This window comes from Chroicocephalus ridibundus, chromosome 3 (genome assembly GCF_963924245.1).
Source record: "Chroicocephalus ridibundus chromosome 3, bChrRid1.1, whole genome shotgun sequence".
NCBI classification, from domain to species: domain Eukaryota; kingdom Metazoa; phylum Chordata; class Aves; order Charadriiformes; family Laridae; genus Chroicocephalus; species Chroicocephalus ridibundus.
The window spans coordinates 85,400,877-85,545,055 of NC_086286.1; the positions used below are offsets into that span (position 1 = coordinate 85,400,877).

At 39.4% G+C, this 144,179-nt stretch overlaps 2 protein-coding genes across 8 annotated transcripts; both read right to left on the reverse strand.

The window, feature by feature from the left end:
* Positions 1 to 21,930: 21,930 nt before the first annotated feature.
* Positions 21,931 to 53,661, reverse strand: FHL5 (four and a half LIM domains 5). 7 transcript variants are annotated; one of them, XR_010070390.1, is made up of 8 exons: positions 52,467 to 53,661; positions 35,721 to 35,804; positions 35,464 to 35,645; positions 33,030 to 33,204; positions 30,223 to 30,392; positions 28,128 to 28,314; positions 24,010 to 26,931; positions 22,060 to 22,169 (listed from the first exon to the last, which is right to left on the reverse strand). XR_010070390.1 is itself a non-coding variant. In XM_063329937.1 (6 exons), the coding sequence occupies exons 2-6, from the start codon at positions 35,620 to 35,622 to the stop codon at positions 26,780 to 26,782; spliced, it is 843 nt and encodes a 280-aa protein (XP_063186007.1). In that variant the 5' UTR covers positions 35,623 to 35,645; positions 52,467 to 53,659; the 3' UTR covers positions 23,914 to 26,779. The 7 variants fall into 7 exon arrangements, 1 of the variants encoding a protein (XP_063186007.1); XR_010070393.1 differs by lacking the exons at positions 35,721 to 35,804; positions 52,467 to 53,661 and adding an exon at positions 52,041 to 52,120; XR_010070391.1 differs by lacking the exons at positions 35,721 to 35,804; positions 52,467 to 53,661 and adding an exon at positions 51,736 to 51,865.
* A 2,304-nt stretch (positions 53,662 to 55,965) lies between these two features.
* UFL1 (UFM1 specific ligase 1) lies at positions 55,966 to 80,678 on the reverse strand. Its single transcript, XM_063329938.1, has 19 exons — positions 80,525 to 80,678; positions 79,632 to 79,777; positions 78,519 to 78,547; positions 77,657 to 77,754; positions 76,702 to 76,816; positions 75,165 to 75,295; positions 74,478 to 74,536; positions 69,723 to 69,869; positions 68,374 to 68,549; positions 67,464 to 67,643; positions 66,963 to 67,083; positions 64,162 to 64,284; positions 62,871 to 62,991; positions 61,745 to 61,908; positions 60,520 to 60,650; positions 60,322 to 60,402; positions 59,478 to 59,563; positions 58,860 to 59,040; positions 55,966 to 58,152 (listed from the first exon to the last, which is right to left on the reverse strand). Exons 1-19 carry the CDS (start codon positions 80,599 to 80,601, stop codon positions 57,940 to 57,942), a joined length of 2,379 nt encoding a protein of 792 aa, XP_063186008.1. The 5' UTR covers positions 80,602 to 80,678; the 3' UTR covers positions 55,966 to 57,939.
* Positions 80,679 to 144,179: the final 63,501 nt, after the last annotated feature.

Genomic DNA, 144,179 nt, shown 5'->3' on the forward strand with positions numbered 1-144,179 from the left:
AGGGATGAGAAAGAAGCGCATGCAGCGCTGCCACTATTCCTGCCTTGGGGTGTAGATTTTTTTCATAACAACCAAGTCTTTGGCTGATTCAGTGAGAATATTGGGTATTTTACAAGATAAGGCATGCTTCAGTTTTTCTGTGCTGTAGAGAGTCATCCCCACAACTTGAATCAAACTGCTGGAGACCTTGAAAGCTGAATACTAACAAAAGCTGCAGTAGTAATAAAAAAAGATCTTTTATTTCTTGCTGTTGTTTTTAACTTTTTTAAATCTCATGACTAAGGTCTTACAATTTTAGACTCTCTGCCATTGACCATTCTCCTTAAATTTATATTTTTTAAAGTTCCTTAGCAAGTTGACAGGAAGATCAGTGAGGGAAAGGGATTTTGAAACGTCTGCTGTCAGAGCCAGCTGCAGTTCGCTCCTTCCACTCCTGTTTAATATTTTTTGTGTGTGTGCAGAGACCTGCCTGAAGCCCTAGCAAACCTCTTGAGAGTGCTGTATTTATAATAATTGTGCTATAACTCTGAATTAATTAACACTGCACGCATGAAAAGGTGAGAAACTGTGAACTCGCAAATGACAATTTGCAAATAGATCTTTTTTGTTCTTGAGAAGCATGTGCTCAGCGAGTAGGAAAGTTACAAGTTTGGTAAAACATTGCTTTGGGTTTCTCCATGAAGGGCCTATCCAAAAGTTTAGGGAGCAGCTGAACTGGAACTAGAGATTCCAGGTAGGGCTTACGTAACTCTGTGCACAGGCAACTGTTTTTAAGAATGTAAGTTAGCAGTGAGCTGATGATTATAAACTTTGTCAGGAGCCATGACAACCCCTAAGACTTCAGGAATGCAAAACCGACTTTAACTTGGACCTGCTCACTTGGATCTCTCTATTTTGGATCTGGTTTATGTTGTGCTGGCCTTTTTCTCACACTTGCTCGTAAGGGGTAGTCAGGGAATAATAAAAGTAAGAGCTTATGAAGTCTAATTTAAGTGATTTTTATTTTTTTTCTCTTACAATGATTTCAGGTGGGTGTGTTCCATGATATAGCTGTCCGATGACCAAAGGGGTGTTAGTATTGGTAAAAGGAAAAAAGGGAGGAATGTGGGTGGGGTTGGCCCTTCTGGTGGGCCAGCACAGAATTTAAAGTCTAGTTACATAGGACACCACAAGGAAAATGGTCAATGAATGAAGACTGTTAGGAAGGAAACTAAGTAAGAAGTCATCTGGAAGAAGCTTTCTTCCCTTGATGAGGATGATAAATACATTGTATGGGAAATCAGTTTATATAAAGAGTAGTAAAATGAAGGGTGTCTTAGTAAGGGAGGAGAGGGGGTTAGAGAAATGATTTATAAGACAAAGCACTGGGGAGTGAACTACAGTCCTGACGGCTCTAGACCAGCATTTCTTAACCTGGGAGTTGGTAGAAACAGCTAGTGAGGTGCAAAATATCTCCTGTCATCCTAGGCAGCACTTAAAAATTCAGGTGGGAAAGGTTTCTTGACCGACTGAAAGAAAGGAGTGTCTCAGAAGAAGCTGATCAAGTCCCAGTGGATGCTTCAAAGTAGCGACATAGCTGAGATGGTCTATTAGAACAGCTTTGTTTTGTATACTATAGGTTTTGGATCCCTCTTGCAAAAGGAGTATGCATTTGTTTTGATGAGGGCATGCTCCTGCAGAAGGGGATGGTAAATCAATTCAGACCAAAGCACCTTCTTGAGGTGGAATGGACTTACAGCATTCTAGAAAATTGGGGGAACTACCAAAAATTTAGGGGGTGTTGTCAGTTGGTTTGCAAATTTTAGGTTAAAAATCCTCACCAGAAGATAATTAAGCCTGAAAACTCATACCAGACTGGACTGATGTTTTCACAAATATCAAATCAAATACGCTGTGTAGATACCCAAATTACAGTGCTCAGTGTTCCTGTCAGGATCCTTTAAAGTTCTTTCTGCTTTATATGGACTGAGAGCAGTCTCAGAGGGTGAGTAACACAGGGTGAACGAGGGCAGAGGAAAACATCCAATATCTAAAACTCAGACACATTTTCAGGATTTTCAGATAATTATAAATATACATATTTTAAAATATTCCCTACCTGTACCTCTCCTCTCTGCTTCCCATGCTTTTAATGTTTTCACCTGTGTTTAAAACTAGCACTACCTTACAGTCTTGGACTTCTTTTTATCTTCTTTTGATCTGGAAACTCTGCTAAGGCACATGGAAAATAAGGAGGTATTGGTGATAGCCAACATGGCTTCACCAAAAGCAAATAGTGCCTGACAAATTTGGTGGCCTTCTACGATGTTGCCACAGCATTGGTAGATAAGGGGAGAGCAACTGACATTGTCTACCTGGACTTACACAAAATATCTGAGACTGTCCTGCACAACATCCTGGCCTCTAAATTGGAAAAGCATGGATTTGATGGATGGACCACTCAGTGGATAAGGAACTGGATAGATGGCAACACTCAGAGGGTTGCAGTCAATGGCTCAAAGTCCACATGGAAACCGGTGACGAGTGGCGTTCCTCCGGGGTCAGTACTGGGACCAGTGCTGTTTAACATCTTTGTCAGTGACATAGACAGTGGGATTGAGTGCACCCTCAGCAAGTTTACCAACGAAATCAAGCAGTGCGGCACGGTCGACACACTGGAGGGAAGGGATGCTATCCAGAGGGACCTGAACAGGCTTTAGAGGTAGGCCTGTGTGAACCTCATGAAGTTCAACCAGGCCAAGTGCAAGGTCCTGCACCTGGGTCATGGCAATCTCCTGCACAAATACAGGTTGGGCAGAGAATGGATTGAGAGCAGCCCTGAGGAGAAGGACTTGGGGGTGCTGGTGGACGAGAAGCTCAGCATGAGCAGTCAATCACAGAATCACAGAATCACAGAATCTTCATGGTTGGAAAGGACCCTTAAGATCATCGAGACCAACCAAACAACCTACAATCTCTGCCCTTCAGAGCATGCCCTGAAGCGCCACATCTAGACATTTCTTAAATACCTCTAGGGATGGTGACTCAACCACCTCCCTGGGCAGGCTGTTCCAGTGCCTGACCACTCTTTCAGTAAAGTAATTCTTCCTAATATCTAATCTAAACCTCCCCTGCCACAACTTCAGACCATTTCTTCTGGTCCTGTCATTATTCACTTGGGAGAAGAGGCCAACACCCACCTCTCTCCAACCTCCTTTCAGGTAGTGGTAGAAGGCAATGAAGTCTCCCTTCAGCCTCCTCTTCTCCAAGCTAAACATGCCCAGCTCCCTCAGCCTCCCTTTATATGACCTGGTCTCCAATGCGCACTTGCAGCCCAGAAAGCCAACTGCATCCTGCGCTGTATCAAAAGCAGCGTGGCCAGCAGGTCAAGGGAGGTGATTCTGCCCCTCTACTTTGCTCAGGTGAGACCCCACCTGGAGTATTGCGTCCAGCTCTGGAGTCCTCAGCACAAGAAGGACGTGGACTTATTGGAATAGGTCCAGCAGAGGGCCACGAAGATGATCAGAGGCTGGAGCACCTGTGCTGTGAGGACAGGCTGAGAGAGTTGGGGTTGTTCAGCCTGGAGAAGAAAAGGCTCCAAGGAGACCTTATAGCGGCCTTCCAGTACCTAAAGGGGGCCTACAGGAAGGATGGGGAGGGACTCTTTATCAGGGAGTGTAATGATAGGACATGGGGTAACAGCTTCAAACTGAAAGAGGGTAGATTTAGATTGGAAATCAGGAAGAAATTTTTAATGTAAGGGTGGTGAGGCACTGGTACAGGCTGCCCGGAGAAGCTGTCAATGCCCCACCCCTGGAGGTGTTCAAGGCCAGGCTGGATGGGGCTTTGAGCAGCCTGGTCTAGTGGGAGGTGTCCCTGCCCATGGCAGGGGGTTGGAACTAGGTGATCTTTAAGGTGCCTTCCAACCCGAACCATTCTATGAATTCTGTGATCTTTAATCTGGTTATATTAGAAAGCTTTTCCTTTCAGCATTTGCTTTCTGAAGTTGCATAACTTGAACAGATGTTGTCTTTTTTCTGTCTTTAAAAACAGTTGCCAATTACCAGCATATCTGCAGTCCATACTGCTTATTACCAGAGCCTACTCTCATCCTGGCAATCAACTGTGTGGTGTAGCCCAAGGTAGAACAGTTGCCTGGGAAGAAACCTGGTTTACTCTCCAGAAAATGAGCAATAAATGTTAAGGCTGTAACTAAGATGCACTTGGAATGCTGCTCAGAAAATATTTTTGTTTATAGTTTACTGATTTCATTAATGAAGGTTTCCTGCTTAACCGCCTTCCTCGTGCTGGTATTTTGATGGAGAGAATCAGATCATCTTGCTGATCTGTCTGGAAATAAACTTTTTTTAAAAAAATCCATCAGTTGACATGTCTTACTGCAGAGCTACGTTACTTTACTGCCAGCAGTGGGGAGACAGTGAGAACAAAAGGCCCAAATGGAAAGGGGAGAAGGCAACATAAACCGCTCATAAAACTGCCCTTCAGGCTATTTATTCAGTGCCTTTGATATTGTGTGTCTGTATGTAGCAACCAATTTGTAACAGAAGCTATTTATTATAATACTCATAATTTGGTTTTACCCTCAAATGTTGCAAAAAAGGTCATATTCTGTGCAGCTTTGGTAACTGTAGCCAGATCTCATAATCTGAAGGGGCGGAAAAAAGAAGAGGTTTTGGTACGCATTCAAGAAGCGAAAGGCCTGCTACGAAGGGGTACTGTGGTTACAGAGATCTAAAAAACCATGTCAGGTCTTGATTTAGCAACACCACTGTGTCCTGTGTTCAAGGAAAAGGCCTAACAAGGTCACCTGCCTCTGCCTGCACCTGAGCTGAATGATGAGTGTGAGCTATCTGACTTGAGTTCGTGGATTCCCTTCTGGTGGAGATGAAAATGCAAGAAGAAAGGGTAAGGGTAAGGTGGGAAGAAAGATGATGCACATGTCTGGATGTCATCCTGACATGGGGCTGGGTACAGATATCCTTAGGGGGCTCACCCAAACTGAGAGGCTCAGGGTGCTGCCTGACTCTTCTCATTTAGGTAGAACTGCTCGGGTCCACTGGGTGGTTTGGTGACTGGGCTAAACAGAAATGATGGCAAAAGAGGAGAGGGAATTATGGGAGGGTTATCGTCTGCCTAAATTTGGTGCCCAAATTGTGCTTTCATTTCAGATGTAGTCCTTCTAGGGTACATGCATGAGATCCCCAAGCTATTGGTGAAGGAGACGTCTTGAAAGTTCTACAGAGGCCATCCGAGGACCTACAAATAATACTGGTGATGGCAACCTTAGATTGTCAACAAGAACTTACTGTGAATTATTGTAAATTTTAGTTCTGTTCTAATGTGTGTTTGTTGCCAAGAACAAAAAAAAGCTGAAGCGTTGGGAGGTAGAACTCCATAATCAGACACCGCTACTAAGCCTCCAGTCATTCACAACACTGAACTCTAAAACCAATGCACCTTTTAGAAACTGTCATCTTCCAAACTGTGATTTCTGCTTGTTGCACAGCCTGTTTAAAGAAGAAAGCCAGTTTGGTGACCGAGTGCTTCACATACGTTGAAATCAGCTAGTTCTGAAGTTTGTTAACACCTGTTTGAAAGCTGGGTTGTGTATGGCTTGGAGAGCATTGCAAGAAGCTGCAGGAGAAATGTGGGATGGTCAGTTATGGAGAGTTACAGGAAGCTTAAGAACAGCTGGGAGCAATGAAGCTGAGACTGGAGGAAGATGGAGGAGGAGGGACAGCGAACTATTGTGGATAATCAGAGCAGCAAAGGGTTTATGTTGAACACAGTTGAAAGTATTTAGTGTAGTCTGCTGCATTTGGTATAACTGAGCTGGTTTATTCTTCAGTTTTTCTGAACTTTTTAGGAAGCCCATATAATCTGGAAGGGTGTGCATTTGTTCAGCAGAGCTCAATAAGGTACAGAATGGGTTGTTTGACTGAAATGAGATTTTATGTTCTACTTAGGCCTTTCCCTAGAAAGGTGATGACAGCAAAAGGCTCGTTTTGTTGCCCAAACTAATACTGTTTGGATAGGATGGAAAGAAATGTGAAGGAATGATATTAACCCACTCCAAAATTAGCATCCAGTTAAGAAACTGGGAAAACACTTACTGGCAGGAACAAATGTACTCATATATAAAAGGACATGAGAAATTATTTTTTCATTTTAGTTCAGATGTATTTTAAATACATTTTTATTATTGCATTTTGTTGCATTGTTAAGTAGAAGCTTTATAATAGAACTCCTGTACTTAATAGGAGAAATGTCATTGTAGGTGCAAAGGTACAATTCTCTGAATAAGTGACTTGAAATTGGTTTTCATTAATTTTAATGTGAACTCAACATCAATTGCCTCTGTGAGTCTTGCCTGAAGCTTGGTTATCCTTGTCCTGTGCATTTTCTCCTTGAATATATTAAACTTTTTTTAATTTTCTGGCAACAGTCACCACTTTTCAATCATTGCTGGTTTTCTACTGTTATCATTACCTGCCTTTTTTTTGTTTTGTTTTGTGTTGTTTCCCTGCATGCCAGAAAAGCCTTAATTATATCAGACTTTGTAGGGGAAAAACATGGACCTCAGATTTTATGATATATATACTCTGCATTGCCAGCAGGTTTTTTATTCACCTAATTTTTCTTCTTTTCTTCTTTATAAGAGCATCGGATCTCTAGATGCCAAATTGTGAGTTGGTCCCATTGGCTCTAGAAAAGGTCTTTTCCGCAATATTAGCAATAAACTGGCAGATTTCAGTTAGAGCGTGTTCTGTTGCCTGCTTTAGGGCTTTACTGTTTTTCTTCCCAGACATCTGCGCTATTGGCTTAATGAGACAGACCCTGGACTTACTGTCCTAGTAATCACAGGATTAATCACAAGAGACTTTACAAATTATTTTGGTGATGATGTAGGCCAGCCTTTCCTTTACTGAATACTTAAGACTCACTTAGAATACATATTTCTCTTCCACTTTTCCAATATATTGCTTTATCTTGGCTAAGTTTATGTACTTAGTGTTAGTTCCATCATTCACCAGGTCTCAGATGTTTATTTCTCTGCAGTTTTACATGGGATATAGTGATGGCTCCAAGCTGTGATTTAAGCAGCATGATCCAACCAGAAAATGGGATTTTTCTTTCACTTTAGTAAATGCATAAGTTTATTTACTCAATACCACATAAACTGCATCCAAGCAAAACTTAATTAGATGCTCTGCCAGGAAAAGCCTATGAGAAGAGAGGAATGGAGAACAGCTGGTTCTGTCAGCTGTTGCAGGCTCAGACCTACAAAGGTAAGAGAAGTGGGACTGGCTTAGTTCCACCAAGAGAGCAAATAGGTGAACAAGGTTTCACCTGGGTTATCTTATCTAATAAGATGGAGGGAAGGCAAGCTTATTTGGTGGTAAGTCACCTTGAAGCTCATGTACGGGGTCTAAATCCCTTGCAATTTCATTATGTCAACAGATTTCTGACCACAGAATTTCTCCTATGTCAAGGGCATTTAAGTTTTTAAAAAAATTTCTTAGCACAAATACATATACTAAATAGGTTTTTATTGGGGTTTTTTTTGGTGGTTGTTGTTAATGCAGTCCTAAAATGCATTATATACTGGGGTGCCCAAGTGTTGATCCTTCTACTCTACACATTCTTACTACATTTAGATCTTGGTGACTTTGTTTGGAAGAGCTGTTTATGTTGCAAACCTCCCTTTCGTCTCCTCCTCCAACACTCACAATGGCAGTTGCTACTTCAATTTGCTTTTTCCATGGCTCCACATTGTTGCTGACATCCCGTGTGTGGAAAGCTGTCATTTGGTTCTTGGTATGTGGCACTTGATCAGGTTTGTGATGTTGTGGAACTTGGAATAAGCCGGAGTATCACCAGTTGAGAGGGTCGGCTGTGCTTTGTCACAAAGGCAATTTGTCACCTGTCAAATGCTCCAACTTTCTGTCCCATCCCAATTCACCATTATCTTGCATGTGAGTATTCTTTATTCGTCACCTAAAGGAAGATATTTTGTGCTGAGCTTGCTTCAGCCGGTTCTTCTAGCACAGTAGAAAGGAAATGTCAAAACTGATTTCTACTTTTTAAAAATTTCTTTCATTACTCCAGAATTAGCAATAAATTTGAGAGTAAGCGCTGTTCATCGGTGAGAAAACAAGTGGTTAAAACTATGTCAGCTCTGGTGCAGTAAAGTGAATAAGTAGGACAACATGCTGGGCTGGTGTAGAAGATGAGCCTCTGAGGCTGGCATAGCTGCAAAGCGAATGCCTTGTATTGACAGACTGGCTGTCACTGAGATTACCCTGAGGATGACATCTGAGAACATCCGGTGCAAACATGCTACGGTCGTCCAAAAATGGGTTCACTTTATAGCTTGCCCTATTCTTCAGTTAATCTTATTGTACTTTCATCCCATTTCGGTTGTGACAAGCAGGCTCTCGCCTGAAGTTTAAGCCTTTGGTAAAGGATTTTTCTCTCCCGTGTGTTTGTGCAACTGACTCACCCTACAGCGAGGTTTTACATGATTCTGCAATGCGACGCATATGTTAACGTATGCAGAACAATGCTTCCAGTCCTGGCAGACATTTGCTATGTCCATAATGTCAATAAGGGCAAACTTCTTGCATGTTATAAAGTACTCCTATATTACTATAATGCTACAGCTCCCTGTACTTGCTTTAAGTTGACTCTGCTTACTGATCGGACTGTCAAAACCCACAGAACTGCTCCCTTTGCTGTTCTGTAGCAGTAATTTAAGAAGGTAAAATACCATTAAGGTCAATAAGGCATGATTAACACTCAAACATGCAGGTGAGAAGTCCATAAAAATGTGATCTTGCACTTAGTTGTTATGTCTTACAGGTATTTAGGTGTTTTGGAGAAAATTATTAGGGAGGTGGAAACTGGACTTCTTTCAGCTTTTCTAAAAAAATATCTAGCTGACATCCCGTTTAGCAGCCAAATACTGTATTCACATAAAGTGGCAGCATAACAGTTGCTGAGATTTTCTATTTATGGCCATATGCGTTTATAATGCCAAGCATAATTTATATCCTTGCATTTTGCACATTTAAGAGAAAATTAAGTTGACAAAGCCTATGAAAAAAAACCTCAATCAAATTGTGTTTCTATGTTGGTAGAATAGCTTTTGAGGAGACAGAATGTTCCCAGAAGATGCTAAAACAAACATGCAAACAGAACTCTAAATTAGGACCAAGGCAAGAGTTCAAGTGCTTTATTTTCTTTCTGAGAAAGGCAGATTAACTGTTTGCTTCAAAGATACAGATCAAATAAATCCAGAAAGTCACATTGCCGTGCTCAATCACTGTCTGAAATGTTAACACTAAATATGTTGGAATACAAGCTTGAGGTCTCGTTCAGGGCAAGCTTTTCACTGTACAGATAAAGGAGAAGGCTAACCCTCGTATATCAGTAGAAATAAACCGGAAAAGTTTAAACATGGAAGAAAGAAATGTCCACGTTAATTGGCACCGGCTGGCATAACTTCAGCTTTAGTCAATGGCGTTACGCAAATTTTTATTATCAAAGGGTGCAAGTATGGTTTTAGATGGTGTTGCCTGAGTTAGCTTTGCGGCAGCAGCTCTTGAAAACACAGTAACTCCACATTGAGCACACGTATATATGTATATATATGTATATACAAAACCATACTTGCACCCTTTGATAATATGTATGCATATATACATATATACAATTGGAGACAAGAGACTGTAGATTAAATTCAGCACAGAAGTAGTTTCCGTGGTCTGTTTTAGAGGCTAGGGATACACTAGCCTTGTGACTTTAGGCGTATGTCTGAACTGAACGGCACCTGACAGGCTTCGCAAACATATATAGGAGTAAAAAGTTTAAAAAAAATATGGGGAAGGAATAGATCAGCAAGATCTAATACCATCTATAAAAGAGGGTCATAAGACAGCTGCTAGCGTGTTCACATTTGTTGTATATGACCAAAAGCGTATGCACGGTGATTAATCTGGGTCAGAGTCAGGCTGTCTGGCAGAAAACTGAGCACAGCTGGGCTGACCACACAAAAGCCATTTCTCAAAATCTGGGCTTTGTGCACAGCTTGTTGAAGGTCATGTACTCCCACCTTTCTTGACGGATTCTCATGAAAGAATCAGCCCCAAGCTGGCCTAATTAAATGTCTACGGTGAGAGGCCGCTGCCTCTGAGATGTATCTCTAATGAACTTCTGGAGGAAATGATTAATCCTGTCCGTAAGCAGAATGTTGTGTGACATTCACTGACTTTTCAAAGCTTTCCTATAGTAACGTGAGTTTGGAGCAGAGCAGAAGACATAACAGGAAGGTTCTGGAGAACTTTGCTGTCTGAGTGCAAGGTGGCTACGATCAGTGTTGGTGCTTCTTCCAGCAAAACCACTGGTCCTCCCAGATCACAGCATGGTCTCTTCGAACAAATCTCTCTACCCTGTCCAGGATGCTTTCAGTTTAGCTGTGGTAACCACAAGCAGAAAGATGGACATTCAATTGGAGGGATAATTATATCTTCAAACCTCATCTGTCAATGCTCTTACACAACTTCCACATAAAAAACATATTTGTTGTAGTCTGGGACAAATGAAAAGCAAACTAAGCTTTTTTCCCCTATTTTGAAATGAAAATAATCATTACCAGGATATTATAATTAATTTGATCAATTTTTGTTGACATTTGGATGAATACTCTTTACAGAAAACAATCCTCACTCTCGTACTTTCTTTTTAGGAACGTATACAGTAACCCTTGCTTATTTTTAAGTGAAGATTTACTAACAAGTTTTGAAACTTCTCAAGGCATAGATTAATGGTGCACCGCCACCATCAGTGCTGTGACAGCATGTTTGAGTCAGTCTAGCTGACCAAAAGAAGCAAAGTAATTCTTCCCTTCCCTTTCACCTACTATTCTGGTAAATCCTAAATCAAGAAATCAGGGAGAAGAGGAGCTTAACTAGACATCTAATCTAACAGATTTTTTTCTGAGTCCCGTTAGCTATTAAGATTATGCAAACTCTGGGACGAAGCAACCTAAATTCTGACCACTTTGTGCTGCCAGTTCTGAGTGTGTGAAGTCCTTTGCACTTGAACTGTTTTACTACTTAAGTGGCTATTGTCACTTTTCAGAAGAGAGTAGGAAAAAGCAAACTTGTCTGGTAGGAGGAGAATGAGGAGGAGAAGAAAAGAGCTACCATTTCATTGATCTTGAAGCAGCTGTTGATGCAGTTCAGTCACATCCCCTGGAAAGCCATCTGCGGACGCGGGTGTAACCAAGTGCCATTGACCGCTTCTGTTGGGCTTGGGCTCTGCTCTGCTCTCCCAGGGCAAACTCTGCTGTTGGGGTGACTTAATGTAGTTTGTCCTGTTAGATGGATTTGAAGGAGCATTGGTAGGAAGTAGGGATGAGTTTTGTAGTCTTTTTCTTTTCTTTTTGAAAGAATGAGATGATTACATGAAATTTTTATTTCCTTTGCACCTAGGAAATGTCTTTTTTCCATCGACCTTTAGGGCTTGGGTTGCAGGTCTCTATCTTGTTCTTATTTCCGAAACATTTTCTTATATCCTATCTATCCTGTCCTAGCATGTTCATTCCATTCTGTGATATTATCATTTTTTTCTTTGTGTCTAGGGTGGGAGTTGAAATTTTTTCCATGCTGTTTCAAGCATCTTCCTTTCTAGTGACTACACTTCATGATACGATGTGGGCCCCTTCCAGACCTTGGGCTTCCTCCTCTTCGGCCAGAGGAAGTAAGGCACAGCTCTCCAGAGCAGCTGGAATCTCTCACTCCACCACACAGATGTAGGAGTGCTATCCCATTCTGAAAAGGTCTTCTCAACTTCCAAGTGTGGATAAAATTTGGTCAGGGGCACAACCTGTTGTCTCTGTGCGTTACTGCGTTACTTTGTAGCTGATGAATTGCAGGATGACTCTTTTTTTCATTTATTTCAGGGTTGATAAGTGCATTCAATGTGGTACGTCAGCCACAAAAATCCCCTCCTGCCCCTGACTTGCTTAAAAACTCTGTTTAGAAAAGATGAATACTTTCCCCACCCTGCCCCCAGCACCTTTGAGGATACATTCCACTGAGGAGCAGGGTTACAAAAAGAAGGCAACAAGTTGGAATGTGTTAGCAATACTGTCATTTCAAAGGAAATCATTTTTATGGAGTGTGTTGGTTCTGCTGTGGGCATGATTTGCAGCTATGCAATACAAATATGTCATTGCAAACTCTGATGGCACTTCTAAAGCATTGTCTAAATAATTGTGCTGCACAGAAGTGTAAGACCCAAGAGTAAGGTAATAAACTCCCTCAAATCCTCACAAATTGTATACAGCGTAATAACTTCCATCCAGCAGTTTTACATTAAATAGGAGTCACCTTTTGTACTCTTTTCAGCCAGACAACAAGAACTTACACAAAGTAATTTGTGCTCCAAGTGTGTGGTGAATAGGGAGGTCTTCCAGTGGAGTTCCCTTTGTCCTGGTGCAGCTGGCTGAATGCACCTCAGCAGGTTGTTGAGAAGTACGCGCTTTTTAGAAAAGAATGTAGCATAACTGTGTCTAATTTGGGCTGTAATTTAAAACTATTGAAATGACAGGAGTCAAGAGGTTAGGAGTAAGGACTAATTACAGTAATGCCATAAATATTATCTAGGTGAATATAACACTGTTATCATTGCATAGAAGAAATTTGAACCTTTTCAGTCATTTGAGTTGGCGGTGCAGCTCCTGTTACCATGTTGCATGTCTTTTTTTCCTTTTTTTTTTTTTTCTTTTTTTCCTTTTCCCTTTTGGAGGCATGATTAAAATTCACATGAAATTTTCAGTAGGACTTGTACTCCTTTGCAGTTGCTACCCCTATATTATGGTACACTTTTCTGCACTTAATTAGTTGCGCGCTTGTGACTGTTTCAGAACAACCATGAAATATTTTTGATACCAACTACAGCACCATTGTGCTTCATGTGGTTTCCCTCATGCCCCTGTGGCATGACGTACATATGCATTTCCCTCAAAGGGGTGCTGTGAGGGTCTTAAGATTGCTAACAGACACAGCAGCTGTGCTGGTCGGAAAGGCCCTCCAGAAGCTGTCCAGTCCAACACCCTGCTCAGAGCAGGGCCAGGTAGACCATGTTGCTCAGGGCCATGCCCAGCTGAGGTCTGAGCACCTCCAAGGACGAAGGCTCCACAGCCTCTCAGAGGAAGCCTGTGCCAGGGCTTGATCACTTTCCCGGTAAAAAAACAAATGACCAAAAAACCAAACAAACAGAATTGTTATAGGGACTCCGAGTTTCCCTCATTGCAACAGGTCCACTGCCTCTGATGCTGCCACTGAGCACTCTGAGAAGAATCTGTCTCATTCTCCTGACGCCCTCCCTTTTGGTGGTTGTAGACAGCAGTGAGATCTCTTTGCTGTCTCTGCCAGGCTGGACAAGCCCAGCTGCCCCAGACTCTGGCCCTCTGCCTGATGAACTCCCTCCAGGTTAGCAAGGTCTCTCTTGTACTAAGAAGCCCAAAACTGGACACTGGACTCTGGATGCAGCATCACGAGTGCTGAAGAGAGGGCAAACATGACATCTCTTGACCTGACGGTAATAGTCTTCCTAACGGAAGCCAAGATGTGCTCGGCCTCCTTCCCTGAAAGGGGGTATTGTTGGCTCATGTTCAGCTTGTTATCCACCAGGACTGCCAGGTCTTTTTTCTACAAAGCTACAGTCTGGTCCCTGGCCTGTACTGGTGCATGGGGTTGTTCTGGCCTGTTTGGCACTTCCCATTGTTGATTTTCATGAGGTTCCTGTTGACCCATTTCTCCAGCCCATATAGGCTCTCTGAATGGCAACTCAGCCCTCTGGCATATGAACTACTCACTACAATTTGATATGGTCCACAGCTTCCTGGTGGTACATTCTCTCCCATTACCTAGGTCATTAGCAAAGTTAAGTAATACTAGTTCTTATAAGTGTCTCCAAATGCGTCTACATGGTTAAGAGAACCATATTTTTGTGTTTTGTCTTATTTCCGCTGTGCTTCTAAAGGTTTTGGTTTTGTTTGTGTTTCTTGCTGAGGTTTTTATGAAGGTGAGGCTTCTGTTTCATCACAGAGTAAAGAGTTGCAGCTATGTACCTGTCACCTCCCTCTTCCCAACTGCCCATGCCTCTATAAATATGTCAACCAATTTATTTAGCTGCTATTCTGTACCTTTAAAATGTGGTTAATATTTCCAAAGCACTGTTAAGTGCCGTACTGAAAAACTGCCAAATATCATTAAATAAAGACTTGTACTTCTGGAATTTAAAAGTAAAAGCCTCACGTCTCAGATATGAAAAAATGAAAATCCCAGTTAAAGAATTGCATTTATGAACATAACTTCAATTCTAGATGCATCATTGTTAGAAAAGCCTCCATCTTCTCTCTTATGATGATCCTAATAGAGCATTCTCTCTCCCATCCTGGTTGTTAAACTGATTTATGAGCCCTTGCTCCTGCAGATCTTCAAATACAAGCCCAGACCAGCTAGCCAGTACTGACAGGCCTAATGTAGACGTTCCCTTGACATTGAGTAGTCCTCGTGACAAGGCCACAAGTCTGCAGCTTTTGAGGAGAGCCTCAAACTGTATCTTTTCCTTCCCAAGCAGACCACACAAGCAGAGCTGAGGTGTGCTGACAGACTGTCGGTAAGAGGTCAGCCTCAAAGGGGAGATGTGGTCCTAGTCTGTCTTAGTGGGACTGCATGCAAAGCAGGAGCTCCTGGCTCAGGATGGTTTTGTATTTGATTTTTTGGCATTAAAGATAGTAAATGTTACTTACCAAGTAGTATTGGTATCTAAGATGAATTACTGGCATGCATGAAAATTGGTAGGGAAATGAGAAAAATATTGCAGTTTTTCTCCTTCACACAATGTCATGCGGTAAACCTTGCGGTAACTGGCAATGTCCTGAGATTATAGGTGGTCTTGAGGTGGTGGACTCTCTCTGACAGCCTGTCTAGGTAGCATGTAGCAACACTAAGCAATTCTCTTTCAAAAGAGAGATGACTTTCAACCCCAGAAATGCATAAATGGCGAAAGTACATCACATTGAATACTTGTTTCCAAGGGAGCGCCACGTGTTTTATGATGAATTTAATGAGAGTTAGCTGCAGTCATCTGGATGTAAATGACGGGCTCTGTGAAGAGCCCTTTGTGAGAGGTACCACAGCTGACCTGGCTGACATTGGAACGACTGATTCCTATGGTGGGAGAGAAAACTACTGCACTGCAGGTGACGCTTAACCAACTCTAATAGACCTTTCTCTCAACAGCCTTCTGTAGTGAGTTTTGATTTTGAAAAGGATAATGGCAAATGACCTGCATTTCTGCTTCTTCATGCTGAAAGGTGAGTTCCTGGTCATTCCTGAGGGCTGATGTGAAGAGTGTAAAAGCCACTTGCGCTGATTTTCCATTAAACTTGTCAGAGCTGCCACCTCTCTTTTGTGACCTGACAAAACAGGTTTTTGAGTTCACTGGAGAATGCACTCTGGGAGGCTTGTACCAGCTTGATGTGCAGGACAGCGGGGGGCTGCTGTGCCAGCTTTGCATGACCAGGTCGAGGTGGGTGCCCTCACCTCTGAGCCATCTCACGTGGCTGGAGCACGCTGCGTGACAGAGTACGCCTCTAACTTCAGTGGCAGACGGTTTGCTATAGACTCCTATGAACACGGTAGAGGATGGATTGTGACCTGGTGGATTAGAAGTAACTTTCAGGCTTCTCTCCGTGCTGTATAACTGCAGAGAAGCCATGCAAGCTGCGTGCATCCTGACTAGCCACACTTGCGTGCCGTGAGGTAAGACAGGCTTATTGCTGTCTGATCGACATCCTCTGTACACGAATGAAGAAGCCAGTTCCTCTAGACTGTGCGGGTGCAAAACCAACTCTCCTGACTTTTTCCATGTCGCCGAGGACAGAGTTTGTAACCATGAATGTGGCCATAAGGTGGAGTAGACAAAGCCCCTTTAACATTATGTCCTATTTCTGCTGGGCACAGGACTCCAAAAAAAAAAAAAAAAAAAAAAAAAGGAAGGAAGGACGGACTTGCTTTTCATAGATTGATTCACTGAAACAAAGAAAACTCACTTTTTTGTTTATGAAGGCTATGGGACAAGTGAGACATAAATGCACACACACACTTACCCATCTCTCCGGTTAACAAGATAAGGAAATATGTGTGGTAACACAAAATGATTTCATCAAGTGTAAATAATCTTATCTAGCCTGGATTATAATGATAGGCATCTACACAGACTCTGCTATATGTGGCCTAAGTGATGCAAATACTAAGTATGCTGAAAATATATCAACGCTTTATAGGGAAAAATGCATTAAAATTGTTATGGCACTTTATTGCATTAACTTGTCACTCAGACGGTTGTGACAATACAATATACAATAAAATGAAATATAGGATAGTTTTATATGAAACAGGACTTTGCTTTTTAGATATTTATTCCCTTTTATTTTTTTTTTTTACCAAAGATTACTTCTTTTAATACTCAACTGATTCATGAGGCAAATCTTTAGATTTAACATCATGTGTCCATGACTAAACTGCTACAACATTTTAATATACGTAAGTTTTGCTGGTAATACTCATCGATGCATTACCGTTATTTTCCTATATTTCATTTGCTCCCTTTCGCTTTTCTGTTACTTTGCTTGTTGCCCTTAGAACACGGTATGCATGTTTAATTACATATATGCTTTTGGTTTGGTACTTACAAGGATTATTCTGATATATAGCTGGAGCTAGCTACGACAGACTTATTTATTTTCTGTCTCATTGTGTTAGTTCTTATTTGATTTATTTTTCCATTAATACACCCTTCTTTCATTACTTATACCATACCCTTGTATTTGGGAAGTTTTCATCCAGCTGTTACTACTTATATCCACCTTAGTACCCACCAGGGCTAGTGTTAAGGACAGACTATTTCTATTTTATCCAATCCTACAATAGAGTAAAAGTAATCATTCTTAACCCAGCAATTCCTCCCAGAATAGACCGATTGAGAGTTATTCTTGCCTGTTTCCACTCTATGTAATTTTAAAATTCCCATCTGGCCACACAGAACGAGAAGCAGAGCGTAGATATGTTTGAAAGATTTCCCAGTTGCCTGATAAAATGTATGAACCGCCACCTCCAGAGCGCCTATGGGAACACGGTGCAAAAGGAGCTCTCAGGTTGTTTGATCAGAGGTAGACCATGGCAAACTTCCACCCCTACCAAGGCACCCACCACCCCTTGGCTTGCCATTGTCCCAGGCTCTGGGTGTCCAGCAGCATCTCTGCAAACCCACTTCTATACTGCTCCTTGAAAGGTAGACGGTTCCCATCAGGGCCAGTGTTTGAAATCATAATGTTATTGGTAATATCTATGAATGAGCTAAATTTCTTCCTTCCCATGTTTACAGTTCCGAGAAAATAAAGTGAATTGCTCAGACTATTACAGCAAATATTGCTGATTAATAACACTGACTGCGTACCCCTGTGCTGAAACTGGTTCTGTGATGTTTTTGGAGGGGGATGTCTCAGCTGAATCTGTACCGTGATGTCCATAGTGCAGTCTTGAGAGGAGAGGAGCTAAAAATGCCCTTGCCCTGTTGTATGAACGTACACAGAAGCGGCCTTTCCTCCAGAAAAGCTGCATCCCAACAAGCCAGTGTCCGCTTCAAGACTAGTTGACATAGTCACAGAGTGACTGTTGTCATCTGCTGCAGCTGGAAATGGGTGCTCCAGATTTCCCAGCTGAGCAACGTGCCTGTGTACGATAAAACTCTTCTCACATATTTGAACCAATGAATGTTTAATTATACTATGCAATATGAAAATTTCTTCAGCAAGAAATGTGACACTTTTCTTGATTCCTGAATGCACAAAAAACCAATGCTCAGGACAGGACACTTTCTTGAGGAAGTTAAAATCTTTAATCCAAATTGGATAAAGAGGGTTGAAACTGTTTTGTTTTGTTTTGTTTTTTCACATTCCTGGTGACCATGCTCACTGCTGAGCTCTGACGTCTAGAAGAGTGGTACTGCACAAATGTCCTTCTGTCCAGACTTTTTTGCTTGGTAGAGCGCTTCAGTATCTTGGTAGAGCTTTCACAACTTTAAATCCGGTGGTGGGGGAGGCATCTGTTGCTTCCCTGCCCTTAATTAATTTCCTGGAAGTGAGTGAAGTGACATAGCCTATAACCTTCCCAGCAATATTTTCTTTTGGATAATGGAGACACTCCACCCCTCAGCCCAATGGCTTCTGTGAATCCTGATTTTTGATCTTGTAGCCTCCCTGTGCCTCCAAAAAGGAAGCCTATTGTGATTCCTCAGGACAATGAGGTTCTTGAAACACAGACTTTGTAAACCTTCATAAGGTGGCTGGAAACAAACATCAGTGTTGGGGGTATGGTTTTTCATTACATCCATTGCAGACGGCAGGCTATTTAGCAGCCTTTACCATTGCACTAACTGTTGGATATCATGCTTGAAAAGAGACCTTGTGCTGTTCTGCTAGATGGTATATTCTTTTAGCTGGTAAAAAGGGGGCATAAGGCAGTAAGGTGCCTTCCCTTGGTGTGAGTTCTCTGGTACAGAGTGCAAATCCCAGTTTGCTGAACACTCCCACTCTAAGCCAGTAAGTGTGAAGGGTAGAACAGGGACCTGACTTTATTCCCATGAGGAAACAATTGTTTCTGTACCAGGAATGCAGCAGCCTACCTAAGCCTCTGGGCAAAAGGGCAGCAAGGCGGGAATCCTCTCCAGTCTAAATTCCTCTTTAATAGTTCTGGCAGGTCAAGTTACTCCTGTTTAGCTATCAGACTATAGTTGCAGCTGAATTTCCGCCATCGACCATTGCTTTTTGTCGTGCAGAGTGACTTTAATTTCAGTAATGAGAACCAATTAGGTGTCCTTAAGGAACAGTATCACGGCCTTATGTTCTGTCCGAGTCTTTCCGCCTCAGTCAACAGCCCTGTGCTTTCTGATGGGAAATCTCTGTCTTCCAGAAACAGTTCTGTGGAAATCAGTGGGGGTGACTTAGGGGGAGAGAGGCCTCTGGGTCCAGTGCACCTCCCTTCCCTGTCTGACAGGAGCTGGCGAGCGTTAGCAAATGCAGAAAATAAGCATCATGGCATCTCTGAGGCAGTGTGCTCTAAACGTACAGCGAGCCTGAGTCCGTGGAGCACATCCTTGCCTCAGAAGTGAGGGAAACTTGTTTGGATTCGTGCAACTGTAAGGGTTTGTGAAGTTTTGTGGTCGGTGGCAGGTTTGCACCAGAGTGGCTGTGGGCCAGGAGGCCACCATGCCTTGACGTCTAGTGGGGGCTGGTGGGAAGGGCCACCCAGGTGCCGTGGCCCTTCGCTCCCTCCTTGGCACTGGCTGAGGGCAGAAATCCCACTAAAGCCCTCTTTTGAAAAGCCTTGTGGGCTTTGGTGGGTTGCCAAAAATATTAAAAAAAAAAAAAAACAAACCAAAAAAGAAGTGAATAATCCTTGCTAATTTGGGTTAGAGATTTCAGAGCTTGTCTCTGATCCCAGCGAGGAAACACGGGAATTAGAGCTGCCTCTGCGGAACACTTACCTCTCCCATACAGCACAGCCTCTAGGCAAAACTGCCCAAAAGGATTATTTTCCTAGGCAACCCATTCCCCATCGCCTGTGCGGAAGGGATCGTTCTCTCGCAGTGAGCACCGTTCTGCATTTGGGACTCTCAGCGCTGCTCGTTGTGCTGCTGCATGCTGAAAGCTAATCTGAAGACAGAATTGGGAGCTTAACTCAGAGGTTGGCCTCATCAGGTTGATTACCAGCAGTCCGCTATGACAGTGCTTCAGATGGATCTATTTACACAATTATCTAGCTTGATTCCTCCGAGGTGAGGGGTTGTCTCCATTTTACAGCTGAGCAATGAAACGTGTACCCAACCTAAAATGCTTACGAGTGGTTGTCACCGAGCATGTAGTATCTGGACCACACATTTGCCTTGTGGGAAATGCGTCTTCAATTCCTCAATGCAGAAGAGATGTAACTGGGACAAGTGGATTTTTGTGGGCATGGTAGGAGACATCTCCATGAGAGAAAGTTTTCCTTTTTGCTGTCAATGATATTCCTGAGCCAAAATCAAGTGAAGCACCTGAACTCCTCAAATAAAAGGTTCAGCATTCTTTAGGACAGGGTAAACATTATTTTTCCTGTGTTTTGCTTTCGGAAATGTAAAATGGTTTTGACTAAAATCTTCTGGGGATGAAAAGGAAAAAGGGGAAGAAGAAAGTGGGAACTGGCCTGAGGAAGTATGGCAGAGAGCTTGGCTCAAAACATTTAACTTTGATAGTGTTCTACAGGCAAGTGGAAACACGCTTTAAATGGAAGATCTCTGTAAACAATAACAGACATTCCACCTGAAAACAAAACAAAACTTAATAAAAAAAACAGTCAGGGTGGGTTTATTTTCCAGTGAATTAAGATTACAATAAGGATTTTGTAGCAATTAAAAAAAAAATCAAGCTAACAAGGAATAGGATGGCTATCGTGAGAAATCCAGGAAATTCAAGAGTTAAAGGTTAACGAAATCCAAATGTTTAAAAACATTGGAATGTGACAGTTAGGGTCACCCAACTTGTCACTTCTCCAAGGCCGTATGAGAGCAGGCTGGCCCCCAACAGTAGACTGGTGTCCTGAGGCTGGTCCTCTGTCACAGTGGGCTCATAAAGTACTTGCTAGGCCACCCTTTCTGTTACATATTTGTTATCAATTTTTCTATTATTTGATGTAAGACCTATTCCTCATATTAGCAGCCTTTTACAGCCCTCTGCTTTCATGGCCAGATATTTCTGCTCAGATTGCTGTCCTTCCAATGAAAATGTTTCACTAAGGACTTGATTTGCTTTTTTTCATAAGTAAAGATCTTGTTCTCAAGAAATAAGTAGTTCTTTAATTTTTTTCCTTTGGGAAACAAGAATAACAAAAAAAATGTAATTCAGCAGAACTGGATAAACCATTTACATTATTTTGCATTCTATTTATTAATCCAGGAAAACTGTGTTTGGCTGGAAGAGGCTATTTTAATTTATTTATTTGATAATTAGTCTAGCAAAATCTAATCCAAAGTCTAAGGTGAAGACAGAGATGGTCAAATGAGGATCTTCACCCAGGAACAATGTGGATATGGCTGCCTGAGGTAAGTCTTTGCTGCAGAAGCACTCTGAGCTGAGACTGGGGTTCAAAAGTCGTCAACTATTTAAGGGTGTTTGGATTTTGTTACCTCCTGTTGGCCCAATCCTCTATTTAACAAGCCACTCAGGAGATTCCTGAGGCTAGGCTGTGGTGCCTGACTGAGGTCCTCTCCCAGCGAACTGCTCTCCTGGTCATGCGTGGAAATTACGGGAATGCCCCTGAGGACTACCAGGATGTGAGCTGTTAGGTGAGAGCCAACAAGTGACTTGACAGGGAGCTGAGATACTGGAATGAAACGTCTGAACACTCCAGAACTTGCTCAACTATTTCTTGATCTTGCTAGGTAGTTTTCTGCTAGACATATTTCCTCAAACATTCGAGGCTGTGCTCCTTCGCTTGCTCTGTAAGTGATCTTGTCGGAGTATTTTGGTGGTCACCTTCATATCTGTGCCCAGTCTACAGGCAGGAGCTGAGTGTTTCTTTGTTGTTTTAATGTGATTTTTATCTCAAAGACTCACACAGACTATGCATGAAAGGGTCTCTTGGCTCCCTTTATTTGAGATGTGGTGGTAGTGCAGTCTCTTGTATGCAGTAACTTATTACTTCAGTTAGTGCTAAAAAAACGCTGCAGTGAATCAGGCGAGCAACTACAATCTTGAATAACTTACTGGAGAGGACAGTAAAAGACATGTAGCAGAGGCACAAGCTGATAAAAAATAGATATTGGATTATATCCAAGACAGATGTAGGGTTTATTAGCTTGGATGTAATGCTGTGCAATGGTTGTTTTTCTGACAGTGAATTAGTTTACACTGAGCAAATCCAGGTTCTTATGTGCTGCATTCGCTGGCCATTGTGGATGTCTGTGTGACTGTGCTGTAGGGACGCCTCATCTCCGTCTGGCCTCACTGCCTGGCATCTCTGTCTGGCCTCATCTTCAAGGAGCTCCTGTGAGGACTTGGGTGAAAAATGCAGGATAAAAGTTTACAGAAATGTTTAAGTGGACACTAGTGGAAAAACGTTCTCTCTAGCAAGCTAAGAAAAGCTTTCTGGTTCAGGCCAAATCTGGTATCTCTAAACCCGCCACTGCAGCTGTGTTTTGCTAATTGGATAACAGCCCTATTTTACAAAAACTGCAGCCATACCTGTCCTCAAAAGGTCTTATCACACTCTTTTCATATCAAAGTACTTGTACCTGGTACTTATGTATATGATGACCTGAAACTTCCCTTTGGAAATAGCAGTCTATAGCCACGCTAGGTGTTTGGTTTAAGTTGCCAGGTTTCCTGTGACTCTGTCCATTCAAATTTTGGCAATTCGAGGGTGAACAACCATGCATGCACACACACGTGTTTTCCCTGAGATATTATTAACAAGAACGTAGAGGATTTATTACAGCATTCCTGCTTGATTGGTAAACAAGTTTGTTCTGGCTATAGGCTTGAATCCTATCCAACTTTTTTGTTTACAGAAATGATCTCCCAGCTTCCACTTAGGCAGTCATTTAACATTATTTTCCTTCAGCTATTGACATCTGTCATTGTATAAATGCCACTGTGTTTTCACTTGTCTTCCTAAAATACAATACACTGCTCTACATCAATTCTATCAAATCAAGTGAGATCCATAAAAACTTTAAGCAGTTGCTGAAACTGCCGGCCAACTCAGTGGGGTATGAACAGGTACCTCCCTTCGTGTGATGGGACCCGTGAAACGTTTGAAACCACGGATTCAGAAGGCCTTGCAAAACCTTACCACATCCTTCCTAATGCTCCTGTGGTCGCACTGAGCCACTCTTACCATGAGGAAAGCCTGGGATGATACCCACCAGTACAGTATAAGAACCAGTTGAACTTGCATGTGCCCAGTTACTGCAGAAAAACTACACTGTGACGTGACACCCACTGCACCGATATGGCCAGACTATGCCCTAGATCTTCCCCAGCCTAGGCTTGCAGATTTTCTTTCCAGAAAACCAGGGAACAAGGAGAGACAATGGAGGATGTCTGGGTTCCATCCTAGACCTAAGTCATGAGTCTGGAGCGTGTGTCTCTACCTGTGAAGTGCTGGCTTTCTGAGTTACTGCTGGTGTGTGTTGCCTGCCACAACATCCACTGAAAACATGCCTGAATTTTAGAAGTAGCAGTCCAGAAAAAGGCTGATATCTTGCTCTCACTATATGAACTTGTCTCAGAGTGAAAAATGTGAAATACGAGTAAAGAAGGGTCACTTGGTACCAATACTGTAGGGTTTGCCTTTGTAATTGAAGCATGTTACCTCTGGGAGTTCTCTAGCAATTAGGCAGTGGCTGAAGAACTTAAACTTCAGCCTTAAGCATTGAGCGAGGTAATAGGCCACCTACTTCACTCTTCAGAAGTTAGTCCCAATGGCAGCCTCCCTCCCAGTCCCCTGGGATAACTATGAGTGGAGATGCGATCAGGGCATTAGAGACATCACTGAACCGTAGGATAATTGAGCTTGACCATAACAAAAGCAACGTGATTACCTTAAAGCTGGGCAGCTGACACACAGGGAAGAACTGGGTGTATTTTAAAATAAAACAGTACAATGTTAAAGAAAAGATTGACTTAAAAATAAATCTCTCAAACTTCCATCCTCTGAAATTTATTAAAGAAAATTGAATTGCATTGGAGTCTGTACCCTGCAGTAAATCAAATGTTAGCAACAAAGACTGAAGCTGACCATCTGGCTCATTTTGCCCAGTGCTTTGCTATCCCCGGCAATCACGTTATGTACGCCATTTAACATACTGACCAAGCATCGCTTTAAAACTGACCACATAGTTGCTCTGCTCTTGGTTCTGGAAAGAGGGTCTCCTGGAGCATCGCTGCTCAGTAGCAGCAGGAGCATCAGCCTTCTAATTTCCAATTTCCAGTCCTGATGAGTTTACTTGGCTTTCTTCTTGAACCAAATGTAGTCTCTTGGCTTGTAGAAGCTGCCTAATCCCCTCCATGAACTACAGTCCTCCACAGAGATGCGCTGTTCCTTCTCGTAGCCTTCTCTGCACCTATTTAAGTTGGCTTTCATCTACATGAGCATAGCTGACCCAAATTGTGCAGAGTATTACTGTATTTGTGTTTATACATTGGTAGCTGGTGATTGAGACTAGGAAATATCAATCTGATATCTAACATAACTTTTATCCAAACTATTTATAGCAGTCACAATTATTTCTTATTATCACTTTCAAGTGAAAAAGCTCAGTTTCAGATTTGACTATAGTGTATTTACTGCAGGAGGAATAAATAATTCAGTTGGTATTTCTAAAAATATAATTAGTTGATGAGTCAGAGAAGAATTTCATTTTCCTAAATGTTAAGGCTTGAAGATTGTGATCATCATGATCAACGTGTCTGACCTGTGACTCTGTCATGTCTTAGGACTCTGCCTGGTCATTCTTGCGTCAGTTTGTAACTAAGCTGGGATATTGTTCAGACAAGACTGAATAAAGGGCCCAAACCACATTCTTGCACTTTGCTGAATGTTATTTCACACAACACAAACAAAAGGTACACCCCACAGACAAGCCTGCACCTGGTGAGTCATCATTTTTGTTTAAAAATTTAAGTCAATTAACATTTACTAATGGGCTAATTTCTGATAACTTGGTACACGTTTTTAGAACATCATACATAACTGTGAACCGCTATATGTGTGTGTGCGCATATATATTTAAGGCAATGAAACATATTTCTATTTATGGGAATCCAAGTCTTACCAAGAACCTGTATCATCCATGTGAAATGTGAAAATAGAAATGGAGGCAGCTGGGATAAAATGAAAAGGCATAAACTAATCAAACTCCAGACTGCAATAAAAGCTGCCATGAAAGAAGAAACTGAAAAACAAAAATGAACACCACGTAGAGCAAAAGATCAATATTTTATTGACTAGAAAACAGACCGCTATGTACTTGTTGGTCAGTCATTATCCATTATTGATTTTATGCCACTGCAGTTCTGCAGTTCAGTTCTGGCTTAGCTATGCATGCATATTCTTTTTTTTTTTTTTTTCTCTTTTTTTCATTTTTCTACCTAAAGTAATGGTTGGCTTCAGTATGAGTAAAGCCCGCTCAAGTCAACCAAATAACTATGCACTTAAGGTCAGAGTCTAAAGGAGAATGTACGACTTAAAGACATGCGAGATGAGGACTAAAACAGTTCTGAGTGGTGCAGAATCTGACGTCCTTCGTACCACTGCACTGCTCACAACAGCCTGGTACAGACACTGCAACACAAATCAGGTCGTTGTAGCATACAGTATGGAAGAAGTAAGAGAAATGCTTGTAACTCGGGTCTAGATGACCTTTAATAATAGACACTTGAGCGCTGAAGCTCAGCAAACAGATATAAACTTCTCAAAGCCAGCTACCTAGAAATGAATACCTTGTACTACAAGCGAGGACTGCCTACCTTGCAGTGACAACATTACCAATTCTTGACATAATATCGGCAAATGTGTGTGGCACATGGCAAAACGCATGGGGTATTGATGCTGAAGAGCTTATAGCCTGCCATAGGCAAGCAGGCACTTACAGGAAAAGTGATAGACTGTGGATCAAAAGACGTAGCAAGGTGGAAAAGATAAGGCCATTAACTGTGTTTTGATTGCTGGGAAATGGGCTCTGGGGGGAGGAAAGTACAAGGTTAAAGGGACAAGTATGAGTTGGCGCTTGTCTGTACTAATAAAAATATATTTTATGCGTGTATTTGAAGGTCTAGTGAAGACAAAGGAGACAGAGTCTTAAGGTATACTAGCTATTGGAAAGTGTACATCAGCACTACCCAAGCTTGGGCAATCCTTACCTCTACAGTAGCTCAAAATATGGGTCTATTTATGTTTTAAAGCAGTTACGCCTGAAAAATTAAGTATAGTTAACCAATTGTGGGAAAGGACCTGTCACTCAGTTTGTTTGATGACTAAAGACTACATTTCTGAGGAGCAATCTCAGTAAGGAGAGGAAAATAACCTTTTCTCCCTTTATCTGTCCCTGGGATGGGCATCTCTGACTCAGTGGCCCTATGTATAAAAATATCTCCTCCTCCCGCTTTCTGCCTGCTTTGTCAGCAGCTTTTTTTGCCCGAAATATGAAGTTGATATCTACAAGTCGTTCTCATCAATGTTACGAACCAATAGAAAAATGCACGTGCCCAGCTTTCCACACCAAGGTCTGCGTCTGTGAGGCAGTGCTAATGCCTCATCATTAGTCATATGCCATATAGACTTTTCACAATCCTCCTCTGTTCACGGGAGATGAGAGCTAAATTTTTAAGCTTCTAACAGCAGAGTGCAGTGTGTTACAGGGAGAAACATACCGTAGTTATGTTTAAAATACGAATCTTTTCTGTGTTATTTTCTTAGCCAGTTTGGGGCTGTTAAAAAATTTTTACAAGCACTTGAGAACTATGATAGAATTAAACTGCTGTTGGAAAGCTACTTGAATGGCTAAATAACTGTTATACTTTCTAGATTACTTTTTTACTGCAGAGTAATGAAGTACATGGTTACAGAGCGAGAATCGTGCAACTGTACAGCTCTCCACAGAACTACGAAGCAGAGCCACATTCATGACAAAGGACATCATCCTGCCGAGTGAGGAATCCTTGGCCCACCAGCGAGATAGAGCATTTTGCACAGTTAAAGCATTCCCCATGCCACTGGCGCTCTTCAAATGAGATAAATTTGGGACCTCCGAGAGCTGAAAGAGATTATGAGGAAGAAGATGTGAATCCAGTATTTCCGGTAATGGTTCAGAAATGCAACAGATGATTGTTTTCTGATGTGTGATCAGGTTGTCAGCCATCCAGCAAACAAACAAATGAACAAAAATCCGTAGTCTGAAATATTTTTTGTTGGCTGAATTGTAAAACAGCTTTAAAATTAAATACAGTGAGAAATATTTTAAGCAAAGCCACAAGTCACTTGCTTGTTTTCATTTCCCATTATGAACTCTGAACAAAATAGCTTTATCAGAATGTCCATTCAGCTTTGCTGATCTTCCCAACAAACTCTCATGAAAAATATTTGCAATGCATATAGTTTTTATACAACACTGAGTGAAATGTAATTATTTCCACCTAAGTTTCTTAAAGATGGAGTCTTTTGGAAATCATCAGATCATGGAGTTCCTACCATGAGTATCTGAAATAAAACATTAGTGGGGGTTTGTTTTGTTTTCTTAGTTTTGTTTGTAGGTTTTTTTTTTCCCCCTTTCTAAAATTGTGCCCAATTGATTGGGTATTCATCATTTTATTTGTCCACTTATATATGCAGCGAGCACCTGTAACCATCAGTACTCTTCAACAGTTGAGTCCACATGTAATAGAATCAGAGTGCAGATCACCAGCAAATGTTCTCAGAAAACTTCAGCTATCACAGACTAGTGACCTATATATCTAATTATAAATCATCTAAGTACACAAGGATGCAGGCAACAGGGCTTTGTTGCATTTGGCAAGCTTTCTAATTTGACAGGTGTGCCTAACCAGCAGGCAGTTAATTCATGGTGAATTTGATCATATTTGCACTTAAAAACGAAGCTGAAGAAATTACAGACACGAGGGACTTCTGTGCATTGTCCTGGCAAGAGCCAAAAAGTACCTTTTGATATATTCTTAGGGATGAATTTTGGTGCAGAAAGCGCTAAATCAAACAATGGAGGAACTCCTTTTGGCAAATAAAACAGCTCCTCAGCGGTCAGGGAACACGTGTGATCAGTGTGTCCTAGCAAGACACGTTACCTGTGATGGAGAGGGGGTCTCTCTAGTAATTAAATCCCATGGTTTTTCATTATGATGGGACTACTTTTAATGCTGTTTTCTAAACTAAAGATCTGATTTGAGAGAAGACTCATAGTTCATCAGCGCCTAGCCCCTTCCAGAAGATGGGACTCACCTGTAATAGGTTTCTTGCAAGCAGCACACTTCTTAGCATACAATTTGCTGAAACAGTCTACACAGTATGGATATTCATCTTTGGAAATAAACCTTTGTCCAGACAGCTGGGTTTTACACCCAGCACACACAAAGCATTCTTTATGCCAAGGCTGATCATGGTAGGTCACTCCCCCGGAAGTTATTACCTAATGTATGGACAAAAAGGACAGAGCAGTGAAACAAAGGAGTGAATCTCAAAGGATTATCCAGTCCTTCGTAAGTCCTTCCACTTGTTTTTGGTCTTCCCATATGCACAAGAGAAGACAGTGTGGTCATATCAACTGTTTTTCATCTGGAATATCAACTTGACTAACTGCAGTTGAGCTGAACATGCCCCTGGTTTGTTATTCTATTTTCTATCATAGGATAACCTCATGGTTTGTAATAAACAGGTTAGCATGTTATGAAATTTTTCTGTTACGCATGTGGATAAGGCATACACATCAGGCATGCTCTCAGAAAAGCAATTCTCAGTGATGGACAGTGAAGGAAAGAACCAGTGCTGAGACTATGGCTAATCTCCAACTGGAACCGGTATTCTTCTGTCTCACAACTGAAACAGTATTTTAAGTAGGAAGGAAGAGACAGTAAAGAAGCAGAAGTGAGACAGAAATGAGATCTACTGTGCCAAAAGAAGAAATAAAATGGTGTTTATCAGCACCATCAAACTTCTCCTTCCCTGAAACTCACTCACAGCTCTCTACTGATTATTTCTGAAGAAGGAAATTTCCAGTTGCTCTACGGCTTCCATATGTGTGGTAAAGAGCTGGTTTCACAGAAGTTGTGAGAGACTGTATAGAGAAATTTCTCTAGAGATAAAGATGAACTGTAAGATAGTGTTTCTACTGTCAAGTCACATGCAAGACAGTGAATGAATGAATGAATGAATGAATGAATGAATGAATGACTTGATGATCTTAAAGGTCCCTTCCAACCTCAGCAATTCTATGATTCTATGATTCTATGAATATAGTCGGAACATCAGGAGAAAAAGTTGGAGAAACTTAATTAAGTAAAAATAGCGGCACCATCAGATATCCCTGGGGAATATAGTTTTGGGGAAATAAAGAATAATAATGGGTGATGTCAGGAAATAAAAAAACTTAAATAGTTCCTGATCCCCTTAGCATTCTAGTACTGGTCTACTTCTAACTTTTATTTGCTTTTCCATTAAAATATCAAAATCTCTGGCAAAAAAATTCAAAACTCCAATTTGGCAAGTTAATTTCTTTGGGCTCAATTCCAATTTATGGGAACTGATGCAAGTTTAAGTAGTAAAATTGTTTTAGCTGTTATGTTTCTTTGTATTCCTAGAACTTTTAAGAAGAAAATCCTGATTATTTCACATAAGTGCTGCTAACATCAATGTCTCTAATAAACATAGAATAGTGTGAAACTTTGAGTATTTTCATCAGTCAGAGACAATTTTAAAACATGAGAAACTGAGTAAGGGATGAATTGATTTATTTGTATTTGGGGGAAAAAAGAAAAACTAATTTGAAATCAAGCTTTCTGGTACCCACAGGGGAAGCATTATGTATTGAAACAGTGTATTGGACTCTTGTCTAGTAGTATCACAACTGAATATTACTTAATCTGATTATTGCCTGATATATTTCAAGAGAGAAAAAGGCAAGACTGTGAATGCTTTGTTCAGCTTAGGTGGCTTATTATGCATATGAATATATTCTAAAAATGTTGGAAAGGCGGGCATGTTTATCAAGGCAAAGCAAAATCAGGTATTGTCAGGAAAGTAGAGTTTTACATGATTTTCAATGAGACAGTCAATCTTTGTTAAAAATCACAGTCAATAACAAAAGAATCCCAAAGTATTTGTTTTGGTCAATAAATTTATCTCAAATATAATCAGGGTTATATTAATATTAACTAGAAGGGGACAGCAGACACTGTCATAATTGGCTTTCAGTGCCCAATGCCAAAAGGAAGACTCTGCTCTTACTCGTAGTTCAACAAACATTTTACATGATCCGCCCCCTTCCCCAACAAGCAATATTGCCTCATTAGGGCAATTTTTCCATTATACATTTAATTACCTTTTTGCAAGAGTAGCAATGGTGAGCAAATTGCTTCTCAAAACAGGGCACACAGTAATTCTCATTGTCTTTGGTGATCAGTGGTTTTGTTCCCAATGGTTGCCGGCAATATTGGCAAACGAAACAGGATTCATGCCAGGAACTTCCCTTAAATTCCATTTTACGGGAGCCTGCAAAAACCCAAAGTGAACATATATGTTATAGTGCTATATCCCCTCAGATATAGCATTGTAATGTAAGTTTTAAATGTTAGGAAGACTCATGGTTTTAATCTTGTATCTCAGTATTGTATTATCTAAGAAAGCACTTATTCTCAATTTAATAGAGTTTCTAAGTAAGTACTTGAAATTTCAAGAACACGTTCAGCGCCACATGATCACTTGGCAAAGGATGTGCTAAGTTGCCTAAGCTGTGATTTTTAGTCTGTCATGTGAATCTTTTAGGGTTATTTCTCTGTGATACGCTTCAGTTGCTCAGAGTTTCTCTCAGGCCAGTCAACTCTGATGATGTTCAGATACACAGGACTTCTATAAATTAAAGATGAATTTGCTTAGATGTTTTGTATATCTATTAATGTCCTGTCTTTTGTCTTCCTTAAACTAAGTCTCCTTCACTTATAAATGCATTATTTATCTTATTCAGCTTAAGCTGGCAACTTTTTTTTTAAAGTAAATATATTTTCTGTGATGAAGCACACTACACAGTCTCTTCTTATAGCGCAACATTTCCGTCCTAGATCATCTGTTCTTTTTATTGTATTCAACTTTTTCTTTTGATCCAGTGCAAGGACAGATGGAATCACCAAAGAAAGGTACACAGTTATATGACTGCCAGAGGAGTTTCAGAGCCTTTAGCTCTGGGTGTGGGTGCCTTGTAACATGTAGGCCCTTTTCAGTGGTGCCCAGCAACAGGACAAGAGGTAACGGGCACAAACTTGAACATAGGAAGTTCCACCTAAACATGAGGAGGAACTTCTTTCCTTTGAGGGTGGCAGAGCACTGGAACAGGCTGCCCAGAGAGGTGGTAGAGTCTCCAACTCTGGAGACATTCAAAACCCACCTGGACGTGTTCCTGTGCAACCTGCTCTGAGTGACCCTGTTTTGGCATGGGGGCTGGACTAGATGATCTCCAGAGGTCCCTTCCAACTCCTACCCTTCTGTGATTCTGTGTAAGTCTAAGATATGCACATATATCTGAGAACGATTTTTCCAGTGACTCTCCACCATAAATTCCTCCCCGTCTGGTACCATCTGGTGCCAGGTGCTTTACCATCCTTTCCACACAAAGAAGAAATTTGCTGATATAACTGATTAATCCTGCAATACCTGTTTCCTGGACTGTGGGGTTAGTGGAGAGAGAAACTGCTGATTGCATTTCAACATAACAGGGTTGCAGCTTCCTCCCAGTGAGCAGAAGGCTGAAATCATTGTCTTTGCCCACTGGGCCTTTTCAACACAGAGCTAGCAAGCTGAAGACGAAGTTAATGGTTCAGAAACTGGTTGGCATCCCCATGCCACTTCAGTTGTCTTAATGCCCTGTTATTTCTACCCTCAGGACTTAGTGCAAAGATTTAGTCTCCTAGACTCTGGGGCAAAATCTGCAAGGTAGATATACGCTGGAGGACAGTAAGGCAAACCTCACTATATTTGGGTGCTATTCTCATCACATTGAGTAAAGGGTGCCTATCAGACAACATTCTTTTAACTATATCAAGCTTAAGCAGTATGTCATCCATAAACTGAACACAACTAAATTGCTACAACATTTATTTCCACTAATACAGCTTTTACCTGTCATGAAAAGGAAATAAGCTGTAAAAGTACATAGTTGCATCAACACTACGGGTTGAACCATGACATCAGTGACCTACTACTTATACTAAGACAATAATTCTGTACAGCACAGATCTTATTGTTTGTCATTAAGCTCTACTGAAAAATAAAATTCCGGTGTCACTGCCAAATGTACTGATTCCCTTGGCCAGAGGTTCCCAAACTAGTAGTCATGAGGCCATGGAAGATATTTTGCAGCTGGTATTTGGAGTTATACATGTCGCCTGTAAAACGGTTCAAGCACTGAGTGTACTTCGCCATTCCAAAAGTCAGTGACCCACTTTCCTAAGCAACCCACTTAATTTTGCCACATACAGTGCTGTTGCTTCTCTTAGATGTCTCTGCAGAGGCAGAGGATATCCTACGCAGACATGATTAAAAGCTGGGAAGCAGTTTGTGGAAAGTGTAGAATTTTCAGGGTTGCTAACAGCAGGAAATAAACCCATTGTAAACACATCTGTACTTGTATTCTTTTTAATAAAAATGCTGGTAATGATTTGAACAGAGAATGTCATGTTTTGACAATTTAAGCAAAAAATATTTCTGGGTGAAAGAAGTGGTATAAAGAATGTGAGCCAGATCTGATACTCAAGGTCTGGTCAACATGACAGACAAAATGCCGACGTCTTGTCTAATCTGGCACTCCTGCTAACGACAGCTCTGTTTGTCTACCTACACTCACAGCGGGATACGCTTCCTAAAAGCTGCAAGCAGAATCACGGACTCAACATGAATACTTTTTATACTGTCTTGAACTCCAATATTCTTTATAAGGATTCGTAAGCCCTGTCAGTGCTAGACCAGAGGTACCGGCCTGCCCTCTCTTCACTGCCGGGAGGGCACTACTCACAAAGGAGAAGTAGTCACCTGAAAGCTTGGCTGAAAGTCAAGGATCTTGTAACTCAGTTATTCAAGGACGTGGTTATAATTAAAAATGCAGTTCCATTTTTCACTGAAGGGTCCCTGCTGTCTTACCAGGCATAATGGTCTTCTGGCAGTGGAAACACTTAGATGAATACTCATCAGAGTAGCATTCAGTACACAGCAGGAGCTCGTCCTTGGCAGCAAACGGTTTCTCCACCAGCGAGCGATGGCATTTGGTGCACTTGAAGCACCGCTCATGCCAGTGGCGGCCTTTGTAGGCCAGATCCTTGGAGAAAGTAAGTCCATGTTAATGACAACATTTCTTTACAGCGTTTTTATCCCTCAGGTCCTCCAGAAATAAAGTGAAAAATGGAGAGCATTGCAATGGCTACTTGAAGAGATGACACGTGCATCTGCTCAGAGGTCATATAAGTGCCCAGCATCACTGTGTTGGGATCTTTTGTGGATCCCTTGAAGAGGCCATTAGGAGCTGCTTTGGCACAGGCAATAGTTCTTCCTTACGTAACATCAGAGATATGTTTTTATTGGAAGAACTGTTTTATATTTTACAGTTGGCCTTCAAGGGGAAACAAGTGATAAACATTTTAATGTGCGCAGGACACCTGACAAGAAGTGCATTCTCTACAGACTTTGAAATGAACTTCAGGTATTTTTTAACGTCACTAATTTTTCTTCCAGCTAACAATACATAACAATAAAGAAAGATCCTATTGTTGCAGAAAAAAAGCAATTAAAATCTCATTGAGGACAAAATGATTCTTAGGAAGATTATTAAAAAATCATTGCTTTTGTTTACACCTAATATAACTCCTCCTAAAAACTTGGCAGAAAAATGTTTGTTTAAGACTCAGCAGGCTTAGGGAATGAAAAAGCTAACAGTATATGTACGAGACCTCCACTAAGAATTCAAAAAAAGAGCAAACAGCAGATTTAATTTTTCCAAGGTTAAAAAAACCAAGGGAATAATGCATCCCCCCCCCCCAAAAAAAAATAAACCAGACCCTTCCAGGTCTCATTTATATGTATGAAGCACAAAAGGGCACAAAAGAACACAAATCCAATCTCGTTTTTCTCCTTTGTCAGATCCTCAACCTTTAAAGTGCTAAAAATGAACTATAGACCATGCCTTGTTTCAGGAGATGCTGAACGCTTACCACTTTCATTTGCTTTAGTTAGCACTCTGAACCTTTCAGAAAATAGGCTATTGCCCCAGAGCAGCCTGAGGCAAAGACTGGGTGAGATGGAGAGGAAGAGAGCCAAGCTCTAGCACTTTGGCAGAGGCAGGACAACCTGCTGTAGATCTCCATGGGCCACTTTTCTAGCTGACTCTGGCCTGTTGCACCCCTTTCTTGTTACTCCTGTTTTGTATTTTTTCATCCCAATTTTTCTTTCCACTCAGCCCAAAGACATATTTTTTTGTTAATGATCTTTGGCACCAGTGGTCCTGCCGCTTACTTAATTTTAAATTTTAAAAGTGTAATTAGTGAGCTCAGAGCACATGTTCTCCAGGTGACTGACTGGAGCTACGTCTATAAATTTGCTGTTGAAAAATGCTGGTGAGAGCTTGAGAAGAGTCTTCATTCAAATCAGCATTTTCCGTGGATGATTCCTTTACAGCACTGAGATGTACTCAGACAATGTGCTTCGAAAACCATGAAGTGCTTTGGCCAGGGAGGCCTCCTGAGAGGCTTATTTTAATAACTTTCTGACCTTTTATTTCAAAAGAATGTAGGCAAAGTGAGCATGGGGAGAAGGTAAGCACTACATACTGAACTTGGCAAAAAAAAGGCATTTTGGCAGGTTTAATCTGAACTTAAAATTCAAAGTGTACAGACTGTAAATTGAAGTATGGTGTACTGTAAACCCTGTCAAAGACCACAAACGAACTCATATTATTAATTAATATTCTAAAAAAGGGGAAAGGTGAAAGGAAATCCAAGCCCAGAAACACTGCCACTAACAGGCCGTCTGTGAGATGAGCAAGGTAAGCACGGAATTAAGTTAAAATTAAAGTATACTTAATTTCCAAAAGACAGAGGGAATAATATACAAATTATAAACGGTTTCTTTCCAGCTTGATATTTGCATGTCAAAACTCACAGTAAAAGTAATTATGCAATACTCAAAATACTGTTTTCAATGGATATCTCTCAGGAATTCTGAAGTTTCCTTTGTCCTGACCCACTGAATTACACCAGTGCCCTACTGTCACTCAAGCACTGTGTAGTCTCTGCAGCCAGTGAGTGACAAGAAGTAAAGGATGGAGTCTAGCTGTGGTCCACACATACACCACAGCCTTGCCGTATGTCTGAAGTGTGTATTTGTGCAGATTTCCTAATCTTTGGCCTTGGAGCTTTCCTATTCTGGGAAAACAGTGCTATTTCTCTCTGTATGGATATACAGTGGCTATGCTTATGTCTCTTCTCCAGCACAGGGGTATGCAGAGGGTCAGGTACAGTCATGAAAGAAATGGGATTTGTGTGTAATTTAGCAAAAAACCAAGAAGTGAAAGCTAAATCTTTACCTTGGAATCGCACTCAATAGGTTGCTTGCACTCTTCACAGGGGTTGGCAAACAGGCTGTCATAACACGAAACACAATAAGCATTTTCTTCTCTTAATGCATACTTCCTTCCACGAAGAGACTGCAGGCAGTAGTGGCAGTCTGTGTTACTGCTGGTCATTCTGGAGATGCTCTCCACGTGATCTGGAAAGATGGAAAAATCATGTCATTCAGTCAATGGCCGTTTGCTTGCCCAAATAATAAGTAATGCTGCTTTACCTGTGAAAGTTAGGACAGGCGTTTCTTGGTCATTTGCAGTGCCCTGGATTTCTAATGCTGGGCTGTTCCGTACTAAACAGGTACCTTTTAACAACATATATGGTGTATTGTGTTACTTACGTAAAGGGCAGCAAGAAGGCTGCTTCAGCTTAATCTAACGGTACTAACATTTATAGGTCAAGTACCTTAAAATGAAGTTGTCTTCACACTCTCTATGTACAACTACTGACATTAGGAGCATTATGTGAGGCATGGTTTATCCAGAAATCAGGGAATGGAGATAGAAGCTACAGTGCAAAAATGAAACCAGCTGCGGAGGTAAAAGGCCAAAGAGGAGTGGCAAGCACTTTGTAGTGTGTTCCTGGCTTTCTCTTGCCATTCCTGCCTTCCTGCTCATTCCTTCCTTTTCAAAATACCCTGAAGCAGAAGGAAGACAAGGAACTCCAAGCTGTATGGCTGTCTTTTGCATAACCTCAGCTGTGCTGCTAATGTTTGGTGGCAGTGTAAGGTGGCACAAGTACCCCTGGATGGCAAAAGACCAAAATATAAAGAGAAATAAACTAAATAAAATCCAAACAAAATCATAACTCAAAGCAATTTCTTTTGTTGTTGTTGGAAAAGATTGTTTTTTCTTACATACTTCTGCATTGCCAGGTTCCATGTTGGCAGTGCCAAAATACTGTGAGATAGATTATATTTCTGTGCCAGACAAGTGCAGGAAATACCACAAATCTATTGAGAGACAATTGTATGAGTTTCCCATCCTTCAGTTTTCCAGGCTAAAGAGGCTTGGATAAGCATCCAAACCTCAGCTTCTTATAGATATGCAATGCTGAACATTTTAAGGATTGTGGAGATGAAGACTTATTTCAGTCTTGTTGTTGCTGGTTGGATCATCAGCACTTTGCTAAAATTGGGTCTTGATTCCTGGGAAGGAAGAAAGAAGAGTCCAGAAAGTTCCCAGTGAAGCAAACCCAGAAACATCTGCTGGACTCATTGGACTGCACTCTTCATTAAACTCGTGGAGTGTCGCTGAAGTCAGTGCCAGCAATCGTAAATTTTAGAGGATTTGAGAATAACCAAGGAAGGTCTCCTAAATATTTACATATCAGTGACTTTTGGCAGCTGAAATCCTTGCACTTCGAATAACAGTGCAAATTAGTTTATCTTAACCATGTGCAAAGCCTGAGACTAAGGAAGAGAAGCATTTGAAGAACAACATTTGAAGGACCACTTGCCATCACAGAGCTTACATCTAGTCCATTTGGAATTACTCCCTCATACTTGATTTTATACACTTACTGCCGGTCTTATACCCACGGTTCAGTTTTAAAAAGGTATTTCATCTTTTTCTGGGGTTCTGCTTTGTGAGATGTAATTCAAAATGATTGTTTGAACTACGAGAAAGAACAATCATGGCAGGTCTCCACTGGTACCAATGCATAAGGTCAGGCATTTATTAATCTGTTCCTGGAGGGATAGTAGTAAGACAGTGAAAAGGGAGCAGAAAGAGAGGCTATAACGTTTATCTCAGACCAAAAGTAATGAATTATTGATTTGGCACAAGCTATGGAAAACTTGTCCCTGTAAATCGAACGTCTTTTGAGTTCAATTGAGTTACTGTATTTTTGACTGCCCTAAATCTTTGTGTTAGCCAAGACAGTAGAGAAATCAAATAATCTATAACTCAGATCAGTGGGAAACATACTTGCTTAAAAATATTACAGATATGTTTTATGTGATATTTTTGGAATAACAGTATAACACAGCTTGAACCTGGACTTCCATTTCCTTAAGATCAAACAGAGATTTGAATGTGAAACGAATGAACCCATGAATATGAGAAAAAGACATCCATCAACCTGTACATTTACACAACATGACATTTAAAAATGAGACACAGTGTGGTAATCCAGTGCACGACCACTACATAGCCATCACCAAAATCAAGGTTAAGTTTTGCTCATTTTCTATATTGGGGAAGCAGCACAAACTGGTGGCTAGGGAGACAGTCAAGGAATGTTTGTGGTTAACTGGGCTCCATATTCAAGGTCATAGGACAGGCTTGAAACTGGGTTTCAGAGGAATTTTCATTCCTTTTTATGTGGGAGTTAGAGTTATGAACTGTCTCTGAGGATAACCCCGAGTAGATTACCTTTCTGATTTCCTCCCTGCTGAATCAGTACCCCAGATTCCTTACACAGTTTCATCTCAGCCTAAAAGTGTCGACAGGAAAATCCTAACAGAGAACGCACGGAGAGTTTATCTGTTATTTACAGTGGGTTTTGTTGTGCAAAGCTCACCCACAAATACCTTCAGATGTTTGCAGATACATCTCTGTTTTTTCATTCTCATTTTTCATTTTCAATGAATGGTGATACGTTTTTAAGCTACTGAAAACTCTGCATATGCAACAATTTTCTTCAAAAAGTGGTTTTCTTGATTATTTTTTTTCTTCACAGGAAGCCAAGCTGTTCCAGGAAGCCTGGGTTATGTACACATACAAGACCTGCGATTGTAATACTCCAGAACATGTAAATTTGCAATGTAGTCATCCTCCTAAAAAACTATATGGATAGGGAAACAAAGTGCCATTACTCCTGTTTTACAGATGAATGTGGTTGCTTGAGAACATTAGAAGAGTACACCCAAAACCAGAGTCAAAGCCTGGGGGTGTCCTTGAGCTGCTCTTCTTGTAAAGTGCTCAAGTCACCCAAGGCTTTGTTTCAGAAATCTTCAGGGTTTGAGCACGATGATATAAAACCATATTTGGGAATGAAGCAATGATGGTATGAAAAAGAAGGATGATTTTTGCAAATCTCCTGGCAAAGGTCTGGGTAACCTTTGTGAACTACTTTTACCGTTAGACAATGCAACAAAAAAAGTGAATCTCGCCTCCCCCAGCACCACTTACCCTTGCTCTAATAAATAAGTAATGGTACGAGCACCACGTAGTTAAGTAGAATGTTTTTCTTGTGCTTTGATCCTAATCTCTAGAGAAATATGTTTACTTTAAGTTTGCTGGAAGCTAGACTTTGTGTTTTGAAGGTCAGTTAAGAAATCTCTGGAGGTCTGATGCTATTCACTCTCATGGAATGAAACGCTGACTCCAGCATTCCAGCTGCTAACTCATGTCCTAGGCACAGGGAAAGTCTGTGATGTCTTCATTCCTTGGGAAAAGAGGATTTTGTTATCTAAATTGGAACAAAGCTAAATACCATTGATTTTTATGTATCTAGTAGGCACGGATACGTGATGCCATTTGTAGCCTTAGAATATGCCAAGGGGGAGCAGAGAGATGTTGCCAAAGATGCAAAGATATTGCAACTGGAGTCCCTGGGGTCAGATTCGAGAATGCATCAGTCTCATGGTATGAATTATAAAGCAGATGAAAATAAAACAACAGAGCTGGCTAGTCTGCCTGCTGTTCCAGCAGATTAAGATAGAATTTAGCTACAACAAATGAGGAGAGAGACTTTCTGTAGAGTCAAATGGTTTCCTATAAGATGCAGAGCACTAGAAGACAGCCGTTAGAAAATGGTTGTGAAGTTGTGAACCTGATAAATGTGGAACCACCAGGAAAGGAATGCTCATTTTCCTCACTGGAGCTAAAAAGCACAGCCACAAGGTTAATATGTCATTCAATAATTTATCTTGATAATTTCTATAAGTGTATGTTAATCTCCCATAGGTTATATAAGTATAAAAACCCCAGAAACATTAATCCTACATAGATGGAAATGAATATAGGTAGGCATGTAGGTATATACATAGGTGTAAAAATATTGTACCTTTTGCTTTATGGTAATTCTAATAGACTATTTCCCGATCTAAATAAGGCTGACATTGAACTGCATCATCTTTTTCCTTAAGAATACATAATGAATGGAACAAGGCTCTCTATTAGGGAGGCATAAAGAAAGAAAAATGATTGCAAAATAAATCATTGCAACAACACTGAAGGATAAGAAAAACAAATTAATCTATTAAGAGGGGGACACTCCTTCAAGCTGTCCCAGACACCTGTTTATTTTCAGCTAAGTACTTTTTTATTGTCTTGGAAAGCAGTTTTGCACAAGTTTGCTGATTTCATTTTCTCTATTTTGTTTCTTTTGGTGAGAACTGCTGAACAATTAATCACATAAATTTGCAAAATACATTAGCGACCCAAGGTTACAACTGCATTGTAAAGCTAACAGTATTATTATAAGGAAAAATGTCTAACAATATCATTATTTTATAAATAAAAGTTTCTAACAAGGTTCTACAAGGAAATCTTACCTCATTGCAGAGATCAGAGTTTCTTGATTTCTCTGGATGCCTGCTACCCTCTGGAAATCTCATATTTTGTTATTGTGACTAGACTTAATAAAAGTCCTGACCCTTTGACCAAAATGAACTCACAAGACATTTAAACACATGCCGTATTTTCAAAACACTGGCAATACTCTTGCTTTGTCTCTTCCTTCCCTCAGAGTAACTGCAATCTTCCCAGTGATGCCTTTAAGTTATGCTTGAGTGTTTAAAGATACTAGAATTTTTGCTTTTCTAAAAATGAAAGAGAGAGAAGCAATAGGAATGGAGGGCATATGTCACAGAAGGCAAAAGCAAGTACCTACAGGAAAGTAGAGACACAGGTGTTAGCTTTTAACAAGCTGTTTTATCTTCGTGGCACAGCAGAGTAATACAAAGTCAGGTCCTGGGAGCTTCTGAGTGGGTGCAGAGCTCTTGGTGATGAAGTTCTGCTTTAAGCAGCCAGGATGGATGCCAACCAGGACTGCGCTGTAAGAATACAACTATACTGCTTCAAGGTCCAAAAGTGACATGGTTTTGGTGGACCGCCTAGGCAAAGCAGCTCATTTAGAGGCTGATCTGGTAACCGCACCACACTGCGTTGTACCGTGTTTACACACCCCATGACCGCGAGCAAAAAGGGCAAGAGCTCTGGCTTAACTACGGGATCGAGCATCCCAGGAATTCTGTTTCGCCTTAATTGGTATTGCTGTCTGCTTTGTTTACACCACGCAAACTCAAACATTGGTGCCGTCATCTAAATTTTTCCCTTATCCCAGTACAGCATAATTCGCTACTTACCTAAACTTCAAACTGGGACAAATTAAAGCAGTGAAAGTACCTCAACTAAGCGTTCACAGTGGTGCAGACATACAGAAATGCTTTTGTGGGAGAGACCTGTCTAGACTATGTCCCTCAAACACTTTTTACTAGCTACAGAGTGGGTTGGCATAGCCTAGCCCCAATGCCTCTACGGCAAGCTAGGTATTTTCTTCAATTCACCCACAGAACTTTTACCAGAAGCATCCAGCTTGTCCAATACAACTTGTACTTGCTACTGAGGTCAGCCTGAGTAATTTAGTTGGCAAAATTCAAATTAATGGCTCTGTATGCATCTCTTTTAATGGATACCCTTCCTCTATTGCGAGCCTGGCTAGCAAAGCTCAAGAATTACCATCGCAGTACAAACACTGTACTGTGAAATTAGAGGCCGTAAGTAAGCATGTCAAATGTAGCAGCTGAAAGCTACTAAAAGTTTTTCAGAAAGATTTTCAGAAGAGGTAGACAGAAAAGTTGCTAACTGGCTACAGAATTAAACCTAGATTATTTGCTGGATTTTTATTTATTTATTTTTTAAAAATTTATTTTAACTAATCAACACGTGAGAGTCAGGGAGTGCAATTCATCATTTAATACAAGTAACACACTGGTGCCCAGAGATGCTAGTGCAGGTTAACCGGCCCTGTAATTCTGAACACAAGAAGCTCGAGTGATGAGCAGTATTGCTGGTCAGAAACGCAGCTCCATGGTTAAGTAGAGACAAACTGTCTGTGGGGTGCTCGGTATTGATTCAGGTCTCTCCCAAGCTATCACCCAGGACCTTTTCACCTGCTCAGATTCCTGGGTGCTGTTAATATCTTCACCAGCAGCAGTACATGAAAAAAGTAGATTAATGCTAGGGCTTAGCATTTGATTTCTTTTCTTTTTTTCTGAAATTGTTCGTACCCACATTTTTTTTACAGGTTTTCACAGAGTCTGGTAGAGCCAGAATTTTCTCCTGTCTTCATTATTGAGCTCATTCCTTTCTGACTACTGTCAGATTTACAGAATAAAATGAAGCCATGATATATTTCAGCTGTGCATTGGTGTACCTTTTCATGTAAAATCCTGGCAGTATTCTCAGTGGTACTCTCTATATTCAACCATAAAACAGGTTTGAGGATGGCATCTGGTAAAAAAGGGCCACGTGATAAAGTATACCTGAATTAGCTGGTGACTTACATGCTTAGAAGACATTTAGACAGTTTTAAATTGATTAGTTTCAGCTGACCGACTTCCAAAAGCAAAGCAGCCATGAGCCTAAGACGTGGATAAGAAATCATTAGTGAATCCTAGGTACAATATTAAAGGAGACAATTTAAAGTAATGACACTAGTGAGGTACTGCCGGAGTTGAAATTGGGACCAATACTGATCAACATCTTCATTAATGACCTGGACAGTGGGACAGTGTGAACCCATAGCAAATTGACAGATGACACAAAACTGGGAGGAGTGGCTGATACACCAGGTGGGTGTGCTGCCATCCAGCGCAACCTTGCTGGGAGAACTGGGATGAGAGAAATCTCATGAAATTCAGCAAGGGGAGATGCAAAGTCTTGCCTCTGGGGAGGAATAACTGCAGGTACCAGCACATGCTGAGGGCCAACCAGATGGAAAGCAGCTTTGCAGAGAAGAACCTGGGGGTCCTGGTGGACACCAAGTTGACCATGAGCAAACATGCCCTTGTGGGTAAGGCCAACAGCATCCTGCAGGGCATTAGGAAGAGCACTGCCAGCAGGTGGAGGGAGGTGATCCTTCTCCTCTACACAGCACTGCAAGACACATCTGGAGTTCCGGTCCAATTCTGGGCTCTCCAGCACAAGAGAGATACGGAGCTACTGGAAAGAGTTGAGTGAAGTGCCACAAAGGTGATTAAGGGACTAGAGCATCTCTCCAATGAGGAAAGGCTGAAAGAGCTGGGACTGTTCAGCCTACAGGAAGGAAGGCTCAGAGAGCTTCTCATCAATGTGTACAAATACCTGATGGGAGGGAATGAAGAAGAGGGAGGCAGGATCTTTTCAGTGGTGCCCACTGACAGGAGAAAATGCAGCAAGCATAAACTAAAATACAAGGGATTCCATTTAAACAGAAGATAAAAACCCCTTTCACTGTGAGAGTGGTTGAACACTGGCACAGGTTGCCCAGAGAGACTGTGGAATCTCCATCCTTGGAGCAATCTGCTTTAGGTGACCCTACTTAAGCAGGGGGATGGACTAGATGAGCTCCACAGGTCCCATGCCACCTCAACCATTCTGTGATTCTGTGATGGACTACAGAAAGTTTATCACTGCTGAATGATAAAAGAGGGAGGGTGAAAGAGTCCACAAAAAGTCAGTATTCCCTTATGCACATTTGAGTAAGAGTGGGGTCGTTCCCATAACAAGAAAGCAGGTCTCCTGTAGACGACTTATTGAAATTCCACATTGAAGCCAGACATGTGCATAGTCTAAACACAGGAGAAATGCTATTGCTCTCAGCTGTAATATTAACATGCTTGAAGCCAAATGCACACTTTAGAGCTTTGCTGCCTATATCCTTGGAGCACAGTTTTTGAAAGATATTTTCAAAGATAAAAATGTATATAAGCAATTAAGTTCATCACTAAAATTAATTTCAGTGTTTCCTGATATTTTAATCATCTGGTAAACATAGTCTCTAAATCCTTCTCAATTCAAATACATTCAGTGGAATTCCACAAATTTGGTTATAGACGAAAGAGCAAAGGAAACTAGTGATTCTAGATAATTTCTGTCAAAGAAAAAAACAGTTTGAGCAGATTCAGCATTTCCACAGGGAAAAATCACTTCCAATGTTCTGAAGTCCCAGCCATGTGTGAAATTGAGAGACACATATTTTTTTCTGTGTTGTCACTGAGTGTGAAACATGATGAATATGTCCTTTGTCAACCATTCTGATACTTAGATATGAGTACTGCCCAAAAGCTGGCCCCTTTTTGATGGAAAGAGGCTTGCAGTAAAGAAGATTTTGTTACCTTTGTTGTTGTGGGCTGGTTCAAGTCAAACCTTGATTTCCTCACTGATCTATTTAAATTTTAAGTTGGTGTTAATTGTTACAGCCTAGGCTACAGAAGAGATGTGAAGGTCAAGATGCCTTCAGTAAACTTGACTTTCGATAACTTGGCCCAGAAGGAAACGTAGGCAGTGCTCTGCTCAGTCATTACCCTGTACAGAACAACAAGGAATAAAGGAGTGTTTGGGGCACTGACATCTACAATAAATATAGTCCTTACGAGAACTCAGTAGGGAAAACAGATCTAAAAATTATTTTGCGATGACTTAAAGCCTGTGCAAAAGAAAATGACTATAACTGTACAAAAGTTTTGTTTCAGTTCAGCAGGCAAAACCATCCTAAGGAAGATGCAAGAAGCCCTACAAGAGATGGCCAGGCTCATGAGGGAAGTTTCCTAATCCCTTTTAGAGGATTAAATTCATGCTCTGAATCTTGAGCATTTATAAGCTTCCAAAACTAACATAAATTAAAAAAACCGTCATTGCATCAGGGTATTTTTGGAAGAAAAAGGAGTTTTGCACTAAGCTTGATCCAAAATGCCCTAACACTTTTATTTTTAAAATGTTGATGTATTTTAACAGAAAATATTTGTGAATAAAAGAACCCAGCTTCATGGAAAATGTCAGTTTGTTTTAGAAAAGTAGGAATTCAAAAAAAGTGAAATTCGACTGAAAAATTTTGGTCTAAAAATGGATCTTAAATTCTCAACAGAAAAATTCCTAGTAAAACCTTAAATTTTATTTTTGATATAAAGTTTAAAATTTCATTTGGAGAAGCAATTTTATGCTAAATATGTTTTATTCTAGGAAACACGTGGGAATCTGAATTACAGTCATTTCATTTTGAGAGAAGAAATTTGGTAGCAAAAGGACATTTATGCTGGGTTACAGTTTCTTCAGTTAAAATGGTGGGACGGTAGAGAATAATACATTGTACTTGCATGGAAATACTAATGCATTTTTCTTTTATCAACCTACAATGCAGCAAGTACTAAATGTCTTTGAAAGAGAAAAAGAAACATTAAATATTTGGGGGTGAACTGGTCAGGATGAGAATTGATCGCTGAGGTCATCGCTGACCTCTGGCAGTGAACGCAAAGTCTTCCCCACCATCCTTTCTGCCTGGCCCTTCCAGTCCTCTTTCCTGCCTCCACCCTCACCTACAATCCCCTAATCATGGAAAATACTTTTAAAAGTACTTAAATGAAAAGGAAATTGAAGTTACAGATGAAGACGTGTGCTGAACTCCTGACCTGAGACTTTTACCAATGAGTTTATCCCCAAAGTGCAAATCAGAGCGGCCCTTGCGAGCCATCTCTGCCACAACAGCGTCTGCACATCAAATATCTGCCTCCCAATTCCCCTCTAGACGACGCACTAAAGTCAAGATGCCTGCACAGCTGAGCAGGAGTCCACCAAGGAAACAGCAGCATCTTAGCAATTTAGTAACACCCCTGGGCAGGGACACATCTACCTGGAAATGACACAAGGCTTTGGGACTGCAAGCTTTGCTGGGGAAAACAACAGCAATAGGAAACGATGCCTGCGATACAGTGGGGAGGGAAGTGCTCACAAGCCGTGAAACAGAACAGCCATGCCACTAACGAGAGGTAACAGAGCTTCAGTAGGCAACGCTGATGCTGCTGACCGCAATCTTTAAGATCTTAATAAAAAAAAGGCCATTTCTTGTCTTTGCAGATACATCAACTGCAGAGACTGGATTTCCCCCACTCTTACATTTTATTTCAGGGACAGGAAGGCGGTGGAAGAGTAGTGTGTCTCGTGAGAACGGGTACATGACATGAATTAAAATCCTTGTTAAAAAAAAAAATAATAACTACAACTGATTACACAGTACAACTTTTTCTAGCTGGTTCTTTAAAAGCTTGTGACCTACTTTAGAAATGCTTTAAGTAATAAAATGAGCAGTCAGAAAAAGATGAGTAGCAGCAATGGTAGCATCAAGCTAAATTTGGAAAGGATTTTAATTACTCTCATTTAAAAAAAAAAAGACCTCCTTGCCCCAAAACCAAACATAAACCCCCCCAAGTGATAATAAAGCATTTGCTGCAGCAGCACAGCCTTTTCCTGTTCTCTCCCAACTGCACTGTGCCAACCTGACCTAGTTTTCTGAGGAAAAAAATAAACGGAGCTGCAGCACTTTTGCAATAAAATATGACACCTTATCAAAATGAACCAAATCTGAAGATTTCTAATCTCAGCCCTGTTAAAAGATTGTCATGAGCTAGGTGGCATTACAGCTTAGCAAAAGCAAAGGCTACTGCAAGGAGTACTGGTATGTAAGATCCCTACTTCAATTATCACTGTTCCCAGGTATTTAGATTTTTGGGCGCAATGAACGGTGTGTTTTGCTGCTTGCAGAGCTCCATCCATTTTAGCTGCTGCCTTCTTATCAAACTTTTCACTGAAAACAGAGATGACATGGCTCTGCAGACAAGCCCTGGACTGCTTATTACGCCCACAGGAATCACAGTTTGTGAAGCCACTGCTGCGTACGGTCTAAGAAATGCCGGCAACTGCAAATGTAGCATATATACCCTCTCTTCACATTCTGCGTAAGCTGTTCAGGGTGACCGTCCCGGTGGCAGTCTCCTCTTCGTGGAGAGGAACTCCATGATGTGCCCCTACAGACCTTCCCAAGGGAAAGCAGGCCTCAGGATGGGCAGTCCTAAGGGGCAGGGTCAAATAGAGAAGGAAGGGGCAAGAACATTGGGTAGAACCAATAACAGCTTGATCTCAAAGCAAGGACTACCTACCCATTCTGGATTTTTACTGACGGTTAACACAGTAGGCATTGCTACAAGACCTAGAGGTAATGATCCGCTGCAATTGCAATCTCTTTGGAATACAGGGATCCAATAATAACACAGCCTTATTAAAATATATACGCATATATTGCATCTGCTAGGTGGACAGACCATGAAATGTCTACTCTGGTGGAGAAAACCTGAAAGTTATGGTACTGTTTGTATTCTACTGCTTTTACAGTAATTAATGGGTTATACAATATAACTGAGACAGAGGGAGAGAAAGGTTTCCAGGGAAGAACACACCAACCAACCAACAGGAAAATCCACTGTGGGCATTAAATAAGCAGACTTATTTAACTTCCTTCTGCTTCTCCTTAAGTATTACACAAACATCTGCTTTGTCTTCCCTTAGAACAGGACCCCCAGAACACTTGGACATGTATGTAAATTAATGCAGCTGAACAATTTCACTCAATTCATGGATGTCAAATTAGGTGATTTAATGTTTTCTGGATTAGGTTTTTAACTCCGCGTGTTAGGATTGGTGTCCCCATATCTACTGGGGAGCACCGGGTACAATTCACTTTCCAAGTCTCAACATCTGCACCAAGGTTGCAGCACCAAACAAGTACAGTTTGTCTGTGTGTGCATTTCACTGAAGATGTGGAATTATAGCAGGGTGACTTTTTCCTTTTATTCTCTGACCTGTATTTCTTTTAAACATAATGTAAAACTGGAAATTAGTTTAGCTATGCAGATGCATCAAGGGCAGGCTGCTGGTCTTTGGGCTAGGGAAAAAAAAAGATAAAATATTTGGATAAATACATTCTTTTACGACATGTCCTATGTTCACTGCTGACAGTAAACCAGCACATTTCATTCCAACACAGCAAAACTCACAATGTATATGTTGAATTATAGAAGAGAGCTGACAACAGGACTTTTGAAGGCAGTGAACCTCTTTAGGAGAAAGGGGAGGAATTGGAGGTCTTCACTTTCTTGTTAGTCGTCTAGCAGGGAGGAAAAATAATGGGGTGCTACTAGGACTGAGTATAGCAAGAAGTATTGGGTTTGGATTTTTTGGTTTGGTCTTTTTTTTCTTTTTCTTTTTTTTCTTTTCTTTAAATAGGTGGCTTTGTGTATCATCCATAAACCAGAAAAAAAAAAAGAAGTTAATTGAGGACCTCTTGAGTCTTGAGCAGTTGAGCAGATAATGTCCTGTCAAATAAAAGTATATCATGGCATCAACTCTGTTTTAACTTCAATCTGCACGTCCTGCGAACAGCAAAATTGACCAGTCCTTAGAGAGACTCAGCCCTGGGTTCTGTTCTTGTCCTGCCAGTGACCCTACGGTCACTGTGCTGTGTCCGTGTGCTTGAAATCTTTGGGACTCTTATGTTACCTGTTCTGCCCACTTAAGAGATAAGGTCTGCTGAACAACTACATGACTGGGTATCCTAACAATTCCCTTAGGCCTTAAATCTCTGTGCCAGACATTAAACATATTTCTTTCTATTTTAACATAGTCTATCTTCCTAAAAGTGGTCATGATTTAAAATTAGACCCTGCAATGAGTAGACCATGGTATTCTGTCTTTCTTTATTATGATGTGAGGTTACTGACCCTTCAGTTACTGCCCTACTGGGATTTTTGTAATGTCCTGGCATGTGAAAAAGTACTTTTTTGGGGTTTTGGCACTATGACTTTCAGAGTGGGTTTCTTTCTATGATTATAAATACACGCTATCTAAATGCTGGTTCCAGTGTAGGGTTGTCCTTTTCTGATTGAAGGAAAATTAAGGCTAAAGTTTATCTGAACACCCAAGACAGTCAACATTTGACTGAGACAAATAAAAGCCATCAGCAAAGTCTTAGAATTCTGGAAGAAATTTGTTAATAATGAAGAAATTCCTTTCTAACATTTAGGAACCTTTTAAGAACATGCTATTTAACTCAAGGATGTTGTGGAACAATGAGTCCACTGAAACTGATAAAGTCCATTCAAGTGACGACGTGAAGCCTGACACGTAGCAATAGCAGAGCAACCATCTTTGCAAACCCAGAGTGGAACTGACTGGTTTCAATACGAGATGACGCTCAGAGTTCGTAACTCTGACCTCTCAGAGAGACCTGATAAGGTCTCTCTGAGGTGGAGGAGGAGAGTGGTAAGCAGCAGCAGAAACTGCATTAAGGAACAAATACAGTTCAAGTCCTTTTTGCTAATTTATGTTAAATTTGGTAAACGTTTTCAGTAAAAAGTCCAAGCAAGTGATTAAACAAATTAAGAATTCTGCTACTGTATTCAAAAAACCCCAAAATGTTTGGAGCTTTTAATTTGAAATGTTTCTCAATGTTCTTCAGTTTTCAAGCACCAAACTAAACAAAGATTGACAATTAGAAGATCAGCATGAAACAGTTTTTCCTCTAATCTTTTCCCTCTTTTTTCATGCAAATAGAATCTCAGACTCACAGAACGCTAATTATGCCACAATTTGGCATGTTATAATATATAAATGAATCATGATGTGGCTGAATTTAAAACTTGAAGACCTCACTTGAGGAAGACTGGGCTCCTGATAAATAGATTTACAGCCTAATACTGCTCTGAGCTTCTGATAAATAGAATTATAACCTAATTCTCTTTACAGCCTTCCTTTCAAAGGTTTCAGAATGCTTTTCTAACAGCAATAATAACGTAATCCTAAAACACAGTTGTGAGATACTTGGCTACAAAAAAAGGTTAATTACTTTTCAAAGCAAAGTAATTGACTTGCTCAAGGTCAGAGAGTAAACCTGGATGAGTGTGAAGAAAAGAGGCCAGTCACTACGCTTTTGCCATTAGCTAGGTCTGCTCCTCAGGCTGTATCCATGGCACTGGCCTGGGACAATCAGAAGCACTGTACGAAGGTTGCCGGGTGGTCAACCTCCAGTTCTGGAGGTAGAAAGCACTTCTAAAATTAGCTGAAGCAATAAAATGTTCCACTTGTGAACTTTGCAATTGTCCTTAATTTCTCTGAGGTTATGATGAACATTCTTATGCAAAATGTTCTGGGTGGAATTTTTCCAGTTTTGTGTCAAAACTCGTAGGGCTAGAGCAGGTGAGAGAGTTCCTAATTATGAAGGATTTTCCAGTCAGTTGGGGTTGTTTTGGATAACGCGGGTTTGACCTCCTTTTATTCTCCCCAGTGTAACAAACGTGGTTTACAGATGGGGAACTGAGGCACAGAACAACTTGCTGGAGGTCACTCTGGACTGAATTCTGGTCTCCTGTGTGTGTGCTCTGTCCACAACTACGCCATGCTCTGTCACTAGGTTGTTCTTTCTATCAATTTGGCTACCGATGAACAAAGACATATTATAGGAAAATGAATATTTTTCTGACTTATAAAGCATCCAAGTGTGAGTCCAGCATCGAACTAGGGCAGCCCGTTCAGGTCCATTATCCATAATATGCTGAGATGTGCATGAATTTGCTGGTCCTTATATACAGACCTAGAAAAATTCAAACTCGCAGGCAACGACGACTGAGAAGAAAAGTAACCTACTAGCAGGAATGAATTAGAAAGAAAGAAAACTCCTGGTCTAAGAAAGGGAAACAAGAAGGGATGATAGCTGATGTATACCGTACAACATCAGAGAAGAATGGGGATATTCACAAAAGCTAACCTAAGCCTACAGAGGCTAATGAACGAGGCCCTTTTCATAGCTTAAAGAGAGAGATAAAGTCCTCTCCAGGGTGATTTCTAGCAGAAACTTAATTTAGCCATCATTATAAAGGCAACCAAGGGAGATCCGTTAGCCTTTGTAACAGTCTTGTCCCTCACTGTACCTCTGCTACAGAATTTTATGTCACAGAGTTTTATTAACCTGTTTTTCATATATCAATCCAGTGGTTTTGGAGTAATGTTTGCATATTTCTACAAAACTGTCCTTACTTTGTCCCTCTTTCATTTTAGAGGAAAATACAAATATATGACACAAGGAGTTCACAGCCTCCTTTCTCACTAGAGCTGCGCGCCCCATTCCCAGAAGCATGAGCTCCACTGCAAGTGGAGAGTCGGCAGCATTTCGCCACGCTGACTTCCAAACCTGGGGCTCTAGAGATTTGAATAGAAAAGTTGAACTGGAAATGATTAATTTTACGAGCATCCTGGAATTAGACATAAGACATCCTCTTACCCTTAACTGGGCAGGGAAGCGTGAGGAAAAACTCAGGTGAGTTTTATTTCCCAGGTGATCTAACAGCACGAACAGCATCTAGAGCTTGTTTAGCCGACAGCAGGGCTGCTCATTCAAACAGGGTCAGAATTTCACCCTCTGATTTTGGGCTTGATATTTGGAAGCACGCTGGTTAAGATTTTCACATTTCTTTCTGCCTGTCCACGGTTAGGCAACGCTAAAAGTTTTTAGCACTTTTTGAAAAGTAAAACTCAGATATGGAAAAAAATGAAGAAAGCTGGTATATAGCCCACAGAACATATGTCTTACTGAGTCAACCAAAAATATACACTTCGTGAAATATGACTGCCTGCAAATAACCTGGAGATACCATAGGTCACAAGTGATCAGAATCTCTTTCAAGCAGCTTTTGATTTCGTTTTGCTCTAATCCTACAAGAAGGTTAGCATGCCATCTTAAGTTTCTACCAACGACACAACTTTGAATCAAGTTGACTTCTGTGGCACTGCAATAAAATTACATGGCAAGACCATCAGCAATCTGTTACAACGTTAATACCTAAAATCTGTTACAGCCTGTTCTGTTAAAATACTCTAGAAATGTCAACTCATCACACAAACGGAAGAAATATATGGGTGAAAATACTAACCACAAACAAGAAAAGGCATCTGAAACTTGTTTTCTAAATGCAAGAGATTTTGTGCCCAGCTCCAGATATAAAACCAGACCTTTTGAAAACAGGGACAGTTTAAGAAATATATTTTCAAACATTTATACTATTGAAATGGAAATTATATTCAATAGTTTTGTCCAAATTTAATTGTATCCTCATTATCAAAAAGACTGCCATTATGAAATCAGGTAGCAGTACAATTAATCTACATAGACTTCAATTTAAGGAATATTTCTACTATTACCCCTACCTCTTTTTTAATTCTGCAATACAGCCACATATTTCCAGCATCATTCCAGTAAACAGTGATACATCCTTTCAATAGTACTCTTTCTCTTCAAATTCCAAACCAAAATTATGATCCTAAAAATGTGATAGCTAAAAGATAAAACAAAGTGTCTTACAGAAGGAGGTTTTGGAGATAATACTTGATTTTTATAACACGTGGAAATAGTGCTATAAACACCAGCTTGGAAACTGGTTTTACTTCAAAAAAAAGCAAGAACAATCCATGTCAGGCGTTAAAATTAGTTATTGTAGAAACAAGTAACTTACCTTATCAGAAAAGACACTATCTAGAAAGTTTTCTTGCAATAGCCTTGAAAGCTTAATAAAAATGGTGATTCAAATGTCACAGGAAGCAGCATACACTTTTTTTGTTGGCTTGTTCTTTGGAGTAAACAAAATTAATCCTTGTCTCATTACAAAGGAAACATCAAACAATTTCCCCATAAATTAATAAGTGAGCCAATTAATAAAATGAAAACAGTTGCATCCAAAGAGTGGTATTTCTTTTGGTACACAACATCAAATATTTTTGATACATGTGTAGAATTCTGCATATAATTTAATTAGGAGTTTTGTGCCTGAAGAAAAAAGTTCCTGCTTACTTGCTCAAAATGTTAAATTAGATACCTTCTATACTACCACATTTAAAGATCATAAAATAGAGGAATAATAGAAAAGAGCCTCAATACTCACATTTGGTTTTAAGCTGCTTCTCTTGGTAACTTGTGCAGCAAAATAAAGGAAGAAATAATTACACGACTTCACAGAAACAAGCATTCATCAAGTCCAAAAGAAACAGAATGCTTTGCCAGAGCTATTTGAGGGTCCCATCAGAATTTGGCTGGATGGAGGAAGGCTGAGGGTCAGTTTGTTTCCCTTAGACCTCATGACATGCAAATAGCTGGCTGCCTCATCACAGAGTCAAATCATTCTTTGACATATTGTGTTTACAAATTGCAACTACATACCATGTAGGAGGTTCTTAAAGGAACATATTTCAGACAGTTGTCAAAAGGAAAAAGATACGTCTGTTAAAAACTAAAGAATCAAAACCCCCCAAACTGTTTAGTACAAGAAAAAAAAAAGAAAAAAAAGATGGATCATCATTCATTCCCACATACACTTTGGTCCATGCATAATAAATCCAAAAGACCTCATGTGGGCTTGTAAATCAGAAAAGAAATAGAAAAGTCATGATTACTGAAGTCCAACTGTTGTGTACAGGAAATGGGAGGCAGGGAGAAACACTTTTCCAATTTGAGAAGAGAGTTTTGGGGACCCAGCAGAACTCCTCTAACACTACTAAAGCAGTTTCTAGGCTGGAATGATTTGCTGCTTTTCCATCACGCAGGAAGGTGTTCATATGGCGTTACCATCAGAGCCGCAGCAATGGCCTCATCTAGGTTCTAGGTTGGGGGTTGGACCGGATGACCTTTAAAGGTCCCTTCTAACCCAAACTATCCCGTGATTCTCTCTCAGTATTTCTCTGTTCTGGCCTCCTTTAAATTGTTGTCATCTCTTTTACTTTTTGCTTGGAGAGAACAGGGGCCAGCTGACTTTCACAGACAGTCCACTGCATGCATGAAGCACGCAGAAGTGCTTCTACTTTGCGTACGACTCCACGCAGACCTTTAATGAATTGCAGCTGAAAGTAAAGATATTGTGTCCATTTACAAATGCAGCCTGAAGTTATGCCGAGTGAAAAAAAGGATGGCTGCTTGTGGTATGAACCACAACTGACCTCCAGGCAGATTTTTCCACAACCAAGAGCCAATAGATCTGAATCATTTAGTCTATAATGTCAAGAGGGTGGGAACTGCTTTATATTACAGACAGAAGAAAGAAGAAAACTTTTAAATGGCTTAGAGATGTATTACGTTTTCTGAAGACTTCAGTAAAATTGCTAAATCTGGGCAATGCATCCCGGAGGTTATCTGCGTCTAGGTAGTATCTTGCAAGTTACTGTATCAGACTGATCATTTGATTATTATTGCCAAGAATTCATCATCTCTATTTGCAGCTGACTGGTTTATTAAACCTCTATAGACATTTTATCATCTACTCAAACTAGATTGAATTATTTCCTCCTACTGTTATTTACTTTATTTATACCAAGCACTTCTATGCTGATTTTTCAAGCTTGTGATTTTTTTCAGATTGAGAAGAGATAAGACACCCTAGGTCTGAATTTCAGTCCAGAATGAGAATAATGAATAGCTTCCTCTTGCGTTGACTTCCAAAAAGAAAAAAACGAAAGTACAATTCTTGACCAAGAACCTTTTGAAGATCATGAAACAGAGAAACACAAACGTATTATCCAAATGGATCCGTTGAAAGAGCTAATGACAATTAGAAATAGTTCTAGCACAATACATACAGACATCTCCTCTAGCATATCACCTTCCTTAAACTTCAAAGACTGTCCTTAAATTCATCTAACTGTAGATAGAGATCATAACTATATTAATAGAAGACACGTGCAGAGAAGCACCTCAAACAGAGGTTTTGCCCACAGGTGCAAATTGCGTGCAACCGAAGAGAACAATAAAAACTCTGCTGCTTCTTCGGAATATCAGTTTACTGATGCCTCATACAGCTTCCACATCTCTTCCTGAACTTCCTGAAATAGAAAGCAGCTTATTTCATCTGTCCTCAGACATGATCTGCCTTGACCTAGCTTCCTCTTCACATTGAGGATTTGGGAAATTCATCAACAAAACGGTGTTTCTCTTTAAACTTCTTAAGTCACTCTTCCTACTTAATTTTTTTTTGTAATTTTTTTAAAAAAGATGTAATTCCTTAACAAAATTAATTAATTAAATTGATGTTTTCCTCAGAAAACATCTTTGGCATTTACTGAATATGTTCTGTTATTTGGCCCTGCAGAGAAAGGAATCCTGCTCTCGCAAGTATCCTGTTTATCCAAAAGCCTCAGATAATTGGCGTTTTCTATGTTTAAAGTACAATCATCGTTCAAAGTTCAAGTAGCACATATTTGGAGGCTCAAAACGCACTCAAGGGAAAAATCACTACGTGCCTTGTTCTTATATTCCTCCCTAGGCATCCACTTCTGGCCCTTGCTGGAGACACAATACTGGGCTACACAGACCTTCCAACTGAGCCAGTAGTCACTCTTGTGGCTTCTGCAAGAGTACTAAACTTCCTATTAAAAAAAAAAAAACACAAACCCAAATCTACCCAGTTTTGTAGAAATTTCCATTTTCCTGCCCTACGGAAAATGTAACTGTTACTTATTAAAAAAAATAATTCAAGGAGCCACCACTGCATCAGTAGCCTACTCATGAGCCTACACAGAGAACAGAAGTCCTGTAGTTTTATCTGAACAAGCTGCAAGATATATTCTCACAGACAACGAATCCCAGTGCTATTACTTAGAAACTTGTGCCAATTAGTAGCTTTTTGAGAAGCTGCGTGATGAAGAGAATTGGAAAGAAGGCTGCAAGTTCTAACAGAGCAACAGTTTGCTCATTTACAGCAGACCTGCACATAACCAGCTACAGAAGTCACATTTTGCCACTTAAAAACAGGGAAAGGAAAAGGTGCTGCTGAGCCCAAGCACCTATGGCTAATGTACCCATTCCAATTTCCTGAGAGAAGCAGCAAAATAGGCTATGAGATGCATGTTTATAAATATTTGTGTATTTACGTCAGCTTTTTCAGTCTATAAAAATATAATGGTGGTGATTAAATACCATAGGTGAAGGGTATGACACGAAATACTTAAAAGTAACTTTGTGTTGCCTTTCATTTTCCTAGATACTCCAAAGGGCAGTTTTGTTTTGTGAACCGAACCTCTGATTTCTAAGACAAGATAACTCTTCCTCCTGCATATGTTCCTCCTAGGGAGGGGAAAAAACCCATGAATTAGCAAAATATTCAGGAAATTGTGAATATTCCTTTTCGTTCTCTTTCAAAATACTTCAATTTCATAAACTAAAGACTGTTTTTACACATCTAAGAGACAACAAAACACCCGGGAAGGTTTTCCAACCTATGTCTCCTTGAACTCTGTTAGTAGCCAGAAGATATCTCTGAATTTTAGTGCTTTCCTCATATCTACTTTGAAGAATGTATTTTTTTTATCATTCTTATACCATTGTCTACAATATAGCAAGTCTAACACATGATATGGTAAATTTTATAATAAGATCATTATTATTCCAGCATAAAAAAGTATCAAACAAAAATACAGGGACACTCAGAATGGCACATTAAATCAAACGGTGCATATTACCAATTGCTGTTTGAAAGCTCCAAGCTGCACGATGATCAACCATTGGCTAAGTCAACAGAATGCATTTTAAATACTTCATCATTTAATATTATTAAAATAATTTCATATTTGCATACAGAATGTCATATGGCATATTATTTACAAAATAGCTCAACATCATATAAAATTGTTTACATTCAGTATCGGAACTTAATTATTATTCTGGCTAAATATGAAGAAAACAGACCTATTCCCTGTATGCAAATTCTATTTCTTAAACAAAGTTAAACAGCCTGAACATTTTTCATCTCTTACTCCTCATCGTCCTTCATTGTCAGCTATGCTAGCCTCCAGCCAAGGAAAGAGAAACAGCTACCTTTGCTTCTGCCTTACTGTTGGTAACAGATAGCATTGATGTGAACATTGTTAAACATGACTGTCTTTTATATATGTATAAAATTCAATTTTTTCCCTTACCAAAATTAACTTAACCTTCATTAATCTGTTACTGAGCTTCCATACTCGGCCTCCTCAACTTTCATTTGTTGTTATTTCAGGCTTGGATATATTTATGAATAATCTTATAGAATGTGTGAACTGTTGGAAAACAGAAATATCTGAACAGAGCAGGGCTTGCACAAATCTGCTTTCTTTTGGTCAATGACATTTTTAGTGAAAATAATTCTATTTATTGTCTTACTACTCAAACTTCATTTTATGCAAAAACTTGAAGTTACACACATGAAATCAATGGGCATTACTGAAGTAATAAAACTAAAATATTTTTGGTTTGAAAATTATCTTCTCAAAAATAAGTTAGAAGTATATTTGACATATAAGAATTATGTCATTAACAGCGGCAGAACTCTATTTTACACATTTTTCCCCTTTCCTCAAGACATAAAGTACCGCTCATGTAAAAATAAGGCTGGTAAAAAACTTGAGGGAAACATTTTAGCCAATATTTTGGTCTATAAAGTTTATGTAGAAAGACGATAAACTACATTCTTTTGAAAAACTCAGGATAAACAGGATACCACAAGTTCTCTCAAGGAGCTGACAGAACGCAAGCAAGTGCTTCTAACTGCTATGGGAACTGGATTAAGAACTCAGGTCTGCTGAATGAACATAAAGCATATAAAATATGGCAGGTTTAACAGTATTTATGCACTTCCAAAACACCAATGCAAAAGGGTAACGCCTCCTCTGTCCCAAATGCAAATTTTAAATGAACTGCTATTATGGACATTAACAGAATACATTAATAGCATGAGTGTGCTGATTTTCATAAGCTTTCAGTACAGTTAGAAACTCATATTAGTACTGGGTTGCTTCTCTTAAGTTTAGCAATATATGCTTCTACTCAATGTTTTTACTGTTGTGGTCCAGTGAACAGAAGCTGAAAACATCCACTAATGATATCAAAAAGTAAAAAATGGCCTTTCACTGGTATACTATTAGGTTTCAGTATAGGTCTCAAAACTACTCTTTGAAATTAAGATATACAGGCTTGTATACAGTTATATACAATCCTTAGATCACTACAAATCCCAATTAGAGAAGTAAAATTATAAGCCTGTGTGTGTACGGAACAGAATACAGTTATTTGAAGAATAACGCATTTCTTGAGGCCTCACACTAAGATGCCAATTAAAAACCACTAATTTCATACCTGAAGTGTCTGCAACTGTGCTCTGTCACATATACATTCAATGTGCATCACACAAACACTGTAGTAGCGCATTACAAAACTCCATTTGCCACAATCACCCAATAACCGTGTCCCCTGGGTGTGATGTGCAATTGTTAGAAGCCAAATTTTAAAGTTTGTCAAGCATTTGCTGCTGTCCTTTCCTACAGAATCAAAAAAAAAAAAAAAAAAAAAAAAAAAATCGGACTTCATCATGGATGTGGATGCACTGAATAATAATTTTATTCCTCTGTTACAGAAGATTTCCTAGGTCTGAGAACAAGATCCTTGATAGAGGTAGTGATTTCTTGGAGCTCTTTTCGAATGGCATCTGCTCCTTCCTCCTCCTCCAGGTTATCTGTTGTGTCACCGTCTCCCTGTTCAGTTTTCTTAGTCTGACTGATCAGTTGTTTCACGACTAATCCCTGGTATTTGACTAACAGAGAATGCTGATCCTGAGGGTAAAAAAGCAGAAAAAAACCAAAAGGAATGTCAATATCATGGAGAAGGTACACAGACCTTTAATTAAAGATTAGATTTTTAGAAAAGCATTCTCCCATTCTTGCCTGAAGAGGGTTAGCAATACATAAATATATTTCCATCAAGGTATTTTGCAACCTAAATTCTGAGAGACAAAGAGGCAGAAAGATGAACGTACATCCACGCTGCAAGAACAGGACAATTACCCACTGAAGGAGGAAAGCAATGCAGATACTGAACACCACCAGTTTTGGCAGATTAGAATACAGACTTTCAATGTTTTTATTTTTGAAGATGGACATCTTTCTTTAAAACTGAACTAGAAAAGTTTAAAAAGCAATCACGCTGTAGCTAGGAGGGAAGAGAGTGTAAAAAAAATTTCAGTTATAAGAATTATAACATCCCCCGATACATGGCTGTCTCTATGGAAAAGGAAAAGCTACAGTACTAATAATGGACTGATTTTCATTTTTATTAAAATAATATTGAAGACAGATCCCTGAAATTATACATTTGAAATATAATACAGATCAGAGAAACTGCATATTCTGTACAGAAAGTAATGATTAGTCATGAAACACAAATGTGCCAGTCTTATGCAGCAGAAATGGTGTAAGGCACAACTTTTACCTTCTGTCATAGAAGAAAGGTACTTTCCCCTTAAAAAGCTAGAAAGGAATACCTCTGGGATCTTGCCACTTAGGAAATTAATGATCTGCGGTACTGATCTTCCTGGTGCATGAAGCATACAGTGGGTTGTAAACTGAAATAACAGTACTGATGTCAGGTGCAGAACAAGAGCTGGATCTTCTGTGACTTTCAGCTGTTCAATCAGAGCTTGTCTGTGCTGAAATAGGACTTGCCTAAGGAACAGGAATACATTATATAAAATATGTTTCTTGTTCTGTCTTATAGTAGTTGATGGTAAGACTCTAAAACCTATCTAACTTCAATCAATTAATTTTAATTTTCTTCTCTGACTGACCAGTTCTTCATATGAAATTCCACATTAAAAAAAAAAAAAAAAAAAGCTAGCGAGATTTTGAAAAGCCCACTGGAGAATTTATAAACTAGTATGTTGTAGTAAGTGGTCAGTCAAGCAAATTAGCTCTTCCCTGCTCCTTCTCCCATGGAATTAGGACTGCTTGGCTTTGTAGTTTTCAGTTAAACAGTTTGGAAAGAAAGACTGCCTTGTACTTACACATTCTGTGTGACTGCTACCAAACTAACCATCTGACATTTGTGCAGCAACCGAGCTACATTTCACATACTGTGCATGGAATAAATAAAATTAAGGTACCTTTCCTTCTTTTTGTCTCCTTTTTTCACCATAATACCACAAATATCCACTGCAGAATCAAGGCATGAAAGAAAATCTTCTATGCTCTATGAAAAAATGATACAAATATTTAATCTTAGAAGATTATAAAAAAGGCTAACTACTGTTCACAATTAACCACACAAACAGATGACTGTGAATACATCTGGAATAAACTATGGAAGAAAAGAAGTAGTAAAAAGTATTTAGTAGAAATTAACTTTATTCATCTTCCAATAGTTCATATACTTAAATATCAAAACAAACGATAATCTGTCAGTCTTAAAAATGAAATTAAAAAAGGAATGCATGTTCTACAATTATTTACAGATGTTTTTTGCTTAAGAAACATATCAGTATGGCCATTTGCATAAAAGAATTAATAAATTACTTTCCTTTGTACTTACACTGCCATAATCTGAAAGGGTTTTTTTTAATAAACAGGATTTTACTAGTTAAGAAATACATGGGAAGACAATCAGGAACTTCAGGAACAAAATACAAGTAACATCAACCACTTTAAACTGCAGATTCTCTCTCAGCTTTTAATTTTCTCACCTGCTCATAAAAGATATACTAGATTCCATCTGGAAGCAAAGAGCTAGGTGACTATCAGTATAAAAATATAAGAGCACCTTTTCACCTCTTAAAACTCACAGATATGAAAACATATTAAACTTACTGACTTACACAAGTTCAAAAGATTATTTTGCTTTCATCCTTCACAGAAGCAGCAGTTACATACTACAGTACGTATGTCAGCTGTTTATTAGCATTGTATCAGCAGAACGGAAAATCTCAACTCAAAGATTCTGGATCACTTTACCTTGCCATTCAGAGAAGTATGCAGTTTAGTTAAAGGACCTTTGGTGTCTTCTGGCAATTTACCTAAAATCTTGGTCCGGACCTGTATGAGACAAGAATGGAGACATTCCATAATATTAATTACCTTTTTAGCTGCAGGCATATTTAAACAGAAGATACTTGAATAGAGACTGTTAATAAGGAACTGTTAACTGTGTACCTCATTTGTGATTGTAGAATAATTTTCTGTTGTCATCATTGAATCAGATGCTAGGAAGTTGAAAATAAGATTTGTAATGTCTGTACAGACAGTCTTCAACAGGTGTTTGGCAAGATTAGTCTGAGTCTCATCTGTTAAAAGAAATAAGTGATTAAAAGTAACTTATCATAGTTCCCTGACTCCTCTAATCAGAGCACTTGCTAGAACGTGGACTCTATCAATCATGAGTAGTATGAGAAAGTCATCTGGATACATGAAGCTAACATCCCTCATTTGCAGTTGCTTATGGAATATTCTTCAGTGAAAACCGTGAGCTTTCAGGTCTGTATGTTCATTTTAATGCATTGTTAGTATTTCAAAGGTGTATCTGTATAAGCAGTAAACTAGTCCCTGTACAATACTCCCGAATCACAAATGAGCCACCACTGCCATCCATCAACAAGTAAAAGGTATGTAAAGTAAAAGTCTACAGGATAAGCAGTTAAACAGATGACTTAAGGCTGAAACAGTAGACTTTTAGAAAAAGAGGCAATAGAACACATGTACAAGAACAGAGGCTAATGGAAAAGAGTTCCATTTATTCCTAAACATGGGAATATTGTAGGGGGGGGATTGCTACTGTTTCCTTTTGTTGTAAGCTTTCCACAGGGAAAGCTCTAGAAGAAAGCTGAATACAGCAGAGAACGCTGGAAATGTATACAATATTTTCCTAATGCTTCATTTCTGTCACAAAATACAGGTAGCTAAAAAAGACACCTTACGAAGTAACCCATTGCAAAGCGAATCTACACCTTGTTAAAAAACTACCCTCGAGGAGCAACTACTTTCAGTATCAAACCTAAAAGAGGTTTTAACAGGGGCTTCTTAGAATCAGGTAGTATTCAATTCTGGCACAGGTGACAGAATGAAGTAAGTTTATTAATTATCCCTCCCCCCCGACAATAAAAACTACAAAGGGATGTAAACACTTTGGAAAGAAGGCCAAAACACCACAATTATCTTGACAGACGATATAACAGACTACAGATCTGAAATTAAGAGAACATATTTCAGTAAGTGTGCAAAGGTGCACTCCAGCGTAAGGTGAGTGTTAGGCAGTGTAAACACATCTCTAAGTTTTTCCTTTGAAAGTGTTTCTCTTCTTTGACCTTGAATGTAGATTCAGGAATAAATTCAACATCCCTGAAGGAGCATACTCATTTTTTGAAGTACATATTTATTGTACCTGTGAAATGCTTTGTTCCCTTTTCAAATAACCGAATGTTGTTGTACAAGTTTGAGAATTCCTCCTGCAAGTCCTTCATAGTCTGTCTTCTGCTAGCTCCAGAGGATGATGTTGAAGATGTAAAAACAGAACGCACAACTTCCTGATAAGTTTTTGTTAAAGGTCTTAGAACAGGGAAGAAGAAAGCAGAAAAAGGGAGCATTAAACAAAGCGTAAAACTGTGGGTGGTTTTTCCAAATATATCAGCAATAGTAAAAGCTACCTCATTACACAGTAAATGAATGGGACATGAATGCCACAGAATGGTGAGATAAATAGAAAGCAAATAATTGAAATCAGAAAAAAGGCACACATTAAAAAAAATTAAAATGTACTTTTGTAATTGCAGAAGTACTATTGGTTACAGTATGCATGGTATGTAAACGCTTGCCAAGGTTTTAACTCATAACAACTCCTAAATGGAAACAACATGAAAAACAGAAAAGCTTTCCAGAAACAACGCTTTTCACAAACTCTTTTGTCTGTGGATAAATTTCAGATCAATAACAGCTGCAAGAGGGGAAGACTTAAGTCGCATTAAAATAGCACAGGCCCTTCTAAAGATGGAGTTACCATTGCACTCCAAGTTTATTCAAACTCGGGCTGTTACAGTCCTATCATGTCCTTTTTGCCCTGAACACACATATTCACATCCTCTCTTGTATGGAACATCATTTAAAAGAAGTTATTCATCTTTGCTTAGATCGGTTTGCTGACCTAGCTTGCTACCCAGTTCACACAGGTACCAGCTCCACATTTACAGAGGGCTTTACAGAAGACGGGACTAGTGAAACCCCAATATGGATCAGTGTAATGGGGTGGAAATACACCCACAAACCTGAAAATATGCTTGTTGACAAAGGACGCAGAACTACCTACTGCTAAGCAGAAGCATGATTTCTCATCAGTGTGTCAGCATGGCTTTCTAATACTTAAGTATATAACATGGAGCTGTATAGAAAAAGAATATTGTGGTTCATTTCCATTAGCAAAACATTTTTTTTTCTAAGCAAGAAAACAGACTGAAGGGAAGATTAATCTGAAGTGAATCACAGACATTCTAACTCCAGCTGAATTCTCAAATTACCTTATTAGGTGTTCAGCAAGTTCTGTAATCAGCTCTTCAGGGCAATCCTGCATGTGAGCCTTTAAAACATCCTGAATTTCCTCTTGTGACATGAAAGGGAACTCTGGCTGCTTATTCCTACCTGTAGCGGCAATGAACAACAGTCATTGAAAAAACACTATACTTAACTTTGCTGCAGTTACTCTGTGGCATAAGACAGTGAAATGTCTCAAAGTTCAAACTTCCACAGAAGAAATACATTACCAACAATGCAAAAAAAGGATGACTACACATGACAGTTAAATTTTACACATATGAAAAACTGACAAAATTTCTCTGATGATCACTTAGCAGTTATTTTCTGTAACAGACAACTTAAGTAGTATATGAGAGCATACATTTTTGCTGAGAAACTTCAAACTGCCTAACCCATCCATTATTTTACAAACGATGATGTCACCAAGACCAAATAGCTTTTTTAAAATGCCAAAACTGAACAGAATGATCCTATTTGAAGGATTTCACAAGGTTGTTGGGAGTTTTTTTAACCCCATTTAGTAAGGTACACAACCATATAACAGAGAGTCCCTAAAGTTGAGGTTACAGTACAAAATTTGAGGCAGGATAAAGCAAGAATATTAAAACAGTCAAGAAGTTCCAGTAAAAAAAAATCAACTTACTGATTGTAAATGCATATAAATTTGTGCATCTGTATTTTGATTTTGGACAAGATATGAAGTTTGCCTGCATGCTGCAGAAATTAGTTTTTACATATAAGAAGGAGACCAGGATGATGACAGGGACCAGAAAAGGACAGGCATTCGATGTTCCAGATGCAGGATAAAACAGGTTTATTCTGCATGTAAGATAACTGAATGAATGGAAATCAGTGATGTTCCTAGTTGTGCCACAGTAGCCACGAACAACATACAAGGCTATATAAACAGGTGGAAAGGGAGCCTAAATCAGGTTTTGGAAGGGTCTTATTTATATTTGAATGGTTACAGCTGAATTTATCTTGGGATTTTCATTCAATCTATTTATGTCAATACAGCAATACAAACAGCAACAATTGTAAAACATGAAAGGCTACACCAAAAAAAGGCAGTGTAACACTGTTTTACTCAGTAACAGCAATCTTGAAAAATAACTTCATTTATATGTGAATTACAGTAATCTATGAGAGTAGTATGATACAAAATTAAGATGCTGTACTTCACAACTTCAATTATCATGGTTAAAAGTATTTTTTCAGTCTAGATATTATATGTAAAATGGAAGTACACATTTAGTCCAAAATAACATGACAAACCAGTGCTAGTTGCTTGTGACTCTTCATCACTGTCGGCATCCTTTCTTCCTTTCTTCTTGGTTTTCTTGATCTTGATTTCTCTAGCATTACCACCTCCTCCTCCTCTCACGCTTCCACTGCCCTCTGGTGGAGAATTATTTGCTTAGTACACAGTGAAGTTCTAGCACTTAAAATTATTTTACAATGTTACGGTAATTTATCTGCATTACTTGTTAATGCTGAACTAAAAAAAACACAACCTGATTCTAAATGTGACCTATAATATACATATTCCAGAACCATAGGGACATAAGTTTCATTCCTAAGAAAAAAGCTCAACTAAGCCAAAGCTTTGCTTAAGCTAATGTCATTAATAAAGACAAATGCTAATAATACAAAAAGTACATATCATTGAAAAAAAAAAAAGCAGCACTATCTTTTTCCAGCTGAAAACAGATGAGATACTAGTGTCCATAATGTAATGGGAGAATTTCTGTTGGCTGAAATAGCATCTTAGCAAGCATTTAGCGTTTGTATTCAGTGATGCTGAATAAAGTAGCTACTCAAAAATATTCCAGATAATGTAACTTTATTAACTTTCAGAGAAAGAATCCTACATAGTAAGCATTTATCCAAAATAATCGAATGCATGCTTCCAAGAATAACTAGAACACTAATTCTTTTTCAACTATTCCTAGATGCCTATAAAGCAATGAGATGTTCCAGTTCTGACAAATGTAACAAATGACTTAGTTCATAGTTCCTGTAATCCATGTATTCACACTGCAGATTGGATCTCAATTTGCAATACAGTCCCTTTCCACAAGGTAAGCTGCTCTGCTGTGTGTTCCCTTTATCACAGCTTGTTCCCTTCCTTTTTTCACTTGAAACAAATTTGAACTCCAGAATAACAGGTTTTATACATGCACTAAGCCTTGAGAAAGTAGTTATTTTTCCATTTAAATATAAGGTCCAAGATTTCAAGTAACTACTTTATGTAAGAGTATTACCATTTAAGAAAAGGAAACACAAGGACAAGATGCTACTACTCACAAAGCTAACTGCATCTGTTATGTGCTACAGATGGATTTTAAGCATTACTTTGCAGGAACAGCAAACTAGTTCACTTGCAGCTAGGAGTGGATAATGTACTTCTGCGACCTTCAGAGTTTGTGACCTCTTAAAGAAAAAACCAAAAAGACTTGGTGTTTTTCACAAGTTTGTCAACTGTGCAATACACTAGTTATTTTGGAAACAAGCCCCCTTCATTGTGTATTCCACTTTATAGCCATATAGAAAAAGCTGCAATCTGCAGTCAAGATCTTATCCACAGAGAGACGAAGCAGGAGAGACCACTGCTAGAAAAGCCGTATTTTATGACAATAGGATACACGGACTGTAATGTACACAAAGGATTACATGCCTCCACAGATACTTGTTTGTAACAGACTGTTGCAAATGGTATTACAAACAGACAATACAGAATTCGACCTGAAAATTTTAATTAATCCAATACACGGCAGAATCTGTATTTCTGATGAACTCCATTAACACTACGCCATGTCAGGTTACACTTGAACAGCAGATATTGATATAGTCACGTACAGACCTTAAGATAGGCAATGTGACATTGGCCACATTCTGCCATTACACAATAACAACATCTAATCCTTAAACCATGATGTTGACTGTTTTAAGGTGATGCACCTAACAGTCCATAAAAAAACCACTTCAGGGTAGTGCTTTCTGAATATGTTACCTGCAGATATGAATGTGTCTAGACACGTAGTACATGCTCAGCAGAGTCTCACTCCTCAGAGGGTTGGAAACTGAAGTTATTCTGACAGTGCAATTAAAGTTCAAGCTTTTCTGCTTCAGCTCTGGCCTAGAAAAATCTGCTGTCTCTTATGGCAAGAATAAGTTTAGATTCCATGTTGACTCAGTAATGGCCTTTTTAAGAGTAGAATGTAATGTTTTATTTTTCAGATGAGTATACTCAATTAAGCTAGATGCATCAGTGCTCTAATTCTGTTACAGAAAGGTTTGAAAGGGTTAAACCCACACATTTTTATTTCTCCTCAGATTAAGATCTATTCTAAACAGCCACCACACAAATGGAATAAGACTTGGGATTAATTTAACCTAGAATATACCTTACAGTAAACTGTGTGAATCTCCAAATATCTGTTATGTGTGCAAACAACAGAAAATTGTCTGTCATGGGATTCTTAGAAAAGATGTACAATATTCTCAAAAGCCCCTCATCTTAATACCTCATTTCTCATTTCAGACAGAGTAATTTTGGAAGTAACTTCTTAACACTATTAAAAAATATTTTCATTTTCCTGGGTCCCTGGAAAGCGGAGAGTAACTGTATCTATACTGTGTAATAAAAAACGGTACAGAGGTTCCCAAGCTAATACTGAATCATAGAATAGTTTGGGTTGGAAGGGACTTTTAAAGGTCATATAGTCAGTCCTCATTGCACAACTCAATATTATGTGACTATACCGTATACACTAAGAAATCAATATGGATTCCTTACTTCTAAAGACAGCTGCCTCGAGTTGGACTAACTGAAGATATCTTTATGGTACTTCCTTTGCAATTCTAAATCTGAAATTAGTTCTCATGGACGTAGCTCAGATATATCTACACCTACAGTATAATGATGAAAAGTGGTTGGATTATGTCGTAAATATCGTCAGCAATGGACTGGAGGTAAATAATGGACTACAAAATATAGTAACTTCATATTTGAATATTTCCAAGACTAACAAGCCCTTTTTTTTTTTGGCTTCAGCTAAATATTGATGCCTTACCTGTTGCTTTCTTTCTTCTTTCATCCTTTTTGTCCTTTTTATTAGCATATGAATTCTCTAGACCAGAAGCCTGTTTTAAATCTTCTTCAGTGATTAAATTAACAGGGTTACTTTTCATCTCCTAAAATGAAGAACATGCACTTCATAGCAAAAAGATAAACACAGCAACAAAAGATACATGCGGAAATATTTAAGCCATTTGGCCATTTTTAACTATACTAATCTAACATCGTGTTTTCCAAGTGCAACACATGACGAGACATTTATTCTTCTCTTCAAAATTCAATATTTGATCATACTGTTAGTGTGATAGTGTTGAGTGCAACTGAATATAAATTAAATGACACTAATTACATATACAAAACTTTTCTTCACCTTTGCCCTTCTTCTCAAGATGTATTTTAGATGAGATGTTAAAGAGATGGCAACAGCAAACAGAAAATAACATAAACTATACAACAATCAATGTATATTGCATCTAGACCAATAAAAAAACTGTACCTTTTCAGCTTTCTGTTGCATTGTATCAGAAAACAGATCAGCACAGCTGCTTAGAAATTTCTCACTGACCACAATGGTGTCACTGAAGACCAAACCTGAAGAATTTTTGCTTAAAGATCTCATTACTTGCTGAAGCAAAATCCCAGTATCTTCTACTGACAATGAACTCGGCAGAAGAGTCTAGGGTAAAGAAAATCAAAATCACTTACATACAATAATCCGTTCTAGAATGGACAGACATACTTGTATGTGGATAAATAGAATCCACAGACACCCCATCACCCTATTTGACATCTGTTAACGATTTAGAATATATTGCACTTTTTAAATTAAACCAGTGATTTAAGAGCAAACGCTATAAATATTCTAACATCGCAAAGCAACACTGCTCTACAGTATGTGCTGCCTCTGGGAAAACACATGTCAATTTCTTCTAAATGCAGCTCAACAGACACAGAGTAACACCAAACAAAAAAACAACAGCAGACTTCCTTACAAGCAGCTGAGTAGTGGTGTAAGGCCTGAAATTAGGATTCAGCCAGGACAACGTGGCTAATATATGTCTGCTTACTGAAACTGTCATGAGAGTTCAGTTCTAACTTTTTTCCCCAAAAAAACCCCACTGAAATATATTGCTCTCAATCAGAATACATTAGCACTAATTTTGAAATGAAAGTTAGTCTTAGCTATCTAGCAACTGAATACTAATATGTCCTTCCTGTGTTTTCGTTCAGACCAACTTAAAGGCAAATAATGTCTTTTTACTTGTTATTTTACTTAAACTGAATATTCTTCTTTGGCAACACGGAATTTTCATTATACCTATGTGTAGTTTCAATAGAGTATCATTTGACACTAAAATAAGACAAAATAAATAAATCCAACAACAACAACTGAAAGGATTGCTTACTGCTATATCTATCCAGCTGCCAGAGCTGATGGCTTCCTCTACAGAGGCTTCAACTTGATCCACAATTTCTTGACCAACACAAGCTGCTCTCAGAAATAAGAGTTGTGTAGACTTGAATCTTTTTTTAATGTAGCCTGATGGGTCGGTGATGCCAAGTCTGTACAACGCATCAAATTCTATAAAATAGTGAGATGTCTGTTACACTTAAGTACCTTCATATACATACAGGATCTTATGTGGTAATTTTTTTGAAGGCAGGAAAGGAAGAATTACATACAGTTTATATACAAGTAAATGCAGCCTCAAGCTGATGCTGAGCTAAAATTTAATTCAGCACAAGCTACACCTAAACACAGTTAACAGGAGTATGAAGATAAATCGTGGACATGACTTTGGTCTGAGTTTTGGAAAAAAAATGTTTTTTTCAGATTCTTATACCATTAAGTTTATCTTCGCAATTCTATCTTTCCAAAGTATTCTAATATAACATGGACAATATTTATAACACATACAATGACAAATGTTTTGTTTTCAAAAGTTACTCCAATATACTCATAGAATCATGCAATGACTCACAAGGAAAGAATTTCAACTATTTGCCAATTTATACTTAGACTTTCTGAAAACATTCAAAGACTTTGACAGATACTCTATCAGTCAAGCAATATTACAGAAACAATACTACTACAGTAAATTATGCTGAACCTCTTTAAACTGCAAGACTAACTGTTATTTAGGGACTGGCCCTTTGGGACCTTAAGGGTACATTCCTCTGTTTATTCAGGTCCACATTTTCCCATAGCTCCTGTTTTAAAACACCATCATCCAGCATCACTCAGCTTTAAATTAGACAGACTTGTTTGGATTCAAATCAGGACGCTAGTGCTACCCACTCCAGTTCTACAAATCTTATTTTGGAAAGGTTCTTCTTGTGCACTGCACACTTGCCTATCCAGACTATTAACAGCCAAAGTTTGTTTGTAAACTGGACACCTGGACTGAAACTCCAACCATGTGGGTCAAACATGATCATCTGAAAAGTATACAATGAGCAGTCAAAGCAATGTCTTCAGGATAGTAATAAAAGTAGCATTTGTAACTTGGTTTGTGAGAAATAAAGTTACTGTTTAGCAGTATGGCTCTCTCCGCTGAAATATGGTTCTTTGTGATAAAGTAACACACATCATTATAAACAAGATGGTCTTTTAACAGAGGAGTATCAACTACTGTATTGATTTCCACTTATTCTTGTGAGGCTTCACTCTAGACACTAGCTATATTAGGATAAGACCAATAACATAAACTAGTTTTAGAAAGATATTTTACCTACAAGAATGAAGATTAATTACCTAAGTAACCATTCTGCTTGAAAAAGGAATCCACCCAGTTGCTCTGAGTCCTGGCATAGATGTCTGGAACAAACACAGCCTTATCCTGTCTCCCACCAACCACGGTGCCTTTTAGACGACCAGTATTAACAAGCTCTTCTAGCACAGCTACAAGAAGAAAATAAAGAAGAAAATAAATGAAGTGACATTTTCCACTTCGATATATCCATTAGTCAAAACACAGCAATTATTTTCCCTGTTTTGTTTCTTTTTTTTCCCACCCATTAGTTGTTTTTCTTTTTATTATTAATTGAAAGAAACTATAGACCAAACTACAAGTGCTTGTTCTAGTGAAACATTCCCAAGTTCTATCAATTATTTTTAACACTTATGAGAATGTCTTGATAAAAGCTCTGGAAATCATACAATGTTTCAAAACAGTGAGTCACAATGGCAAGATCAAAACAGTTTTTATTGAACATATACCTAGACAGTTTGAGCTTTTAATTTAAAAAATGTACTTATAAAAGAATCTTTCTCTGGGCAGGCAATAAAATACATGAGCAATTTATTAATATGTTCTCTTCGAGTTCATTACTTGCATGATAACCAAGATGGAAAAAAAGAGATCTGAACATACTAAAATACATGAAAAACTGCTACCTAAACTGCATAAATGTGACCACCTCCAACAGGTGACCTTCTTCAGGGTTTACAATGTTCACACTCTTGTTGCCAGTAATAAGCTCCTGATAATGCACAAATATTGTTGACAAAGAACATATCGGTAACTAGTAGCACCAAAGTATTAAGCCTTTGTCGATGCTAAATAAGGTGTTTTCAATCCATTAAAGGTGCACAGGAATATCTGATTTGTCTTCTATGTTCTGCTTATGCGTTTTTGTAAGTCACTAGGTATATTTAAAAAGTCAGTGACGTCAACTGCCAAGCTCTGATGATTTCTAGAGCTTTGCTAGATGCCCTTTTTATCTTCAGTTTGTGTTGATTTCTATTTCATGAAAAGACAGATTTTACCCTGGAACAGAACATTAAATGGTATCACATTGTTGGCTCCTTCCTCATTAACATCAGTAGCAGTCAACATTTCAACATGTTTAGTACAGCATGTGGAGGTTTAGCTCACCTACACAGAAAAACCTGGTTCCAGAAGAAATACTACATTTTACCCATGATTTTTTTTGTTAGATATGCCAACAGTGTAGATAAACCTCTATAAGCCAGCAGCTACTGAACATGACTGCCACTTAACAAATCTGAACAGTAGTTACACTGAAAAAACATAGAAGAAAGAGAAACTGATTTAAACAAGATGCAGTTTTATGTAATCTAAGAGGAGCTAGAAATCATGTTCTGCTATGGTTCAGTTACATTGTATAAAATGGAGCTTATAAGACAGATTCTGAAAATGAAATTAGATTTTTATACTTACTAATAGTTTAGTTACCCTAGAAAACAGAGTCAGTGTGCCTATTCTACTATTGTCACACAATACAGTTTGCAATCTCAACCTGTTTTTATTCAAAGTTTTCAGGAAAAAAAGAGCAAGACTCTTATAGGTATTTCAAATCATTTTGTGGAGCACTAGCAATAAACCAGAGTCTTTATGGAGAAAGGGGGAGAAATGACAATGCCAATTAATTTTTGTATTATTTCAAGTGCCAGTTCTAAAACTCCAGGGCAGAGAAGGTGCTTTCACAGGAGATTTCACAGCTCCTACTACAGTTATGCCTAGATGCAGGACATCTGCAGAACTACTGTAATCTCACACTTATTTTTAAAGGTGATTGAGTAGTTTGCAGTGTTCTGTAAAAGGTCTCTGCAGAAGTCTGGCAAAGATGACAAGCATCTCTCCATGCCTATCCTACATCAGCAACACAATATTCAGAAACGAAGAACACCTGTGCTTTCATATGCTTTCATAGTGTTTTAACTTAAAGTTTCTAATTTCTAAAATTATTTATTTTCTATCATAAATTCATTTCAGCTTAACATGAACAGCAGCACAGCTATGTGACAGAACTAAAGACTATTGTTCATCTTGTCTAAGTGTTGATTAAATAATTAGCTGTTTGTAAACTATACTAACAGTAAACTGAAATTGCAATTTTTTTCTGTAAGAGATACAAAACTGACAAAGATCACTTTAAACCACCTTACTAATAATGACAAACATAAAAAGCCAAGGGTATAAGTAACACATTAAGAAGATATTTTTCAAGTTTCCAGCATTTGTGGAATTGAAATGGTATCTCAGAAAATGGATAGAATAAAATCAAACACGCTCTGGCAGTGAGTAAAAAGCTCTTTGAAACTCATGAAACTGCAGAGGAAATGAAATGCAGCAAGATAAACTAAAGAAAAGGATTAACTAACTCACTAAAAAAAGAACAAACAAGAAAAAGAAAGTATTAGAAATACACTTCGCCATCGTGATGATTACTGGTGACAGGAAAGCACTAGAACTTCAATTCACATGAACACTGTACATGAGCAATACATGATCAAGTACTTGCAGGACCTGTTTGAAAAAGACTGTAACCGCATACTGAAATTTGCTGGGTACTGCAACACTACCATAATGCAGTTCAGCAGATTTTCCTTTTAATCTATGAATACCTAGATGGCACATTCCAAAAAAAGAAGAAACCTAAATTGATTATGTGAAAGTAGAGTATTTATGTAATTTTATTTAAATGCTAAGATTTTCCTTTTTAATGAATAAGCTTGCAACAAAGAACAAGAAGGTAAGCAGACAGATATTATAGTGGAGCTAAAGCGTGCAATACCCTGAAGACAAAAGACCCAATCAAACAAAAAAGAAGTGTTAACTTTCATGAGAGGAGATAGAAAACCATTAAAGAATTCTGAAGACCAGCAGCACTTGGTCAGCATACAAGACTAATGATGCTTGAAGCAGCATTTTGGACAGATGAGAGCGGATTCCTGGTAGTCAAAGAAAAGCTGCAACATTAGAAATGAGAAACAATTAAGTAGTGCCTAAAAGTTTCAGCAGTTGGATAGGAAATCTTTATGTATTTCTATTTTAAAAAGGAAATATGGAAAATAAAAACCAAGAGTTTAAGGAGATGCTTTATCTCTCAGGACATAAAGACATTTAACTAGGAGCATAACAAAAGCTCTGTTTCTGCTACCACAGAGAATCACAGAATCATAGGGTTGGAAGGGACCTCTGGAGATCATCTCGTCCAACACCCCTGCCAGAGCAGGGTCACCTAGAGCAGGTTGCACAGGAACACGTCCAGGAGGGTTTTAAATGTCTCCAGGGATGGAGACTCCACCACCTCTCTGGGCAGCCTGTTCCAGTGCTCTGCCACCCTCAAAGTAAAGAAGTTCCTCCTCATGTTTAGGTGGAACCCCCTATGCTCAAATTTGTGCCCATTACCTCTTGTCCTGTCGCTGGGCACCACTGAAAAGAGCCTGGCCCCATCCTCCTGACACCCACCCTTTAAGTATTTATAAGTGTTGATAAGGGCCCCCCTCAGCCGTCTTTTTTCCAGACTGAAGAGACACAAATCCTTCAGCCTTTCTTCATAAGAGAGGTGTTCCTGTCCCCTCATCATCTTGGCAGCCCTTTGCTGCTCCCTGTCCAGGAATGGTGACTCAACCACTTCCCTGGCCAGCCTGTTCCAATGTTTGTAATCCTTTCTGTGGAGAAATTTTTCCTAATATCCAATCTAAACCTCCCCTGGTGCAACTTGTGGACATTTCCTCTTATCCTATCACTTATTACCTGGGAAAAGAGACCGAGACCCACCTCACTACAGCCTCCTTTCACGTAGTTGTAGAGAGCGGTAAGGTCTCCCCTCAGCCTCCTTTTCTCCAGGCTAAACAACCCCAGTTCCCTCAGCCGCTCCTCATAAGACTTCTTCTCCATAAAAGTCTTTTTCTCCAGAAAAGTCAATAAATAAAATCCAGAGCAGCTAATGCCACTTGGCTACGTAAAATCTGTCCCATTTTTGTGTGCTTCACTGGCAGGTCCAGAGGAGGGCCACAAAACCAATCAGAGGGCTGGAGCACCACTCCTGATGGACGGGCTGAGAGAGTTGGGGTTGTTCAGTCTGGAGAAGAGGCAGCCCCGGGGCGACCTTATTGCAGCCTTTCAATACTCAAAGGGGGCCTACAAGAAAGATGGGGACAAACTTTTTAGCAGGGCCTGCCGTGATAAGACAAGCGGCAATGGTTTTTAAACTAAAGGTGAGTAGATTTAGACTAGATAGAAGGAAGAAATTTTTTACAACGAGGGTGGTGAAACACTGGAACAGGTTGCCCAGAGAGGTGGTAGATGTGCCATCCCTGGAAACATTCATGGTCAGGTTGGACGGGGCTGTGAGCAGCCTGATCTAGTTGAAGATGTCCCTGCTCATTGCAGGGGCGTTGGACTAGATGACCTTTAAAGGTGCCTTCCAACCCAAACTATTCTATGATTCTATAAAACTGCCAGCAGCTAAGGACAAGTAACAAAACAGATGATGAGTACTGTACTTCTTGCATCATTCTACCCCCAGAGGCATTTCGTGAACATATGCTTTCGTTGCTGTAGCTACAGAGAACATCTCTTCAGTTATGGATAGCACAAAAGGTTTAACACTTTTTATGCTAGAGAGAAACATATTTTTCTTTATTCCAGAATTAAGGCTATGTACTAAAATGCTTCTTTGAAAGTATACATCTTTCAAGAACAAAGAATCTATGAATTAACTAACAAAAATACAAACCAGCCTGAATGAAACTCACAGTAAAGTAAATGTTCTTGAAATCCATACCGAGTGATCAAGGTACTTACAGGCGTAGGCCTTGCAAAAAAGAAAAACAAAACAAGAAAGTTAATGACCTGAAATTGATGTGGAGAATCTAGAAATAAGAGGTACTCCAGAAAGACAAAACTACACAATATCTCAGCCCCAAGGTGCTACACTCATTTTTGACACAGCTTAGTAGGTTTTAATTTTGAATTACTATGAAGTTATATCTTATAACAAAGCTAAAATAATTATCGTAAGGAAACTTCTGCTCTCCCAAGTTTTTCTCTTCATAGAAATCAAAACAGAAGACTATTAATTAATAAGAAAAAACCTTCTATAATCACACGTAGTGGGTAAACATCAACATGTTATTGACAGTGAGGATAGATACTCTCCAAACAAAAGAACTGCTGATTAACATTTTTTTCAGCCAAAAAACTTAAGTATGTTTTATGTGGTATATTGTTATATTTTCCTTATTCTCCTTTCAAAAGGAGGTCCCCATTTCAAAAAATGAGTCTAATATAACTAAATATTTCACCCTAGGAACTGAACTACACTTAAACAAATCTACCCATATGTCTTTATTTTCTTTTCTTTCTCAATCACAAGTGAATTTGGTCCATAAAGACCTATGGTAAAGATACTTTAATATGTTGTTGCAGGTGTTGCAATTTACCGAGTAATTGCAGTGAAGAGACCACGAATGCGTGCTCGATGCCGGGACACAAAGGCTTCTGTAAAAATTACCCCACGGTTTTCCTGGTCTAGTTGTCCATGAATAATTCTACCCAAACGCCTGGATAATGCCTGCAAAGAGAAGCTGGGATGATTGCTAAAACTGTGTATTAAAGATATTAAACAAAAATTAATCAAAAAATCCATATTAACAGATCAGCAAATTAGTTTTGCTAAGAGAGACAAAATATTCAGAAATGAGGACTACAAATGGAAATTATTATTTAGGTACATTGAAAATGTGTCTTATGACACGTAAGTAGATGCCATTATGGCCCACAGTTTAAACTTCAGGGAATTCAGCTTTCCTAAGAAAGCCCTCTTCTGTCAGATAAATGCATATCTAATGATGAAAGAACACTTTGCAAAATAAATAATTATGGTTTGGAAACGCACAACGAAAACTAAGATTTAACCTTTGTATTAATTTTGTATGAAACAGTGGCAAAGGAATTCACTACCCATTTTTTCAAACCATCAAGACAAAAATTAGCAACAATAAACAGAAAAGAGAGAGGTGCAAACGGTTTAAAATGTGCATCCTTGCGAAGTGAACTTAACCTAGGACATATTGCCCAGGAAACAGAGCGAAACCATGTAATGATTTTTGTATATTAGAAACGTTTTTGTAGAAGCTCATCACAGGACAAATATTAGAGGAAATCTGTTCATAAATTGAGAGGCAATAAGGTTGTCTGTGGTACCCAATATAACTATTCACCTAACACGTCACAGGATTACACTTTGAAAAAATATCTTCCAAACAAAATCCAATCTTGACTGAAAGTAAGAAAATGCTTCCTAATCCTTTTAAACACCACAACAGCCACTAAAAAAGGTAAATATTTTTTGTTTCTACTCTGAACGTCTGGCTTCAGCTTCTAGAAATTAACAGTTATTTAAACCTTTTCTGAATAAACCGAAAGGTCTATACCATTGTATTTCTGCTTCCTGAGTAGCTAATGAGACTGATGAAATTACAATCATAGTATCATAGAATCATCATTGAATCATAAAACGGTTTGGGTTGGAAGGGACCTTAAAGATCATCTGGTTCCAACCCCCCTGCCCTGGCCAGGGACACCTTCCACTACACCAGGTTGCTCAAAGCCCCATCCAGCCTGGCCTTGAACACCTCCAGGGATGGGATATCCAAACTGCCCCTACATCTTCTCTCTAATATTTCATACAAAGACATTTTCAGATCTTCCACTAATCTAACCCATTCCTAACATTCCTAATTCTAATCTGTTCCTAACAGTCACGAAGACTCTGAAGAAATTTTGTCCAAAAGCGAAAAGGCAAATATCAACCTCAATCTGTAAATAGCTGTTACATCGCAACCTTTATGTATCTAATACTTTTCTGCTTAGAATGACAAGCAGCTCATCACAGTTAACGCCACAGATATTGAAAAGATGACAAAAGAAGGTGAACACAATCAATTCTACATTTGTTATGTTGGTGGCTTGCGTCACCTGTAACAGGAAGTCTCCTGGGAGGTCATATGCCTTGCAGAGTTCCGATATTGTCACCTGGCCAGTTTCTTGTAGTTTATCATTTATTTCTTCTGCCAATTGATCCAGGTAACTCCTTATTTAAAAACAAGAAAAAAAAAAAATCCCAACACATTAAGCGGGAAATTCAAGATCAACCTGTTATCCACATGCTGAATTCTTAACTGACCTGGCACTAAACCTCCTTCTGTTGCATCTTTGCAAAAATAAAGTGAAAATTATTTTAAATGAATAAAGGAGAACAATGTAAGTTGAATTGTGTTTTTTTTTAAAAAGCCTGCTCACCAGGTACCTAGTATTAAAATTGGTCATTTATCTGCTGTATGAAACTGTCAAAAAGCAGGAACAGGAAAACACTGTATGTCATTGAGACACAGAAGTAGGCTTTAGTGAGCAAGATAGGTCTTAATTATTTCAAGAGAGCCAGGAACTTCACATTCTTTGCCAAGAATAAATCCTGCAGCGCAATCAATAATAGAGACAACCCCATAAAAGTATTACTTCAGTGTGCCGAATGTCACGAAATAACTTGCTTATACATCTTAGGCTTTTGAGGTAAAGCAAGAGGTGGGAAAAAACGAGAGGGTTTGTCAATAGCTGAGGCAGATAGCAAAGCCACAGAGCAAATGAGATCTGTCTGCTGTACACAAAGATGCTGGGTAAGAAATGAAGCCTCTTAAGTGCAGGATACTGGGCAGAGACATTCAGTAAGGGCTTTGCTCCATGGATTCACTGGATGCTCTGCTGAGATAGGCCTCACTCGCCATTTGGAAAGGAAGCACTGAGCACCAAGCAGCCTAGTAGCAGTCAAGAAAAACATATTTCACTTCAGAAGCAACAAAGGCTGGCTATGACTTTTAGTCTGCATTTTAAAAAATAAATGCAAATTACTCATGTCGCTCCTGAAAGTACTCACTGGTTTATAAGCTGTCCCAGTACAAGCTGAATAGTTTTTTCTGATTTAACAATGTCGTTAGCTCTGTTTTCAATGTGCAGAAGGTCCACATTTATTACCTAAAAAACACCAAACAACAAAATCTCTTATAAGAACTTTAAATTGAAATTAATTCTCAAACATTGAGATATTATACTTACACATTCCTATGTCTTGAGGAAAGCTGCTTTTATTTTTTTCTACTATTGCATATATATATGGTTAATCTGTGATTTGGAATAAAGCAGCAATGCTTTAGGCAGAAAAAACTCTCTTTGTAACTGTGACAAGGTTAAAAGAAACTTATAAAATAAAAAATTCCAGGAAGCTATGAACAGAAAATACTAAATTGTCTTTCAGAAAGGTTTTCTTATTCCAAGTAATTTTACTCAAGCCAGAAGGGAAAATTAGTCACAGAGGAAGACTACTGGAGGATAATGATTAGTAGAGACAAGAGATTAATGAAGGAAGAGGAAAGACCCAAAGAAGCATGCAAAGTTAATTATGCATGCTCCTGCAGATTTAAATTTAAATGGGAAACACATTTCTTTTCTGTTTGCCCTTCTTAGTTTACAAAGGAAGAGTTCAGAAAGAAAATCTGTATATTTTAGTGGCTATTTCAGAGGTGGTAGATTATCATTAAGCACAGAGGAGCTTTCAATAAAGCAGTAAATGGACGGATTAAGTAGCTTGCGGTACTCTGACATGAGCCACCAGCTCTTCATAAAGTTTGTTCTCTCTTAAAAAAGAGTATAGCTGGAGTATAACTGATGAACTTCATATTTACAATATACATGGTGTGGAAAAGAAAGAAGTATATAGTTTTTTATTACTAAAAAGTTACCTGTTGTAAGTCAACAATGTTTACTCGACCTTCAAAAAAAAAAGTACAAATATACTTTTAGTATATAAAACGTTTGAACAGATTTAGAATATAGCATAGTCCATTGCGAACAAAATACTTCTTCATTACTTTTTTTGTACACCAATTAAATCAAAGTTTGTAAACCAATTAAAAGATTTATAGATTGCCAAATCACAGAAATCACGGGTGGTCAGTACAAGATATCACATATTGTTCTACCCTATGGCCTTGCTGACAATCCAATACAGAAACTCCAAAATGAAAAATCACTGTTCAAACTCCCTCCAACTTGTTTTTTGCTTTGATGCTGATCTGGATGTGACCATTAGGCCATGAGTATCACAACTGAGATTGTCAAAACTTTCCACCTTTGCATGATGCTGCTAACAAAAGACAGCAACTTTAAATTCAATTCAAGCTATCATAATGATGTGATACATAAAGGCATAACGCAAACTGAGGCATACTTGTGGTAACTGTAAGAAAATGACCAATCTCTATGAACATATAAAGAAATTAATTTTCTAAACATATGATGTTGTGAAATTCATCCTTAAATTGTACTTAAAAGTACAATATACCGTCTTCTCATTAAAACCATTGACAAAAAGCAATGTGACCATATTTATTTCCCTGTATATGTAAGTCAGATCTTACAAAGCAGACGGCTCTTCATACTGGTAAAATAAAAGACCCGTCAACAACAATTTAAAAATATTATTATTACTAATGATGTGAAAGGAGACGATTGATTTTGAAATTCTAAGTCGAGACTAAACATCCAGGCTAGATATTTAACCATACTAAAATACCAAATTTCCTTCAAAAGTGTTCTTAGACCACTTCTACTTCAGAAATTCTGCATGGGTGAAAATGAACAAAGTAACATGTCTTGATATGTTTACCTAAAATAATACAGATTTGAAGTGAAAATAAAATAATACTACGTGAATTCATATGTATATGTAGCAATAGGAGGCAAGCTCACTTTTTTTACAACATTAAGGGTGCTGAAGAAAATATTCAAATTCTTTCTATAGTCTGCAAAATTAACTTCCAAATCCACAGGAAGAAAGCAAATGCCACGCTTACCACCAGAAACATGAAGCTCATCCCGGATCTCCCTACTAATCTGTGCTGGAGTGACATACTCTTTTCCATCAAGCGTGTGCACTACTTCCAACTGCTTTTCTGCGATCAGTTTGGTGACAATTTCTATACAGTTCCGTTCTGACAATCTATCAACAGCATAAAGAATAATCAGTTATTCTAAGTACCTGCTAAAATTATCTTTAAATTGATGATTCAAAAATACAGGAAATGAAGATTTCTTGCTATTCCATGTGAATACTTTTCACAACAAAAAACTAATTTCAGGATCCTACTTATCACCTCCAATTCATCCATACGGCTTCACTTCTGTGGGCCATCTCTCTAAAGTGACTTTTACTCTTCTCCTGAACAGCTGTCAGCCCCTTTTGCTGTAAGGCTGCATCTGCCCGTGAATGGTCACGCTTACACAGTTTGTGTCTTTGATCCTTCTGTGCTTTTTAATTTTAATTTGCTTTTGTTTGGTTGGTTTTTTGTGCCTTTTTTTAATAATTAAAACCAGGTTCTGGGCAACCGCCTCAACTGCTGTACACCACGTACGGAAGAAAGAGCGCACGGGAGCCGTGACGATGTTCAGGAGCTTGAATTTAAGGGCAGCTACACACTTTCGTGGACCTCCATATTCTCTCTGGGGGGGGCCTAAACGCCCCTTCAGGGCTCACAGGCACTGACACACCGGTAGAAGAAGGACCGCAGGGGGGCAGTGCCCGGCTGACCCCCCCCCCCTCCGCTCCCGGGACCCCGCCGTGCGTCAGGGCCGCGGGCCGGACCTGGGGTGAGGAGGGCCGCCGGAGCGGGGAGGGGAAAGGGCGCCGGCAGGCTGTCCCCAGCGACCGAAGGAGACGGCGGCGAGTTACCGGCGCCTCCCTGCTCACCTGTGGGCCACCTCCGCAAATTGCGCCCGCTGGAAATCGGCTGCCAGGCGCCGGATCTCCTCCCAGGCGGCCGCCATCGCCGCCTCGCCGCTACACGTCAGCCCCGCCGGGCGGGCTACGGGCAGCGCGCGGGGACAAACCGCCCGGCCGCCGCCGCCCTCCGCAGCGCCACCTGTCGGGCGGGAGCCGCTCACCTGCGCTGCCGGGCCACGCCCCAGCCAGGGTCAGTAAAAAAGTAAAAAAAAAAAAAATAAAAAGGAAAAAAGCAAAAACCGGTTTCCCCACGCGAGCCCGGTGGATGTAGCCAGGTGAGCAGACGAAACCGTGTGGCCACCAGTGAGGCGGGCTTCACCCACCGCTGATGTGCTATGGGTGTGAGGCTGACACCTCTGCCAGGGCGAAGGGCTAAAGTGGTGCTCCCCGGGGCTCAGTACTGGGGCCCGTTCTCTTTCATGTCTACACGAAAGACCGGGATGAGGGGATCGAGTACATCCTTGGTAAGTTTGCAGATGACACCAAGTTGGGCGGGAGTGTTGATCTGCCTGAGGGTAGGAAGTTCTACGCAGGGATGCGGACGGGCTGGATCAGTGGGCCGAGGCCAATGGTATGAGGTTCAGCAAGGCCAAGTGCTGGGTCCTGCGCTTGGGTCACAACAACCCCATGCAGCGCCACAGGCTTGGGGCAGAGTGGCTGGAGAGCTGCCTGGCAGAAAAGGACCTGGGGGTGTTGGTCAACAGCCGGCTGAATATGAGCCAGCAGTGTGCCCAGGTGGCCAAGAAGGCCAACAGCATCCTGGCCTGTATCAGGAACAGTATGGCTTAGCAGTACTAGGAAAGCGATTGTCCCCCTGTACTAGGCACTGGTGAGGCTGCAACTCGAATTCTGTTTTGGGCCCCTCGCTATACAAAAGACATTGAGATGCTGGAGTGTGTCCAGAGAAGGGCAACGAAGCTGATGAGGGGTTTGGAGAATAAGTCTTATGAGGAGCGGCTGAGAGAACTGGGATTGTTTAGCCTGGAGAAAAGGAGGCTGAGGGGAGACCTTATCGCTCTCTACAACTGCCTGAAAGGAGGGTGTAGCCAGGTGGGGGTCGGTCTCTTCTCCAAGGTAACAGGCGATAGGGCAAGAGGAAACAGCCTCAAGTTGTGCCAGGGGAGGTTTAGACTGGATATTATGAAAAATTTTTACACTGAAAGGGTTATTAAACATTGGAACAGGCTGGCCAGGAAAGTGGTTGAGGCACCATCCCTGGAGATATTTAAAAGACGTGTAGATGTAGTATTGAGGGACATTGTTTAGTGATGGTTTTGGCAGTGTTAGGTCAATGGTTGGACTCGATGATCTTAAAGATCCCTTCCAACCTAGACAATTCCATGATGCTATGATTTTGTGATAAAACTCGGTCTAAAATGTAAGCCGAGCTTTCAGCGTATTCATGGAAATACAAGCAATATTAGAAGCTGTTGTTACTGAAAACTGAAATGAAATTTAGACTAAGTGAGGTACCAGGTACGTGGTGTCACCATTTAATGGCACTGCTGTTATGCAGTGAAGGGTGAGCTGAATTTAGTTCGCTGTCGCACCAGTGTTTGGCCACACTGTTCTGAATGCCTTTTCAGCTGTTAGACGAGATTGACTTGCCTGTGGTAAGGAATAAGAGTGCTGGCACAAGAGGAGTCCTTCTGCCCCAAGGCAAGCAGAGGGAGCCTTGGCCATTGGCACCCTCCATGTCCTGGCCCAAATCACAGCAGAAGACTGTGGGCTGCCTGACTGTGCTGCGGAGGCTGTGACACTGGGCTTTTTGTATTTCTTGCTCTGGTACAATTCTCTGTATTGACACGGATCCTGCATAGCCACTGTTTTCACTGACGCTGTTTTCTCTGCCTGCCAAAAGTTGCAGGAAAATTTCTCTGGCGTAGCTTGTGTAATGCCTTGTGCAGTTTAAAAAGTGTGAACAAATACTTTGCAAGGTAGTGGCATAGTAAATTATAACAGCATGTTTATAATGGGGTAAGTATGTGGCTTTGGTTTTGGTGGTCATTTCCTTTGTGATGAGAAACTGTGGGCAGGATTCCTTTAGCTTGGGCATCTGAAGCTAGCTGTTGAAGTCTATTCTTGGAGCTCTTCACAGGCAGTGAGATAGGCTCCTCAAATTGCTCTTACTAAAACATACATCTTAGACAAGTTACCTAATTACTCACTAGAGGTGCCTGTTTTTCTCCATTGTCAAAGACAACAGCAAGGAAGATTCCTTAGCCAGATCCGTGATTTAAACATCAGTGTTTAGGCAGAATGAATAGTGTATTTGAAGAGTAGGGAAAAAATGTGAGAGCAATTGTGTATGCAACTTTTATAAAGATTACATAGAAACAGGCTATCCCTGATAGGGAACATCAGGAAAAAGAACTGGGAACTTAGAACTGTATTCCTCCCACCTAACTGTAAATGTATCTGAAGTGCTTTAATTATGCATATAGTCCACAGGCTGTGGAGAATCCCACCTAAAATCTGAATCTCTCCTTGGGCTGTCCAAATTGTACATTGTATTTAAGATCCAAAAGTGAAGTAAGATGTTTTTGACCTTCACTTGTGTGTATGACACAAATTCAAGCCACAGTTGCAAGATCTGTGAAGTAGTCATCTGTAAATAGAGCTCGGTTGTTGGTTTTTTTTTTTTAAAGTTTAGAGTTGTGTTTTGCCAGCATGCAAAGAAGGGGTAGATGAATCATATAAGCACACACAGTTATAAGCATATTGATATTTCTAAATTCCAGGTACAGAGTCTGCAATCAAAGAGACTTTAAACGGACCCTTTTCTTTCGAGATGTATGTACACGTGCACAACATGTGCATTAATATTTTCTACACCTAATTGTTATTCAAGTAACAATTCAGATTTTTTTTTGGTAGAAATCAATGTTTTCTTTAGACAGTTTATAAATTAAGTTAAATCTTCTGTTAAAAATATACTAAGTGATTCATTTTACTACACACGCACAAACCTCTTGCAGTTAACTGAACTCTAATGTTATTAGCATCTATTTTATGCAGTATGTTGTGCAAAAATAAAGTTCATACAATTTATTTTACTACAGTACTCCAAAGTTTACTGATTCCAGGGTCACCACGGTAACAGAAATGTTTTTGTTTTGTTGTTGGTGTGAAGGTTTTTGTAGCTCTAATAATAGCAATGGTTTAAATAAACCTTTAGGTAACAATTATAGTATGGAATGATGGCCACATTTCATTGACACAAAACAAAGCAAATAATTTCTTATAAAGGCCATGTACAATATTGCATTGATTCACTCTGGGAATATCAATTACCCTGTCTTAATTAGGGACAATAAAAGAAAATGGTGAGATTATTAATCCTGTCATAATGAATCAATGCTGTCTGTATGACATAAAGTACATTACAAAAGTTCATATTGTAATATTAATGTATGTTCTGAGCTCTCCTTGGGAACTTGGAATTTCTACCAGTCCAGTGAAGGAGCGCGGGTTAAAGGAACAGATTTTCAGTTCTGTTGTTGTTCTTACTTGCTGATGCAATGCATTAACCACCAGAAGAGCAAAACTTGGAGAAATGGACCGAGTCACTGCTGGCTGCCAAGTATTACAGAAAGTTATATCTAATGGTTTCCCGTTTCAGTCAGCTGAAGCTATTGTCTTCCAGCTAAAAGACCAGTAAAGGTTCATATAGTCATTACAACATTCAGAACAGGAGAAAAACATGATGCTCAAGTCCATAATCCTCTGTTATTATTTGTGTAGAAACACATAGTTCTCCTTCAGACTTGTGTCAAAAGACTCCAGGCATGTGTATTTCCATACTCTGGAGCATTGGCTCCTGAGGTAGAATACGAGAGTCCTTTAATTTTTTGAGAACTCACCTTTCAACTCTAGAATCCTTGCTGGAAGAAGGCAAGAGCTCTGAAAAATCTGTGGGTTTCAATTTCCTATTGTGATCTCTGCATACACACATTCTTGGTTCTTTGGTTGCATATTTCATGGTACCTGTCTGTTGCTTTATAGCAATTCTCCTGAGAAAGAGCTTAATTAATAAAAAAAAAAAAAAAAAGAAGGCATTGATACAATGCCTGTTTGAAATAATTGGTGATCCAGCAAAAATGCCCCTGGTGCATCCTCCTTTGCTCTTCAAACTTTGATGATCCTGTCTGAAATTTTTAGTATTTATTTAGGAAAGGAGAGAATGTAAAGGTGTAGTCAGGCCTCCCATATTGAACCTGTCATAAAAAAGTATTGTTATTAACGCTATTGAAATCTGTATAGCTAGGGAAAATACGTTAAATGACCCCTGTGTCACTTGATGTAGCTCCTCTTCATCTCAAGGTAGATTTGGAAATGAATCTACTGGTAAAGGTAAATCCACAGGATGAGAGGACAATGCTACAGTGTTAAATTACCATGCAAAGAATATGGTAAATGTAATGTATAAATTGCTAATATAGTAGGTAGGGTTTTTGACCACATGAAGTATTTTTAGAACTATATAGAAAATGCATAGAAAGAATAAGTAATGCAAAATAGAGAAGAAAATGTTCTTAAGAGAAGTGGTTTATCAGAAAACTTTTTACTCAGCATAAAAAATGAATGAGAGGACTTGTGATATGCATAGTATATTTTCCTTTCACTCAGAGCTGCACCACGCCTTGTTCACCTAGGAGTGGAATTGATATGATATTAACAGGGGAATAAAGCATGAAGAAGTGATTATTTGGTATACTGGACTGTGTGCAGACTGTATGTTTTTGTGATGGGGCATTTTGTTAAGATACCTGCAAAGATGGGAAATAACAGTGTAAACACTGTAATGATGAAAAAGTAGAAATGATGCAAGTGGAAATGAGTAAATACTTGTCCAACAGGATGTCTAAAAATAGTTTGTAAACTGGGTGAAATGGAGTATAAATTAGAATTTTATTAAACGGTTCTTTCATTCCACATACATCGTGATATTATCTTCATCACTTTCTGGTCATCTTTTCCTACCAAACAGCTGAGTTTGAGCATTTAAAAGGTTTCACTGTCGGGTTTTGCTCATTCATGTGTTTACCTCGATTTTAGCAATTGAAAAGCTCGCATCTCATTTGGTTTTCATGGTGCTGCTATACAAAATTTAAGTAACAATTTTGATATGGTGATTTAGAGGGATTACTCTGATGGAGGAACAGGTGCCTAACAAGCTATTCCTTTATCAAAGTGAGCTGGCAAGATAAAGCACAAGCTTTTTTAAAATGATCACTGTATATTGGACATATATAAGAAGGACAGGGTTTTCATCCTGGCTGTGTGTGCCATGAGGAGCTTTGGCTTTTTTTTATTTTCAGTCCTTTAATGCACAGTTATAAATAACATAACGTTTTGCTTTTCACTGTACTCTTGTCTCTTTTCCTGTCCTGTTGCACAGTGGCTGTGCTGTATGCTAATGGGAGGGTGCTTAGTTCAACCTCAGGCAGCCTCTTCTACATAATTGGTTTAGTTATGAAACACCATACTTTCAATTAATTAGTGTGATTATCTACCTACCTGTAGATAGGGGAAATTTGGTATTCATTTGGTTCTTCCTTTGCACTGAATGTTCATATCAATAATAAAGCTGAGTAAAATATTTATAGATGTACAGGGCATGAAACAGCACATGCATGAGGAAAATCTCACAAGTAAAACTGAATACTAAGTGCATCAGCAGCTGCCTTCTTTATACGCTTTTTGCATGTGGTTCAGAAAGGTATTCAGAAAATTATATTCATATAGATACCTTTTTTTTTACCGTTTTAAGTAACTGTTTTCTTTTTGTTAGTATATGTGTAGGGCTAATGAAATTTTCTGAGCTTCAAAATATTAGGTCCAATTTATATCCTTGTTTGTCAAGGTTGTTTTCTCTATTTGGATTAGAAGACTAGATGTACTGAAGTGTTTAAATGAGCAAATTCCCGCATTGTGTTTGACAAAACCCCCTTTGATCTTTTTTGAGAAATGGTTAAATGTAACATACAGAATTTAGAGTAACCATTTGTTTCATCTGATCTTTGAACATAATACAGAATATTTAGGGGAAGGGAGACATTATTTCTGCAGGTTTTCAGCCATATGCCCAGTTAGAAATCAAATGTACTGCTGTACTTGTAGAACAAATTGAGAAGAACAAAAGCCACTGTAAATACCCATATTTTGCCATTTGACTGAATATTTTGATTAATGCTAAATAGAAGACCAATTTGTCAGTAATAGCGTAGCATGTCATAGTGAGATACTGCAAGCATCAAGTATATCTTACTCTGATATACTGAGCTGTCATAGAGCAGAGCATTGAAGTAGCATATAAAATTTTTATTCATAGTAAGCTAGAAGCACTTGTAAAATACTGCAAACAATATAAAATATATGCTGTTGCATAAATAAACAAGCATTTATACTACAAAAGGATACAGAGAAACTTTTAAGGGGTCTGTCAACAGAAATTCTCATAATCCAATGCCAAGCAAAGACTCGAGTAGCAACTAACACCAGAGAAATAAAATAAAAGTACTTAATGATAGAAGGGAAGTGCAGATTTATTTTTAATATAATTTCAAAATGCAATATTAACAAACACAAATAAAAAGAAAACCAGGTATTTATATCCCCAGAATATTTCTTTTCACAGTGATATATTTTCAAATAGCTCTTTGTGATACTTCCTCTGTTTTAAGCTTACATTGCAGTTGAGGTGTCATCGATCCCATCCGAAAGCAGCAGTGAACGGAGCATATTCTCGGCAGGCACTGAAGCTTCAGCAGAGGTGCCAGCTCAGGGCACAGTGTAGGTTCACGTATTAAAGGTGCTGGAAGTCCATTGCCATAAAATGGAAGAGTACTTCATACAAGTATAGCATTCACTGTTTCACATGGGGGGTTGGAATTTTAATGGGAAGGGAAGAACCAAGCCTGCCTGCTTCTCTGTCACCTCCTGACCTTTGAAATTGCCCCTTTGAACCATGTGGTTTCCATCGGTTTACAAGGGAGCAGGCTTTTGACTGCAGTTTCTGTTTCCCATCCTCCTTGAGCTGCTTTCAGCCCTGAATGAGAATAGGGACTTTAGATCACCCCTTTGCTTTCTCTCATACCACTTCACAGGTGACCACACTATGTTTCTCATTTCAATGTACGAATAGTAATTAGGTTGTTCCTCATGCTTTCTTCTCCCTGGAAAGCTGTTTTGGAGACAGTCTATCTAGATGATTAGAAGTCATCTAATTTCCAGACTGAATTAATTAATGAGCATCAGTTTTTGTGTCACCATAGCGCTTTAGTTGAATTAGTGAATCACAGAATCAGTATGGCCTAAAAATGTGTAATATTTGTGAAAATGATGAGTGTAAAGGTGCTGAGGGTAAGATATTTCTGATAGAGATGGCAGTGTTAATGCCACAGTGAAACACACTGGTAATCAGAATCATGTGTCCAAGCTGAAAAGAAAAAAACCCTCGTAAGATCTGTAGGTGGAATTTATGAGCAGAGGGGAATGGAGGGTCTGTTTACAAGAAGGATCTGTCTTGTCTAATTTAAAAAGGCTAAAATACGGTTGAGCCTTTAATCAGAAGGTAAACAACTGATATATAGGGAAAAGCTATAAATAAGTTAGAGACAAAATTGGCACAAACCCCCAGAACAACGAAGTTACGGAACTACCTCAAGGTGTGAGTTATGAGGCAAACAACTGAACTGGTTTTCAATTGGAATTTTCTAAGGGTGAATTATGAGTCTCGGTTGTCTAAAATATCCGAGGTCTGGATCGCTGTAGGAGATCTCTCTCTTACATGTGGTCCTATGTGTGGTTAAGTGATTTTGTAGGAAGACTGAATCACAAATGATTCAGAGCTCATATGATTCAGAGATGTGATCATGTTGTAAATGTGAGTAAAGGAAATTGAAAGTGATCAACCTGTTTCAAGATCTGATCTAATACGATCATTTGAAATGTATTGTGACTCTGAATTCCCTAGTAAATCAATGTATATTATATATAAGTTACTCAGCTTTATGCGATATTTAAGTCAGGTTCTGTGAGTGGAGACACAGTCAAAAAGCATGGTAACATCCAAGGATGAACGTACTCCGTCTCTCTCCAACTGAAAGAAATCACAGGGTTGGAACAACTGTATCTTATGTTGCAGCTGGGACAGGTTAGGAGCTTGCAGTGGTCAGTTGTCACATCTCAGTCTGTGTGTGGTAACTTGACAAGTTGCAGTAGCCCGAATGCTTCTGATTTTGTTCTTGCGTACTATGTGCTAATCCGTTTCCTGACTGCTCTTAGTAAAATTTCATTTACATTTGTAAGTTAAATAAACAGTCCTACACTTTGGCTTTTCTTTTATGGACTGAACAATAAAATTATTTGTAAAAGTTAATTCTAACAACTTTCTAGAAAACTAATTAAATGGACACAAAGAAGTAAAAATATTTGCAGAGGAAGCATTCACAGGGTTAATGTAAATTTTGTATGGTTTTTGTTTGTTTGTTTGTTTCAACTCAGTCCTGCACCTCAGCCCTGCAATCCTGCAATCCTGCACCAAGCCTCTGAAATTATAGGCATGCTCAAGCAGAACAACTGTGTTCTATTTTAGCTCAACATATTAATCCTTTCCATTCTGTATCATTTTGTTAGAGGGTACCTTCATGTTGCACACACTGCAAATAGCACAGATGTGCTGGGATAAAAAAACTCCAGTATCTTTCAGATGGATCTTTAGGAAGTGCCAACGTATGCTGAGAAGCAAATTCATTCTTCTATTAGAAACAAACACAGCAAAAAAAGAAATAAAAATAAATCCAAGCCGCCTTCTGCTAAATTTGCATCTGCAAGTATTAGATTTGAGGAAAAAAATAAATCTTACTAAGTGCTCAAATAATAACCACTGACGCTAAAGAGTCAGATAGTAAGGTAGGAAAAAGATCCCTTAGATTTTGGTCTTCTGCACAATATATTTATTATTGCACTGCTTTTTTTTCAGGAATTATGCAAACTTTAAATCTCAGAAAATTAATTTGTAGAGATTTCCCTCCTCTGTTTTCTCCACATGCCACGTCTTCTCGGTATTTTGACTATTACATGATTAACTCTTACAGAAGTCACCCTCTTTTAGTATAGTGTCAATCTGATAAAGGAGCACAAAGGAAGCTGCTGCTAGAGGGTGATGGGAAGATTAAAAGCCCTCCCCGCAAAAGAAAAAAAAATCCTAGAATTCATGAGTTCGTCTTACCTATCCCTTTATTCTGGAGTGTGAAATCATGTAAAGAGTAGTGGGTGTTCTGGTACAAACTAGATAAAATCTACATTTCTACATTTATTTTTTTTAGATCTGTTTAACTCTGTGTCTTTATTTCTTTGTTGTTTTTTTTTTTTTAAATTACTTTAAAACAAAGAAGAAGCTTTTAGAAACTAAGAACTTCTCATAGAAATTATGTTTTCTTACAGAACTTAACACTTAGATTGTCAGTATACAGAGAGCACTTGACATTGCAAAGCTGTGTCATGGTTTAACTGTGCTTCCGCTATGTGCCAGCCAATCTCCATTTGCTATCTACTGTCTTATTAATAGATTGCAAGTTCCTAGGGCAGAGGTTTGTCCTTTTGTTGGCTATATATATCACGTAACAAAATGGAGGCTCAGTTTGGGAAAAGAGCACCTAATAGTCATGATGGTGCAAAGTAGCAAAACAATGTTACTCAGTTTTTAGAAACAGAGGAAAGCACTTTTGTCTAAGGAAGAGCCAACAATTACATTGATGTGCAACTGAAGCTCTGAGCATAACATTGGCTCCCATAACACAAGTAAAAGTTTCACTCTTCTTACTAGTAACAGCATAATGTTCTTGAGTAATGCCCTCAACTGAAAGTCCTTTTTTTTTTTTTTCCTCTTCTAACAGCCTCTTAGGTAGTTAATTTTAAGTATTAGATAAGGGACCTTGCATGGGATTCAGTTTGAGATTAATGTACCTAAATTTGTTATCTGTGTGTAGGTACCTGTAGATATACTAGATGGCTCAGCTGCTTCTATAGTCAATGGAGAGCAAGGGCTTGATTCAGCTACTTAAATAAGGGGAAGAAGAGCCATCTGAGGTGCTATTAAGTATCCAGAATACCTGCATGGGTTTGCTAAGTATGACAAAAGGCCTAAGGGAGCCTTAGCATTTCTGGAGGTCACATGGAAGACATTTAGACATCTCAAATCGTATTAGGTTCTTAGGCGACTAAAATGAGCATCTAGTCGATATAGTCAATGGAAGTGGTTGCACAAATATTTAGTGCTATTTGAGATACTAAAGAGTTACCCTGCTGGCCTCCAGCCACCACTCCAGAAGAAAACTGGTCTTCCTCAAGTCCTGTATCATATTTGGCAGCCATGAGTCTTAAATACCTTATGACATCTGAAATAATACTAAATATCTACAGAAAGGCAACTAAATCAAGCTGTCAGTATCTACTCAGTGCTTGATAGGGTCCTTTGATTATGCTGGTTAGATCTTTATTTGTTGCAATGAGAGCTTAAGGAAACAGCATGCTTGTAGGCATCTACCTTGTGGAAGGATTCAGTTGCATTTATGTAGATCCCTAGCATCATTTAGGCTCTGTGGGATATTTCCTCTGCCCTCTTGCCGCCACTGTAGAAGCATGTGTATTCCTCAGGCATTGTGTCATATTTACCAGCCCTATGCAGGTGTTTTGAATAGCTGAAAGCACTGTATACGCACTAGATGTCTGCATTTGAGCAACTGAATTATTCTCCAGGTTTCTTAAACTCAAGCTGAGTCCCAGCCGTTATCTCCATTTTATACGCAGTTTCCTAAGATGGCCCCAAAATGTTGCAATCAGTAGTAAATTTCCAAGTCCTGTCAGTGTGCACTGACAAAAAGACTGGGGGGATGGTCCACCTTTTAACAGAAAGGATAACACCAGACAGTTTAACATACTAAGTTAACAACTCCAGTCTGAGGTGTTTGTGAGCCATCTCCCTATTTCCGTAATACCTCTGTGCTCTTTTGCTTTGTTACATCCTTCTCCCATGAGACATGCTTATGGTATCAGTTCTTTTGGCATTTTCTGTATAAGAAAACTGGAAAATTGCCTTGTCTTACCTTGTATATGCAGAATTCCAAGCATGATGATACTAAAATGAATAGTACATTTTAAATAGTAAAACCACACATAACTCGGGTGCTTTAAATTTAGAGTTTGTGCTTTGTTTAGTTTCTCTAACTACTGCAGCCTTGTCAACAGCTCCTCTCCTTGGAAATGTATGTTTGCTCATTTTGCAGTGTCTGAAACAGTATATTTGCAAAGTCCATTTGCAGAATTCTGCAAAATTGTGCATTTTTATTGAACGCTCATATGTATTATATAGCACTGTATATAGTCTCTATATATATAGTCTTCAGATACTAGTAACTACTGGCTATATAATAACTGTGCTGGATTCTGAAAGAGTTGCACCCAGAACCTGCCTGTCATTATGGAACCTGCTTTTCTAGGTGTTTCTGGACATATATTCCCAATGAAAATGCCTATGAAGATGTCAGATATAACAGAGTTCATATAACAGATGTTTTATGCAACCTTTATCCTACTCGACTTACAATCTTGGAAGTTGTCTGAGTTTAAACTCTGAGTTTTGTAGTCAGTGAACTGAATCAAGTGTCTGCAGGGAGAGATTCATCTTGTCTAAAACATCAGATTTAGGATGAGATGAATTACCCTCTGGAGGTGTTTTATTCATTCCCTTGATACATGTAGGGCTTAAGGTTACTCGTTTTGAAGTAGTCAACTAACTTTCAGGTGACTGAAGTGGATGATATTAATCTTCCCTTTTGTAATTGGAATGTGCACAGCTGAGAATGTGCTAACAAGCTCTTGGGCTTTTCATCAAAGCTGCACTGACACTGAATGCTCAGATTTAGCTTACAGATGGTAGCAGTTTCTAGTGGTCTTTTGGTATTGCCTCCAAAGGAGTATCACAGGAAATTATTCAAGTTTGTCCATTACTCAGCCATGGGAATCCATAACAAAGGTGCTTTAGAACAGCTTAAATGCATTCTGGAAAAAGAAAATATACATTGTGTTTGATTATTGGGCACACACTGAGACTATCACACCAGGTAAATTGAGAAGTATTTGTTTAATTTGTACCTGATTTGTTCCTTTGAAATTCCTTATTATTATACTTGATTTTGCCGTGAGGTTAGCATGGGCAGAAGGAGCATGTGGTGGTAATGGTGTTCATGAGCTAAGCGAGCTGTGGCCAGGAGGCATGTGGGGGGCACATTCAGTTTTACAAGAAGGAACCTGCTGAGGGGAGGTCTTGCACAAGAGTGGGAGATGCCTATGCCTCGCTTCTGTTTGCTCTTTAACTGGCATTTCAGGAGTGCTGGAAACAGGAGCCACAAACAGAGACTTGGCAGTTAACTTCCTTAGTGACTGGGCAAGCAATAGTAGTCCCTAAAGTTCAGCAAAATCTGAGTTTAGCTGCAAAATTATAAGTTTTAACTTTCTATCTATATTTTTGTCTTTTTTATTAAAGACTGTTTTTTGAGTTCTTTATTTTCCTTCTTGGTTTACAGTCTTTTTGGTTCACCCCTTATGTTTTCTCGGAAGCTATAGAGGTTAGAGCTATGGAGGCTGATACTCTTCCACAAATAACAATTTAAACTCATGCAATTAAGATCAAAGTAAGAAAGATGCCAGATTTCATGGCATTCATGGTTCTGGACTCTAAAACCAGAAGCAGCAAAGGAATTCCAGACCACTTTTTAAAGACTGCTTTTTAAAAAACAGCTTCCTCCATCTCAGTGGCAGGTGTCTTCACAGAATCACAGGATAGTTGAGGTTGGAAGGGACCTCTTGAGATCATCCAGTTTGACCACTCTCAGAGTAAAAAGATTTTTCTTTTGTTTAAGTGGAATAACTTGTATTCCAGTTTATCCTGTCAGTGGGCACCACTGAGAAGAGCCTGGCTCCCTTTTCTTCATTCCCACCCTTCATGTATTTATACACGCTGATTAGATCCTCTCTGAACCTTCTCCAGGCTGAACAACCTCAGATCTCTCAACCTCCCCTCATGTGTCAGATATTCCAGTCCCTTCATCATCTTCATGGCTCTTCGCTTGACTCTCTCCAGTAGCTCCATATCTTTTGTACTGGGGAGCCCAGAACTGGACACAGTACTTCAGGTGTGGCCTCACCAAGATTGAGTAGAGGAGACCTGCATCAGCCTGCTGGCAGCACCCTTCCTAATGCAGGCCAGGATGCTCTTGGCCTTTTTTTGCCACGAGGGTGCATTGCTGGCTCATTGACAATTTGTTGTCCACCAGGATCTCAAAGTCCTTCTCTGCAGAGGTGTTTTCCAGCTGTTCAGCCTCCAGCATGTACTGGTGCCTGGGATTATTCCTCCCCAGAGGCAAGACATTGCATTTCCCCTTGTTGAGCTTCATGATACTCCTTTCAGCCCCATTTTCCAGTCTGTCAAGGTCCCTCTGAATGGCAACACACCCATCTGGTGTAGCAGCCACTCCCCCCAGTTTTGTGTCATTTGCAAACTTCCTGCAATGCACTCTGTCCCATCCTCCAGGTCATTAATGAAGATGTTGAACAGTATTGACCCCAGTATCAACCCTCAGGGTACATCACTAATGATTTGCCTCCAACTGCAGTTTGTACTCAGATCACAACCCACTGGGTCCAGTTGTTCAGCCAGTTTTCAATCCACCTCACTGTCCACTTATCTAATCAGTAGTTCATCAGTTTGTCTGTAAGGATGTTGTAGGAGACAAGAGTCTGCCTTTGTCCACCAAGCTGGTCACCTCATCGTAGAAGGTTACCAGGTTGGTTAAGCATCATTTCATCTTTGTAAATCTGTGCTGACAACTCCTGATCACCTTTGTGTCCTTTATGTGTTTGGAACTCTTTTCCAGGATTAGTTGCTCCACCACCTACCCAGAGAATGAGGTGAGGCTGACTAGGTCTTCCTTCTTGTCCTTCTTGAAGATAGGGGGGGCATTTGTGACATTTTAGAGTTGTCTTGCACAAGTCAAATCTGGAATAGGAATAGGAATCTTCATCTTGGGTGAAGAGAGGGAGCAATGTCCTCACTGTTTCTTTATTCTATTCTATTCTTTATCCTTAGCTGTTTCACCATGTAGTAATAGGGAAAGCTTGTCAAGACAGCACAAGATTCCCTGTAGTGTTGGCAGGAACTTTTCATGTGAGAAAAGGAAATATATGTGGAGGCAAAAACCATCTTGTGGCAGAACTCTTAGGGAATGGAATTTTTAAAAAATGGAGAAAAAAGTTAAGTTGATTTCACAGAAACCTGATTGTAGGGGCAAAATCTGATATTTCACTTCAAGTGCCCTGTAACAAACCCAGATCTGCTTGCTGCTGCTTTGAAATGTCAGAAATCAGCTGTGACTTCTTTAACCTTTTTTCCTGTCCTTGCAACAGTTTATTTACCGAATTCAGGGGCCCAGACATTTTTTAAGGCAGGCACTCTAGTTTCATGTAATAAAAAAACCCCTCATGGCATGAAGTATGCAATGCCTAATGAAGTAAACTGTGTGTGCCAATGGATGAAATATACTTTTATAAAACTCTGATTATTCTGCAGTGGGCTATGAGATGTGTAGGTTACATGACAAGAATGCAGCTTGCAGGTAGCTGAGGCAATAATTTTTTAAAAGACTGGCGAGCACAGTTCACAGAAATCAAAGGTACAGTTTATAACCGTCCAACCGATAGCAGGTTGAATGGTTTATAAATAAGTTCCACTATTTTAGTCCTGGATTTTGCACAGAAGAAAGCTGTAACTGAAATGCCAAGGAATTTGAGTAGCTGCTAGTAAAGCTTTTCATCCCCAAGCCTTTCAGACACACAAACATCTGTATTATAGAAAATAAATTCACAATAGAGAAGACTGCTTAAAAATAGAGGAAAATTAACACCATTTATAAATTTATAAGTTAATTCTGAAACAAAAAGAGTTATCCACTTAAACACATTTGTTTTTTCTGCATGAAGTAACATCTGCAAATTAGAGCCAAAGCTTGGATTCTCGCATTCTATGAATCTAAATTGCATTGCTTATTTATATAAAATGAAAGATCCCTGAGGTGGTGAACATATTCCCTTCTGGGTTTTTCTTTGCTGTTTTTATTTTTCTTATGTTTTCCATGGCCAGCGAGCTGCCTTGGTAGAATGACTTTGGAGGTGATTAGTATGACTACGAAATCAAGTGGACTGACATTGCATAAGGGGAATAGAAAGGGAAATCTGAGACCACAGATGTTGGGTGGAATCATACATTAATCTGATGGAAAGATTTCCATCCCCAGAGAACAGATGAAAATTTTCTTAAATCTTTTAAAATGTGAGATCTGTCATAGGAGTTCCTTTGGATCAAAAGTCAGAATTTGTAATTCTTGTAATGGTGTATTTTGTCCATGCTTCCCAGTGGGAGTGAATTGATCTGGATCATGCAGTCTACAGTTCCCCAAGATGTATAAAAGATGCTCCCCATCTAAGTGCTGTTTGTTTCCTGTTAGAACTGCGTTGTCAGAAGTAGTAAAGCTGTGAATGTTGAACAGGCGCGGCTGACCTAGAGCAGAAAGTTGGTCATCCTTTTTTATGTATTTTGGTCCCTAATAGAGTGCTTATGAGGAACATTGTACTGATCATCTCAGTTGCCCCTGTTGCAAGCCCAAAAGGTGCTAATGTTCTGCTGTTCTCCAGTTCTCTGTTGAATAAAAAATCAAAACGAAGATGAATATGAAGAAAGAATAAGCATGCTAAATTTTGGAACCTTTGGAAGTAGCTAGCATGTGAGATAAAGAGCAATTCAAATGCTTTAATAAAGATATGTTTAGAAAACAGCCCTTTTTGTAGTTAGTTTAAATATGCACATGCATGCCTACATTAAGCACAGTCTTACAGGTGTAAGTCTTACAGGACTTACTGGGGAGCTAATGGCTCTGTAAACTCAGAGTAGGATTTGCCTCTGCATTTCTAGCTATGTGGGCAGGGAAGCCCTTTTCTTGAGGGTAGGGTGCCAAAGGAATGTATGTCTTCACCTGCATAACGTGTTCATTATCTTTCCAAAGAAAACACAGCAATATTTCCTCTTGGATGCCTGCAATCCTGCTGAAATTGCCTTCCAATCCCATGAAAAATCCTCAGCTTTTAACCACACAGGGAATTAGAGATCAAAACTGTTATCTAGAACAGCACTAAAAAATGATGCGCCGAAATAAATATAGGCCATCTGAGTTTCTAAAACGCTTCATTATACTGCCACATGGAATACAGCGTCACTGGCGTTGCTCAGTGGAAGCAGACAAGAGTTACTGGGAACACAGACCTAATACTCTCTTCTCTGATGCTGTAAGGTGAAGGGAAATTAATGTTCCTTCCAGTATGCAATCTTAGAAATAATTTCTATTTGTCTTAAACAAATAAACAAAACCCCAAGCCACCCTCCCCCAAAAAAACCTCCCACCACCTAAAACTTTAATATAATCTGATTTAAAGCATTAAAGCTTGTCTGCATGTTTTGAGAATTCATCACTGCTCTTAACTTCTGGCATTTAATTCTCCCAGACAGCTACCTTTTGGATTTTACGTGTTAATTCTATCACTGTCTGAATCCTGTCATATTTATACTTCCCCATTTGTTAGTTTTAACTCTAGAGAAAAGGATTGAATATGAAGCATCTGTTAGAAACAGTATGCAAGAGCATCTGTTAGAAACAGTATTGCAATATAAATTAAAGTCTTAGGAAAACGCTAAATAGGAAATATGAGTTTAAGGGGTAGATGAAGAGGAAGGGGAGTGGAAGAGTGGTCCTTTCAAAAATGTTCCATTGGCTCCGCTGCCTCTCATCTTTCTCTGATGGTGTGTCAGTGCTAAGGCAGACAGCTTAGTTTAAATAGAATGGAAGAATCACACAGGCCATTTAAGGCATTCGCTGTCTGTCTGCTGGTTGCTCGAGTTGCTCTGAACTTACTGGCCAAGTGGCATATCAGACACTCAGGCTTGCTTCTGATCTTTCTGGAGTGTTTCCATGAGTGGTCAGCAGGACGCAAAGAGGGCCAGAAGGAGGTTCATAAGTTGGGCAGAATGGAGGATCTGCAGGTCAGGTTTCCATTTCAGGCATTCAGGTGATAGTCTGGTAGATATCACATAGTGATATTGTCTGGTCTAATAACCCTCTATTTAACTAAAATTTGGTTTGCTTACGCCCTCTCACAATCATTTCTAAAGTACCTCTAACATCATGTGCTTTGTGAAAACGGCATACAGGTGGGTGCTTTTCAGAAACGTCCCTATAACTTTTAAAACTTATTTCCCCTATGGACTTAGTTTCAGGATAAGTTAATCTCATCACCGTCTCTTGTCACTGCAACTCATCAGGCCTTTGTCCTCCCATTCTCGCATTTGCTGAAGTAATCAGAGATGTCTCTGGCATATAGTTAATTCCTTCCTGCCACAGTTAATGATAATTCCTCATGCAAATCTGCTGTGAGGCTTTGGAAATGTTACCTGTATGTCTCACTTTCTCTAGTCCTTCTTTCCTCAGTTGGCTTTCCATTTCTCTATCTATGCTCTAAACTCCAACTTTTTTCCCAATGATTTTCTGTACATTTCAAAGAACGAAATGTACACTCAGACTAGGACTCCATCAAATAAAGGATTATCAAAAAGTCTTTTGGTTATCCATCCAGGTTATCAAAAAAGTTATCAATCCAGACTAAGAGACTGCATATTTTTATGCTGTTCTTGTAGAAAAGGGGTTTGATTTTAGTAGTCTGCTGAGTTCTGTGGGTTGGTAATAGCTATCCAGAACACTGGTGCAAAAAGGCACCAGATCTTCCCTTACTCTACAGGATATAAATAAAATAGCGGTGAACATACTGTAACTAGTGAACAGAAATATGTGAATGGAATGAATGGGCAGAATTTGTCATCTTTCCTTTTAAATTCATCTGGTCTGGAGGGCTGTTTGCTTTCCTTTGCAGAAGAGAAAGCTGGCCTGAATGTTGTGGCAGATGCAACAAAATTGCCCATCCAATGCCCCATTTGGCAAAATTATAACTAGTGCATTGTCTGTGAATCATTTCCATACTGTTTGTGCCAGTGTATTGGCAGTGTACAAAAATGGTGATTTCCAGAACAGTGCAAACTGATGCAGACTGGTTCTATAGGTTGAAATAGTCTAAGCATGTGCAATCCATTGACTTACTATGTCATGGCAAGGCCAGGTGTCTATATAACAAAAAACATCACCAACCACCACAGTGATACAGGAGGAAAAAAGGTAACTCTACCCAGATATGTGCATTAATCATTACTTAGTCAAACCTATTTTTATTTGCTTTGTCTTCTCTCCATTCTCTGGGATGCCTATTATTTAGAATTGAAGAGGCTGCTAAAGTAAGACTCTCTGCCATGTCCTTTAAAGTTTCTTGTGTGTATTTATACACTTTGTAAGGAAGGAAATTATAGAGTTAGCTGCTCACCATCAGATAGTGAGAAGAAGAGTGGTTCAGGTAAGTGACGTAACTGAGCAGACGCATGTGTTGAGCTTCAGGGTTTATGTACCCCTCAAAGTGGGATGTGACTGTCTGAAACGGCAGTGGCAATATCGGTTTTGTCAGAAGTATAAGCATATATATACATTTTTAGATACCATCCTGTGTGATTTCTTATATTTAGTAATCCTAAGGAGCTTAATTTTTCAAGAGATTAGGAGGAAAGGAGAAAGATAAAGGAGTAGCTGCTATCTCTGACACCCTGTCTTCACCCAGGTCTCATAAGGAATATATCAGGTAAATTGTTGACAGTTTGTTAATATAAACACCTACCCTCCTTGTCCCATTCCTAGCAACTCCTGGAGGATATTGTATGGGACTGAATGGGTTTCCTGATAGCATGCCTCTAAAACATATGTTAAATACTTACTCTCTTACCTGTAATGAGTGATTATTATCTGTACCAGTAATGGTTATTTATAAAGCCCCTAGAAGGAAACAGGCAGGATAATCTGCTTTGCCTTGTTCTCACCTTCTCCAGTCAGTGTTTCTGTTTTTTCACAGGAGGAATCGGGGCACTTAAACGACAGTTAAAAAAAAGTAGTTCTTAACAAAAGAACAGCATCCTATTCAGAAACAGTTGTACACCTTCTTTCACCACTGTCTTGAGTTCCTGCTCTCTGAGGACACAACACTACTCAAGACCAGGGCACAGATCCAAAGCCCAGCAATGTTAACACTCTTTCTAGCATGATTTTGGCCCATGTCAGATAACAGCTTCTCAAACTTGCTGGACATGGTCTGGAGAGCAGTACAGGCCAGGGAGTGTTTCCATTTTGAATGAGGCCATCCTGTTTGGTGGAAAGAAAATTTAGCTGCGTGGTGGCAAGTTGTACTTTGGCATGTGCCTCTGTGACAGTAGTCTCTCTCTAATGCAGGCAACAGAGGCTTGAGTCCACTCATTAGAAGAAAGCTGAACACAATCCATGCTGTATCCTCAATTTTACACTAAGGGGCAAAATCAGTCCAAGCTCTAGAGCTTCCTGGAGAAGAGAGAATCTGAGCGTGTGTGGTTCTGCAAAATGACTCTTTTAGGTGCAATCTGACAGAATGAGTGAGGCTTAATCACCTATTGAGCAAGATGTGTTGGAAGTTGGCTCTTCTTCAGCTACCGCCAACTATGAGGATCATGGGGCTCAGTGAACAGACACTTTCTTCTTCAGCCTGTCCTCCACCTTGCAGTGTAGACAGAAGCCCAAGTAAGGGAGTGGTGGCTAGTTCAGTCAAGCAGTATCACAGCATGGGAACAGCCTGGGAACAACTGGCTTGACCCTGCCGGCTCAGCAATCAAATACAGTAAAGACCTAGTCACTGTCATTCACTAGCAGGCAGAATAGTTGCAGCTCCCAGCCTGTTACCGGGAGCATGGCCATGTTCAGAGCTCAGGAGAACTAGAAACCATCACTTTGACAACAGGCCAGCAAAGGGAAAGGAAAGAAGGACAAAGGTATGTTGGAAAAAAGCAGTACTTGAGTGTGAAGAAACAGTAGCAATGTTGTGAAGGGGAGAAAGAAACAGGAGACTTTTCCATCATTTTACTATTTCTTGCCCCAATTCTGCTTGATAAAACATGCATGAAAAAGTATTACCTCGTAATGATTGTTGCTTACTCCTAATTGAAATCTATAATCCCATTACAAATGCATCTGGACACATTTAATCAAACCATATCCTGTTGTGCAAATTGAGATCCAAGTTCATAGCTCATTTCTAAACAAATTACACACAGTGTGAGAGTCCAGGCACTGAATTAGGCATCTTGTAGCAAATGCTGCCAGTTCCTTTAAGTTAACTCAGAAACTGGGTTGCTGCTGTTTGCAATTTCTAAAGCATAGCAGGATAACTCATTTTCCAGGCTGCCTTGGATTTCCAGTTAGGCTACCTCATGGGGATATTTTGTCTTCTGCAATATTCTACTAGTGGAGAGAGAGGAGCTTAAATATACTTTCTTTAAGACTTTCTTGAAAACTGGCAGGATTTTTCATCAAAATTGAAGGCAAGGCTGCTCAACTAGAACATCTTAGTCTGCTGAACATTATTTTGCAGACCTGGAAATTAAACTGGAAATAAATATGTTTTTAAAATATTCTGGTAAACGTACAGAATGGCAGCTCCAACTTGCTTTTTGGTGCTAGGTTCCACCGTTCCATCTTTCAGTGTAAGATCTGAATTTGTCCATTACAGATTTTGTAAGGAAGACACTTACAAAGTTCAAGCTTAAGATTACCTGCTGCTTGCTTGTCTGCCCTTTCACCTTCTCCTGCGACATACTCCCCTGAATACAAACACCTTCACCTTCATCTATTACTTAAAATAACGACACAAGTACAATAATTTTGCTTGAAAGTTAGTCTGTTATCCATGTTTTCATGTTACATTGTTGGACTCTAGGTGGCAGCATATGTGAGTGAATATTAGATGTTTGTGCTAAAGTGCTGATTTCAAACATGTCTCAATCCATAGCCATTGCCGACTAGTTTTCCTTAAAAACACTTATTGTTTGCTTCCCTTAGTCTTTATTTTCATCTGATAAAACCTAGTGATGTACGAGTGTTGAAAGGGTTCAGATCGGCATGTTAACAGAGCTTTCATGATGGTTCAGAGCAGACTCCTGTTGTCTACTGTAGTTTGAGACACAGATGAAGGAGAGCAGCACAGGGCACTCAGCCATCCTAGTCTGGAACAGAATGGCCAGCGCTTGGGTAGAAAATGTGCTTTTTTACTGCTGTCATAGAAGGTAAAGTGCGTCACTGTGCCCTGGCTTTTCCAGTAGCTGCTTATGCTGTAACAGATGATGCCTTGTCAGGGTTACAAAAGGCTGGGGGCATGTCTATGCAAGTCTTTTCCACCACAAAACCTAATATTCAGAAGCTTTTCTAGATGTCCCTGTTTAAGTGTGCTGGAAGTGAAGGAGGGTTAGAGAACGTTTGTGGACTATTTTTTGCACAATATAAGCCACAGTTATGTCCTGATGTCAGATTGGACAGGTGGATATTGATCTTCTCTAAGAAAAAGCCATAGGGAATATGTAAAGGATCAAGCTGATTGGCACTACAGAAAAAAGGATCCCATTCCATGCTCATTCTTTCTTCCTGGTGTGCACAGCTTTTGCTGGGATGGGAGGAAAGTCTCCATTTCTTCTTAGCTCTCACCAATTTCTTCTTAGCTCTCACCGGCTAATCTGACGAAGAACCAGGTCTGACTAGTGAAAAGTGTACTCAGGTATCAGCAGCAAACAAATAAGGCCAGAAACATTTTTAAAGACACATGGTGAAACTAGAACAGTAGCAATTTATTGTGCTTGGAGTATGTGACCTTCACTTTCTGCCTGTGGTGGGTTGAACCCAGCCAGCAGCTGAGCACTCATCCAGTCAGTCACTCCTTCCTCTAGGATAACATAGGAAGGGTGAGCATAACAGCAGAAAAAAAGTGTTAGGTACTACAAATTTATTTTGTCTAAAATAATTTTAGGTCTATTATGAAAAAGACTGAGGTAGAGTTGGAGAATAACAAGAGTGGGACTCCTCCACCAGAGAAGACAAGCCAGGAACAATGGTGCGAAGAGGGGCAGAATCCATTCTGACAGAGGCATAGACCTGACAAATACAGGGATGGTGACCATTACAGGACCCATTTGCAGTCTAGTGATAATCTGAGATACACAAAGCAACACGCCAAAACAAGCCAGGAACAGAATTGAGCACAAACATACCTAGAACATAATTCAGGCCAGGAGCTTAACTGAGTTCCTGGACCAATGGGCGTGGGTGGAGGTCAAAGCAATTAAAACCTGTTGGTGCACTGAGGGCCATGAGAATTAGTTATCTAATTCAGACTGTTGGACTACTGCAACTTTATTGGAATAAAAATACATTCTTATTTTCATTTATATGGTATGTTCCTTTTTGCCCATAACAAGAGTTCGAGTGTAACAGCGTCTTTTCTAATCCAGAAGCTACAGCTCTAATTATAGCCCTGTTGCCACAGGACAAATATGTGGACAAGCCTGTGCCCTGATTATAGTATAAATATGACCACTCGCACTACCTGGGTAAATCTGTTTTGGGCTGTTTCCAGTGATACTGTGTAGTGATTAAATCACTTCTTTAGAGCATTTGTACAGATACTGCCTTAGGCCCGGACAGTTGGATCCCTGGGTGCAATGAGCACAGCCCCAAAATATTTTTTCTGTAGCAATCTGGTGTTGCAATACTACGCAGCACTACTGGCCCTCAGGAAAAAAAGATGAAAAAATGTGTAGATAGGACACCAGTCCAAACCCTTATCCACATGTGTACACATACACATACAGCCACATAAAATAAAACAGATGACTAAATTTACTTGCTTGATGTTCCAGAATGGGCACTGAGAAGAGAGTGAGCTTGATATGTGAGCAAAATCCCTTAAACTTGGATTAGCCTCAGCTAACACTCCTGCTCACCTACCACCACATCTATGTAAACAGAAAGTTACTCTCTGTAACCTATAAAATATGAAATACAAGATCTGCTAAAATTCATATTTGTCCTTAAAAATTTCATTTCTTTCAGAAGATATATCATCTTCTCATTAATACCAAATGGGCAAGGACTTGAAAATGACACAGATACCTTTTTCCAGCTGTTAACATCTGTTTAGACTTTCCATTGTGATGTTCTTGCTTCTGTGATTAGCACGTGGCTGGGTATGCACAGATTTACGGACTAGAATCCTCAGGATTCCTATGCAGGAAGAACAACAAAACATACCACATACCTGCCTTTGCCTCGGTCTTATGCTCTAGGCGGTAAGGCAAAGAGTCTGAGGAACTTTTCAATGTCATCTATCTGAATGCTTCAGTATCGTGTTTTCTTGTTCTGTAATATCTTCATTATAATCATTAGTGATATGGCCAGTGATACTATGCAATTTTATAGGATTTATTTTGTACATGGAGCACAGTGGATATACATTATGTTTTCATTTGAATATATGCAGTATTGAGTATAAGGATATTAAATATTTTGTATACACACATATATATATTTAAATAATAATGAAAAGAGGTTAAATGGGGAGGTTAACAACAGTCATTTCTTGGGAAGTAATGAGCTCATATACTTAAAATATTGCTTTCAAGCTCTGAAGATTGTCATGCAGAAGGTAGGAGAGGATTTCAAGTGATGCTCAATGTAGAATGCAAAACAGTGGTCTGAATTCTGTCTTGATAAATGGATGCTATGCTCAAGGAAGCAGTAAGCAACATAGGCATAAACTGGGTCAGCTTCATGGGAAGAAGTTAGTCCAATCCAAAGAAGCAAACCAAATATGAGCTGTCAGTACAATACTGTTAGGATTATTCCCATAACGATTACTGCCATAACCATCCTTATTTATGTCAGAGCCTTTCAGAGAAGCTCCTTATTTTGCTTGTGCTGATTTGCTTGTATCTAGGCGAGAAGGTGAGATAGGTCTCGATCCAGTCCTAGTACGAATGCACTAATCTGTTTGGTCATATTTGGATGTGGGTCTCTGTTGCTCTTAATGAACTAAGCTAAAAAACAGAATCTGAGCTCCCTCAAGTTATGAAAATTAGATACTGGTTCTTCCTGAGGAGAGCCTAAAGCATAAGCCTCTCCTGAGAAAGGAGGTTTTTATTATAAAAGACCTCCTAAATAGACACGCTCAGGCTAACATTGCTCAGTCATCCTCAATTTGTTTATGGAAGATTATCCATGCAGCCAGAAGCAACAAAAAAGTTATGTTCTCTCAAATATAAACTATCTTGTGTGTGCTAGATTTAGTCTTAAAGCTATTAGTTTGATGCTTTGCTGTAGCATATAGAACACATAAACACATAGATACTGTGATGAATTATGTAGAATAATTATATAGAATATATTTATTTCCTTGAAAGTAAGTAATTGAAAACACATTCAGTTGCTTCTAACCACCAGTGGTGGTTGTAAGGCTTTTTAGTTGTTACAGTTCTCAACAGAAAATGCTGGAGCAGACTTCTGTGTGTGAGCATGCATATAGTGCGACAGAGGGTCAAGAAAACAGTATCTTATAGAACAAGAACGTGTAGGATTTTCATTGTCAAAATAATACTAAAAGATGAAAGTATTTGCTGCTGTATGTTGGAAAATGGAAAAACAAAAAAAGTCCATTCCTATACAAAGGACCTCGTAACTTTCTCCTCCACACTTTTTGCTTTTAGCTTAAGTGAATATATGCCTACTCTGTGAGTTTATGGTTAGCACAAGGAATCCTTGCTGATGGTACTACGCAAACACATGAATGCATCATTACTCTGCAAGTTATTTAAGGCTAGTAAAAATGTATGCATGGAAACATTTTACATGTTCAGACAAATTATTCTGTTTCTTTCAACACAAACCCTAATGCAAGGTGAGCCTCAGGAAGAAGCATGCCAGCCTAGTCACGACAAAAATTTCCTCATGGGAGAATCTGAGCTTCTTTTGGCAGTCCATTCCCAGTCCCCCTGCAAGTGCAGTTCTGAAATGTCTTTCTCTCAGCTCTAGCCTTAGGCAATAACTCTAGTTTGAGCTGTAGGACAGGGCTAACACTCCAACCCAAAAGAATCAATATTCCTAAGAAAACAATTTTCACATTACTCTTTACTTAACTTTAAAAGATGCCTCCAAAGTATCATTGTAGGATTCCTTTCTCACAACAGTAACCAAAGCCCTAACACCAAATCCTACACCTCATTTGAGTGTCACAAAAGGCCAAATGGACATACTGAAAACTGGCCAAAAGAATTCTTTTTTGGAAGCCCCTTTCCAGACCTCACCCCCCTGAAGCTCTGGGTTTCTTTTCCTCAGCAAACCTAACCTTAAATGGCTACCATAAGCCTAGCCTAGGTCGTAGGAGGGGAAACTCTCTCCATTCAGAAATATGCTTAGATAAATATGATGCAACTCTCCAGTTGTAGCACCAGCTCTTACTTAACAGTGGAGGGTATGTTGCAGCCCCACTACAACTTCATCTCTGGGTTCCCTTTGTCTCTAAACCTCCTCTAGCTCTAACACAAGTGCGTGGCTGGTGCATATGCCAAAGCTGGTGCTCCATGCAAAGATTCGGTGTTCTTTTGAGGAGGATATTAGAGTCCGCCCGTGGGTTTCTTCGTCAGCTGCTGTCCAGAAGCAATCAAACTTTGCTGTCGACTTTCAGTCAAAAATAACCTTAACCCAAACCCTAAAACGAACCTTAGAAAAAACATGCCAGTGAAGATGAAAAATTCCTAAGGAAACAATTATTTTTGCACCACTCAGTTCCTTTAACAGCTCTCTAATGATTGAGAGAAAGAGCCTACAGCTACAGCTTGAGTGGTGCAGAAGAAGGGCTGTCTGAAAAAAAATCCTGTAGGCTAATTTTCCCCCTTGAATAAATCCTTTTCTGGGTAAGATGAAGGAGGGCAGTGTCTAGGCTTATTTTATGGTTGGTGTTGTAGTTAGGAATAAAATTACACTTAAGAGGAAAAAAGAAACTGTGGGATAACTGTGGTTAGGAGTCTGTAAAATCCTCTGAGAAAAAGAACAGCTGATACTTGAATTTCCCTCTCAGGAATGTGGAGCCTCTGGTAGGAGCAGGAACCAGGGCCAGGGCAGTCAGCTATGACTTGGGATTCTTCGGGTTCGAGAAAAAATAACCACAGAAATCCAGTCAGAGTGGAGCTGCAAAGGGACTGCCACAAGAAAGATGTAGGCTGCAGAAAGGCTTGTTCCCTGGAAAACCTTTTCATCTGGGCCATGGCGCTGGTTCTTGGAGTGGGACTCAGCCAAGGCAAAGGCCAGGGCCAAGGGTTTGGAAAGGGAGAAAGCCGCAGTGGGAGTGGAGCTGCAAAGGGGCTGCCCAAGGAAGGCATAGGCTGCAAATAGAATTGTCCGCTGGGAATCTGTTCACCTGACCCCTGGCTCAGTGTGTTGGGATAGGATAGAGGAAAGGCCAAGGTCAAGATTAAACCTTAGGTTACGGTTAGGAAAGAGAGAAGGGCTAGCGCTGCGGTTGGAGTGGTGCAGAGGGGCTGCCGAAGGAAGGTGTGGGCTGGCAAAGGAGTTGTTGTTTTCCCAGAGAACTTTTTCAGCTGGCAGATCTTCGGCAAAGGCTTAGCTGATACTGGGATTAGGGCTAGGAAAGAGACAAACTGCAAAACTAAAACTAAACCATCCAAGGAAATTCAACCCTTGTCCAGATAAATTTTTTTCACTACAGAGATCTTTTTGCAGATCACACATTTCTTTGTCATCCTCTTTCCAGACACCTTCCACTGGAGCTCGTGTTTTAAATTTTTCTTTTATATATACCAATTTGTTAACCTATCTTACCAGCTAGCCAGTGTGTATGCGTTGTCCCAGTGTGCAGTGTTCATAGGTATAAATTCTATGTGTTCATAATTTTTTTCTCCAGCCCTGTCATCCTACAGTGGTATCTCTGGTTGTTATTTCTTTCTTTTAAATTGTTACTTCCCTTTTAAAAGTTACCTCTGTTGCACTATGGCAGCGTTGTATGTCATTAATAAAACTGAATATTAAAGGAACATTTGAGGGAGAAGCATAGATTTCTGTTTTGGTTTGGCATTTTTGCCCCTATGGAAAAAATGTCTTTGAATTCCACTATGGGCTGCACTCTGTAAGAAAGACAGTCATGCGTGTGGGATTTTTGGGAGCCCTCAACAGCTCCAGCTAGGTCCTTGTATCAGTCAGTTGCAAGGCCAGTATGCTGCAACTTTTAACTGGTACTCCGTTATAAATACCATATCTGAGATGTGAAAAGTGATGCTGTTTTTTGGGTAATATTAACACTACTTGCTGCCTTGATATATGGGTAAAGAAGTATGCAAAAAAAAATTCTTACAATGAGAAACCTGTGCTTTTCTTTTTGCTTCTTTTGTTACGTGCTTATGAGTGGTTTTCCATTACTAAATTACTGGTTAATAGTGCTTTTCATTTAACTCCCAGCAAGTTACATTCACATCTGTAGGGAAGTCCAGACCTGTAGGGCTGTCAGTACAGAACAAAATTTAGTATCCATAAATTTGAATCTATTATATTTTCAATTTGACTTGAGGGGATGAATTTTTGATGGAGTAAAGAACCACACAGATATTTTTTTCCTTCTGAATTGCATAGAAATAACATTATACAAAGCACTTTTCTCTCGTTAGGCACCCCATTGATAATATTCGCGTTTTATTTTTATTCTTTTGCTACATAACTAACAAGAAAGTCATATTTTGTTTAAATGGTTTGACTATTTTGAAGCTTAGAAGAGAATTATGGGTTGGACTGTGGCTGTTTGGCAGTGCTAGATGGCATGTTTGAAGAAGCTTTTCTTTTAAGCATTAGATAAAGTCAGTGGCAGGAATAAAATTCTGTTAAAAGTTTACTGAAGGAAGGGTATAGTTTTATCTGTGTTTGAGTCTTCAGTAGTGCCAGTGGGAGTTTTGTTCAAAACCCTGAAGAGAATATAGCTAATTAAACAAGGAATATTTTTGCTTTTCCTGCCTCCCTTCCCTGTCTCTTCCCTGTCTCTTCAGATTCCTTCAAAAAATAATCTTCCTACCTGGAAGTGCAGTAGTCATCTCCGATAGTTGGAAGGAAGTCAGCATTTCGGCAACAGTGAAGTGACTTTAAATGGTAAATTAGTTGTCATTTCACCAAGCCTAAGCTTGCATAACTTGTTCAGATGCCTGCATATTTTCATGCATGTTATTCCTCCCAGGTGGTCTTAGCTTCTTGGGAGAGGTGATTATTTTGAGCGAACAGGTGGTTTTTCATAATTACGCAGGTAGTATACACTGTGTGCTATTGCCCAACTAGTACAAGACAGAGTTGATTTTTCCTTGTTAGCAGGTACGTGGAAATATGGAAAAATATTTCAATGGTTATCTGAAGAAAGCTAGTTCAAGGAATGCAAAAGAAGCTGGCTTAACATAAAACACCTATGTCTGTGTCCTTTGTTGTCTCAAAGATTTTCTTTATTTATAAGTTGGATCAAGCACTTAAGAAACAAGTAGGACAATCTGAAGCTTTCACCAAGAGAACTTGTGCTGTGACACTTTTAATATTAGTTGTGATTTCATCACAAAATAGATATAACTCAATGAAAACTTGCCGTGTATTGAATTGTTGTTCAGGGAAGCAAACTACAACTGTATATTGTTACCCCTTATAAAATGTTTCAAGATTTTAATGAAAGTTCCATATCACTGTAGCACATTCATTCACTTGATAGCAAAGATTTACACTGTGAATTTCATGTGGTGTCTGGGGACAAAAACTTAAGATGCTTTTGATTAGCAAGGGTTGCACTTGGGAAAACTTGCTTTTTACACAGATTACTATTATAATTTTAAGTAATGTGGCAGAAGGGGATTTCAGCCTTCTCTATATTCCATTTTGATCCTCAACTTTTTCCAGAGATCAGTACAACTTTATAAATTTGAATTACCTATATTCTGCAACTTCTGTTAATACAAGAGGGCTAGTAATCAAAATTGATGTATATTCTTAATTTCTAGCATAATATGGAGAATGATTCTTGCACTAATTATGTTCATATAGTAATATATACTGTGCTATTCATTTCTCATGGCCTGAAATATTAATTAGATCTTATTTGTAGAATGACAGTTCACACATTAGATGACTTGAATTCTTAAATGGTTTCAAATAATAGATGTCCAACAAAACCTCTGTATCTATTAAAAATATACTTCCCCTTCTAGGGCTATATTTGCAAAGAGTGTGTGTAGAGAATTTTTTGTCACAAGGCTTTGGCATAAATTGGTATCTCCTGTTACACAGGAAGTATGTGTTGTACATCTATATGACATACACATATGAACATATGTTTGAGCAACAATAATGTCTGTCTCGTTACTTACTGAGTTATTTCACAGGAAGAGTTCATTAATTACTTCTTTTACTAAAACTGTCTGGAGAACTGTCCTAAAAATGGACCTTGCGTGAGCACGTGGGAGCACTGTCTCCTAATGGTGTTAAGTTCTGCATGTAATTCTACTCTGTTATCTCTCCTTGAATATGAAAGAATGGCCACTGCAGTCCTTTAAACCAAGACCTCTCAAAGGTCTTTAGACCTTTCTGTTTCCACAGCAACAAACCTATCAAGTCCTTCAAGTTTGTCAGCATCTCTTTTAGTAAAGTCTTGGGAGATGAGCATGGAGTACACCATGTGCTATCAGTGTCCCATGCCTTTGTGGTCCATAATGTGCTGCATTTATGAATACAAGCCTAAATTGTATAAATATAATATTGCCAACCTCTATCTCATTCACTTTCAGCTTTCACCCTTGGGACTTCTCCATCATTAATCTTACCCAGACTTCTCCACCTGACTGAGTATTTTTGTATCCATTTTTAATTGGATTTCCCCAGGTATATTAGGTTGCATTTTTTTTCAGAAGAGAAAACTCATTTTGCTCCTTTTGTCACTGATTTCTAATCTTTCTAGGTCTCTTTGTGTCATGTCATCTAACTCATTGCTTTTCACTGCTCTGCTCAGCAGGACTGTTTTCAAATTACTGTCCTGTTCAATCTATCTCCCTGATCATCCCTGAAAAGCTAACTGAAACCCACACTAACTGATCTCCAAAGCCAATCAGTAGGCCATTATCTTTCACTCCTGTTTAGGATCTGTTAACCCACATGATAACCATTTTTACACTACCCAATTCGAACGATTCCTCAAAGCAATTTCAGTTCAACTTTTTTCACCCTATATTCTTTCTCATTTCCAAGTATGAATGAAGCCATTCCATATCTGTCTGCTGAAAGCAGCGACATGTCTCTTAAGTCTGTCTTTCAGCATTGGCTGTGGACAGTATAGAATACATTTCAGTAAGGTGAATATAATTATGGAAACCAAGTATGGAAGTTACAATCATTAATTTATTATCTTCATTATTAGTTTATGACTGCAAGTAATGATGAAAATGTTGGGTTTTGCAATACTAAAATGTCTCCTGTGTCCAGAGTATCCATTATGGTATATGTTGGTAGTTATTCCTGGATGATTAAAATATAAATGGGGAGGAAATAATTTGATTTGCATAATAACATGAATGACTGATTGTTTTTTGTTTTGTTTTGGTTTTTTTTTGGTATATCTGTGAGCAGTAATGGTTTTTTGTGCGTTATTAAAAATTCATTTTTTCCTGACATTTAAGTGAGACACAGGTTGAATGCAAAATGATTCTTGTGCTCTTCAGCTGGAACACCTACAATATAAAGAACTTATTAGAAGGAGGAAAAATGTGGAAGATTTATTTGATTGAATAATTCAAATCTTTTATCTGATTAATATTAATTGCTCATATTATTTTTATTGGATACATAGAAAGAGGTGAATAAAATCAGGTTAGAATTGGACTAATAAAAGGTATCTTTCCTGTAAAGTCAAATTTTAATTAATCTGTTAATGTACCAACCTTTCCATGATAGTATTCTGCAGCTTCGGAGTTATTAATTTTATCTAAAAGCCCTATAGGCTGTTTTTGATCTGTAAGTGCTCCAGATCTGGAATACATCGCTTGGTACTAGCATTCTCTAGTTTAATTCCTGCGCTGGAATGAAAAGCCACAAATTGTGTTATTGTGCTATTGAATAATGTGGAAACGATATCAGATGCTATAAGCAATTTCTGTTTGGTTTTTTTTTTTTCCTCCCATCTTTAGAGGCATGGTTTGGGTTCTAACCTGCTGCAAGGCTGTGTGATGCCTTGTTGCCATGCAGACAGTGATTATAGTGAAGATGGGTCGCAATTACATGGAACTAGACTGCCCATATTCACTTTTCGTTATTATCTGCATGTGGAGTGTTTTCATTAACTGTGCGCTGGAAACACCCTGACTGAAATAAGCATCTTCTGCTATTTGATTTGTGCCTATGTACGTGTGCATGTGTAGTGATTACTGCAGTACTTAGAGGAATGCCAGAATAGCAGGTAGTCCAATGTGAAATTCACCTCAGGGAAATTATATGCTGTCAAAGAAATCAGTTTCTACAAAACCTTTTAATTGCTAAGTAGTCAGAAAGAAACCATCAAAACATCCATAGCAACCACTGTCAGGGTGGCTGACCAAGTGAAAAAGTCTGCTGTGAGCTCTGTTACTATGGATATATATATGGAATACATGCAGGAGTTCCTAGTTCAGTTTCATTTCTTATAAATTCCAGACCTTTGGCACGTTGCTTATGGCCAAAATGGAGAGCCAGATCTTCGATTGCTGTATGTGTCCCATTCATCAGCTGCACAAAGACAACAAAAGGGCACTGAAAAGGAGTAGCTGACAATTCCCAGGGAGAGGAAAATTCTCCATTAGGATGTGTTTTGGAAAGATATGGAAGGGAATAGGAGGAAAATCAAAGGTGTGTAATAGGCAGAAGCAGAGCGAGACCTCAGATGGAAGTAAAAAATGGCATTGCTGGAGGATTGAGACGTGTCCCCCCTTAAAAACAGTACAATTGTACTCTTCATGCCTGTGTGGTACCATACCTGAGAATACTTCTCAGGTTCATACCATGTATGGAGGAGAAAATTTGTCTGCTTTTGATGCCAGGATGCTTATGAGCACTGAAGAATCTGTCCTTTGGGAACTGAATTTAGTAAGAAGTCCTCCTACAACCAGCTGACTGCTGCAAATAACCTTACATAGGTCTTTCCGCTCTGTAGGATATGGAGAGTCTCAAAATTTTTACAAGGTACTGTACAGATACATCAGGCTTTTGCGTTATGAGGTAGCTGGAAAATACTGGGTGTATTAATGATTTATATTTTCTCATCTCTGAGTTCAATGTGTGAAACACTAATGCATTAACGATATTTATGGATGGTAATAAAGAAGATTAATTCACTTGTAACGACCACTGATGAGCTGTTTTTCCTTAATGCTTCCTTTTTTATAAGAAGATTTAAGTACCTAACACTTTGTATTCCATGGAGAAAACACAAGGACTTTATTCCCTTCTTGCATTATTCAATATGGACATGAAAGAAGGCTAATCGTGTCCTGTGCTGCAGTAAGCAGAACATTGCCAACAGGTGGAGGGAGGTGATCCTTCACCTCTACTCAGCGCTGGTGAAGCCACATCTGGAGTACTGTGCCCAGTTTTGGGCTCCCCATTATGAGAGGAACAGGGACATACTGGAGTGTCCGGTGACAGGCTACAAAGATGATTAAGGGACTGGAGCATCTGTCCTATGAGGAAAGGCTGAGAGAGCAGCTCAGCCTGGAGAAGAGAAGGCTCAGGGGGATCTTATCAATGTACAGAATACCTGAAGAGAGGGTGCATAGAGGACAGAGCCAGGCTTTTTTCAGTGGAGCCCAGTGACAGGACCAGAGGCAATGGGCACAAACTGAAACACAGGAGATTCCCCCTGAATATCAGGAAACACTTTTTTTCCACTGTGAGAATGACCAAGTGCTGGGACAGGTTGCCCAGAGAGGTTGTGGAGTCTTCATCCTTAGAGATATTCTGAAGCTGTCTGAACATAACACTGGGCAACCTGCTCTAGGTGGCCCTGCTTGAACAGGGAGCTAGGACAAGATGATCTCCAGAGGTCCCTTCCAACCCCAGACGTTCTGTGATTCTGTGGTTAAACTAGAGTGGTATGGATCAAGATGGGATTTCAGAAGAATTACAATAGACTTCTACCCAGAAATGATGAACGTATGTGCTGAAATTCCTCTAATGGGACATGGTATATGGCTTCTGCTTCTCTAAAAAGAAAGTCACAAATACTTCAAAGAATAAAATGGTAGGTGTGGCTTTGTGTGTTAAATATTTGCAAGAAATTAAGAATTTCCAATATATGTGAAGAGTCTTGCAGATCCCACTAGTTTAATTAATTTTACCACAAGTATTAATTTATGCTATGCCCTCTTATTAATTGAAACTCTTTTGTTTACTTTCTTCTGTTTCACCAACCAAGGCATGAAAAGTAAAAATCCCAACAGCAGGTCACCTGCTTTCTATTAGAAATAGACTCAACCACTCGCTGTGTCCAGCTGATAGAAGTGGCACTCTTCTATTAAGATTTGCCCCTTTTTTCTCTTGCTTCATAAATGCTACCCAGAACATTCATATAGTAATTGGTAACCAGACTAAACCATTCATACCAGACTAAGCCAGTTCGTACCAGAATAGCTTCATCACTGTTGAAAACTTTAAGAAGCTGAGAGAATGCCCAAGTATAGAGGTAGCTCGCAATACGAATGCATGTAGTGGCCAAAAGAAAGGATCAGCTGACTGGAGTCCTGTTTCTGCTATCCAGTAGTGTAGGACTCAAGAAAAAAATTATTAGAGACTGTTTCTTTTTCATGCCTTCTCTCAGTCAGTAGTGCTGCAAGCTTCCCGAGCTGCAAATTCCATCCAAGTCAATGACTTTAACAGCTGCAGTGAGTCGAATATCCTTTAAAAGCAGATTGTTGTAAAAGTAACTGGTTTGCTGAGAGCCCTTGCAGAAAATTAATTGTCCAACTACTATGCATGATTTGATAACCAAAAATATGGCTGGATTCCTGATGATCTTTGCATAAGTTGGAGCAATTCTTATCAGGCACACGAGACCAGTAAATAAAAATTCCAACTCCTGCCTCACCTGCACCACATTTATATTTTACATTGCTAAATGAATGCATGCAAAATGAGTGCTTCATTGTAAGGGTTCAGCATGCTCCACACAGGCTTATGTGGTGGTAATGGAACTGGCCTTTGATGACTTACTGACATTACAGAAGACAACCAGCTGTCTAGTACTCCTTGCTAATCTGCCCTGAGAAACCTGGAAAGGCATATAATTTAATAAAAGTTACTAACTCATTTAAAGCTAAATGTAGATCTGAAGGGTGCTACCTATTATATTTCGGTCCAAAGCCCTCTAAATTCAGACAGAAGAAAGAGTCTCCTTGAGACTTCAGGTTTGTAAGGGTAAAGATGAAAGCTCTAACAACCTGAATTCCACTTCAGTCTCATTGTACAGTGCTGCCTATTAGCCACTCATCTCTGAGGACCTACCAGCTGAGAGCAGAAAATGCTGGGCAGGAGGATTTGAATGTAATTTATGCCACCGGAATCTGTGCTCATACAAAAGTCATAATGCCTACCGTAAGCTTTCAGAAGCCCTAAAAGACATAAAAAATAAAGTCAAAAAAGTGGAAAATCAGTCATGGGAGAGGTGCATGATAGTATAAGGCTGTCTCTGAATAGATATGCACCACACTTGTTAAAGGATCATTTCTTTTGGAGAGAGAATATCAGGCAAAAAGTTTATTTCTGAGGGGAAGAAAGGAAGACAGAAGCATCATTAGCAGTCTTTCTTTGTGATTTGTGGGTTGCTAGAGGCAAAAAGCAACATTTTTAAGGAAAGACATATGATGTGACAATTTCATAATAAAAAATGGAGTGAAGAGGAACAGAACAAACAATACATCTTCATTTTTTTCTAAAACCTGTATCTCAGGCTCTGTTTCTGTCACCAGTGCTAATAAGTTAGGTGGTCCTTGTTGAACAAAGGTCACTGTTGTAGTTTCACTTACAGAACAAAAAATGTCATTGTTGAGCAAACCTAAAGAGAACAAAGAAAAAAAAAAATAAGGCAAGGTCTTGCCACTCCTGCTGCTCTGCCTACTTCAAACAGGGAAGCGTGCAAAGTTGAGGTATGGAAAAGAAGCCAAATATTTTTTAACTTCTGGACATGAAAGAGTTTCAGGGCTTCCTGCCGCTAGTTTGAAAACAGGATCTCAGAGAAAGACCATCAGTGGCTTATCGCAACTGAGGAGCTGACTTGCTGCATTACTGTTTTCAAAGTTTGGTGAACAATTTAAAGATGTGCATTGCTGTCTCACAGCTGTACACCCAAATGAGTGGCATCAGCTTGAGGAAGGGTACTGATGTGCTGAAGCAGCGATTTGCACGTGTGCTTGTTGCATTCAATGAAACATCTTTTGCCAGTGGGATCTCCATGTTCCTCCTAACTGTGAGTACAGTTTTATGAGCTCAAATTAGATCCTACCATTGAAAAAGACAACACTGTTTCTTGGCAATTCTTAGTATTTTGCCTTCTTCCACTCCCCTCTGGTACTGTTGTGCTTTTATACTACTAATCATTTGTGCTTACTGTTTATTTTCTTCAGGTATCTGAGATATGCTTTGTTTTGTCAGTTTGAGACAGGGACTGAGAAAACAGTGAAGATGCTTTGCACTTATTTATAGTGTCTTGAGGTACTTTGCAATTATTAGTTAACGCTACAAATAGTAAATGTTCAAAGTGTTGGCAGTTTCAAACAGTTGTATGAGTTTCAAACACTCATACAATAATTAATTACCTTACACATAACAACCTCACAAGTGTTTGCTGTGATCATAAATCATTGTATTCTCATGCCTTCTGCTAGTTTTGCAATTCAGGGTTGTTTTAGGAATCAGTCCATATTATCTGTGGCCCAAGTGCAGAGAGAGCAAGAGAAGTTGTAGATCTGCTAAATGATATCAAGAGACTAATTTGTGGTAGACCCTCACATCATAATTTTTTTGGATGTCTTATTTTGGAGATTTGCAGTTCTAAGTGAGTCTGTGGCATTTCCAGAGAGCTTCAATTAATTTTTTCCTGTCAGCTACTATTCATCTGCTTCTGCAGAGGGGAAGTCATGTACTGTTAATGTGCATGGGATTACTAAATTATCAGTCCATAAGAAGAACCAAAGCTACTGAATATTGGCAACACTGCTGCTTGCTTGTTTACCCTCTAGTAAACTTTGCATTAATTAAAAATTCTGGAAAATTCTTAGAGAAAGAAACCATCCAGTTTGCAGACACAAGCTGTTGAAAGGGAGACTGAGAAGCCAATGTGTGGCTAGATTGCTGGCTACAGTTCCAGAATATCTCTAAGTCTTAATAAAAAGACAAATGGGCCATCACAAAAGAGAATCTTCTTATACATTACTTAACATGTAATGCAAGAAAAACAGTAGCAATATTCAGTTTTGTGATGCTCATGCTGAGGAAGAGCCTATGATTAACAGCTGAACACTACAGTCCTGAGGAAAAAATCAAACAGAAACCAAATCAAACCACCAAATATCTATGCATAAAAGCAATAGATTGCCAGAGTTGAGTTGGTATACAGAGCTCCCTGTGACAAAGATTTTAAAAAATGGAGATAATACCTTTTAAATATTTTGATGAGAGAAAAAAGAAAGCAAATAAATGGGACACTATTGTTAGAAATGGTGTCTGAACACAGGAGAGAGCAATTTGATGAGTTCTGAGACAAAAACTGCAGATCAAAAGGTGTTCCAGAAACTTTCGCAGTTAAGAATTTTTCCATTCCCATATGCTTTTAGAGAAAGGAATCCCTAATCAAAGGCCGAATCTTTTGTGGAGTGTGTGAATCCAGCTTACTAGGGAGATTTATGAGAGGATCAGCTTTATCTCTATATCTGTTCTATCTCTATTCTATCTTGAATTTCAGGGAGAGCAATGAAGTAAAATAGCCATCAGTTTGGAGTAAGTGTATCAAGCTAAAGGAAGACAAGAAATAAGACAAAGATAGAATAATGGAGAAAATAACCCTCATAGGCTAGCATGCTGGAAAGAACAACAAAAAATTCAAGAAGAAAAAGGACTATCCTTTGGGCTCTCACACAGAGGAGGGAGGCAAACAAATTCAAGTCAAATCCTAAACTGCAGGTAGCCCAAGGATAAAAAATTCTCTCTGTACGCTAACTGAAAATGTGGCGCTTAGTAATGCACAGAAGCGCGTGTCTAGCAGATCTATATGTTCTCAATGCACAGACTTTGCTGCCAGCAATTCTACTGACGCATTTAAGACCAGTCCAGTGGTCAGTTAGCTATAAAATTATCTCAGTGATAATGATAAGTGGTAATGTTAGGTTAGAAAAATGTGATGAAGTGGTGTTGATATTTATAAAGCACTGTTCTCTGGACAAAAAAAGAATATAATAAAAGAAAATTTTGCTAGACTTTGGGAAAACCTTTTTGTTCAAATTTCCTTACAATAGAAATTTGTTAAAAAAAACCTTGGATGTCAGCTACCTTAAAATATGCTAAAGCTTTTCTTTTACAGGTGAAAATAAAAGAGAAATTAAAAATGAAAGACTTTATGTTCAATAGGCTTGCTATGGAAAAAGACTTGGGATCATAAAATACGTGCATGTTTGTGTGCTAATATGGCCTTTGGGGTTTTTATATGTTGATGATGACTAGCATTCAGAGTCAAGTCTCCTTAACGGAAGACTCATAATGTGTTTATGTTTTCACTCCTAGCTAAGAAGTGCTCTTAAAGCAGCTGGCTGAATTCCCTCTGGAGTTGAGGCAGAGGAGTTGGTGCCTTTAGAGATCTCTGTGAGGAGAGATCTTGGTGACCATAGTTTAGGTATGAAAGTTAGTTGCACAGTAAGGGCTTCTAAAAGCCTTCAGAAACACCTACTTCTTTCCATTCAGTGGTTATAGTGCTAAAGCACTTAAACAGCATCACTAGGTACCTGAAACTGAGGTGCAAATGACAGACTTGAATTTGCTTGACTAGACTGCAGGCTAGTTCTCCCGTTTTAGGAAAATAGGTGGATAAGTGAAGGAAAAGTACTTTGCATATGGAATACCTGAGGCAAAAGCACCTCTGGGAGCTCACCCAGTGGGGCCACTGGACAATGCGTTTGGGAAGGAGATTGAATTTCCAGCTGAAAATAGCATTTTTTTTACGTACTGAAGTCTATGACGTAGGTTAAAAGTTCACGGGAAGCCAGGCTTCCTCAGTGCTGGAGCCTGTGTAACTACATGCTTGTTTGGAGTGATTTTTTACTTTACCAGAAGACTGATCCATAATGTAGTTGACATTGATGATGGAGTATGGCAGAATTACACATATTAGTAGTGGGAAAGTACGTATCCTGTGGAGCAGCTTGAGGTGCTACATTTGTCACTTGAACTGATTGCTGAAGAACATGACATACTTGAAATGTCTGATACACTTCAAAGACCTGAACTGCATCAAACCTTCTTTATTTTACAAACTAATACAATTCATTTTGCTGGAAATGTTGAAGGTTAATAACTTGATTTTAGCTATGTCAGTGGTTCCCAGGCCACATGATTGCAATCCAAGATGAGATCATGAACATAGAAGTAATGTTACCTAAGAAAACTTTGGAAATTGTTGGAAACATTATTTCTCTTGAAGACATCAAGTCTTCACTTGAAGAGAGTGAGGGAAGATGAATTCACCATTTCCCTGGTGTTTAGATTGTTACAAATGTAAGACTTTTTCCAATTTGAATGTGACTGACTTTTTCTGTTACAGTTGGGGTTGTTCAGCCTGGAGAAGAGAAGGCTCTGGGAAGACCTTATTGCAGCCTTCCAGTACCTAAAGGGGGCCTATAGGAGAGATGGGGAGGAACTCTTTATCAGGGAGTGGAACAATAGTATGAGGGGTAATGGTTTTAAACTGAAAGAGGGGAAATTTAGATTAGATATTAGGAAGAAATTCTTTCCTGTGAGGGTGATGAGACACTGGAACAGGTTGCTCGGAGGAGTTGTGGATGCCCCTTCCATGGAAATGTTCAAAACCAGGTTAAATGGGGCTTTGAGCAACCTGGTCTATTGGGAGGTGTCCCTGCCCATGGCGGGGGGGTTGGAACTAGATGATCTTTAAGGTCCCTTCCAACCCAAACCATTCTGTAATTTTATGATTCTGTGATTCAGAAACACACATACAACCTGAAATAGTCACCAGCCATCTGAACAGGGTCTGCATCCACCGTCTACTGCAGTAGTTGACTCCGAGAGTGGGAATCCTAAGCCCTGTTCACAACTTCTGTGTCCACAAAATAGTCCCTCCTTCTGTGCTATATGTGTTGCACCTACACATTTTAGTGTAGCGTATCCTGCCTGAATTGACTCAGTTTACTCAGAAGTTTACCTGGTGCGATGGTGTTTCTTCATCATTATTTAGCATTCCACTTACTTTTGATATTTGATATGATTTTATCAGCAGTGGTTTTATGTTATTTCATTACCACTGAAGAAGGTACTGATTAGTGTCAGCTGTATTGTCAGACCCTGCAGAATTTCCATAGGAAATTGGCCTGGGCCAGTATTTTTAAAGGTCTTTTTTCACTGGATTATATCAATACGTTCATATATTGTGATGGTTTTGATGAGAATTTTACAGAGAGATTTCCCGTATTCAGAAATGTGTAGTGAAAACTAAAGATAACAGAATTCTTTTCCAAAATAATGAGAAATACACCTCTTAGGAATTTGGAAAGTCCAAGTGCAGATTTTTCTTTTTCTTGATTTAGCCCAAAGATTGGATTTCAACACAGATTACTCACGTCCCAAATGAAATCTCTTACCATACTATGTCATTCTTAGAAGGGTCTCAATACCTCTTCTTTGCTTTACATATATACCTAAATATTCACTGGGTGAGAGGGACAAAGTCCTCTCTGGTGAGAAGTTCTGTCTAATTTTGTAACAGTTTCCACCACACAGTGCTAATGCTTTTTACATTGCAATTGTCAGAGATAAATAAGCTTTTCTAGTTTGTTCCAGCAGAAGCACTAAGTGATGTTCTCCACTGACTTTTGGGGGTTTGTCAGTAGGATTATTCTTAAGTCATTGATCATACAGGTAGCTAATTTTTAAATCATAATTTTAGATGTCGATACTTAACAATTCAATTATACCTCTGCAGTTATATTCAATCAAGCCTGTAATCTCAGCCAAATGAAATCCTATCTATTTGACAAGACCTATTTTCCTTCTAGCCACAGCAAGTGACATTAAATGTACTCTTATCCTTTAATTCTTTCTTACCTGCCTCTTATTCCAGCCTTTTCATAACAGCAAAGGCAAGGGGCATGATTAAGAAATGATGAGTTACTTTATTACAACAAATAGGAAACATGATGCAATAGGGGATGAAATTGCTAAGAACAGAATGCAGTGTAATGAGAGAGACATGATTCTTTCATGTTCTCCTCCACATTTTCAAAAACAAAAGCAAAAAAAAACCTGTGAGCAAGAAAAGTATCCTGTAAAGTATATTTTTTTAATAATTAGAACATTGCTGAAAGTTTTCCAGGAATCATCTCATTTTTGAGAAAGAGCTCTGTCATTAAAAAAGCAAATGCATAGGAAATGTATCAAAGAGCATAAAAAGACCTCTCATCTCCAGTTTTCATATTGGACTGATTAGAAGATTATCTTTCTTTGCCTTTTTTGTTAAGAGTTGTTTATGCTTTTGTTAGGCATAAAGCAACACCTCAGTGACCCTTGGTTCTCAACATGCCCTCAATTTTATTATGCTTTGATATGTAATAGTTCTTTGCTGATGTGATTCAGCGTAGCTCAGATAAATTGATTGCTCAGATGAATTAGCTGCTTTAAATCAGTTAGCAGTCTAGCCTGAAATAGATCATTCCAGTTACAGTTATCAAGCATCATAGTACTCCAGCCATGTTGCCTTACATCCTGCCATCAGATTTTTCTTAGTAGTCCAGCTATTAATGCCCATCCTGCCTTTCTGAGGCAGTGCCTCATGTAGAAACCCTACACAATTATTTCCTGCCAGAATAAAAGGGAATGAGTTCTTTCATTCTTTATAAGTATCTCCCATTCTCTCGCATAGTCTCAAGTAATCAACTTGCATTACACCAAGAGATTGCTAGGAAATTTTTGTATTGTTTCTTTTAGGTAGACAAGAACAACTTGTACACAATATAAATTTTCTATAAAACTATGTTTTTATGTTGGTGATTTAAAAAAAATAATCCATCAGGAATACTTAAAACACTCCTTTTTGACAAATTTGAAATGTTAGCTTCAGTTTAGCATTAACCTGGATCTCCTCCTGTCACTGAAATTTCGTAACGTCTGTAGATTAGGTGTCCTGCCTTAGAGTCCTGCCTCTAGGCAGTCTGTAATCTATGTTCTGCAGATGGATTATAACTCTCATGATGCCATATAGTAGCCTTTTGATTGAAACATGTGAAGATTCATAAGTGTCAGTGTATTGTGAAAGATGAAGTCCTGACACTGAGCACTGCTTATGAAGTAGATTATGAGCTGGGGGTGATACAGCTCCTGTGAGACCATGTGGGATGGCAGATAATCCAATTTAATGTCAAACTGACTCATAACACAATATTTAGCTATTTCTGAATCAGATATTTTCTGAACTTTTTGATGAGAAAAAGCCTCAATATTTTGACATTGATTTGGAATGAGAAAATGCTTTTCCAGAGGATTAGAAATTCAAACTTTTGCTTATATTATTTTTGCAGTATAATGTGATACTCCAAGGGCTACAAAATCCTACTGAAAGGGCAATCTGACTCACAGAATCCCTTAGATCATCTTATTCCCTCCTTCTCCATCATCTCACTAAATCTTTCTTTTTTCATTGTCTTCCTCCTACTACATGTGATGAATTTTGCAGGCATCAGGAGTCATGCCTTTCTTCGTTTTCTTCTTTCCTTTACAAAAAAAGCTTTGGTCAGTGAAAGTAACACAGCCACATTTGAAACACTCTTAAGGGAAACTACCAGTCTAGATGGAGAAGATACATTTTTCTTCCTATTTGAAAGATATGACAGACCAAACTTGATTCAAAACTACTACTTCCCTTTTGCTTCCTAACCAGTAACTCTTAATGGGAAATTGGGCTTTTGTGGTAATTCCCAATTGAAATGATAAATGAGCTACTACAAACAGAAAAAATTTAGTACAGCATGATCACAGAGAAAGGGTCCAAAAAGGTCTGAAGAGCCTTGCTGCAGGATAATGACTGTCAAATAGTGATAACTCTTGCTGTCAACAAATAACGTTTACAGCTCCTTTTTAATGAATGTAACATGAACTAGAGTGTGACACTGCAGAGATTAGAAAGCTCAACACTTGCGCAGTCTACAGTTCTGTAACCGGACTGCAATTTGCAGTTTTGACTGATGGATCAGGCCTTAAGTTAAAAGGATAAAGGTTTCTAACAACAGTAGCTTTCTATGGTTTGACTTAAGAAAGGGAAAAAAAACAACAGTAAAATGAAACTGCCGTTATGGCTTCACTCAAAAGTTTCAGGTATCAAATAAAAGAAATCGTATTTTCATATAGAAATTGGAGCATTTGGATTTTTTCCTAATGTTATTTAAAAAAAAAAGTTAATGCCATCATCTAGCATATGTAAAGCTTTAGAGTTCCTGAGAGTATTATGTATTTTTAGATGTTTCTATCCAGATTACATACAGAAAATTCTTAGTTGTCAGCTGTTCTTGGCCACCCTCACAAAAAAATTTGTAATCTCTGTGGCCAATTTTAACTAAATTTGACAGACAGATAAAGGTATGAAAGACATTTGTTCCCTGTAATTGTCATGAAATAGAAGGATAAGAAGTGAACCAGAGTAGATCTCCACTAAAGGAAAGGGTGAAGCCAAAGATGGATCATAGAATCATAGAATAGTTTGGGTTGGAAGGGACCTTTAACGGTCATCTCGTCCAGTCCTCTTGCAATGACCAGGGGCATCTTCAACTCGATCAGGTTGCTCAGAGCTTTGTCCAACCTGACCTTGAATGTTTCCAGGGATGGGGCATCCACAACTTCGCTGGGAAACCTGTTCCAGTGTTTCACCACAGTCAGAGTAAAGAATTTCTTCCTTCTATCTAGACTAAATTTTTGCTCTTTTAGATTAAAACCATTACCCCTTGTCCTATCATAACAGGCCCTGCTAAAAACTTTGTCCCCATCTTTCTTCTAAACCCCCTTCAAGTATTGAAAGACTGCTGTAGGGTCTCCCTGGAGTCTTCTCTTCTCCAGGTTGAACAACCCCACCTGTCTCATCCTGTCTTCATAGAGAGGTGCTCCAGCCCTCTGAGCATCCTTGTGGCTCTCCTCTGGACCCACTCCCACAGGTCCATGTCCTTCTTCTGCTGAGGACTCCAGAGCTGGACACAGTACTCCAGGTGGGCTCTCATGAGATTGGAGTAGAAGGGCAGAATCACCTCCCTCAACCTGCTGGCCACGCTTCTTTTGATGCAGCCATGTTTTGTTTTGCAGTTCTCCAAGGCCGAGGAGCAAGGCAGGAAGCATTTTTCGGTGTGCCCTTGTCAGTGACTGGATATTGGTAGGGGAAGGAGGGAAGGAAGGAGGAGTGGGTCTTCATGGCAAAAACAGCACACTGCAGGGGGCCTCCATGGTTACGAACAACTTTCTTATGCCTGTCATTTTAAAAGGCTGATTAAACCTGAGACCTTTCACACCAGCTGCACAAGAGGATGACAGTTGCTCAGCAGCTGCAGTCTCAGGCGCCAAGAGTTGAGTTTCCAAAGCTCATCATAAAAGCATCAACATAAAAGTGGAAAGCCTTCAAGGGGATTTATCCCATCTATATTATCCTATCCATTGTCTTTGCACATTACACATCTCTATGGCACCAAGCTGTGGATATATCATTCCTAAATCAAGCACCACAGATGGAAACAGAGTTGAAATTAAAGTCCCTCTCCAAAAAACCCCACATCTGTCTGCAGATATCCATAAGGAGTGGGAATTCATATCCTTATTTTGAGAAAAAACACCAAAAACCCCACATGAATTCCTGTATATCACATTCTTCCAGTCTCCTGTCTCTGCCTTCCCTTATGGAAAGCAAGGTGCGTTAGGCTTCCCCCTCTGATACTTTATGTAAAACAATTGAAATTTCATCTAGTAAGAAGCTCATTTTAGTGAGGGTTGAAAGCACTCACCATCTCAGTGAATCGGGTCTTAGGTTCTGCTTCTACATTTTCCTCTGGGAAAGTGCAACAGAAAAATGATTTAATAATCTTTTCATTTAGCTCTGTTAAAAGGGAAGTCTTGGAAACTGAAATTATCAAGACATAGAATCTGATTATTTTTTAAATTTGCACCTATTCTCACATTTTTCACCTGTGTAACTAAACTGGGGTTTTGTCACACAGTACTATTTTTCTTTCTTTTTTTTTTTTTTTCTTCCCCAGTTAAGGAAGCAATAGAGCTCAGAGCAGACAGGCAATATTGTACAAGTTTCTTCTGATTTCTTCTCCTTCTTGGCATTTTCTTTAGGAGGTGACAAGTCCTGACATAAAGACACTTAACTCTATGCTTATTTAACAGTATGAAAATCACCTGCACATGGTCAGCCAGCTTCTGTCCTCTCAAGTACTTAATATTCTGAGATATATAATTCAGCCCTATGAGTGATTTTCATGTCTAATATTCTTTTGCATGCTAATGCTTTGATGGGAAATGCAAAGTCCTGCACCTGGGGAGGAATAACCCCATGCCCCAGTACATGTTGGAGGCTGCCCAGCTGGAAAGCAGCTCCACAGAGAAGGACCTGGGGGTCCTGGTGGCACAACAGCTTGGACATGAGACATCAATGTGCCCTTGCAGCAAAGAGGGCCAACAGCCCCTGTGTTGCAGCAAGTTGAGGGAAGCAATCCTTCCCCTCTACTCGGCACCAGTGAAATACATCTGGAATGCTGGGTCCAGGTGTGGACTCCCCAGTACACGGGACAGACAGGAGAGGGTCCAGCAAAGGGCCAAGAAGGTGATTAAGAGATTGAAGGATCTTTCCAATGGGGAGAGGCTGAGAGTGCTGAGGTTGTTCAGCCTGAGGAAGGGAAGGCTCGGGGGGATCTGATCAATTTGTATAAATACCTGATGGGACAGTGTAAGAAGGCAAAGGCGAACTCTTCTCAGTGACAGGACCAGAGGTAATGGGCACAAACTGAAACACATTTAAATGTAAGAAAAATCTCTTTTACTGTACCTCTGAGCGTGACTGGCAATCAAAGAGTACCACTCTGTTATCCAGACCTTGTGACTATGCAGACAGAACACAAACGAACAATTAGCTTTTGCAGGGATTTCTTAGGGAAAAAGCTCAGTTGTACAATTAGGAGCATGGCTACATTAGTGAAAGGAAAAGAATAAGACACCCCTAAAAAAATCTGTGATAGAAAGTAATTATTCTGTTAGCATGATCAGCGAACATGAACACTGCTTAGGATAATCGCTTGTGTACCTAATATAGCCCTTGCATGTTGTTTTCCTCTGTTGCATTTAGCTGTGTTGTAACACGCTCTCAGGAAGCGTTTCCGCCAGAATTCAAACTGGCCATATTAGGGTCCCATCTTCTGCCCACAGTCATGTAGTTCCCAAGTTCCCCTCTGGTGCCACTGGTGCTTGGGAAGCTATAAGGAAAACTGTCTGTATAGCTGGTTTGCCCCACAGTATATACCTATATAAACATAGGCTGAGTGAGATCAGCTCACTGATCTGGCTCCTTGGTTTCATGAATGCCAGTGTAAGGGTGGGGGAGACAACAGGTTGGGAAATCAGGGGTGCTGCATTTCCCTGATTTAAATCAGCTGGAACTGCACTCGAATGCAATGCCCTAACCCTTTAAAGTCATGTTCAGTTATCTGGCAGTTTGAACAATAAGATTTTGACACCAATAAAGGCTGAGCAGGCAGGGAAGTTGACACATGATGTAAAGCCAGTCACAGCCCTTCTTACAACCTGTCATTGCAAGCTGGTATGGGAAATGAACCAAGTCTCCTTTTTCTTCAGCTGCCTCTGACCTCTCCCTGTCTTTCTGATGAGGCTTTTCCAGCCTCACAGAACCTGTACACTCCATAGCTAAGCCATTGGCTGCACATGTATAAAAATGAACTGTGATGCAATGAAATATATGAATTTATTGCTATTTTCTAAAATACATTACTCACAAATACACAAATACTTTTTTTTTCATTGTTTGACTAGTACTAGCCAGGAAATGTTAGCTCTCGAAGGAATAAGCAGTGAACTCACATCCATATTTTCCAGCTACTCCTTTTATTTTCTGTATCTTCATAAAACAAAATCTTGCCTACTCTAAAGCAGGCTGGACTTGAATTTTACTTTCAGGTTCCTGTTGCAGAGGCTGGCAAATGTAAACATAGGTTTTATTAACATGAAGAGAAAGGCTATAATCTCTCATATCTCTTCTCTTATGCACTCAGTGCTAAATTGTCACAGCCCCCGCTCCATGGTGAAGAAAATTAGTTCTCTTTTGCTGGTGACAGAAGCTTCCCTCATGAGAGCAGAGCCATGATTTCCTATGGATTTGTTTCTTTGTTTTGACATCTAATAAGAGGTGAAGTTCATTGCAGTGGAGACACAAATGGGAGATGTCTCCTCTACATGGCTTGTCCTCAACCCCACCCCCAAGCATGTCAGAAGTGACTATCTTTGAGCTTTTACCTCTTTGTCAAGTTTTGTAGAAACTGATGTCTGTGTTCAAATACTTTTAAGGATCGATACATAGATCAACAGAAAGAGACAAGATCACATAAGCCTCTTTTCCTCTGAAAATGAAGCTAAAAATGGATGAATCTTGGTGCAAAGGAAAAACCCACTCTTAGAGACTGATCATTAGGATTGGAATAATCCTCATAGCAATATGATGATTGTCGTAAGAGCTTTGACAGGAAAGAACAGATAGTACCTTCCTAAAGAGGAGAAATCTGAGGATGGGCTAGTCCGGGTTGTAAAGCATGGTATGAGAGAAAGGCAAATGAGAAGTGGATGAAAGTATAGTTTCCTGCATTCTTTGGTAGACTTTCACAGAAAGACAACGCATAGTGAGAGAGCCTCGTCTGAGGTTGGATCTCTCCCACTCTTTCTTTCCTGGGAAGAAAGTTAAAATGCCACTTTCTCTATTTACAGTCTTCTCAAAACACTTCAGATTGCCTCTGTGTGTGTATGTGTGTGTGTATTTGAGGGTAAGCGATACCTGCCCACACATACTGGTATATGCACGTGCGCAGACTTGCATACAAGCATGTGGTATGTTTTTCTTTGCCAAATATTGCCAGTGACAGATTGCCATTAAAGACTGATGAGGCAAAATGATGATTAACAGCAACAAAGAATATGTTGGCTCATTCTCTTTTAAGCTAAAGTGTCTGATGTTTTGCAAATTTTCAGTTTGTCTTTTCATTAATTTTTTCATTGCTAATAACATTAAATTCAATACATTTTTTAGGTATATATTTAAGAAGATACCCTAGTGATATTCTCACTATCTCACTGGCGAGCCTGGCCCAAACCATGGCAACTGTCAAAGCATGGTATGAACTAAAGAACCTTATTTTTTAAGGTATGTCCAACCATGTGAAATTAGCACTGAAGAACGAAATTTGCTTTGCCATTCATGATCAGAGGAAGCAGAATGGGGAGATGAATCCTTATCCCTAAGATATTAATCTCAAGTTATGTGTCTTCATCTGGATTCTGTTTAAGTTTTCTTGCAAACGATTTTCCAGATGTTTGAACAGATGAGTATCTGTAACTCCAGGGACAGAAAAGTCAAATTTTTAAAGCTTCATAATGTGATAGTTTAATATAAACTAGAAAGAAGCACTTAACAGTTCCCATACAAGGTTAGCACACATTGTTGTTCATATGGAATCATTAGCACTACTGGGAGACTGTCTCAGTCCTTCTCTGTCTGTTTTCTTTCTTTCTTTTTTTCCTCAGACAATAAAATCATTCCTCCTTGGCATCTAATTCAGTCTCTCTTCTTTCTGATTCCGACCCAGAAACTTTTTATTGCCAGATTATAGTTTTAGTGTGATGTTGACCTTTTGTATTTGTGGTAAACAGTTGAAAAAAGAGCCAATTCAAGATAAAGATCAGATGGAAATGTTTTTACATTGCACACTGGTTTGGTGAAATCGTTTCTCAAAAATAGTCCTTTCTATTGAAGTTTTAATGAGCCCTTCTTGAAAGATAGCCTTCGGCTGGAAATTTGCCAGAGTTTTTGCCAGTTTACTTACCTGATGGAGTTCAGCTCTCAGGCTTCTTGGCTTTGGAGCACAATTCCTCCAAAATAATGGATTTCTGTGAAGCCGAGGTTCTATTCCTGCTTGCAGCAAATTGTGAATTTTCTTTTCCAAAAGGGAAAAAAGCCATCATTTGAAATATATCTAAATCCTCTTTTGTGCTTTTGTTCTCTGTCAAGTGCATTGAGTCATTCTCAGACTGATGTCAGCTTGCGTCTTTAAACTTAGAAGTCCCTGTTTCTGACATACAATGAATAAACCCCAAGAAAATGTTTATATAAAAAGAAGGAATGTATACATATGTTTCTGTTTTGTCTTCTCGGTGTCAGGGTGCAATGAGGGACAGCTGATCCCTAAAGAACAGGGAGCTGAGGGTGACACCAGCCCAGGCAGCGTCTGCACCGATGGGGATCCATCTCAGAGTCTGAGCGTGGTGGGGCAGGGCTGGGTGCTGGTAACAGGGTCCACTGAGAGCCCCCAGCATGGCAAGTATTGAACCGGGTCCAGGGTCCAGGGTCCAGCCAGGAAGTCCAATAAGGAACAGAAGGAGACAGGAACAGTCAGGACTGGTGACACAGCTACAACGTATGGCTGGGTCCAACCCAGCAGCAACTTACCTACAACATAAAGCCCCATCCAGAGGGCTGGGACAGACACAGGGGTGGAGACTGTTACTCCTGTGGCATTTCTGGGTCAGGGTCTGTCGACTCCGGACTGAGCAGGAATGGGGATCCTGGGCCTGTGGGCAGGGGATGCACTTCCCCTGGATCTGTGTTACAAGATTGTGCAGCCTATTAGGATCAGATCTGTAGAGCTGGTTCCAAGAATCACAGAATCATAGAATCATAAAATGTGTTGGGTTGGAAGGGACCTTTAAAGGTCATCTAGTTCAACCCCCCTGCAGTAAGCAGGGACATCTTTAGCTAGATCAGGTTGCTCAGAGCCTCATGAAGCCTGGCCTTGAATGTCTCCAGGGATGGGGCCTCCACCACTTCTCTGGGCAACCTGTTCCAGTGCCTCACCACCCTCATTGTAAAGAACTTCTTCCTAATGTCTAATCTAAACCTACCCTGCTCTAGTTTACAACCATTGCCCCTTGTCCTATCTCTCCATGCCCTTGCAAACAGACCCTCCCCAGCTTTCTCATAGGCCCCCTTCAGGTACTGGAAGGCTGCCATAAGGTCTCCCCGGAGCCTTCTCTTCTTTAGGCCGAACAACCCCAACTCTCTCACCCTGTCTTCATAGAAGAGGTACTCCAGTCCTTTGATCGTCTTCGTGGCCCTCCTCTGGACCCGCTCCAACAGGTCCATGTCCTTCTTGTGCTGAGGGTTCTAGAGCTGGATACAGTAGTCCAGGTGGGGTGTCACAAGAGCAGAGCAGAGGGGGAGAATCACCTCTCTGGATCTGCTGGACACGGTTCTGTTAATGCAGCCCAGGATGGGATTGGCCTTCTGGGCTGCAAGCGCACACTGTTGGTTCGTGTCCAGCTTTTCACCTACCAGTAGCCCCAAGTCCTTTTCGGCAGGCCTGCTTTCTATCACGTCAACCCCCAGCCTGTATTGATAACAAGGATTGTCCTGACCCAAGTGTAGGACCTTGCACTTGGCCTTGTTGAAGTTCACAAGGTTTCCTCGGGCCCATCCAGGTTCCTCTGGATGACTTCCCGTCCCTCTGGCCTGTCAACCGCACCACTCAGCTTGGTGTCATCAGCAAACTTGCTGAGGGTGCACTTGATCCCACTGTGTAAATCATTGATGAAGATGTTGAACAGCACCCGTCCCAGTATGGATCCCTGCGGGACACCGCTTGTCACCCCTCTCCATTTGGACATCGAGCCATTGACCACCACCCTCTGGATGCGACCACCCAGCCAGTTCCTTATCCACCAAACAGTCCACCCATCAAATCCGTATCTCTCCAACTTATAGAGAAGGATGTTGTGGGGGACCGTGTCAAAGGCCTTGCAGAAGTCCAGGTAGATGATATTGTTGCTCTTCCCTTGTCCACTGATGCAGTCACTTCATTGTAGAAAGCCACCAGGTTGGTCAGACAGGACTTGCCCCTGGTGAGGCCATGCTGCCTGTCTCTAATCACTGTGTCCAAACTGTTTATTTCACGTCAAACTAGGTATAGTCTGGTTGTGTGGGCTGACCATGCTTTAGCAGCTGGAGCACATGTCCTGCACTTATGGAGCTCATCTCACAGTTTAATGTCATCTGAAAGGAAGTCCCATTCCTATATTTTGAGTCTGCTTTGCATTGTGAACTGGAGCATGGTAGGTGGGGACAATTTGGGGATTTGCTTCAAAAATACGCTCCTGATCTAAACTAAAATGCTAAAGTAGACTACACAAAATCCTTCTTTAGCTTAGATCATACTAATGCAATATCTTGTGCTACCCAGACAATACTAGGCTGAAAAGCACTTCCCTTCAGTGTAAATATCTCCAAAAGGCAGAACAATTAGAAACCTCAGAAGGAAGCAGAAATACTTAACAATGATGCAATCAGGTAACGGCAGGGAGAGATGTAAGTGGCGTCTATTCCTTGCTAAAGGTTGGAACTGCTGCCGCCTTTGAACCTTTTAGCTCAAACTTCAAACTTAAACAGTGAAGAGATGTGCACAATGGCCCTCAGAGGGTTTTAAATTCTGCAGGTCTCCTGAAGTTCATGGGGAACTTCACAGGCGGAGGTCAGGTGTCATCCTGCTTACTTGGCATGTCTCTGCCAGACCTGCAGTCCGACAGTGATCCGTCCGGGTGGGTTGTTTAGCAGGCAGAGTGACTAACTTATCTTTTCCATCCGTATGTAATTTATCTGAGTCAAAATGAACTTTATGAGTTTGGCCCAGAAACGAGGCAAAGATTTGGGCCAGCTTCTTCTACTGCAGGGGGTGGCTCACCTCTAGTCGTTTGCAACCTATGAATTTATTAATGGATCCAAATATAGCCAGTGACCTTCTGTGACAGATGGTGAATCATGTCTTATTTCCAGTGCATAAATTAACATTTTAAAAGGCTTTTTAAAACACTGTTGACTTTAGCTAGTGAAACATAATAACAAGGATTTGCTGAAGTCTGATGCCATAAGTTTGGATACGTTGAAAATTCATTATCTGAGGAAAAATTTAGTATTAGCGTGCCATTAACAAGGACATTGCAAGCTGACATTTGTTTTAGAATGATGTATGGTTTATGATGCTGAAACTGCCATCACAGACAAGTCACGATGATTTGCCTTGAAGATGATTTATGAATCATGACTCTAGAGGAAATAATTTCTTTCACATAGCTTGTTGGAAGTCAGTTCCCTTGACATCTGCTTTCATCAGGAAGGGTATCTCACGGCCCTCAAAAATTTTGATCTAGAACCTCCTAAATACCATCCCTTTGATTTAATAAAAAAATAATTTTCCGATTTATTTGGACATAAAGGGGTTTGTTCTCCTTTGTTTTAGCCCATTTTTTTTCATAGCATGTTTAAGCAATATTACCAACACAGGGTAACACACAATGGTCTAGATAACATGGGGATAACTGAGAAGAGCTTAAGTTACATATCTGAGCTTGAGTGTGAAGTAGAGGATCCAGTAAACAAATGTAAATGTAAATGCCTTGCAGCATTTTCACTCCCCCTGAAAAGAACTGCATTTGCACAATAAGAACAATACACACAGAGCCCTAAGCAACTATTCAAACCACAGGGCACAAGTGTTATATACAGCTACTATAGTTTTATTATGTCTTTTCTCCATTTATATCATGTGTGGGATAATGCCCATCATTGTCATCTCTCATACTGGAACAGCAGCCTGCTAATTTTGAACGCCAGCGAGAACAGAGAACAACCAAAAGCGCATTCTTGCCCTTCCCTCACTCCTCTTCCAGCTGCAGGTGGGAGGATCTTTCTCTTGGATACAGAGATGTTGCCTGATGAGGTTTGGATTCTTTTCCTTCAACTTAACTACTTCTTTGTCTGAGTCACTGAGATACTTTCATGAACTGGTGATATGTGAAGCCTGGAGGAAGCACAAGAAGACGTTAAGTATTGTTCGGTTTATATATAAACGACTCAGGCGAAAAAATGTATTTGGGTGGATGCAAAACTCTTCAGCCTCTCTCTTTGTCTTACATTATATTGCAGAGCAAGACATCTCAGTAGAACCAGGCTACATTGTACATTGTATATAAGATGTGGAGCACCCAAGAAATCCTCAGAAATTCCTGCACTCCTTTTCCTTTGTAAAAGAAGTGCGCCTATGCCAAGGTGTCAGGATGCTGAAGAGGAAAGGACAAGATCTGACCTAAGGCAATTTGGTGCTGTTATTAGCAAACATGAAGTATTGACACAGTATGTACAGAATTTTGTGGATTACATTGTAATTACACTAAGCAGATCTAAAAGTAATTAACTAGTAAGCTGCAGTGCTGTTTAGAAGACAGAAAAGTCATATATTCATCTCATAATCACATGGATACCACATGAAAATTAATTACCATGTAATTATGATCAGTATTTACCAGATTCAAATAGTATTTGTGCCCCTTTACTTTGAAGTGCCACTTTAATTTTAAAATATTAAATTACTAAACCTCCTGTGACTGTGATCTAAATCTAGAGTAGTAATCGCTGTGTGTGGTAAAGCATGTAAGAAAAAAAGTCACTGAATGCCGAGTGACCCAGTTCACTTTCTACATGCACAAGAGAAAAAAAAAAATTCTGGCTGATGGAATTTCACAGAGTGTCCCTCTTTTGGATTATTTTTTCATGTGCTCTTTAAAATATTTCTGTTTCGACAGGTGTAGAGGTTTAATCTAGCCTAGTTCAAGACAGCAATTAAGCATGTGCTCAAACCCAGGTAATCTGCTTGAAGACAGGATAGAATATACTTTAAGGTCAGGGCAGGATTCAGTGCTGCGTTGCACAGGAGCAAGTCATGGCTCTGCGCTTATGTTTTCTCAGAGGTAGCACAGCAATTCTCAGCAGTGTTGGCAAAATTTAATACGCTGCTCTAAAAAGGCGCTTGAGGTTTTGACCGACCCTGGATTACTCCAGCCAGAAGAACAGGAGGAAGAGAAGAAAGGGGACAGAGATAGATGAGGAACTAAGGGAGGAATCCTGGGGAGTCCAGCTTGCTGTTTTAGTTGTGACAAGAGGGATGCCAATGGCAGAGCAGAGGGTTTGAAGCTTTATGGGGGTCGAAGCACCAAGCAGTGGCTTTCACCTTTCAGCCTCTCCTGGGTGGCAGCAGCAAAGCAAGCTGATTTTTCAGGGCTCTGAAACAGTTATTGTGAGCAGTAAGCCATATCCAGCTCATCATCCTCAGCAGGGTCCTGCCCAGGGCATCTGCCTGCTTTGCCTGTGCCTTGGGTCTGCTCTGTTTTCTGGAAGTAAGAAGTATTTTTGCTTTGCATTGTCACAGTACAGTTGCTTTGTACCTGAGATCCTGGGTGGTGGCCTGTTACGCTGTCTTGGTATTGGAAAGCAGAGGGTGCTTTTGGAGTTGAGCGGAAAAGTCTAGTCTCTGTTGTTTTCAGTTGTCACTGAAATATAATTGCTGTGGGAACGTGTTTATGATAAGAATATCTGCCTTACAGTAATTCCTCTGAGACCATCAGCTGTCACCGATATTTGCAAGGTGATAATATACAGTCATTCATTGACACTTTGGGTGATAGACTTTGCCTGCCCTGAAAAAACTCTTGGAAATTAATACAATAGCAGCACAGAGCAAATCATTGACTTGGATCAAATTAAAACTAATGAACTACAGTGGAAAAGTCTATAACAGAGTGTATGAAACTTCATAAGACTTCCTCCCACTTCCTGACTTGTTTTAAATACATAGTTACAAGTGGTGTGTTCCGTCAGTGCTTTGCATATATGGACACTTGCATAATGCTCCACACAGGTGGAATTTGGATAACTGCACACAATGCAAGACAGCAAAAAATGCCTTTTCATAATCCTGAAGCAGAAATGCAAAGATTTTCATCACTGATTGTTCCTTTAATGCAACTTATTGTTACTGATGTCTCTCTGAAATCTACATCCAGAGCCACTGCAAGGTAAGTATGAAATGTATAGAAAATGCAAACCTGTATCTGTGTGATATGACTTCTAAACTCTCTTGGTCTTTGGGAACTGAAGTACCAGGTCTTGATCTGAAATCTGCTTTCAATAACTGCAAAAACAAAGGATAGAGAGGACTGTCATTTGCCAGAGCCAGCTAGAAGTGATATCATCCCTGAAGCTCCACCTTAGTGTAGTTCACTTAAAATTTTACTGATTTTAACTTGTATTTTTCTTAATTGTCTCTTTTTCTTGGGAACATCTTTTAAGCATTTTCTCCAGTTTGGTTGTAGTATATGGACGTAGCTATGTGAATGGTATTATTCATTATCTTTTGAGTAGCTTATGAAGACATCTATTCAAACACATGGGTAGGTCATCATTTTTGTGCTGACAGCATGAAAGGAGGTACAGTGCTGGGCAAGAAAGCTAAACTTTATATGCATATTCATGGTTTCATATTTTTTAAAAAAAGAAAGAATGAAAGGAACCCCCTCTCAAGCAATTCTGAATGTATGAATACAGAGTATCTTTCACCCCTTACTTTTTCAACTCAGAGACTTGCAATCTCCACATTCAACGCTCTCCTGTCAAATGAGATTCATTTTTCATGCTGGCAACTAACAAGGTGGATCAAATCCTTATACAAAATCAATAACTTTACTCAAGTTAGACCAAAATTAATTTATTTTACTTACTGCTCATGGTCCCAAACTCTCCTAGCTCTCAGTGGAGGATTTGTTTAAATAAGGCTTGTTGTGTGCCCTCTCCTTTGCTTTTCACCATTTTAATTATTCTCTGCTCTGAAAATCTAAGTTATTAAGCCACTAATTTCTACTGCCTTTCTACATTGGACTAAAGAATGCTATGTTTAAAAACCCAAAATGCCACTCATTAATCATCAATAGAGTGAGAAGGTGGCTTCCAATTACCTCTAACCATGAGCAATGAGTGGGATAGAATGAATTCTTTGAAATCACATTGTGGCTTTTAAATATAAACACTTGTTTACTCAAAAAGTACTTTGGGATTAATCAGAATGACAGTTTCTTTAGGAGTCCTTGTGCTTGGGAAATTATTTGTTCTCTTTGTTCTATTTATCACAAGCTGATCACGGAATCACGGAATCTTCAGAGTTGGAAGGGACCTCTAGAGATCATCTAGTCCAACTTCCCTGCTAGAGCAGGATTGCCTAAAGCACATTCAAGGAGTAGAAGCTGTCCACAGTTTTGTTTTCTGAGTGAAGTTTTGGAGGACCATATCAAATATTCATTTAGGGTGGCCATATTTGTCCTTTAGTTGTACTGATAAAAATCTAAAGGGATTGCTGCTGAGGACTTATGTTAGATTTACAGCAGTACAAAGAGCAGAACTGAGGGTGGGAGAGTGCATCTGTATTTGTATGTCTAGGAGAAGGCATTTATCAAATGGTGTACTGTATGAACCGGCATATTCACACGCTGAGAATGAACTAACAGATGTGGAGCTCTTGCTACTTTTAAATCTTTTGCTGTTTGTCACAGCTCAGCTCAGTTGCTCATCTTTGAATATCAGAAAAAAGAATAATTTTGAAGCATATATCCCATTTTCAAATTATCAGTTAAAAATGAAATGTGATTAACTATATAGGTTGTGACAATTTAAAAATGAAGGCAGGCATATGTTTTGGTATTCTGGATTGATTAAATCCGTACGTGTGAAGGTGGAACAGTCTGATATGACCTGTTGTACATACATTAAAATGACCGTTCAATGTGGAATTGATGTGGGATGCTGAAAACACTTGCTGGGACCCAGCCTTATAAAAAGGGAGCGGAAGGAAATGATGTGCTTTTGCAGGCTCTTATACAGGCTTTTGTTTCGCAGTAACACACAACACCTTTTCCCTTCAAGTTCTTTTGCCTGTGTTCTCTAATACTCGCTAAGGCATCTATATAAACTGGCAGGATTTCCAGATGGTGGTGGACTTTAAGGGCAATTACTATTACTGAGTATCTCTGAAAACTGTGACACTTAGATAGTTCCATAATTCTTAATGTTAAGGCCAATATTAAGATTGAAAAACTTTGGTTACAGTCTTTTGGAATTCTTCACATTGAGAATTATATTCCCAGTTTTGCTTGGTTTCGATTTTCTCATCTAGGCTTCCTGAACATAGGAACTGTGGGTCATAAAAATACCATCTGCTGGGACAAAGAGACAGCCTACATAATTTCTGAGAAGATGGTGCAGCTACTGCCAGTACTGCAACTGTGTCTTACACTGTGTAATGTGTTGCAATTAAGGATATGTGCTTGAAAATGCTATATTGCCTTCTGGTGGCTTTTCCACAGACAGGATAAGAGACAGCTTTTACATACAATTACAGAAAGTTTTTCACTTAAAGTGGTTTTGGAGACTTCTGTTTCTGGAGCTGAAAGACATCAGAATTACATTAATTATATGTTCTTTACACCGATTTAATGTATGCTTATTTTAATGCTTGTTAAAAATTTAAACAAAAGCACAGCAACAGAATCAAATCACACAGGAAGGTAATATGCATACCAGGGAAAAATATGTATGCGGTGAAAAATATGTATGCCAAAGATTGTGCTCTCATTTGTAACAGCAGCATCACACACTTGTTAACCTAATAATAGTATTAAGGACTGTATCGGCAGAGCACTTTGACACTCAAAGCTTTGTCCTTGTGGGACATACTGCTCCACAGAAAGAAAATGTAAACCGCTTTTATGGCGTAGCAGAAGCAGCCAGAGTGAGACTGCACCTTTTGTCTCCAAAACACTTTGTAAACAATAACAGACTTTGTAAATATCACTACTCCCATTTCTATAGATGAGGAGAATATAATTTACTTTCACACTGTCATGAGTCATTCTGAGCAATTTCAGGACTGCTCAGTTTCAATTTCTGCGCTCTTGATAAAAATAACATAGTGATGAACAGACTAATGTTACAGTCTCTTGAACATAATTATTTCAAGCTATAGTCTCTTCACACTGGAGAATATGAGTTACGTGTATACAAAAACCAAGAAGGTAGGACAGCACACGTAGTATGTGATATTCATACACGTATAAAACTGAGGGAGAATGTATAAGGTATGCATATATTTTTTCGTTATCAGAAGCTGAAAATTTCATACTCATAATGTTAGTTATTTAACCCAGATGTTTAGTGCTATGGTTGCACAAACTGTTAAATTTAACTTCATATTTATTTAGTTAATTATAATTAAAAATAATTAGTCATATGAGGTATATAGCATTTTAAATCGAGTGCCAATAACATGATTACTGCCCTAATAAAAATGCACAGATGATATCACAGCAGAAAAACTGACTCCTACAAAAGTGGTTAATAGCTTGCTTTGTTATTTATTGACACATATCTCCATGATCTTTAACCTCATTGTCTTTTTATGTTAAAAAGCTGGAAAACCAGGAGCATATTTATGCAATCATTTTGTGTGATAATTATTTCAGGTTTTCTAATAATGAATTGTGCAAGCACTATTAGTTGAATAGCGAATATTAGTAAATCTAACATTGGATGAACTCATTGAGCTAGCCAAACACATAACAGCTAGATTAAAAAGTTTGGTAAGATACAATATCTGTTACTATTTTTTTTCAGATTGGTGGAAATTATGGTAATGTAAATTTCCTCTTGAAAACATTATTGACTTTACTTGCTTTATTCCAGGCCACTTCAATGCCATTATTCATAGGGCAATTTCCAAAAGTTGAGTTAAGGATGGGTTGGAAGTGGGGATACTTTCCTTTATCTGGATTTATTAAGATTGAACTACTTTCTTTTTAGAATTTTGGTTGATTTCAGAAGAACGTTTACTTCAATAACAAGATGGCTGTGTATTTTGAGTGGAGAGATAAATGGCCGAAAAAGCCTGTAATCCTGTTGAGCATAGTTAAGTAATTTGCTAGGTAAGTAGAGTTCTTCATAAGCAGGAGAGGCTGAGGGTGGTTTCATTTAGCCACGGTTAGAATTCATGACGGGTTCACTTTAAAACACCAGATCTCTGATGGCAGTTCTGGTTTCATAGCGGGTCTCAACTCCCTTTTACCAAAGGCATGCTACCTGTCATGGCTTTATGAGAAAAGAAAAAATTTAGCAACGTGACTGCTTGACATGGCTACAAATGATGGGATGTTTTACTCTTTGAAAGGTTTTTTCTTACATCTAGGTCAGAACAAAGTGTGTAAGGAGACTACACTGTAGCATGATGAGGTCTAAAGGTTTTAGCAACATCAGCGTTGGAAGCCCACATGAGTAATTTAGACTAAAAGTCAAACATTTAGGTCACGCTGCGTTTTGATACACCAGACAAAGAAAAGAAAGCTTCAAAGAGTTCTAAGAAGACTTATGGGTGCCATTTTTATAGCTATCTTCATATTCGAACCATCCAAACTAATCATTCAGAAAGAAAATAAAAAAAAAAAAAAAGAAAGAAAAGAAAATGATGAAAAGCTCAAAAGCAGTACTTTTATACTCTTAGACATATAATAACCTTGCATGTTTCATCAATGAAGTTTTAATATATTTTTTTTTTAAGTATTCTTGCGCGTGTATGTCAGAGAGCAAAAGTGAGCAAAAGAGCCAGGAAATGTGATTTCACTGTAACCAATGAAGAATTCTCTGACTATTTAGATCTAGAGGTTATTGTAAGTCTTTTTTTCTGTCTTCCTGCCAGTCTAATACAGTTGCTTTTGTTTGAGTAGAAAGTTTTAAAGGTAAAGATATACTATAAAATTCCACTAAAATTTTGGACCATATCACAGATATATGCACATGCTATACATAAAATATTCCATTAATGCTGAAGCAGATTGTTTTCAAGACAGGTTTTTGTATCTCTATAGAAGCTTTATAAAAACCATAATGTATAGCAACTTATAAGAAAGTCTGCAGTAGCCCTTCAGTCTTTCAGTCTGGATATAGCTTAGTGAAATAGAAATACCTGGTAAGAATACGGGATTTACATGTTAGTCTACAGTAGAACACAGAAGCTGACATAGCTGACCAATTCAGTAACCCATCTACCCAATCCATTGGCCTATGTCAATGGAGTACAGAGCAGCCAGATCCATGCAGATACTAAATAAAGCTGTGCCCAATTTTGGAAATTCTCCTGCCTCCTGAGATACCTCCTACAAAACCACTGCAAGAATGCTCCTGTAGGCAAGAAATACGGATGAATGCAAATGTGGCCATCAGCCTGGCAATGTGGAGACAGCTATTGTTCTCAGGTAGAATGCATACTAAGTAGACACTGATTTTTTTTTTTTTTTTTTTTGTGGAGAAACTTGTCTGCAATGCAAGTTCTGTATTTGCATGAGTAAGGCTCCATATGACAGCTATAGCCCTAAACCTGAAACCCCGGTAGGATTTTAAAACATCAGTATAAGCCTGCAGCCTGACATCCTGGCTTACGGTGTTAGACTATAAATATTTCTATGTATACTTTTACAGACACTTGTTCCACCTGTGCCCTAAGCCAACAGGATAGTAGCCAGCTTTAAACTGAAGGCACCATGCTTGGAGTAATATAGTAAGCCTTGCTCAGAGCAAAGTGCTGCCTAATGAAGCTATGTGGTTTCTGGATGAGACGGTGCTTGCATCCAGCCAGCTCCGAGTACAAACAGAACAAGCTCAGGGTGGTCTGCAAAAGGTCTGGCAAATCCTGAAATGAGGCAAATTACAAGCTCTTCACTGAAAACTAGAATAATGGCTAACTCCCCAGTTTTTAGAGCAAGGGTAAGGCCAAACTGTATTTGAGAAACAGTAACCTTAAGTCAGTATTTTCACATAATTGTGGAGATCTTATATGTGGGTCCAGTGCTGCTCCTACTGGGTGAATACAGCATGGATGTAACTGAGGGTGATGAACAGACTTTGGTTTAACAAACATAATTTTTGAATTCTTTTTAAATTTTGTAAACATTCTAATTGTTTTAATGTGGAAGGTCTTTTTGGGCAGCAATCTGGAATCAATATGGAATCTGTTTTTGTGTGCATGTGTAATGCATCCATGTATTTGTACTTCTCTGTGCTTATATTTGTTCTTATTCATAGATGCTCCAGCAGAAAAATAATGAATGCGGTAGAATAACAGGGGGGAAGTTAACATAGACACTGGAGGCAGAGGGCAGAATGTTTTTAAGAGTGTCAGATGGAGGTAAACCTAACTTCCTGATGTAAATTCTGATGAATAGTCCGTCGTTTGGTTTTCAGCGTTCATACTTGCAGCACTCATCAGATATTCTCTTACTGCAGGCAGAAATCATGTGGGAAGAAATCCTGAAATCCTTGTGCTTTAGCCAAGCAAAACTGACAGAGAGATCAATTATTCCTGAGTGGATTCAGACCAGCAAAACATGCTTGTTATCTGTTGTTTTCCACAAATTCCATAGGATATTAATATGCAGATTTCGGGCATGATTAGGTCTTGCTGTGCAGAGAAGCGCAGCAGAGGGGGTTAGACTCTCTGATGCCCAGGGCCTCGTCTCTTCACGCCTCTCCCCTCTCCACACTGCATTAGCGTAGGGCAGCTGATGGAAGGGGAAGGGAGAGTCTCTGTGACTAACGTGCCGATTTGGTTGTTTTCTCCCAAAGCAAAGCAACGCAACCACCAAGGAATGAATTCTCGTTCTGTGAGTCTCAAGATTCAGACTGCTGTGCTCCTGGGGCAGTACAGCAACATGCTGCTGGCTATTCAGGGCTCGTCATGAATCGACAGTCTCACCCTTAAAAAATGCTGGATTTTTCTTAAAGTGAGAAAAATACTGTTGGAGAGAAGAGGGACACATTTCAAAGTGCCATAAATAGCTTAGCTCTGTTAAACTTGGTGGAATTTGACTGCTAACATCAGTTCAGGATTTTCATACTATTTTGGCAGAAATGAGCCTTGAGGTTCAGCCATAGTGAGTTCATTGTTACCGTTATTTTCTCTCTAGGTTTCACAGCAGGGAGAAATGAAATGAGTGTGAAATCTTGTTAGCTATCTGAAGACCATCTGTATTTTCTTAATGAATACTGCACTCCTCTTGGAACCATGAAATATGCAATATAGTATGTTGATTCTAAAACAAATTGTGCGGAATTTAAACTTTACATATACACTGAACCTTCCTTTATTTTAGCAGATTCTCCTGTGAAATCTACCAATGTGATATTAATCATTTAGCAGCTGTTACAAGAAAGAGCTCTTAGAAGGCTTGGCTTAATGTTTTGCATTGGCGTAATTACTTAGTGGCTATAGGCACTTGATTCTATCCAGTAAGGAATTCTGCATTTTAGCTCATTACTTTTTATGATGACTATGTCTTTAGCGTGTAAACCTTTCATTGGTTGTAAGCAGCCTATCCATACTACAGCTATAAAATACAAGGATGGGGGAGGAAGAATTATATGTGCAGCCTACCAGAAATCCTTTGAAATCCTTTGAGGAAACCTTCAAATAGTACCAAATGTTAATGCAGAATCGCAGTAAAATATTCAGCTGAGTTTCACAAATGAAGATGGGTATTTCATAAGTGTCCCAGAAGACCTATGAAATGTCAAAGCTTATAAGCCATTAAGTATTAGGCTGCTTAGATTCTGAATTCAGAATTGGCATGCTTTAATTTTTGCATTATCATTAACACAATTATGCAATACATTGAGGTTTCACAGAATCTTTTAAAAACCAAGATGGCATGAAATGTGGTTGGCGGGTAGGAGACAGGCTGTGCCAGAGAATCTCCACTGCTCTCACTTACCAAAATAACTGGCACTTCATTATGTGAATATTAAGGGATCTGGGACAGGTTCACAGCTCCTAAGAGCAGATGCACATCCAAGCCACAACCTCACTCCCCGTTGGAAAAGGAGAGAGGCATGAACCATCCTTATACAGCTGCCTAACCTTGGTTTCCATGAAAAGAAAGTTTGTACTTCTGAGTGGAAGAAGACCCCTTCCCACACCTTTCCCACATTCTCCAGTTTGGAGAGGGGTCTGAGCCCTGAGGCGTCAGGGCCGAGAAAGGTGCCACAAAACACACCTGCACTGTGAGCTAGGTGGCCAGGGAGACAAAGAACTTTTTTGATAAGTCCAGTTAAATTCTTTGCTGTGTGTACCTAACAGTTGCTTGACCTAGTCCACTCATTACTTGAAGAACAGTTTGACTCTATGATCTATAAATTGGTGGCTTTATAAGAAACCACCAGATATAAATCATGTATGGCAAGGAAAAACTTACATAAAATAAGGATTATAATAAAAACTGTCAGGGACCATTAACTTTAGGCATTGTTACTGCTCTATGAATATTGCAATTAAGCATCTGCTTAACTTTGAAACATTAAATGGTCACAAATTAAATGAACTAACTGCTTGCATATACAACGCTAAGTCTGAGTGTAAAATGTTTGCAAAACTAGTACCACAGTGGTGAATGTAGGCAGCTGCTTTTGGTTATAACTTTTTTTTAAATGATTAAGTGGAACTTTTCTTATTCATTTGTATTCCTGGACATGGGAACATGCCTTGGAGGAACTGCCACGTCTGCATCTACATAAATGGGAGGTATGGAGATTAGGGCATCCTACAATATCTCTGCATAACATTTAATTCTTGAAGAGCCCTTACCATTTCATCCTTGAGAAGCACAGGTCCAGCTGAGGAAGCTCCACAGTGGTGTTCCTATATTAAAGCATCACAGAGAATGAAAAAGGAAAGGAGCCAGGGGCTCCCTGCTTAGCTGTTTGACACTGATAATCAACAAAGCAGTAAAAAAAACTGTGGAAAAAAATAAATTGTATGTGCTTACCCTTTTTTGCCTTTGTTGTCACAGTCCCTTCTCTTTGTGGAGCTAAGCACTTTTTCTGACCGTAGTAGTGTTGATCTGAGAATTGTATTTTAATGGCAAACAGAAAGTAGATGTATATAAGGATTTTTGGAGTGAGATGGATTTGAGGGACTCCAAAATTTTGTATTTTTCAAGATAAACCTTTATATGTGCTTGCACAATAAAGGATCTGT

Bases quoted from the DNA above. Each gene is read 5' to 3' on its own strand.
- FHL5 (XM_063329937.1), bottom strand. From the start codon at position 35,622: ATGACCAGCAGTAACACAGACTGCCACTACTGCCTGCAGTCTCTTCGT. The intron at 33,205-35,463 runs GTAAAGATTTAG...ACTTTCTCCAAG, and splicing joins CTATTGAGTGCGATTCCAAG to GATCTGGCCTACAAAGGCCG. The intron at 26,932-28,127 runs GTGAGTCCCATC...AATCTCTTTCAG, and splicing joins TTGCAAGAAACCTATTACAG to CTCTCGGAGGTCCCAAATTT.
- UFL1 (XM_063329938.1), bottom strand. From the start codon at position 80,601: ATGGCGGCCGCCTGGGAGGAGATCCGGCGCCTGGCAGCCGATTTCCAG. The intron at 78,548-79,631 runs GTAAGCGTGGCA...TTTTTTTTGAAG, and splicing joins TGAGCTTCATGTTTCTGGTG to GTCGAGTAAACATTGTTGAC. The intron at 69,870-74,477 runs GTGAGTTTCATT...TTCTTCTTGTAG, and splicing joins TCAAGAACATTTACTTTACT to CTGTGCTAGAAGAGCTTGTT.